General features: G+C 35.1%; 7 protein-coding genes, 1 long non-coding RNA gene and 1 other non-coding gene across 10 annotated transcripts; 6 read left to right on the forward strand and 3 right to left on the reverse strand.

The window, feature by feature from the left end:
• Positions 1 to 32,731: 32,731 nt before the first annotated feature.
• On the forward strand, positions 32,732 to 33,689 carry LOC148770558 (uncharacterized). The gene is made up of 2 exons (XM_088817904.1): positions 32,732 to 33,109; positions 33,210 to 33,689. Exons 1-2 carry the CDS (start codon positions 32,732 to 32,734, stop codon positions 33,687 to 33,689), a joined length of 858 nt encoding a protein of 285 aa, XP_088674030.1.
• A 26,229-nt stretch (positions 33,690 to 59,918) lies between these two features.
• LIL3:1 (Chlorophyll A-B binding family protein) lies at positions 59,919 to 61,751 on the forward strand. The gene is made up of 3 exons (XM_012977819.2): positions 59,919 to 60,464; positions 60,990 to 61,127; positions 61,219 to 61,751. The coding sequence occupies exons 1-3, from the start codon at positions 60,086 to 60,088 to the stop codon at positions 61,473 to 61,475; spliced, it is 774 nt and encodes a 257-aa protein (XP_012833273.2). The 5' UTR covers positions 59,919 to 60,085; the 3' UTR covers positions 61,476 to 61,751.
• A 100-nt stretch (positions 61,752 to 61,851) lies between these two features.
• LOC105954135 (uncharacterized) lies at positions 61,852 to 63,007 on the forward strand. The gene is made up of 4 exons (XM_088818772.1): positions 61,852 to 62,101; positions 62,186 to 62,416; positions 62,511 to 62,708; positions 62,792 to 63,007. The coding sequence occupies exons 1-4, from the start codon at positions 62,099 to 62,101 to the stop codon at positions 62,870 to 62,872; spliced, it is 513 nt and encodes a 170-aa protein (XP_088674898.1). The 5' UTR covers positions 61,852 to 62,098; the 3' UTR covers positions 62,873 to 63,007.
• Positions 62,251 to 65,266, reverse strand: LOC148770559 (uncharacterized). The gene is made up of 2 exons (XR_016031405.1): positions 65,021 to 65,266; positions 62,251 to 62,833 (listed from the first exon to the last, which is right to left on the reverse strand). It is a non-coding gene; the product is annotated as an uncharacterized LOC148770559 (long non-coding RNA).
• Positions 65,267 to 72,449: 7,183 nt separating this feature from the next.
• LOC148770560 (uncharacterized) lies at positions 72,450 to 73,736 on the reverse strand. The gene has a single exon (XM_088817905.1). It carries the CDS (start codon positions 73,734 to 73,736, stop codon positions 72,534 to 72,536), a length of 1,203 nt encoding a protein of 400 aa, XP_088674031.1. The 3' UTR covers positions 72,450 to 72,533.
• A 562-nt stretch (positions 73,737 to 74,298) lies between these two features.
• On the forward strand, positions 74,299 to 74,405 carry LOC148770561 (small nucleolar RNA R71). The gene has a single exon (XR_016031476.1). It is a non-coding gene; the product is annotated as a small nucleolar RNA R71 (small nucleolar RNA).
• A 9,195-nt stretch (positions 74,406 to 83,600) lies between these two features.
• On the reverse strand, positions 83,601 to 105,858 carry LOC105954143 (tRNA/rRNA methyltransferase (SpoU) family protein). 2 transcript variants are annotated; one of them, XM_012977817.2, is made up of 35 exons: positions 105,525 to 105,858; positions 104,882 to 104,975; positions 104,455 to 104,543; positions 103,807 to 104,363; positions 103,501 to 103,702; positions 103,090 to 103,401; positions 102,253 to 102,406; positions 101,978 to 102,115; positions 101,803 to 101,884; positions 101,088 to 101,368; positions 100,887 to 101,000; positions 100,550 to 100,779; positions 99,676 to 99,921; positions 99,440 to 99,595; positions 98,974 to 99,111; positions 98,607 to 98,849; positions 96,898 to 97,025; positions 95,436 to 95,559; positions 94,035 to 94,196; positions 93,800 to 93,947; positions 93,534 to 93,634; positions 92,617 to 92,778; positions 91,720 to 91,767; positions 91,270 to 91,377; positions 90,835 to 90,909; positions 89,518 to 89,568; positions 88,401 to 88,544; positions 88,172 to 88,296; positions 87,137 to 87,224; positions 85,991 to 86,050; positions 85,673 to 85,922; positions 84,843 to 84,994; positions 84,639 to 84,709; positions 84,087 to 84,243; positions 83,601 to 83,987 (listed from the first exon to the last, which is right to left on the reverse strand). In XM_012977817.2, the coding sequence occupies exons 1-35, from the start codon at positions 105,675 to 105,677 to the stop codon at positions 83,823 to 83,825; spliced, it is 5,508 nt and encodes a 1,835-aa protein (XP_012833271.2). In that variant the 5' UTR covers positions 105,678 to 105,858; the 3' UTR covers positions 83,601 to 83,822. The 2 variants fall into 2 exon arrangements, with proteins under 2 accessions (XP_012833271.2, XP_088674899.1); XM_088818773.1 differs by having other exon boundaries at positions 103,807 to 104,326; positions 105,525 to 105,748.
• A 3,184-nt stretch (positions 105,859 to 109,042) lies between these two features.
• LOC105954126 (uncharacterized) lies at positions 109,043 to 111,002 on the forward strand. The gene is made up of 2 exons (XM_012977800.2): positions 109,043 to 109,132; positions 110,442 to 111,002. The coding sequence occupies exons 1-2, from the start codon at positions 109,043 to 109,045 to the stop codon at positions 111,000 to 111,002; spliced, it is 651 nt and encodes a 216-aa protein (XP_012833254.2).
• Positions 111,003 to 112,969: 1,967 nt separating this feature from the next.
• On the forward strand, positions 112,970 to 113,464 carry LOC148770562 (uncharacterized). Its single transcript, XM_088817906.1, has one exon. It carries the CDS (start codon positions 112,970 to 112,972, stop codon positions 113,462 to 113,464), a length of 495 nt encoding a protein of 164 aa, XP_088674032.1.
• Positions 113,465 to 144,179: the final 30,715 nt, after the last annotated feature.

The following is a 144,179-nucleotide window of genomic DNA, read 5'->3' on the forward strand; positions in this document are numbered from 1 at the left end:
CTCACATACCCATGAATAGGAATTGATTTCTTCGGTGTTTGACTCTCCCACTAATTTATTCTCCCCGTTCTTCTCCCCCTTATTCTCTCTCTTGAATCTCAATTATTCATAAATTTTTTAGTCTCTCTAAATTCTTTCAAAATTTCATAACCATAATACTCCGTTGAAAAACCAAAAAAAGAATAGCAAAACATTCCCTCATAAAAACAGAGATTTTATTTCAACATAAAAATTTCCCCTCAAAAAAATCAGGCATTTTTTTTAAAATTACCCGTTTTTTATTCTAAAATGTTTATGTATTCCCACCACAATTGTTCTATAAATTAACACACTAAAATCTTTAATATCAAAAAAAAAAAAATGAAAGTTGGAATAGATCTAAATATACAGCCACCAAATTTTGACGTTGATGAAGAAGATGAACCGCAAAAGGAAGCAAGCATTAATTTAGTTACACACCTTAATCTCGATTTAGATTCTCCAGGAATATCTTCAATAGATCATTTTTTGATAGATTTAAACAGTGAACCATACGATGAAGCAATCATGCATATGGAAGTGGGGTCAACTACATTTCCAGTAGCCATTCATAATATGGGTACCATCTTTATTTTTCTTGTGAGTTTTTTATGTTATGATTGTAATTAATTCATTTTTTCCTTTAATAGATGAAAACATCACCGGTGGAGAAGGAAATACAAACGAAGCAGAACAAACATGAAGTCAGATAAAAAGATTGAGAACTTTATCGAATGATGAACGACAAACCATATACAACATGCTACAACAGGAAAGTGGCCGTGGAAAATTAAAAAAAGAAGTGACAAGATCGGTGGCATCACAATTTTTCGGTATCTATACGAACCGTTCAACGTCTTTGGAAACAATTAGAAAACGGTGGCACCCATGCTAATGTATCTCATAAAAAGACGAGAAATTGTGGTTGAAAGAGAATTCAGATTAACTATGATCAAATTCATGAAATTCCTTTACATCGTCGGACAACTCTTGATTCTTTAGCTTGTTCGTTGAACATGAAAAAGAGCACGTTGTTTAGGCGTCTTAAGTCAGGGGAAATACAACGACATTCCAATGCTATAAAACCATTTTTAACGGAGGAGAATAAGAGATCTCGATTGCAATTTTGTTTGTCAATGCTGGAGGGTGATAGCATGCCGCATGACCCCATTTTTACTGGTATGTTTAATGTTGTTCATATTGATGAAAAATGGTTTCAGATGACGAAAAGATCAGAGAATTACTACTTGTTACCAGATGAAGAAGATCCGCTACGCACTTGTAAAAGCAAAAACTTCATCGGAAAAGTCATGTTTTTAGCTGCTGTAGCTCGTCCGAGGTTTGATGCACAAGGAAATGAAACGTTTGTTGGGGATCGTGCATGTATACGCAGCGGAATTTAAAAATTTTAGATCGAACTAGTTTCGATTACATGCAAAACTAATCACATAGTCAACGTACCTTAACGCTTCCGCCATACATATGGTAATTATCGATTTAATTGAAAAATACATAAAACCGAAAATCACGAAACATGCTTATTCATCATTCAATGAAATCGAAACACGTAATCACATATTACTCACAATCATAAATTATAATTCATACAAAACATGCTCGAATTAATTTACGATAGTTTTGATTTATTTACCTCTTGTAGCGTGAGATTTCGACGAATCGAAACCTAAAACGAATCACGTACAAGCTGCAAATTACAATTCCTCGCGGCTGCAATTCACGGCTGGAATGAGCTGATCCAGCAAGCAACGAACGGCGGTGAACGGCAGCAGCAGCGGCGGCGCGTGGCAGCACCAGTGGCGGCGCGTGAGCGGCGTATCGGCGCGTGCGGCGGTGCGTGGATTCGTCGGGGCAGCAGCTCCTCTCCAATTAGGTTTCACCTCGTATTTTCGACCCACTCGAACTACAGCACTAGATGTAAACGAGTTAGATAACAACACGAATAAAACGAAGGAAAAAGAGGAGAAAACCGGCGGTGTTTCCGGCGGTGGTCGGCGGTGGCGCGTCGGGGCAGCAACGGCCGAAGGGGGCTGAGCGGCTAGGGTTTTTGGTGCTGAAAATCTGATCTCAAACTCTTGTTTGAGGTCTATTTATACCTAGGGTTTTCAACCCTAGTGGGCTTAAGTCATTGGGCTTGACCCACTGATGCATTAAGCCCATTCCCTCGTCGGCCTCGTTTCTAATAAACGATCGTCCACAAAATTATAACAAAATTATATTTGTGACGAGCTCAACGTCCTCGTCGATACGAGTGCCTCTTCGAAATTTCCAATTTCCAAAATTGGAAACTTCCACTTCAGTGGACTTGCTAAATCGGGAAACTTCCCAATTTAGAAAGTTCACTGAATTCCGCATTACGAACTCCTCCCAAGAGTCCCGATTAGAGTAAAACTCATTTTACCTAATCCCGATCAAATCGGTGCCCAACGAATCAAGATTGGCGTCTAGCAACTACGCATCATGATTCCCTAGATACAAATGAAGTGCCTGCAAGAACCTTATGATATAGTTAGCGTACAGTACGATCCCTTCGCAACACATGTCTCGATTGAACTAGAGGCATTGGTTCACCGAGACCTCTTATAAAGTTCAATAACCGTGCGAACGTTCTAGGTATTATAAATCCGTTCGTGTGCGACTTAGGGAAACACATTTCCCTAATCACCCCACTATCAACTCTGGCCAGAGATTCCTTGGATTATAAACCGTTAGAACACACAGGACATCCATGACTACTCAAGCGCTTGAATCCCCTACTACAATACACAGACTTCACACTAGATTTCGGATTGCACGAACGTTGGCCCTTGGAGTGGTCCGCGGTGGGACTCTGGGACAGGTCACGATACAATCGGTCCTCTAGTGAAGTCACGGTGATGTCTGGGTCTTAAGGACTAATGGTGTACAACTATATCTTAGAAACCTATTACTCGATGAATGAGAACCACTTATAGATTTCTAGGGCGAGGGAGTTCAGTGAACTCATCTAGTATGAGCACCCACTCAAGTATGCCGATGTCACAACACCGAGGGCTGATGAGACGTAGTACACATACACTAAGTGCTAGTCTCAAAAGGGAAAGGCCGGTATCCTCATTATTGGCGTAACCCATCGACTAGGAACAAGGTTTAACAGTTACATTACATTGCTGAGTTATCTCACGATTCTACTAGATCAACTCACAGTAATAGAGTAACTCCTTAGGACTATATCTATGCTACTTGCATGGGATAACAGATATAGAATGCCAAATAAGATATTTTATTATTACGAACGAAAAACGATTGTTTTATTACATGAAATAAGATAAAGACCACAGCCACAAGTTGGCTTGTCGGTCACCTACTCTAACAATCTCCCACTTGACCTAAAGCCAACTACTCATAAATCTAAGTCCCATCGACTCTCGATGTTTCTCGTGGACTGATCCTGACAATGGCTTGGTGAAGGGATCTGCAATATTGTCTTCCGAGGTGACTCTGTCTAGCTTGGCTTCACCTCTCTCTATGATCTCTCGGATCACATGGTATTTTCTCAACACGTGCTTCGACTTCTGATGAGCTCTTGGTTCGTTAGCTTGCGCTACGGCTCCGTTGTTATCGCAGTACAGCCGTACCGGATCGCTAGCGTTCGGAAATACACCCAACTCTTGGATGAATTTCCTAATCCATGACCCTTCCTTTGAAGCATCTGATGCTGCAATATATTCAGCCTCGGTGGTGGAATCAGCCGTTGTGCCTTGTTTGGAACTCTTCCAACACACGGCACCCCCGTTGACTTTGAATATATACCCCGAGTTTGACTTCAAGTCATCCACGTCCGATTGAAAACTAGAATCCGTGAAGCCTTCTAATTTCAACTCGGTATCCCCATAGACCAAAAAAAAATCTCGAGTTCTTCGCAAGTACTTGAGAATGTCCTTCACAGCCTTCCAATGGGCTGGGCCGGGGTCGGACTGATATCTGCTTGTGACGCTCACAACATACGCAATATCAGGTCGTGTACATAGCATGCCATACATTATGCTTCCTATAGCGGATGCATAAGGTGTCCTTTTCATCTCCTCGATTTCCATTTGCGTTTGAGGACGCATGGATTTCGAGAGACGAACCCCATGGGACATTGGCAAGAATCCCTTCTTGGATTCTTCCATGCTAAACCGTTTGAGAACGGTGTCTATGTACATGGATTGGGACAAGCCAAGCAATCTCCTCGATCTATCTCTATAGATCCGTATTCCCAATACGTAGGATGCTTCTCCCAAATCCTTCATCGAGAAACGTGTGGATAACCATACTTTAGTTGACTGCAACATCCCTACATCATTCCCAATGAGTAGTATGTCATCAACATAAAGAACAAGGAAAGTCACTGCACTGCCACTAACCTTCTTGTAGACACAAGGTTCCTCCGGGTTTTTCACATATTCAAACTCTTTGATAGTTGTGTCGAACCTTTTGTTCCAACTACGGGATGCTTGTTTCAATCCATAAATGGATCGCTGGAGTTTTCAAACCTTTTGCTCATCTCCAGAAGATATGAAGCCTTCCGGCTGCGCCATGTAAATTTCTTCCTCAATGTCCCCATTAAGGAAAGCGGTCTTCACATCCATTTGCCATATCTCGTAGTCATACCACGCAGAAATGGCCAGCAAAATCCTAATGGACTTAAGCATAGCAACTGGAGAGAAGGTTTCCTCATAGTCAACTCCTTGCTTTTGAGTATAACCCTTCGCTACCAATCTAGCCTTGTAGGTCGATACCTTTCCATCTACTCAAATTTTCTTCTTATAGATCCATTTGCAGCCTATGGGAACGATTCCCTCGGGTGGATCTACCAAGGTCCATACCTTGTTGGAGTACATTGAGTCCATTTCGGACTTCATGGCATTTAGCCAATGTCCCTTGTCTGTATCCGATACAGCTTCGTTGAAAGTTCTAGGATCACATCCTTGGTTAACTTCATCAACGAGGAATAACCTATCGGGCGCTCTCCGAACTCTTTCGGATCTACGCAGCGACGGTTCAGGAGGTATATTAGTGGTTTGTTGAATTGGTTATTTATCTGATTGTTGTGCTTGAACTTCAGATTGTGGTTCTCGAACTTCTTCGAGATCAACTACACTGCCCTTTCTATCCGATAGAAATTTCTTCTCAAGGAACACGGCATTTCTCGAGACGAACACCTTTGCCTCGGAAACATAGTAGAATTCGTATCCCATGGAATCATCGGGATACCCCACAAAATAGCATAGGTCGGATTTTGTATCCAACTTATCTCCCACTAGCCGCTTCACGTAAGCGGGACAACCCCATATCCTAATATGTTTAAACGTGGGTTTCTTGGAGTGCCAAAGTTCATAAGGTGTGGAGTCAACTGCTTTGGTATTAACCCTATTTAGCAAATACACGGCAGTTAGGAGTGCATGACCCCAAAGGTATGTCGGTAGCTCGGTGAACCCCATCATAGATCGAACCATGTCTAACAGTGTTCGATTCCGACGTTCGGAAACTCCATTTAGTTGAGGAGTTCCAGGAGGAGTCCATTGAGACAGAATCCCATTCTCTTTAAGATAGTCTATAAACTCAGTACTTAAGTATTCGCCACCACGATCGGATCGTAGTTTGTTAATACGTCTACCGAGTTGGTTTTCTACTTGGTGTCTAAAATCCTTGAACTTTTCAAAAGTTTCAGACTTATACTTCATTAAGTACACGAAACCATACCTAGAATAATCGTCGGTAAAGGTAACGAAGTAGTTAAAACCACCTCTAGCACTAACGCTTAGTGGACCACACACGTCTGAATGGATCAAATCCAAAAGACCCTCGGCTCGTTCCATCTTTCCTTTGAAGGGAGTCTTGGTCATTTTTCCTTTAAGGCAGGACACACAAGTTTGAAGTGATTTCACGTCCTCCAAGGAGAACATTCCTTCACTTACAAACTTGTTCATCCTTCTCAAGGAAATGTGACCCAGTCGAGCGTGCCAAAGTTGTGCGGGGTTAAGACTTATATTTTTTTCGTTTTGCTGATATAACGTTAATAGGTATTTCATTTGGATTTAGTTCATATAAGTTGTTTATAAGTTGTCCCTTACAAATCATATTTTGATCCTTTTGTATAATGCAAATCGAATTTCCAAAAACAAAATTAAAACCTTCATTATCCAAAACAGGAATAGAAATAAGGTTTCGAATAAGTGACGGAACAAATAAACAATTGTTCAAAACAATGGAAAAACTAGAATCCAAAACAGAAAGATAAATTGTCCCAATGGCTTCAGCAACAACCCTTGCTCCGTTGCCCATTCTTAGGTAGGTTTCACCCACATTAAGCTTCCCACTTCTTGTCATGAGCTGCAAATCATTACAAAGATGTGAGCCACAACCAGTATCCAATACCCAAGCAGAAGATTTAACGGACAAATTAACTTCAACTAAATACGTACCCTTTTTAGAACGTTTCTGATCGAGGCAAGCCTTGCAGTTGCGTCGCCAATGGCCGTTCTTTCCACAATGATGGCAAGCGTCATCAACTTGCTTGGTGACCTTGTCATTCTTCACTCCGCTCGACTCGCCCTTCTCAAGTTTCTTGCTCGGGCCGAAACTCCTTTCTTTCCTTTTCTTCTGTAAAGAACCTTTCTTTGCAGAAGGAGCAACTATGAGAACAGATTTCTCCTTCTTGATCGTGGACTCATAGCTGACCAACATGTTTAACAACTCATCCAATGGTGGATCGAGCTTGTTCATGTTGAAGTTCACTATGAACGATTCATAGGAACTCTGAAGGGACAGTAGGATCAAATCCACCGAGAGCTCGGCCGGGAGGGTGACATCAAGGCTCACCAACTTCTCAAGGAGAGTGATCACCTTGAGATCGTGCTCGTGGACCGAAGCCCCTTCACGCAGCCTCATGGTGATCAACTCAGTGGTAGCTGAGTACCTCGATGCCCTAGTATTCTCACTGTACATGCTTTCAAGATGATGCTTGATATCATAAGCATGCACGTGAGACTCATACTTCCTCGCGAGCTCTGGCACCATGAATGCTAGCATGTAGCACCTCGCTTGGAGGTCGTCCTTCTTCCATGCCTCGAAAGTGGCAGTCTCGTCAGCAGTAGCAGTCGCAGGGAGAGCAGCGGGGGGACGTTCATTGAGCACATAGAGACGCTCCTCGACTTGGACACGAGTTTCAGATTGCGAAGCCAATCCAAATAGTTTGGACCGGTGAGTTTGTTTTGGTCGAGGATAGAGGAAATGGGATGTTTGGACATTGTTGTTGAGAAAATTTTAAGAAGACAATAATTATAGTTTAGTTCGTAATAATCGTTACAATTAAAATTTTGGACTTTTATGTTTTAATTGTTCTCCCATTAATTTTATCGAATTCCACCACCCTCTAGCAGACAATCGAGAAAACTTATTTTTCTTTAATGGGCTTTAGGTCCAATAGCGCTAATGTAACCCGTATTTAATCTATCCCGATTACATAAGCCTAAAGGTAGAGTACTATCAATCACATCACTATGTGACCCTAAAGTTTGTTTTACCTCACACTTGATAATGACCTAAGTTAATCTAGCGAATATCAAAATCTTCGTGTGTCAAGTCTAGCCTACCAATATGAGATGTCACAGATCCAACTATATCAAACTAATGCAATCCCTAGTTAATCTAGCCGACTACATTAATCCAATATAATTTTATCTATGACCGTATCTCCATCTAATGTCAATTAAATTACAGCTTATCCCACAATAGCACTCCCCGCTAACACGGCTTACTGCACTATTATGAGAGGCTACACATAATTTAATTGTTGGTAGAAGGAAAGAAAAATTCAACAATTTGGTTTTTCCTTTATAGCTTGATAATTATTCTTGATTAAGAATGAGGGATTTTATTTATTAAATCTTATTAGCTCATCGGAAGTTTTAGGTTATGATCGTTTGTGATTCCTACAACTATGTTCTCTAGGTATGTGGAAACGCATATTGATCCTAAGAGAGACATACGATCATCATCGTACTTAATCACAATTATTCATCTCATGAATTAATTAATAAATACGATTAATTGCAAATATAATTAACGGACTCCCTTCATTCATAAATCAATCAAATAAGAATGAAGTCCATTAATTATTTGCCATCTAATTTGTGTTCCATTAATTAAACTAATTTAACTATTCTTTGAATTCAAATTAAATTAATGGATCAATTATCTAATTGGGTTTAATTGATAAATAATTTCAAAAATTAAAAATCAATTAATTTTAATATTAATCTCAGAAAATTAAATTAATTTTTTTTTGTTGTGTGCTGACCGGACCGGTCGGACCGGTTCGACCGGGCCGGTTCGGTTAGCTGAAAAACAGCAGCAAAAATCGATTTTTTTTTTAAATTAAAATCTTTTATATTTTCTGAAATATTCAAAATATTTAATTAATATTAAACCACCCAATTTGATAACACCAAAAAATCAACAATTCAACAAATCGAAGCATGCTTTCGAAAGCGATAAACACGTTGACAAATAAACGATTAACCCGTGGCTCTGATACCACTGTTGGGGATCGTGCATGTATACGCAGCGGAATTTAAAAATTTTAGATCGAACTAGTTTCGATTACATGCAAAACTAATCACATAGTCAACGTACCTTAACGCTTCCGCCATACATATGGTAATTATCGATTTAATTGAAAAATACATAAAACCGAAAATCACGAAACATGCTTATTCATCATTCAATGAAATCGAAACATGTAATCACATATTACTCACAATCATAAATTATAATTCATACAAAACATGCTCGAATTAATTTACGATAGTTTCGATTTACGACGAATCGAAACCTAAAACGAATCACGTACAAGCTGCAAATTACAATTCCTCGGGGCTGCAATTCACGGCTGGAATGAGCTGATCCAGCAAGCAACGAACGGCGGTGAACGGCAGCAGCAGCGGCGGCGCGTGGCAGCACCAGTGGCGGCGCGTGAGCGGCGTATCGGCGCGTGCGGCGGTGCGTCGATTCGTCGGGGCAGCAACTCCTCTCCAATTAGGTTTCACCTCGTATTTTCGACCCACTCGAAATACAGCACTAGATGTAAACGAGTTAGATAACAACACGAATAAAACGAAGGAAAAAGAGGAGAAAACCAGCGGTGGTCGGCGGTGGCGCGTCGGGGCAGCAACGGCCGAAGGGGGCTGAGCGGCTAGGGTTTTTGGTGCTGAAAATCTGATCTCAAACTCTTGTTTGAGGTCTATTTATACCTAGGGTTTTCAACCCTAGTGGGCTTAAGTCATTGGGCTTGACCCACTGATGCATTAAGCCCATTCCCTCGTCGGCCTCGTTTCTAATAAACGATCGTCCACAAAATTATAACAAAATTATATTTGTGACGAGCTCAACGTCCTCGTCGATACGAGTGCCTCTTCGAAATTTCCAATTTCCAAAATTGGAAACTTCCACTTCAGTGGACTTGCTAAATCGGGAAACTTCCCAATTTAGAAAGTTCACTAAATTCCGCATTTCTCTCTTTCTCCACGTTTATTCCAATTCGCAGTTCACAATTACAAATCTTGGATTCAATCATATCGACATCCAATCGTTTAAAGATTAACACATTAATCTATGCTTGTTGTTATCAAGGATCTATATTACACGAGAAGTGTGACCCTCAATGGTTCAGGTGTATGCTAGCCGTGGGCTCACAACTCTTTGTGATTCGAACAACACATTGTTCTTATACGAACTCCTCCCAAGAGTCCCGATTAGAGTAAAACTCATTTTACCTAATCCCGATCAAATCAGTGCCCAACGAATCAAGATTGGCGTCTAGCAACTACGCATCATGATTCCCTAGATACAAATTAAGTGCCTGCAAGAACCTTATGATATAGTTAGCGTACAGTACGATCCCTTCGCAACACATGTCTCGATTGAACTAGAGGCATTGGTTCACCGAGACCTCTTATAAAGTTCAATAACCGTGCGAACGTTCTAGGTATTATAAATCCGTTCGTGTGCGACTTAGGGAAACACATTTCCCTAATCACCCCACTATCAACTCTGGCCAGAGATTCCTTGGATTATAAACCGTTAGAACACACAGGACATCCATGACTACTCAAGCGCTTGAATCCCCTACTACAATACACAGACTTCACACTAGATTTCGGATTGCACGAACGTTGGCCCTTGGAGTGGTCCGCGGTGGGACTCAGGGACAGGTCACGATACAATCGGTCCTCTAGTGAAGTCACGGTGATGTCTGGGTCTTAAGGACTAATGGTGTACAACTATATCTTAGAAACCTATTACTCGATGAATGAGAACCACTTATAGATTTCTAGGGCGAGGGAGTTCAGTGAACTCATCTAGTATGAGCACCCACTCAAGTATGCCGATGTCACAACACCGAGGACTGATGAGACGTAGTACACATACACTAAGTGCTAGTCTCAAAAGGGAAAGGCCGGTATCCTCATTATTGGCGTAACCCATCGACTAGGAACAAGGTTTAACAGTTACATTACATTGCTGAGTTATCTCACGATTCTACTAGATCAACTCACAGTAATAGAGTAACTCCTTAGGACTATATCTATGCTACTTGCATGGGATAACAAATATAGAATGCCAAATAAGATATTTTATTATTACGAACGAAAAACGATTGTTTTATTACATGAAATAAGATAAAGACCACAGCCACAAGTTGGCTTGTCGGTCACCTACTCTAACAATCTCCCACTTGACCTAAAGCCAACTACTCATAAATCTAAGTCCCATCGACTCTCGATGTTTCTCGTGGATTAGTACAAGAAATACTTAATTATCTAAGTTAATTTTTTTTAGCCCATGTCTACTGTGACTAATATATAGTCATATTTATGCAGTTATAAATTTAATGATTACTTTAAATTTCACGTGATATAACTTTTTTTTTCAATCTCAGTTAAAAAAAATTAAAAATAAAAATAATATGCCAATGAATAAAGGGTTATGAAATCGCTCATTTTAGAATCGTAAAAAAACAAATCTAATATTTAAACAAGTACTCCAAACAAATAAAGATTATATATATATATATATATATATATATATATATATATATATATATATATATATATATATATATATATATATATATATATATTCTTATAAAAGTTCGGATCCACATCTGTTTAACATAACCCTAACTATTTGTTAAATTTCTTCTTCCTCAAAAGCTTCATCTCCTTCTTCGGGAAATTTGTTTAAATCGAATCCACGATCTGTAAGTCTATTTAAATCAAAATCTGCTACCACTTTATGTTTTGGAATAACAATCGTTAAAGATTCAATATTTAAATCCTTTGAATCTTGAACAAAATCCGAGTCTTCATTTTCTTCAGCTTTCTCTTCAACACCTAATGAATCTTCATTTTTTATGTTGTCAATATCCATTTTTATTTGTCACTCTTCATGGGAGAGAAGTTAAAAAGAATTAGTATTGATCATGCATATATGTCTTTGTATTAAACCTTGTGAGTGGAGTGTGTTGGAAAATAAAATAAATAAAAATTGGAGCTAGTTATATTTACAATTAATAATAGAGAGAGACAGAGAGTGGGGGAAATTAAGAGACAAAAAGAGGTAATTGGAACGTAGCTTTCATTTTCATAACCGTGTGGGTAGTTTGCATTAGGGGTATTGGTGGAAATTATTTAGTTAATGCATCATTGGAATTTTAAAACGACAGATAATATGGAAAAAAAAAAGTTTCTCCAAAGTGACTGATAATTTGAAACGGAGGGAGTATGAGAACACACAGGATATCCAAGACTATTCTAGCGATCGAATCCCCGACTACAATGCACAGACCTCCCACTAGATTTCATATTGCACAAATAGTGGCCCTGGGGGCGGTCCTCGGTGGAACTTAGGGACATGTCACGATACAAGTGGTCCTCTAGTGAAGTCACGGTGATGTCTAGGTCTTAAGGACTAATGGTGTACAACTATACCATAGAGATCTCTACTCGATTATTGAGAACCACTTAGAGATTTCTAGGGTGAGGGAGTTCAGTGAACTCGTCAACTTACGAGCAGCCACTTATGCATGCCGATATCACAATATCGTTTACTGATGAGACGCAATACACATACACTAAGTGTTAGTCTCTTAATGGGAAAGGCCGATATCCTCATTGGTGGAGTAGCTCTTCGACTAGGAAGACGTTTAAGAGTTATAATACTTACGTAAATATCTCACTTTCCAAAAGATCAATTACAACATCTTGTAATAATTGTAACGACTATATCGATGTTTGAACTAGGGACAAAGATATAGAATGCCAATGTTTTTTATTATTCATACGAAAAATGATTATTTATTACAAGAATAAATGGGAAGACCACAACCACAAGTTGGCTTGTTGATCACCTACTCTAACACACTAGACATGGAAAAATTGTCCAACTGCATGGCATGGGAGCTTTTCGGGGAAAAAACATAAACCCACAATTATTCTCGAAGCAGTGGCTTCATCTGAAACTTGGATATGGCATGCATTCTTTGGCGTACCCTGTTCACCAAATGATATCACTGTCTTGGGTCGTTCACCCTTGTTCGACAACCTTGTTCAGGGAATTTTCCCAAGAGTTCACTATCAGGTAAATGAAAAAGATCACTACATGGCATACTATCTTTGCTGATGGTATATAACCACAATGTGGTAAGTTTATTCAATCCATTAAGCAACCAAGAACACATCAAGAACAGTTGTTCTAAAAAATGCAAGAAGCATACCGCAAGGATGTTGAACGAGCTTTTGGAATTCTTCAAGCCCGATTTGCCATAGTGAAGCAGTCTGGAAGAGGGTGGGATCCGAAGGACCTAAGAAATATTATGATGACATGTATCGTACTCCACAATATGATTGTGGAAGACGAATGAGATGAATACACTGATGCTGAGTCAGATGACGATGACAACAACACAGCCACATCTCGTAGAGCTCGTGCCAACAGTTATGATAGAAATGAGCAATTAGATTTAAACCCAAGAACAAGCGACATATCCATAGGTGATTATTATATGAGACGTCGTCACACAATGCAATCGGTTGAAGTAAATCGTAACCTTCAGTGTGATTTAATAGCTCATGTGTGGGCAAGACACAATGGAAATATGTAATAATTTTACTTATATGTTGTTATTTAAAATTTATAATAAAAAGTAAAATAATCGTATTTCTTGTGTTTTCTAATTTTTACAATTATAAAAGAAATATATTAAAAAATAAAACAAAATAAAACCAAATAAAGAAATAAAATAAAACCAAATAAAGAAACAAAATAAAATAATAATAAAATTACGAACAAAGATATAATTTAAAACGAAATAAAAAAATAAAAGAAAAGAAACGAAAAAAATATATTAAAAGTCTTTATTTACAAAGTGTTGATTGCATTGAAATTATGTCATATTAAATTATTTTAGTAAATAAATGAAATAAAATAAAATAATAATATAATATATAAAATAAATACAAAAGAAAAAGAAAATAAAAAATAATAAATTTGACTTGCAAAAGAGAGAAAAGAGAAAAGAAAAAAAAAAAGACAAACAAGCGTATAACAAAGAAAACAGAAAAAAAAGAAAAGAAAAGGAAAAGTAGCGAGTTAATCACACGCCCCCTTCCAACAAGTGAGTTGGAAGGGAGCAACTAAAGGCAAAGTCCCCCCCCCCTCCCCCCCCCCCCAAACCCACACCCAACCTCCCATTACCCACCTCTATGGAGGTGGTTTTGTCTCCCCACCCCTACCCACCTCCATCTCCATTGGAGATGGTCTAATGAATGATAATTAAACTCGTCATATCGGATTGAACCACAAATAGTATTTAAAAATGTTGATTTTTTGAATATGTTAAAATCTAATTAGAATTTAATTGAAAAAATATAGAAATTCAAAAATTGAATTAAAAAAATATGCACCAAAAAACATAAATTTCGAATGATTACAGATCTACAAGAATTGAAAATCTATTTATATTCACCTATTACATATATATATATATATATATATATATATATATATATATATATATATATATATATATATATATATATATATATATATATATATATATATATATATATATATATATATATCTTGGGAGGGTGGGGCCCTCTTTTTCTTCCTTTTCTAGTGTCTTTATTCTTTTCTTTCAACCCATTTAATAACGAAACGACGCCGTTCTTCTATTCTCCTTCAATCCCCCAGGCCACCATTCTTTTCTTTTTGTTTAATTTTGGAAGCAGCTTGATTCCGAATATCGTCCGTGTGGCCCCGTTTGCTCAGTTTCTTTTCCCTTTCCTTTTCTTTTGATTCACCGCCTTTAGCAGAGCATTATTACATTTTACTTTTCTTCGATTTTAGCCCAAAACATTTTGTTCGTATCACTTTGTAAATCAGCTGCTTCATGTAATTCCTTTTCAATTCATCATCTTGCAGGACGAATCCCAGGCTCCGTTTGATTTTATTGTTCGTCGCGCGCTTGCGGTTTTCTTGCCCTCTCACATTACATCGGCTCGCTGATCGCTCCCGGCTTATTTCGGCTTCCATATCATCGGTTCTCTTCCTCTGACAGCACCGTCAGTTCGGGCCTTCTTTTTCGGACCGGATTATTCGTAAGCAGTCTCTTTTCTTCCTCTCGAGAATCAAATCGACCTTTTAATTTTTTTCATGCCTCTTGTTATTTTCTTTAATTTAACCTCTCCCATGTGTCTTTGTTAAGTTTTCACGCTGTGTTGGCAAGGCTTTGTGTTAAATATGGACTATTCAACATGTCAGCAACCTCTTCTCTTCATCGCAAATAAAATCCCTCGCTTGTTAGTTTCTTTAATATTACAATTGTTTTGGTCTTTTTTTAAGTTTTCATACTCTGTCTTGGCGATACTTTGTGTACAAAAGATGGACTACTTAATTTGAACTTGGGGATGGAAGAGAAATGTATGTAAGCCAAAAGGGTTCTATTTATTTCAACTAATTTCATACTACTATTGTTTATTGCAAAATAAAAAAAATTAACAATTGCTTGTTAAATTTGTAAAATTTACTACTTTTTATGTGTTTTCAAGTTTCAGCTCTCTTCAGATATTTACTTTTACCTATTATTCACTTACTTAAGTCTGCTATATTACGAATATTTTTTTGCAACATCATTTACACTCTTTGAGATTATGTTGCTACATTCTTTTTTTGCATCACTTCCCAATCGTCTTTCTTTTTTCTCCATCCATTCGTGTGAAAATTACTTCATATTTTGAATTTTGTCGCGCTTTGCGGTCCGGTGCCTTTGTATTTGATGTGTATTGTATATTCACGTTGTTTGTCGTTGTTGGTTCATTTTCTCTTTATGTACGCTCTTGTGTTGTTATTGATTCACTTGCATTCTTTTTAAGTAGATATCTTTTTAAGTAGGTGTCTTTTTCCAGTACATGAGAAAAACTCGTAATGGATTCCGTGGAAAACAAAAGGTTGCTTAGAAATCCAAGCGCCTGTGTTCGCTATACCTCCAGAGTTGGTAAAAATAGGTTGTCTCCATCACTTGCAGACCTTTTAGAGTCTATCAACCCTTTGCCTCCTGATACTGCCTCTGTTGGTTTCACTCGTCCTGTTGCTTTTGCAGATACATTTATCATCGCTGTTCATTTCTGCGTTATTATTATGGCACACTAAAAAAGGTTCTTTAGTTTTTCTCCTTTTTTTCGTTGCCGATTCCTTATTTTTTGTATTGTTCTCTGTTTTTTGCTTATCCATTACTACTCTATTACAGCTCAAGTTATTAATTCTGCTTTCTCCTTGGTCGTTGGTTTCGTTGTTATTGGATTTTTTGAAACAAATATAGAATTGTGCGAACATGTCCATGGGGCTTCGGCACCGCGCCTTGTGCGGTCCTCCAGACGTAGTATCTATATCTATATATATATATATATATATATATATATATATATATATATATATATATATATATAAAATTATAATTATTAAAGGATTAAAGGTAGAACTTTAGTGGACATATTTATGTGACTCTAATATGTCTCGGATAAGTTTTTTAAAGTGAATTGTTAATGTCGTAGTGGACCACCAACCGATTTTAAACAGTTGGCCTCATATTCTAACAATGTAAAAAATGTTTAAAATATTATCGGTCACAACCCCAAATTACACCTCACACTTTCACAACACCAAATTACATTTCATACTTCATAACTCCCCCACCCCCACCCCCACCAAAAAGTAAACAATTAAGTTAAGGATTGTGAAAATGCGGAGGCAATTGAGGTGGAAAAATCCTTCATTGCAAGAATAATAAAAAAGAAAAAATACGTGAAAGAGGAAGATGAACACGAGGGAAATGAGGAGTACTCGTAGGTGCAACAAGGAGTAAAAAATGAAGAGAAAAAAGGTTTTGAGGGATCACGATACAGTTACACCTAACAACAATAAGATATTAATTCGAATCAATCAATATTTTCACTGTAGTGAAATTTGGTTTACTTACTTAACATTTTACGGTGGATACACATTAATTTAAATTGTATAAACTAATATAATATGATAACTGAATTCTTTGTTTTGATTTAGTTAAGTGGACTATATAAATTATGAGATATAATAATATAATATAAAGTTTTCGATGTGAGAATGGGATGAAATCCATCTTTTATAGATAATGAATGCACCACTGATTCCGAACATTTAAAAAGGGTCAACATGTTACTAATAAGCAAAGAAATATACGAAAAATAAAAACAAATAAAAAATTGGAACGCATTTTCTATTGCAATTAAATCATATTAAATTCTATATTTCCATAAAAAATGTCTATTACAAATTTGCAATCCATCACTAGTGTTTACGCTCTATTATTCAATAATATGTATGTAAATATATATTCTAGTATTTTTCTGAATATGTAACGAAATTGGTGGCCTTTTTTTACGGAACCAAATAAACTCTGTAAAAAGCACGAGAACCACACATATTTTCTACACTCAATCACTTGCAAAGAACAAAAGAATGCAAACAAGTATATATGGCCTATTTAATTTACTCAATTTTCACTTATTTTGTGTGTTTCTCTTGCCTACTAAATGGATCGACGACGACGGCGCCAGTGGTGGCGATGGTGAAGACCGTCCATCTGAGCGGCAAGCAACTCGAACGAATCTGATGAATTCGGTGACGCAATCTTGCTTCGCCTCTTTCGCATGGTCGGCCATCTTTGCGTGGGCCAGGAAATAAAGCCCATTTATAAGGATGACGTTTTGGTGATGTACCAGTACTTGTCGGCTTCACATTTAAACGCTCGTTAGTAATTAAAAATGCGGATATTTATGTAGAGGATATACGTGGATCCCCCGTAGCTGCGAAACCTAAATTTTGTATTCAAGGGGTCAATTAGACACAATGTTTTTTTAGAGGGGGTAGATAATATTAAATAATTGATGAGATGATTTGTTTTCGTATTAGATCGTAGATCATTGAGAAGTGGTGGGGGCCATGGCCCCCTATAGTTTTTATATTGGCTCCGCCACTCAAAGTGTATAATAGCGAAGAAAACTATGATTGAGTTGTGTGATTTTGTTCATACGCTGCAGGTCTATTTAAAGGATGGAGAAAGTAAATGCGACCAGCTTTTTAGGTGAGCGGATCAGGATAACATTAATGTATTTATATTGAAATATTTAATGTGTTCTTACCGTTCAATTTTTGAATTTCTTTTTCTTTACATAAATGAGCTACATACATGATGATATAATATAACACAAATAATTGAACGTTGACCTAATATTATATTTCCCAACCGAATATCCCTTACTTAAAAATATATGCATTCCATATGTTACCGTAAAAGGTATACAAATATGGATATGTAGAGGAAAAAAGGAATAAATGTGTCATTAGTTGTGTTGTGAAACAATTTTCTATGGAAAATTACATTACATTATTAGTTTGGTCGTCTTCATACAAAGTTTTATTTTTCATATAATAAAATATACGCATAACGGCATGATGGGCCTAGTTAAAAGGCCAAAAAATGCAATTCATGAAAAGTCCATGTTCAAGCTTACGTATTAGGGCATCTCCAAGGTTAGATTCTAAAAACCGGAATGCTATATCTACAATAGCTGATGAACAATGCTATAGCAACTTAGTTTTTATTATCCTGATCCAACCATATCATCTATATTTTATCATTTTATTATATTTTATTACTTATTTTTTATTTGATTATAATTGATATTTATAACTAATATATATGATATCTTATATATAATCAGTGTTTTAAAAGTCGGCCGAGGCGACCGATTAATCGATCTCCGAGGCGGAGGCGGTCCCCAACCTTTACGATTTTAGTGTAAAGGTTTGAGAAATCGATTTTTTTTCCTGTAAGGTGGCTTTAGGCGGTCTGAGGCGGTCAAATCTTTAAGCGGGTCAAACTCGGAGGCAAAAATTGGCCAAAAATGGGTCAAAATCGTTTTTTTTAATAATTCAAAATAAAAGTTTGGATTTTAATCAAAAAAAATATGATTTTATGCTTTATTTTGTTTATGTTAACTGTTATTGTTAAAAACTTAATTATGTATGGCATGAATGTTCAAGAATAAATGTAAATTCAATAAAATTGTGTTTTCATTTATATTTTATAAGGATATTTATGTATTATGATCTTATTATTATTAAACTTTTATTATGTTACGAGGATATATACATGATGGAGATATAACTATGTATAAATATCTTTTTATATATGTTTTGAGTATTTATAAATAATATCTAGAAATATATTATACTAAATTTTAAAAACCGATATATCACCGATTAATCACCGCCGCACCGACTAATCGTGAGTCGGTGCCTGGCCATCTCCGACCCCATTACCGCTTTTTTCAACCTTGTATATAATATAACAACTAATAGGTATTCTTTCAATAAATATTTACAACAACAACAACAACAACAACAACAATAATAATAATATTATTAATGATTACCTGTTGATGGATCAAATAACTTCTCCACTTTTGAGTAGCTATGATAATAGCTAGGAATTCCTTTTCATAGACAGCGAGGCCTAAAATCCTATGTCCCAATGCTTTGCTCTAATAATCTATAGGATGCTTATCTTGCATAAGAGTTGCACCTAATCCAGTGTAGCAAGCATCAGTTTCAACCATAAATATATAATTTGTAATCGTAAATCACGTAAATATATGAAATGATAACATATAATCGATTAAGCAATTAACATACTGCAAATGTCAACATTCTAATTAATCATATTAATCTAATGTATCAATTATTATCGGATCCGAAATTATCTCTTGAAGCGTGAGGCTGACTCTCAGAATCGAAGCAAACTGCCACGGAAACCAATCCGTGCAGTTTGGATGAGCAGCAGATTGGATGAGCAGCAGTCACAGCAGCCGCGGTGCGTGGAGATCACATACTGTCTTCAGGCAGCACGCGAGGGCCCGTATGGCGGCGGGGTCGCGGTGATTCAACTCCTTCTTCTTCCTCCTCACGAATTTTACATCTTATACCGAATTCAACTGATACGTGGCACTAGACACGCAAAAGTCAGTTGAAACGGAAGAATAGAGAAAGGAAAGAGGCTATCGAATATCGGGACGGCGGCGGCGAACTGGCGGAGGAGGACAACGGCCGTGAGTGTGGAGTGGCTAGGGTTTTCTCTTGTGTGTAAGCACTATAAGTAGTGTATTTATAGTGTCTTGTTCACAAGCTCTAAGAGGCTTAAGTTAGACCAGGCCCAACAGCTTAAGCCTGTTAGTCTTTCTCTGCTCGTTTTTCATAAACTAATGACCGGAAAGTCATAACATTTATATTTCCGGAATCATTGAAACGTCCTTGTCAATACGAGTGCCAATTCTCAATTTCCAATTTCTAAAACTGGAAACCTTAATTTAATAAACTTGCTAAATTTAGAAACTTCCCAATTTAGAAAGTCCACTAAGATAATCGCCTAGTTCTTTCTTTTTCATATTCTCATTCATAATTCTCAATTATGAATGTTGGACTCAATCGTACAGACTTCCAATCATTCAAAGATTAAACATTTTTATCTTCGACCGTTGAATTCGAGTACACAAGCAGTTTGACCCTCGATGGTTCAGGTGTAAGCTAGCCATGGGCCCACAACCCTTCGTGGTTTAAACTCGTCCGTAGATTTATAGTTAAGATGAAGCTCGTTTCAACTTAATCACCCAACGAATCAAGATTGGCGTCTAGCAACTATGCATCATGAATCCCTAGATACAAATGAAGTGCCTCCAAGAACCGTGTGATATAGTTAACGTACAGTACGATCCCTTCGATACATGTCCCAATTGAACTAGATGCATTGGTTCATCGAGACGTCCTTTATAGTTCAATAACCGTGGGATTGTTCTAAGGGTTGTAAATGGCACGTGCATGACTATGAGAATCACATTCCCTAATTATCAATTAGTCAGCTCTGGGCAGAGACTTAACGATTACAACCTATGAGAACACACCAGACATCTAGCGATCGAATCCCCAACTACAATACACATACCTCCCACTAGATTTTGGACTGCATGAACACTGGCCCTTGGGGCGGTCGTTGGTGGTACTCAGGGACAGGTCACGACACATCGATCCACTATTCGGTCCATTCCGGGGGAGGGTTACCACAAGCACTACCTGTAATTAGAAAATATATATATATGAGTTAATAAGCTCAGTAAGAATACCGAGGGTCGAAAATAGGTTATACATATATAAAATATTTCAATCACCTTCATCGCGTCATACAAACATCAGACAAGAACCAAATAAAACATAAAAGTCATAAAAATGCTCATGAATGCAATCCGTGTAAAAATCCATTTTTCATTTATCGGATATATGAAAGAATAATTTATATCTTTGGATAATAAACCGTTTCGAGCCCGTCTATGGATCCAATATTACTCATATCACTCGTATCACTCCTCTCAGCCCTAGTTGGATACCGGCCCACCGTATCCGATTTGTTTATTACCGAAACATTCCATTAATATTTCAATTTTTTCAAAACAATGCATGTCATGGAATGACTTCAAATTTTTTAAAAATCGTTTAAACATCACAAATATCAATCAAGTGAGCATCAACCCAATCACATAAAAAATATCAACTACTTAATTACACAATTAAACCAACACATATATCATCCCCATACACACACACCGCCCACATACGCACATACACACATCACACATATGTATATTTATTCCATGCAACCATCATCATAAACATGCATACTAAATAGCACAATCATTATTTTAAAGTAAATAGACTTTTATTCCATCATTTAATGAATTTCTTACCATTTCTACTCATTGATTTCACTTAATAAATTCCAGCAACCTCATAAACATGTCTCTGCTGTAAATCCATGTTCATAATCTCATGTCTTATAATTTAAATTACACAATTCCAAGACATAGAAATTAAAACACAAGAACTTCATAATTAGCACTAAACCCTTAAAATTCGAAATAATAGTAAATGATCTTTAAAAATTCTCAAATTTAATTATGAGACTTCGAATTATGTAAATTTCGAGACTCTGAAACTATTTTACAAATTTATAAATTTTCGAATAAAAATAACTAGAAAAGTCATTTATTTACCCAAAAATTGATTTTTCTTACAAGTATTCAATAAATCGTTGAAAACCCCTCAATCAAATCATTTCTTACTATTGATCTACTGGAGATAAAATTTCAAAACTTATTCAAAGTTGGAAGTTTCAAAAAATTACAGTTTAGCCCTTAAACCTTTTAGATTTGTACATGCAAGCCATTAGAAATGAAAAACTCTATTTTTCTTGTAAAATCTTGAAATTTCGAAATCTTCAAATCTTTAGTCAAGAAATAGTAGTACCTACATATTTTAAACATAGATTAAACACGTAAGAAGAGGAGATTAAAGATAAACACACTATTTCATTTTTTCCCCAAAAATCCCTAAATTTCGAAATCTTTAGAAATCTTTTAGGTAATCTTGAAAACTCTTTTAAAATAATATGATATCTTCTAATTGCAGCAAGAAACTCGAAATTTCTTACTTAAATTACCAAGAGGAAAAATGAAGAACAAGCAAAATAGAGAGGCTTCAAGGGTTGATGCCAAACTCGAGCCAAGCCACCTTTATGGCGAAAGATATTGTGTGTGCTTTCAAGATGGATGTGTTGTTTTCTCCAGTGAATGGACAAGTATTTCTTATGGTGCTCTTTGCATAGTACTCTAGAGCCATGGTTAATTAAATAGGGGATTTTCATGCTGGTTTTTTATTTTTCTTCCAAAATGAAAGGTGATGTGGAAGAAGATGAACAACAGTAGTGGTGGTGATGTTTCGGTGGAATGGGGGAGAGGGAGCCATGTAGGGAGATTATGTGTTATAAGGAAAAAATAGAAAAGTGTCTCTTCAAATGTCTTGAGTGTGGATTAAGAGAAGTGATCATAAGATGACAAGTGTTAAGTCATGCAAATATTTAATAATTTTATTTATTTATTTTAAACACACTACACCATACTATTCATCCGACTTATGCATATTATATATATATATATATATATATATATATATATATATATATATATATATATATATATATATATATAATTATGTATGTATGCATGTACACATAGTCCATAGTCTGCATAGGTAAATGCAAATTTTAATTTATTAATTTAATCAAGCCATTAAATATCTAAATCATATATTTCACATAATCACAAAATTACAGATTTATTAAACACAAAAAAATAATAAATATACCAATTAAATATAGCACATCAAAGTACCTAAAATATTCATGTAGTCATCAATTTAATGCATGTAGTTCATGTGATAATTTTCGAGGTAATAATTTAAATTCGAAATTTTGGTTTTTTTCTGAAAAATGTGGGGTATTACAATATATTTCCCGATTGAACTAGATGCATTGGTTCATCGAGACCTCCTTTCAACAACCATGCGATCGTTTTAAGTGTTACAATTAGTTTGTGCATGACTTAGGGAATCAAATTCCCTAATCATCACATAGTCAGCTCTGGCCAGAAACTTAATGATTACAATCTATAAGAACACACAGGACATCCAAGATTTTTTTATTGATTGAATCCACGACTACAAAGCACATACCTCCCACTAGATTTCGGGTTGCACGAACACTGCCCCTTGGGGCGGTACTCGGTGGAACTCAGGGACATGTTATGATACAGCTGGTCCTCTAGTCAATTCAATGTGATATCTGGGTCTTACGGACTAATGGTGTGCAACTATATCATAGAGATTTCTACTCGATTATTGAGAACCACTTAGCGATTTCTAGGATGAGGGAGTTGAGTGAACTCATGAACTTATGAGCACCCACTTATGTATGTCGATATTGCAGTACCGATTACTGATGAGACGCAGTACACATACACTAAGTGCTAGTCTCAAATGGAAAAGGCCGATATCTTCATTGGTGGTGTAACCCTTTTGACTCGGAACATGGTTTAACTGTTATATTACTTAACTAAATATCTTATGATTCAACTATATAAAATATAAGTAATTATAATAACTGAAAAGAATATAACTACGCTTATTCACGTGACAAAGATATAGAATGCGAAAATGTGTTTTTTTATCATGAATACGAAAAAGGATTATTTATTACAGTAATAAATGAATGACCACAGCCACAAGTTGGCTTGTAGGTCACCTGCTCCAACAATCTCCCACTTGATCTAAAGTTAACTACCCATAAATCGTAATCCCATCGACTCTCAATGTTTCTCGTGGATCGATCTTGGCAAAGGCTTCGTGAAGGGGTCTGCTACGTTCTCTTCTGAGTTGACTCGTTCTACCTTGAATTCACCTATATCAATGATCTTTCTGATCACATGATACTTCCTTAGAATATGCTTGAACTTCTGATGAGATCTCGGCTCCTTAGCTTGCGCCATGACTCCGGTGTTATCAAAGTACAACGGTACTGGATCATTAGCATTAGGATCAATACCCAACTCTTGGATGAATTTCCTTATCCAAGTCCTCTGTTTTGCAGCCTCCGATGCTGCAATATACTCAGCTTCGGTAGTGGAATCGGCCATCGTGCTTTGCTTGGAACTTTTAAACTCGATAGTTAAGTATTCTCCACCACGATCGGATCGTAGTTTCTTAATACTTCGTCCAAGTTGTTTTTCTACTTCGTGTGTAAAATCTTTGAACGTTTCAAAAGTTTCGGACTTGTACTTCATTAATTACACATACCTATACCTTGAATAATCATCGGTAAAGGTAGCGAAGTAGTTAAAACCACTCTTCGCACTAATGCTTAGTGGACCACATACGTATGGATAAAATCCAAAAGACCTTCGGCTCGCTCCTTTTTCCCTTTGTAGGGTGACTTGATAATTTTCCCTTTTAAGGCAGGATTCACAAGTTTGTAGTGATTTCACGTCGTCCAAAGTGAACAATCCTTCACTAACAAATTCGTTCATCTTTCTTAAAGAGACATGACCTAATCTAGCGTGCCAAAGTTGTTCGGGATTTTGATCCATCTCCTTAGGTTTTGCTGATATGACATTAAAGGGTATTTCACTTGGATTTAGTTCATCTAAGTTGTTTAATAGTTGTCCCTTGCAAATCACATTTTCATTCTTTTATATAATTCAAATCGAATTTCCAAAAACAAAAGTAAAACCTTCATTATCCAAAACAGGAATAGAAATAAGGTTTCTAATGATACGGAACAAATAAACAATCGTTCAAAACAATCGTAAAACTAGAATCCATAACATTCAAGTAAATAGTCCCAATGGCTTCAGCAACAACATTCAAGTAAATCGTAAAACTGAATAGTTTCTTATGTATTGGCTTGTTGCTGAGTGTTTCCTACTTGAATAGTTTTCATTTCTTGAATTAGTAGATTAGCAATATTTAGAACTTTATAGTTATAATAGTTTGTTTCCCTTGCTTTATTAAATTTTGATATTGTTTCTCCTGCCAAATACCCAATAGTGGTATCGAAGCAAGTTTAGGGTGTGTCCGGAGCGGCGTACGAAACCCTAGTCCAGGGTTTTCGTCATGTATAACTTTCTTCTCTTGGTGGATTGATTGAATCTTGGTGACAATTATACATGTGATTGTTGAATTTTGATGATTTTGTCGTTTATTGTTTCCGGTAATATTATGTGATATTTGAAAATTAGAATTTGTTGTAATTCAATTTTACTTTGAAACCGTGAATTTGTGCGATTCTGCTATCTTTGTAATTTTTTTGAAAATTTTGAATCTCTATGATTGGATGTTTCACTAAAAAACTGTGAATCTTTGTGGTTTTACTTTTTGTTGATCCTATTAAAAAATTGTGAATCTTTGTGAATCTGCTATCTTTGTGATACTTGAAAAATGGGATATGTTTATGTGTTTTCTTTGGCACCTTTCAATGCAAATGGTAATTTTTCAATTTGGCAACAGAAAATGAAAAACATTTTAATCCAACAAAAATGTTTGAAAGCAATTTTTCAAACTGAAGATGTTTCAACAACTGTTGCAAAATGTGAAGAACTTGATGAACTTGTTTAGTCTACTATATATCATCTTTAACCTAAGTGATTCATTGATTAAGAAAGTTAGTAAGCATGATTCTGCTAACGAAATTTGGGGTAAATTTTAGGAACTTTATACTGACACATCATTGCTCAATAAAATATTTTTGCTTGAAACTATTCTTTGATTTAAATTGGACTTAAGCAAAAATATTGATGCTAATATGGATAATTTTACAACTTTGGTTCAAGATATTAAATTAAATGGTGATAAGAACATTGATTTTTATACACCTATCGCTCTGGAATGTTATACATGATGTTTATAATGATGTTAAAATAAATGTTTTTGGCAAAAAATAAAACTTTTTGGCAAAAAAAAAAAAAAACATTATGCTACTAAATATGGTAGGGAAGGGATCATGATACATAAAATATCGGGATTAATGCTTTAAAAAGCCAAGAGCTTAAATTAAGAACTAATAGGGATAAATCATTTGGTGATATTAATTTTGTTAGAGGAAGTCAACCTAATTGATTTTAAAACAACAAGGATTCTTCTAGTAAAAATGATCCAAATAATGTTATGAATAAGAAAGAGGTGGAGATTGGAGTAAGTGAAAGACTAAACTTAATATTAGAAGGCGTTTTAGGTGTTGTGTCCCTGATCATTATATGAACGTCCCGATCCTAAGATATGCCAAAATAAAGATCAAGACAATATAATATCTGATGGATGTGTTCTAATGTCTTAGAATATTGGCATTACATTTTGTTTTGCTTGTTAATTTCATTACTTTTTTTTTTTGCATGCTATTGCATATTACTTTATGTTTTTTGCATGCCATTGCATTACTTTATATTTTTTTTCTTGCGATTGCATTACTTTAATTTGTTTTGTTTTTTTATTGCATTACATTGTGTTTTATTGTTAACATGTACTAACTTTGTGTTGTGAGTGCAGGTAGTGTCAAAAGGCAATGATGAATTCGTTTATCCACAAAGGTTTCGATGATTCATTTGGGTCAGATGGAGAATTGTTAGAAGTTGTGCTAATTTTATTATTTGTGAATGGTCCATTAACAATTCCATCTTGTAGCCCAGTTATCAGCACCCCACATAATACGTGAGCCCAAATTAAAACTCAATTCAAATCCCACTTTGGCTTTCTCTCTCTCTCTCTCTTCAGACTAGTCGTTCTTCATTTACGGCAGAACTATTCTTCTCCCAGTTTCTCTCAACAGGCACCTAATCTTATTCTTTAATGGATTTTTGTCATTTGTTGCCATATTGTTAGTGAGTTTAGTTGATGTTTTGGGTGTATAAGTGAACCCTATTTTCTTCTGTGTGAAGGTGAACGAAAAGATGAGAAAGAAGAGAGCAAAACCTTGGGTATTTTGAGTAAAAATCTAAGTGAAGAGAGAACCTCTTATGAGAAGGAAAGCTCGATTCTTTTCGGTGAATGTGAGCTTAGTTCTTTAAGGAAAGACCGGTGAGGTTACGCTGGAACTTGGGGTTTTGTTTTTCCACTTTTTTCCGCCGTGATACATTGGGTCTGTGTGATTTTAGGCACATTTGTTTTTCCGATATATTTGGTATTTATTATTTATGTAAAAAAAAAGGAATAATCTTTCCTTGTTAGGACAAATAAGGTTTTAATGAGGCCCCACTATTCGTTTTCTTAAATAAAAGTTTTTTTTGGACAATTTTTTTTATTGAAAAAGGGCTATTGAAAACTAATTTACTGGTTTTTGCATGCCCTGTATTTATACAAAGCAAGTTATGTACATAAATTGTTCTTATAAGAGCATCTCCAATGGAGGGTGTTTCCCCCTCCCTCTCCCAATCCTAAGTCGTTTCCAACCGTTCGGTCTTTTATTATTATTTTTTTCAATCCCCACTCTCACAACTATAATAATAATAATAATAAAGTAATAATAACAACCACAATAATAATTATAACAATAATAATATTATTATTAATATTAATATTAATATTAACAACTAATAATTAATAATAATTATTACTAATAATAATTAATAATAAAAATAATGATGATAGATAATAATAATAATAATAATAATAATAATAATAATAATAATAATAATAATAATAATAATAATAATAATAATAATAATAATAATAATAATAATTTAATTATAATAATACAATATTCAAATAAATGTAAAGAAATAATCTTCAACTAATTCAATAATTGCAAAAAAACAAACAAGAATAAAAATCACTTATACAACATTTGAAAAACAACAATGATAATACCGATTAATACAACAAGAATCCGAAAACAACTAAGATAATACCGATTACTACAAACAAAAAATAATAATTAATTGAACAAGGAATTGTTTTTGGTTTTTTTGTTTTTCTTTTGGGCCAACAAATTGTTATTCGATTTATATTTATGAAATAACGAATGGGCCTCAACAAAAACCTTGTGGGCCGACACAAGGAAAGAGTACCCATATAAATCGAACAAGGGAGATCAATCAAACGGATTAAATCCGTCGTCGTCTAAATGGGCCGAAGAACTTTCAAATAAATCTTTTGCGATTTGTTTTCTTTGCATCTCTTTTCTTTCGACTTCCAATATGCTTTTGTACCTGGAGTGCAATCACTTGTATCCATTGCCATAACTCTATGTTCTTCTTGCATTTGTTGGATTGCAATGTTTTGATCATGCCTAAGCTTTCGTCCGGCCTCTAGTATTTGTACTTGATTATTATAATTAGATTCCGCATTAGAACTAGGCGCCGCCTTTTCTTTGCCTTTACGGGCTTTTTTCGATCCGATAAGTCTCTTACTACGTTGGTCAGTATGTGAATCCACTAGTGGTAGCTCATCGCGTAAAACATACGGTGGCCTGGTGGAGAATAACTTGGTGGGGAATTCATTGGTTGAGATGAAGGAAATGCGGACTGCCAATGAAATGGCTCCATTTCAATTTCATCCACCATATCTTCTTGCGCATTTAACATCACCCAATTCATACCAACTTCCCAACAACGTTGCAAGTTGAAAGTTTTTTTTAGTATTTCTTCGATAGATAGTCAATGCCAGAGTATAGTACAAATACAAATTACAAATTAATGTACTTCATGCAAATATAAAATAATACAAAATACTATTATCATAACATTTACCTCATCGACCAGGTTTCCTCCACTACCGCGAACTCTTGATGCTTCTTTAGTTGCCGAATACCAGTGGTTCAAATACTTATAATTTTTTTTTCTCTACAGACTAAGTACGGCATCTTTTTTTCTAATATTATACGAAATTCTCTCCTCATCAAGAATTTGTTTCATGTTAGACATAACTTTCTTCCACATACCTCCTTTAGTTTGGTTAGTCCCGTGAATTGGATCCTCCGAGACCGCAATGTATGCTTTCGTAAGAGCTACATATTCATCTTCTGACCAACCTTTAGTGGGAGCCATATAAAAAATAGATATATTTCTCATATAAGTGTAGATGTGAAGATGTGAATTATTTTCTAACATATCCCTTCTCATTATATAGAGAAATCATTGTGTGTAAAGAAGTGTAGAAGACAATGTAAATCTTGAAAGGGCAAAGTAAAAATTGAAAGGATACGAGTAAAATATGAAAGGTCTGGGTAATTTCGAAAGGGCAAAAGTAAAATTTGAAAGGGCACAAGTAAAATATGAACGGTCAGGGTAAATCCGAAAAGACAAAAGTAAAATCCGCAAAAGACAAAAGTAAAATTTCAGTTCAAAAGTTTGTATAGTCACTATCAGGTTTGTATAGTCGTTATCAACACCATCTCTCAATTAAGTCATGTAGACATTGTCTGCAATCTGGAAAACAAAATATGTGGTGAGAGAAAATAATTATGAACAAAAAAAAGGGAAAAAAAAAGACATGATAATTAATATGATGTGTCACGTAGCGATTTGTTCTCCATATTATGTTTACATATAATTTTATTTATGGTCTTTTCTTCCCTATTTAAATGTGTTTCAATCAATAAAATATTTCATCATGAATATATCCATTTAATCATTTTACGAACAAAATATTTCAATAATAAATTATGGTTCGAGTTCTAATCAATTTGATTGGGTTGCGTATAATGAGCAAATACTTGAAGAAGACAACAAAGCAAATACACTTGCTCGTCTACACTATGAAGCAGCCGTTAATCAAGAGGTTGTACACGGTGGCTCTGTTCCTAGATGCAAATATAAACCTCGCGATCGAAAAGTTAAACACGAACAACTCATGAATGATTACTTCGTTGACAACCGTGTTTTTGATGCAGATGATTTCAGACGACGGTTCCGAATGAAGCGTCATTTACTATTACTTTTGGTTGAATATTGCGACGCTCGAATCCATATTTTCAATGAAAACTTGATAGGGCCCACAAATTAGGATTCTCATCACTCTAAAAGGTTACCGTTGCTATGCGAATGTTGTCTTACGCATACTCCGCTGATTCAATTGACAAAACTTTCCATATGGCAGAGACGACCGCAAACGAGACCTTGCGCGAATTTCGCAAAACAATTTTGCGGTTGTATGAAGATGAGAACCTTCCTGCTCCGACAAATGCAGATCTGACAAGGCTACTTGACAAAGCGGAACGACGCGGGTTCCCTGAAATGATCGGTTCACTGGACTGTATGCACTGTCTTGGGAATCGGGCACGTGTAATCCGTGCACTCGGGAGCAGCGGCGGCGAAATGGCAACGACGGACGCGCGGGCAGTGGCGATGCGTATGGATCATGTGCTATCTTCGGGCGGTGCGTGAGGGCGCATGCGGTGTCTGTTCGGTGGATGCTTCTCGTTGATTTGACTCATTTGTCTTCCTCTTCTCAGATTTCACCTCATATACTGAGTTATACTAAATAAGTGGCACTAGACACGCAAAACTAAGAATAAACGGAAGAATAAGACAAAAAGAAAAGTGCTACCAAAGATTATCGGCGCGTGGGCGCCGATTCCTGCGACGGGGCGACGGCGATGGTGGAGAGTGGCCGTGGACGTGTGAGAAAGAGGCTAGGGTTTTGTGGTGTGTGTTGTATTTGTGCATGACCCATAAATCTTGTATTTATAGTGTCTTGTATAAAAGCCCTAACGGGCTTAAGTTGGACCGGGCCCAACAACTTAAGTTCTTTACTCTTTATTCGCTCGTTTCTCACAACTCAATGATCGGAAACTTATAACTATTATATTTTCGGAATCATTGAAACGTCCTCGTCATTAGGAATGCCAATTCTCGATTTTTAATTTCTGAAAGGGGAAACCCTAATTCAGTGGACCTTCTAAATTTGGAAACTTCACAATTTAGAAAGTTCACTAAGATGTTCGCCTAGTTCTTTTCCTTTTCGTATTCTCATTCATAATTCCAAATTACGAATATTGGACTGAATCATATTGATTTCCAATTATGAAAATATTAAACATTTTTATCTTTGACCGTTTATTCAAAGAACTCGAGTACAGGAGCAGTATGGTTCAGGTGTAAGCTAGCCGTGGGTCCACAGCTCTTTGCGGTTTAAACCTAGAGTTACGATTAAGATGAAGCTTGTTTCAACTCAATCACCCAACGAATCAAGATTGGCGTCTAGCAACAACGCGTCATGATTCCCTACATACAAATGAAGTGTCTTCAAGAACCTTTTGATATAGTTAACGTACAGTACGATCCCTTCGATTCATATGTCCCGATTGAACTAGAGGCATTGGTTAATCGAGACCTCCTTTGTAGTTCAATAGTTGTGCGATCGTTCTAAGTGTTGTAATCGGTACGTGCATGACTTAGAGAATCGAATTCCCTAATCATCCCATAGTGAGCTCTGGCCAGAGACTTACAGATTCAAAACTAGTCCCTCCATGCCAATTTATCTGACGTTTAAGGTATTTGCACAATAACTAAGAAACCCAACAAATATGGCTAAATTTGAGGAGAAAAATCATCTATAGACTAATATACCCTCTTACCAAATTTTGGTTTTATTTATTTCTCTCACATACCCATTAATAAGAATTGATTTCTTCGGTGTTTGACTCTCCCACTAATTTATTCTCCCCATTATTCTCCCCCTTATTCTCTCTCTTGAATCTCAATTATTCATAAATTGTTTAGTCTCTCTATATTCTTTCAAAACTTCATAACCATAATACTCCGTTGAAAAACCAAAAAAAGAAAAGCAAAACATTCCCGCATAAAAACAGAGATTTTATTTCTACATAAAAATTTCCCCTAAAAAAATTCAGGCAATTTTTTTTAAAATTACCCGCTTTTTATTCTAAAATGTTTATGTATTCCCACCACAATTGTTCTATAAATTAACACACTAAAATCTTTAATAACAAAATAAAAATGAAAGTTGGAATAGATCTTAATATACAACCACCAAATTTTGACGTTGATGAAGAAGATGAACCGCAAAAGGAAGCAAGCATTAATTTAGTTACACACCTTAATCTCGATTTAAATTCTCTAGGAATATCTTCAATGGATCATTTTTTGATAGATTTAAACAGTGAACCATATGATGAAGCAATCATGCATATGGAAGTGGGGTCAACTACATTTCCAGTAGCCATTCATAATATGGGTACCATCTTTATTTTTCTTGTGAGTTTTTTATGTTATGATTGTAATTAATTCATTTTTTCCTTCAAAGATGAAAACATCACCGGTGGAGAAGGAAATACAAACGAAGTAGAACAAACATCAAGTCAGATAAAAAAATTGAGAACTTTATCCAATGATGAACAACAAGCCATATACAACATGCTACAACAGGAAAGTGTCCGTGGAAAAAAAAAAAAAAAAAAAAAAAAAGGTGACAAGATCGGTGGCATCACAATTTTTCGGTATCTATACGAATCGTTCAACGTATTTGGAAACAATCAGTTAACGGTGGAACCCATGCTAATGTATCTCATAAAAAGACGAGAAATTGTGGTCGAAAGAGAATTCAGATTAACTATGATCAAATTTGTGAAATTCCTTTACATCGTCGGACAACTCTTGATTCTTTAGCTTGTTCGTTGAACATGAAAAAGAGCACGTTGTTTAGGCTTCTTAAGTCGGGGGAAATACCGCGACATTCCAATGCTATAAAACCATTTTTAACGGAGGAGAATAAGAGATCTCGATTGCAATTTTGTTTGTCAATGCTGGAGGGTGATAGCATGCCGCATGACCCCATTTTTACTGGTACGTTTAATGTTGTTCACATTGATGAAAAATGGTTTCAGATGACGAAAAGATCAGAGAATTACTACTTGTTACCAGATGAAGAAGATCCGCTACACACTTGTAAAGGCAAAAACTCCATTGGAAAAGTGATGTTTTTAGATGTTGTAGCTCGTCCGAGGTTTGATGCACAAGGAAATGAAACGTTCTCCGGAAAAATTGGAATATTTCCTTTAGTTACACGAGAACCAGCGTAAATAGAGTTGCGGGCACGTTGGAGACAAAGCCAATACCCTCAGTAAATAGAGATGTTATAAGGCATATTTGATTGAAAAGGTTCTACTTGCAATCAAGGAAAAATGGCCGATAGAGGATTCGAGTTATCCAATATTCATTCAACAAGACAATGCTAGAACGTATATTGATCGTACCGATGAAGAATTTTGTCGAGCAGCTGCACAAGATGGATTTGATATTCGTTTGATGTCTCAACCTCCAAATTCTCCAGATTTAAATGTTTTGGATCTTGGATTTTTTCGTGCTATTCAATCTTTGCAGTACAAGGAGCATGTTAAAACTGTTGATGAGCTTGTTATTGCCGTCGAAAAATCATTTCAAGCTTTTCCGGTGACAAAATCCAATCGTATATTTTTAACATTGCAATCGTGCATGATAGAAATTATGCAAGCAAAAGGTTCTAAGAAGTACAAAATTCCGCATATTAAGAAAGCTATGTTGGAAAAGTCAGAACAACTTCCTACTCAGTTGAAATGTGATCCCGGATTAGTACAAGAAATTCTTAATTATCTTAGTTAATTTTTTTTTAGCCCATGTCTACTGTGACTAATATATAGTCATATTTATGCAGTTATAAATTTAATGATTACTTTAAATTTCACGTGATATAACTTTTTTTTTCAATCTCAGTTAAAAAAAATTAAAAATAAAAATAATATGCCAATGAATAAGGGTTATGAAATCACTCATTTTAGAATCGTAAAAAAACAAATCTAATACTTAAAAACAAGTACTCCAAACAAATAAAGATTATATATATATATATATATATATATATATATATATATTCCTCAAAAGCTTCATCTCTTTCTTCGGGAAATTTGTTTAAATCGAATCCACGATCTGCAAGTCTATTTAAATCAAAATTTGCTACCACTTTATGTTTTGGAATAACGATCGTTAAAGCTTCAACATTTAAATTCTTTGAATCTTGACCAAAATCTGAGTCTTCATTTTCTTCAGCTTTCTCTTCAAAACCTAATGAATCATCATTTTTTATGTTGTCAATATCCATTTTTATTTGTCACTCTTCATGTGAGAGAAGTTAAATAGAATTAGTATTGATCATGCATATATGTCTTTTTATTAAACCTTGTGAGTGGAGTGTGTTGGAAAATAAAATAAATAAAAATTGGAGCTAGTTATATTTGCAATTAATAATAAAGAGAGACAGAGAGTGGGGGAAATTAAGAGACAAAAAGAGGTAATTGGAACGTAGCTTTCATTTTCATAACCGTGTGGGTAGTTTGCATTAGGGGTATTGGTGGAAATTATTTAATTAATGCATCATTGGAATTATAAAACGACAGAAAATATGAAAAAAAAAATAGTTTCTCCAAAGTGATAGACAATTGAAACGGAGGGAGTATGAGAACACACAGGATATCCAAGACTATTCTAGTGATAGAATCCCCGACTACAATGCACAGACCTCCCACTAGATTTCGGATTGCACAAATACTGGCCCTTGGGGCGGTCCTCGGTGGAACTCAGGGACATGTCACGATACAACTGGTCCTCTAGTGAAGTCACGGTGATGTCTAGGTCTTAAGGACTAATGGTGTACAACTATACCCTAGAGATCTCTACTCGATTATTGAGAACCACTTAGAGATTTCTAGGGTGAGGGAGTTCAGTGAACTCGTCAACTTACGAGCAACCACTTATGCATGCCGATATCACAATACCGTTTACTGATGAGACGCAATACACACACACTAAGTGTTAGTCTCTTAATGGGAAAGACCGATATCCTCGTTGGTGGAGTAACCCTTCGACTAGGAAGACGTTTAAGAGTTATAATACTTACGTAAATATCTCACTTTCCAAAAGATCAATTACAGCTACTTCTAATAACTGTAAGGACTATATCGATGTTTGAACAAGGGACAAAGATATAGAATGCCAAGGTTTTTTATTATTAATACGAAAACAGATTATTTATTACAAGAATAAATGGGAAGACCAGAACCACAAGTTGGCTTGCTGATCACCTATGCTAACACACTGGACATGGAAAATTATCCAACTGCATGGCATGGGAGCTTTTCGAGGAAAAAACATAAACCCACAATTATTCTCGAAGCAGTGGCTTCATCTGAAACTTGGATATGGCATGCATTCTTTGGGGGTACCCGGTTCACAAAATGTTATCACTGTCTTGGGTCGTTCACCCTTGTTCGACAACCTTGTTCAGCGAATTTCCCCAAGACCTTACTATCAGGTAAATGAAAAAGATCACTACATGGCATACTATCTTTGCTGATGGCATATACCCACAATGTGGTAAGTTAATTCAATCCATTAAGCAGCCGAGAACACATCAAGAACAGTTGTTCTAAAAAATGCAAGAAGCATACTGCAAGGATATTGAACGAGCTTTTGGAATTCTTCAAGCCCGATTTGCCATAGTGAAGTAGTCTGAAAGAGGGTGGGATCCGAAGGACCTAAGAAATATTATGATGACATGTATCGTACTCCACAATATGATTGTGGAAGACGAATGAGATGAATACGCTGATGCTGAGTCAGATGACGATGACAACAACACAGCCACATCTCGTAGAGCTCGTGCCAACAGTTATGATAGAAATGAGCAATTAGATTTAAACCCAAGAACAAGCGGCATATCCATAGGTGATTATATGAGACGTCGTCACACAATGCAATCGGTTGAAGTAAATCGTAACCTTCAGTGGGATTTAATAGCTCATGTGTTGGCAAGACACAATGGAAATATGTAATAATTTTACTTTAGTTTTTATTTAAAAATTAAGTGTTTGGTTTTATTAAAATTATGTTGTTATTTAAAATTTATAATAAAAAGTAAAATAATCGTATTTGTTGTTTTTTCTAATTTTTACAATTATAAAAGAAATATATTAAAAAATAAAACAAAATAAAACCAAATAAAGAAATAAAATAAAACCAAATAAAGAAACAAAATAAAATAATAATAAAATTACGAACAAAGATATAATTTAAAACGAAATAAAAAAATAAAAGAAAAGAAACGAAAAAAATATATTAAAAGTATTTATTTACAAAGTGTTGATTGTATTGAAATTATGTCATATTAAATTATTTTAGTAAATAAATGAAATAAAATAAAATAATGATATAATATAAAAAATAAATACAAAAGAAAAAGAAAATAAAAAATGATAAATTTGACATGTAAAGGAGAGAAAAGAGAAAAGAAAAAAAAGAAAAAAGAAGAAGACAAACAAGCGTATAACAAAGAAAAAAGAATAAAGACACTAGAAAAGGAAGAAAAAAGGGGCCCCACCCTCCCGATATATATATATATATATATATATATATATATATATATATATATATATATATATATATATATATATATATATATATATATATATATATATATAGAGAGAGAGAGAGAGAGAGAGAGAGAGAGAGAGAGAGAGAGAGAGAGAGAGAGAGAGAGAGAGAGAGAGAGAGAGGGAGAGGGAGAGGGAGAGGGAGAGGGAGAGGGAGAGGGAGAGAGAGAGAGATTATAATTATAATTATTAAAGGACTAAAGGTAGAACTTTAGTGGACATATTTATGTGACTCTAATATGTCTCGGATAAGTTTTTTAAAGTGAATTGTTAATGTCGTAGTGGACCACCAACCGATTTTAAACAATTGGCCTCATATTCTAACAATGTAAAAAATGTTTAAAATATTATCGGTCACAACCCCAAATTCCACCTCACACTTTCACAACACCAAATTACATTTCACACTTCATAACTCCCCCACCCCCACCCCCACCTAAAAGTAAATAATTAAGTTAAGGATTGTGAAAATGGGGAGGCAATAGAGGTGGAAAAATCCTTCATTGCAAGAATAATAAAAAAGAAAAAATACGTGAAAGAGGAGGATGAACACGAGGGAAATGAGGAGTACTCGTCGGTGCAACGAGGAGTAAAAAATGAAGAAAAAAAGGTTTTGAGGGATCACGATACAGTTACACCTAACAACAATAAGATATTAATTCAAATCAATCAAGATTTTCACTGTAGTGAAATTTGGTCTACTTACTTAACATTTGACGGTGGATACACATTAATTTAAATTGTATAAACTAATATAATATGATAACTGAATTCTTTGTTTTGATTTAGTTAAGTGGACTATATACATTATGAGATATAATAATATAATATAAAGTTTTCGATGTGAGAATGGGATCAAATCCATCTTTTATGGATAATGAATGCACCACTGATTCCGAACATTTAAAAAGGGTCAACATGTTACTAATAAGCAAAGAAATATACGAAAAATAAAAACAAATAAAAAACTGGAACGTATTTTCTATTGCAATTAAATCATATTAAATTCTATATTTCCATAAAAAATGTCTACTACAAATTTGCAATCCATCACCGGTGTTTACGCTCTATTATTCAATAATATGTATATAAATATATATTCAAGTATTTTTCTGAATCTGTAACGAAATTGGTGGCATGTTTTTCGGAATCCAATAAACTCTGTAAAAAGCACGAGAACCACACATATTTTCTACACTCAATCACTTGCAAAGAACAAAAGATGCAAACAAGTATATATGGCCTATTTAATTTACTCAATTTTCACTTATTTTGTGTGTTTCTCTTGCCTACTAAATGGATCGACGACGACGACGCCAGTGGTGGCGATGGTGAAGACCGTCCATCTGAGCGGCAAGCAACTCGAACGAATCTAATGAATTCGGTGACGCAATCTTGCATCGCCTCTTTCGCATGGTCGGCCATCTTTGCGTGGGCCAGGAAATAAAGCCCATTTATAAGGATGGCGTTTAGTGATGTACCTGTACTTGTCGGCTTCACGTTTAAACGGTCGTTAGTAATTCAAAATGCGGATATTTATGTAGAGGATATACGTGGATCCCCGTAGCTGCGAAACCTAAATGTTGTATTCAAGGGGTCAATTAGACACAATGTTTTTTTCGAGGGGGTCGATAATATTAAATAATTGATGAGAGGATTTGTTTTCGTATCAGATCGTAGATCATTGAGAACTGGTGGGGGCCATGGCCCCCTATAGTTTTTATATTGGCTCCGCCACTCAAAGTGTATAATAGCGAAGAAAACTATGATTGAGTTGTGTGATTTTGTTTATACGCCGCAGGTCTATTTAAAGGATGGAGAAAGTAAATGCGACCGACTTTTTAGGTGAGCGGATCAGGATAACATTAATGTATTTATATTGAAATATTTAATGTGTTCTTATCCGTTCAATTTTTGAATTTATTTTTCTTTACATAAATGGGCTACATATATGATGATATAGTATAACACAAATAATTGAACGTTGACCTAATATTATATTTCCCAACCGAATATCCCTTACTTAAAAATATATGCATTTCGTATGTTACCGTAAAAGGTATACAAATATGGATATGTAGAGGAAAAAAGGAATAAATGTGCCATTAGTTGTGTTGTGAAACAATTTTCTATGGAAAATTACATTACATTATTAATTTGGTCGTCTTCATACAAAGTTTTATTTTTCATATAATAAAATATACGCATAACGGCATGATGGGCCTAGTTAAAAGGCGAAAAATTGTAATTCATGAAAACTCCATGTTCAAGCTTACGTATTAGGGCATCTCCAAGGTTAGATTCTAAAAACCGGAATGCTATATCTACATTAGCTGATGAACGGTGCTATAGCAACTTAGTTTTTATTATCCTGATCCAACCATATCATCTATATTTTATCATTTTATTATATTGTATTACTTATTTTTTATTTGATTATAATTGATATTTATAAGTACTATATATGATATCTTATATATAATCAGTGTTTTAAAAGTCGGCCGAGGCGGGCGATTAATCGATCTCCGAGGCGGAGGCGGTCCCTAACCTTTACGATTTTAGTGTAAAGGTTTGAGAAATCGTTTTTTTTTCCTGTAAGGCGGCTTTAGGCGGTCTGAGGCGGTCAAATTTTTAAGGCGGGTCAAACTCGGTGGCAAAAATCGGCCAAAAATCGGTCAAAAATCGTTTTTTTTATAAAATTCAAAATAAAAGTTTGGATTTTAATCAAAAAAAATATGAGTTTAGGCTTTATTTTGTTTATGTTAACTGTTATTGTTAAAAACTTAATTATGTATGCCAGGAATGTTCAAGAATAAATGTAAATTCGATAAAATTGTGTTTTCATTTATATTTTATAAGGATATTTATGTATTATGATCTTATTATTATTAAACTTTTATAATGTTATGAGGATATATACATGATGGAGATATAACTATGTATAAATATCTTTTTATATATGTTTTGAGTATTTATAAATAATATCTAGAAATATATTATATTAAATTTTAAAAACCGATATATCCTTGATTAATCACCGCCGCAACGACTAATCGTGAGTCGGTGCCTGGCCATCTCCGACCCCATTACCGCTTTTTACAACCTTGTATATAATATAACAACTAATAGGTATTCATTCAATAAATACTTACAACAACAACAACAACAACAACAACAACAACAACAACAACAACAACAACAACAACAACAACAACAACAACAACAACAACAACAACAACAACAACAACAAAATCAACAACAACAACAACAACAACAACAACAACAACAACAACAACAACAACAAAAAAACAACAACAACAACAACAACAACAACAACAACAACAACAACAACAACAACAACAACAACAACAACAACAACAACAACAACAACAACAACAACAACAACAACAACAACAACAACAACAACAACAACAACAATAATATTATTAATGATTAGCTGTTGATGGATCAAATAACTTCTCCACTTTTGAGTAGCTATGATAATATCTAGGAATTCCTTTTCATAGACAGCGAGGCCTAAAATCCTATGTCCCAATGCTTTGCTCAAATAATCTGTAGGATGCTTATCTTGCATAAGAGTTACACCTAATCCAGTGTAGCAAGCATCAGTTTCAACCATAAAGACCTTAGTGAAGCCTGGAAGTTGGAGAACATGAGCAGTGGACATGGCAGTTTTGAGTTTGGAGAAAGCTTCATCTACTAGAGGAGACCACTTAAAGTTACCTTTCTTGGCCAAGTCAGTTAAGGGTTTTGCAATGAGACCATATCCATGAACAACTGTCTATAATATCCAGATAGGCCAAGAAAACCCCTCAAGACTTTAACAAATTTAGATTGGGGCCATTGGACCATAGCTTGAATATTATCTGGATCAGAAGCTACAATCCCTTCCCCAATGAAATGGCCCAAGTGGTCAATTTGGAGTTGTCCAAATGCAAATTTAGAAGCTTTGGCAAGGAGTTGATTAGAAATGAGTAGGTCAAAAACTAAGAAGAGATGAATTTGGTGTATTTCCATGGAAGGGCTACATATGAGAATGTCATCAAAGATAACTAGGACCAACGTTTGAAGGAAAATCTTGAAGATAGAGTTCATGAAGGATTGGAAGGTGCCTTGTGCGTTGGTGAGGCCAAATGGCATGACCTTAATCCATAAAGGCCAGATGCTGTTCCAAATGTTGTTTTGGGAATGTCAGGTGGATGTAGTCAAACTTGGTGATAACCTGCTCTTAGATCATTCTTAGAAAAGATTCTGGCATCACTTAATTCATATAACAGGTCACTGGCAAGAGGAATTGAGAAGCTATCTTTAATAGTTAGGGAGTTGAGCTTCCTATAATCAACACAGAAGCGCCATGTACCATCTATTTTCTTGACCAAGATAACAGTTAAGGAGAAAGGGCTATTACTATGTTGAATAATTCCAGATTCCATCATTTTCTGGACTAATTTTTCAATCTCTAAATGTTGGAGATACGGATATCTGTAAGGGTGTTGCTTGACAGGATCAGTACCAGGTTTCAAGGAAATTTGATGATCATGTGGTCTGTTTCGACGTAGAGTTTTGGGCTCAACAAAAATAGAACTGTAACCTTGAGCTTTATGAGTAGCACACTTTTTGTCATCTTGAGCTCCTGGCATCATAAAAATCATTCCAAAGAAAGAAAGATCTAGCAGCTTGATTGCCATTCATCATTTGAACCTTAGCACTGTAGTCTATTCCCTTGAATTTTACTCTCTTGCCTCCCCTTTAGAATTCAAACATTTTCAAGCTGAAATCCACCAATGTGCGTCGTAGCTTACTCAGTAGATCAATCCCTATGACCATATCACAGCCTCCAAAAGGCAACAATCTCATTCATGCACTAAACATGCAATTCCCTACATCCCAAACAAATTTAGAGCATTTGAAGTTGCATGATAGATTTCTGCCTTCTCCTACTGTAACAAACATAGGGTTAGTTGTCTCTATCTCCCATCCCAATCGTTTAGCACTACTAGGATTGAGGAAGGTGTGAGTACTTTCAGTATCCACCAGTATAGTCAGTGTTTGTTACTCACTATTGCCACTACTTCCTTAGTATCTGGTGCTACTTGTATTGGGAATCGGACACGTGTACGCAGCGGAAAAAAAATTATATGGAAAACATATTTTACATATAGTCACGTGCACAATTTAACAATCAATTGCGTACCTTATTATTTCCAGCGCAAATTAAAATACATATATGCATAACAACTACTTTGCTCTTAATTAAAAGAATTAGCATGCTCGCATTAAATCAAGAATCATGCATATAAATAATTTCATAAATCATTCAAGAAAAAACCATATAAAAAATATTAACAGATAATTAATCACATGAATTAATATAATTAGGTGCAAACGGATCCGATTTTACCTATCGAAGCGTGAGGAAAACTTTCGGATGCAAAGCAAACTGCCACGGAAACCAATCCGTGCAGTCGAGAAAAACAGCGGCGGAGCGATGGTATCAGACGCGCGAGGCAGCGGCGGCGTGTGCAGTTCATGCGCTGTCTTCAAGCGGCGCGTGCGGGCGCGTGCTACGGCCAGGTCGCGGCGATATGACTCATTTGTCTTCCTTCTCTCGGATTTCACCTTGTATACGGAATTCTACAATCACGTGGCACTAGACATGCAAAAGTTAGAACAAACGGAAAAAAAGATAAAGAAAATGACCTACTAATTTAACGGTGACGACAAATGGGGCCGACTACCGGCGACGGCAACGGCGGACCGGCGATGGAGCAGCGGGCGCGACCTTGTTCGAGTGCGGGACCGGCTAAGGTTTCTTTTGTTTATGCAAGACCTATAAATCTTGTATTTATAGTGTCTTGTGTACAAACCCTAACAGGCTTAAGTTGGACCCGACCCAATAACTTAAGACCGTTAGTCTTTCTCTGCTCGTTTTTCATAAACCAATGATCAAAAAATTATAACGATTACATTTTCGGAATCACTGAAATTTCTATTGGGAATCGTGCACGTGCACACAGCGGAAAACGAATTTTTTGATATAAAAAATGAATTTAACATATAATCACGTCCACAATTTTAGCAGTTAATTGTGTACGTTATCGTTATGTCATAAATACAAACATATATATATATATATATATATATATATATATATATATATATATATATATATATAATTTGTAATCATAAATCATGTAAATAACAACATTCTAATTAATCATATTAATCTAATGTATCAATTATTATCGGATCCGAAATTACCTCTTGAAGCGTGAGGCTGACTCTCGGAATCGAAGCAAACTGCCACGGAAACCAATCCGTGCAGTTTGGATGAGCAGCACTGACGAACGCGCGGGGCAGCGGCGGTGCGTGGAGATCACATACTGTCTTCAGGCAGCGCGCGAGGGTCCGTGTGGCGGCGGGGTCGCGGTGATTCGACTCCTTCGTCTTCCTCCTCTCGAATTTTACATATTATACTGAATTCAACTGATACGTGGCACTAGACACGCAAAAGTCAGTTGAAACGGAAGAATAGAGCAAGGAAAGAGGCTACCGAATATCGGGACAGCGCGTGAGGGCCGAATTCCGGCGACTGCGGCGGCGAACTGGCGGAGGAGGACAACGGCCGTGAGTGTGGAGCGGCTAGGGTTTTCTCTTGTGTGTAAGCACTATAAATATTTTTCCCTTTGTAGGATAACTTGGTCATTTTCCCTTTTAAGTCAGGATTCACAAGTTTGTAGTGATTTCACGTCGTCCAAAGTGAACAATCCTTCACTAACAAATTCGTTCATCATTTATGATTATTTATTATAATAATAAATGAAAGACTGTGACACCCCTCTTTGGATTACCCTTATTATATGTAATCTCAGCGGAATACTTTTTTTAAAATGATTATTATGGATATAAATTTACGTAAAAAAAGTTGTTTTTAAATCAGAGGGGGAGAGGTCAGCCTATACTAAAACCTAATCAATTAATTAACACAAATACATACTACATGCAATACTAGAAAATAACTAGGTATGATGGACCTAGTGAAAATTCGGACAGATTCAGTGCAGAAACATTAAAAATTAATTCCTCTTAAACTAATCAAGAAAATAACCCCAATATAAAACCATACCATCTACCATGTGTCTAAATCACTCAGTTAAAACAGTTTTGAAAGATGCTTGACCATTTGGGAGAAATAAATAAAATGGCACATTCACTCTATTTAAAATCCAGAACAAGGGAGGGAGTTTTGAAAATTCATAATAAATTCCTCACTAACCCAAAAACTACAACATTTTACCCCAACGCAGAAAACTAAGTGTAAAATATTTTTCAAGTAGAAACAAGACATTTGAGTGAGTAAAACTCCAGTTATAACAAAAAACACAAGACTGGCCCTGTTTTAGTGCAGTAGTGAGAAATAATTCATAACTATATAAATACTTACCCAATTCATGCAAAAGACCTATAAAAATGATGAGAACAGAGACATACAGAGACTCCTAAAATTTCATGGTTTTTGAATCAGAGAATCTACATGAAAACAATTTCCAAACATCGAGACAAGACACGAAGAAGTTACTACCCTAAAAGCGTGCATGCATATAGATAGTAAAATTCGCTTTCGTTTACAAAATACTACGGATTACCGATTAAATATCCAAAATGGGGTAATCCTAATTACTATTACACATATTGTCTTTTAATAATTTCCACCGATCGGAGCAAGCGATCGGTAGAAAATACCTAAAACCGTATCAAAAGTCTTTACAAGCATATTATACAAATAAAACCACATAATTAAATTAAGAGCCAACACAATCCACAACCCCTCGATACGATCTTCTCCCGATTCTCAACTTCACTCCTCGGGCTCCAAATCGGGTATACCCAGTGTTCTAAATATCGGTTGTGGCAGCCGATATATCGGCCGCCATATCGGTGGCGGGCATAAACCTTTACGATATTTGTGTGGCGGTTTTGAAAATCAGTTTTTTGATGGTGAGGCGGTCCGAGGCGGTTTGTGGCGGTCTGTGGCGGGTCAAACCAATATATCGGGTCAAACTTCGAGCGATATATCGGAAAAATATTTTTTTTTTAATTTTTTTTATTTATTTTTTATTACAAGGAAAATATGGTGTTTATCTTTATTTTTATTTGTTTTTTTCAATTCCAACCCATTATATCTTTCAATCAAACCCAAACTCATCGACTCCGTAAGAAGAACCTGGCCTAAAAACAAAAACATTTAGAACGATGAGGAGAGAATCAAGTTCTAAATGTTAAATTTTTGTTATGTGATTAAATTATATAAACGATGAGGAGAGAATCAAGTTTAATTTTTTTTATACGTTTTAAGTATTAACAAATAATATTTAGAAATATATTACACTAAATCTAAAACCAATTTATTTCCGATATATCTCCGATTAATCACCGCCACACCAATTTATCGTGTGGCGGTCCCTAACCGCCTCGGATCTGATAACCGATATTTAGAACCTTGGGTATACCTACAAACACACAACACCTATATGAGCCTTTGAGGACTCAATGAGAATCTTGAAGTATTATCGAATACACATAACACATAGAGCATACATACATATATATATATATATATATATATATATATATATATATATATATATATATATATATATATATATATATATATATATATATATATATATATATCTTATACATAGACATTCAACATAAAATAAAGCAATCATATACTTCCCTTTTTCGTCGGAGTTCTTCATCACATAATTGTCACACGCACTCATAAATTCCCACTTTTATAACCCTATGATCCCAAGACCGTAGAGTGAGAATATCCCACCTTTATAACCCTATGCCATGATACATATTGAAGATTATAGAATGAGAATCTCCCACCTTTATAACCCTACGATCCCAAGACTATAGAGTGAGATTTTCCCACCTATATCTTCAACACCATAATGAGATATGAAAAATCATCGGGAATTCCTTTGGAAGAACCAATCTAAGTTCCCGATAAATAACCTCATAGTTTACGAATCCGTCTATCTACGTGGAATCAAACCACCCTTAGGCCCTACGGTAACGACTCGTCGTACTCCGGTTATTTACCGTAACCTCGAAAGACTTTCCAACATATTTTACCTTTTTTAAAAATCATGAAACTAATGCACGCACACATGCACCCATCTACTTACCCTTTTCTCATCCTCACACCCAATGATCAACACATAAACAAGCAAGAGCACATAGCAAAGCACAATTAAAATTTCACATAGTCATTTAGGCATCAAAATATAATCCATAATCAAATACAACAAATAGCCGAAATCTTAACATGCAAAGACAATCTATATCAAAAGTTCATTAAATCTAACATTTTGCAAGAATAAAGTTCAAGACTTTCATCTTTATATTTATTCAACTAAATTCACTAGATCTACACATGCAAGGGTCTTTTAAATCAAATTAGCACAATTTCTTAGTTCTTTCATCATTTTTCATAGAAAACACTAGATCTTAACATGCAAGACTTTAGATCAACCATCAATCACTAGATCTTACACATGCAAGATCTTGGATCAACAATCAATCACTAGATCTTAACATGCAAGGCCTTAAAACAACAAGTAAACACTAGATTAACACATGCAAGATACCAAATAAACCAAAGAAACAATTTATGCATTTTTACCCAAAAAATCGAAAGTTTCATAGTTAGGCCGAAAAATCAATTTCTTTTCATAAATCAACAATCAAACACTAGAATAACACATGCAAGCTACTAATTAAGACAAATAAGCAATTTAAGCAATTTTTCCCAAATTTTTGAAAAACTCATAGTTAAGCCAAAAATCAATTTGTTTTCACAAATCAACAATCAAACACTAGATACATGCAAGCTACTAATTAAGCCAAATAAGCAATTTAAGCAATTTTCCTCAAATTTTTGAAAAACTTATTGTTAAGCCAAAAATCAATTTATTTTCACAAATCAACAATCAAACACTAGATTAACACATGCAAGCTACTAATTAAGCCAAATACGCAATTTACGCAATTTTCCCCAAATTTTCGAAAAACTCATAAAACTTCAAGAACAAAGTTATCTTTTCAAAACACTAACATGCAATCATCATCTAAGCCATATAATCACATAATATGCAGGAATCAACAAATAAATCACATAAAACCAGAAAATACTAGTGGTGTTGCATGTTTGAGCAAGAATTCAAGAATTCTCACCTCTACTCTTTGGGGGAAGGATTTGTTAGCTCTTTTCTCTCTAATACAAGAAGAGGTCAAGAGTTAGATTATATATTAGAAAATAAGAAGAACAACAAGAAGAACTTGGATGAAGAAGAGCTTAGCTCTTTTCGAAAAAGAAAGAAGAAAGAAGAGGAAGAAGGGCTTACTTAGCCTTGGCCAAAAATTCTCCTTCTATTGAAATAGAAAGAGACCTTAAACTTATAGATGGTAAGATTGGAGTTTGAGAGTGTATTTTGGTCTTGGACATTGGAGGTATTTATAGAATTTTTGGAGAGTTCAAAGCCAATGGAGAACAAAGGGAAATACATCTTTTTGTGGGGGTGATTTTGTAATTTTTTGAAAGAGGTGTGGTGGTGGTTCTTTGGTGGTTCAAGCTTGAGAAGGTGGTGGCTATGGTGGTGGTTTTATGGCTGCCGAAATGAAGAAGAAAGGAAGAAGGAGAGGAGTGACTCTTGGTTTACTAAAGTGGAGTGTGGGAGTGGTGAAAGGCATGCCTAGCTAGAGAGTAGGGGGACTAGGCTTAGGTATTTTTTTCAATGCTGAAAGTACAACCACACTAATGCATGTCTTTTCCTAATTAACATGCAATTTTTAAATCATGTGTGTGTGTGTAGAGATGTCCGAAAATTTGAAAAAATGAGGGGATGATTTTCTAATGTTTTTTCCATTAATTAAAAATCCTAAAATGCATGAGAAAATTATTTTCTAAAATTTTGTGCATGCACAATTATGATAAAATGCTCACTTAAATTCATACGCAAGAATAAAATCATATTTCAAGAAAAATAATTTATTTCGACATAATATCTCAAAATATTTCCTAAGCACATAACTCACGAAATCACATCATTCACATAATCACATAATTCACAAAATCACATAATTTACACAATAATTCACATAATCATATATTTCATATAATCATCTAATTCACGTAAATACTAATCATGCAAGAATTATTATAAATTCTAATTTCACAAATATGCACATAGAGGTGGTAAAATAATATTATTTTACCGAAAATGCGGGGTGTTACTATATTCCCCCCTAAAAAAAATTGTCCCCAACCTTTTTCAATTAGTTTCGGATAACGACTCACAATCTCATCCTCAAGTTCCCACGTTGCTTCATCCGGAGAATGGTCTTTCCAAAGGATTTTTACTAGGTGAATTTCTTTGTTTCCAAGTTTCCTAACTTTTCGGTCTAGTATTTGAGAGGGTTCTTCGGTAAAGGATAGGTTCGGGGATAAACCAATTGGTTCGGTTTCAAGAACGTGGTTAGGGTTGGGAATATATTTTCGAAGCATAGAGACGTGAAAGACATTGTAGATTTTGGATAGTTGAGGTGGTAGGGCGAGGCGATAGGCTTGGCCACCAATTCGGTCGAGTATTTCGAAGGGTAAAATGAATCAAGGGCTTAGCTTTCCTCGTTTTCCGAATCGCATGATTCCTTGAGTGGAGGGACTTTCAAGAATACGTGGTCACCGGCTTGGAATTCCAAATGTCATCTTCTTTTATTCGTGTATTTTGTTGATGATCTTAGGCGGTTCGCATTTTCTCTCGAATATTCTTGATTATGTCGACGGTGTGTTGGACTAGCTCGGGTCCTAATAATCTTCGCTCTTCTACTTCGTCCCAATGGATTGGAGAACGGCATTTTCTTCCGTACAATGCTTCGTAAGGTGCCATTCAGGTTGAAGATTGGAAGCTATTGTTGTACGAGAATTCGATGAGAGGTAGAAGGCTTTCCCAATTACCACCAAAATCCATTATACATGCTTGAAGCATGTCTTCGAGGGTCTTGATTGTCCGTCGGTTTGGGGATGGTACGCCGTGCTAGAGGCTAGACGGGTTCCCATCGTTTCGTGCAATCTTTTCCAAAATTTGGAATTGAATCGGGGATCTCGGTCGGAGATGATTGATATCGGAACGCCGTGGAGTCGGACGATTTCTCCGATATAGAGTTCGGCCAACTTTTCGAGACTAAAAGTGGTCTTGACCGGTAAGAAGTGTGCGGACTTAATTAGGCGATCGACTATTACCCATATTGAATCGGACCCTTTAAGAGTCTTCGGGAAACCATGAACAAAGTCGATCGTCACTCTTTCCCATTTCCATTCGGGAATAAGGTTGGATTGTAGAAGTCCACCGGGCCTTTAGTGTTCTGTTTTGATTTGTTGACAAGTTAGGCATTCGGATACGTATTTGGCTATATCCTTCTTCATGCCTGGCCACCAATACAACTTCTTCAAGTCTTGATACATTTTGTTTTCACCCGGATGGCAAGAGTAGGGCGTTTTGTGAGCTTCGTCGAGAATTAATCACTTTATCTCTTTGCTCGCCGGAATGCAAATTCTCCCTTGAAATTTCAAGATTTTGTCGCCGGTCATTGAGAAATTTGGATTTTGACCGGTTGCTAAGATTTCTCGGATTTTGATAAGCTGATCATCATGGCATTGAGCGGATTTCATAGTTGATTCGAGCGGCGGTTTAATGATCAAGGCGGACATGGATTTTCGGCTAAGAGCGTCAGCGACAACGTAGGCTTTACCGGGATGGTAAAGGATTTCACAATCATAGTCCTTGACTAATTCAAGCTATCTTCTTTGCCTCATGTTGAGATCTTTTTGAGTAAAAAAGTACTTGACACTTTTGTGGTCGGTGAAGATCGAACATTTTTCGCCGTAAAGGTAATGTCTCCAAATTTTGAGGGCGAACACGACTGTCGCGAGTTCCAAGTCGTGCGTCGGGTAATTCTTCTCGTAATCTTTCAATTGTCTAGAGGCATAGCCAATTACGTTCCAATTTTGCATTAGGAAGGCTCCGAGCCCGTGCTTGGAGGCGTCACTATAGACCACATAGTTTCCGGTTTTATCGGGTACAGCAAGGACTGGTGTCGAGGTTAATCACTTCTTGAGTTCTTGGAAACTAGACTCGCATTCGGGAGTCCATTGATACTTGACTTCCTTTCGGATCAAACGAGAGAGTGGAGCGGCTATCTTGGAAAAGTTCGGAACGAACCGTCGGTAGTAGCCCGCAAAGCCGAGGAAACTTCGGCTTTCTCCGACATTCCGAGGGATTGACCAGTTACATTCCGAGGGAACGACGTTGGAGATTGAATCGTTTATGATTTTTCGAGGCGGTTTCTTGTAAATCAGATATTCGAGTTTACAGCAGATGATACATTATGATTCATGACTTTGTAATTTTAATCATTTCTTTTAAAATTTATTTTGTTGACATCTACTGTTTTCCGAAATAATAAACTCTTTATTATTTGACGCCAACGATCGGATTGAATTTTTATTAACTATAGTTTGTGTATATTTGATTATTTTGATTAGTAGAATTCAAATAAATATATATATATTATAATTTCTTCGACCTTGCGAGTAAATTAAACCAAATATCTTAATTTTATTATGCTATTTCAATAAGTCACTTTTAAAAGGGCTAACAAATTTTATAATATTTAGGTCATATATATATCTCATAATTTAATGAGTGGTGAGTAAATAATAGCATTTGAATAACTAAATGTTGTATATGGGTGCAAATGAATTCAGACAAGACAAATGAAAGTTGTACAAGTTTGTTCCAAACTTTATCGAACTTCTAAAATGATATTTAAGTTTGATCTCATTAGTAATTAGTTTAGCTTGTACATGTTTAAATCATTACCAGAAAACAGTTTAGTTTTATATAACAAGTTACATTTTCATTTTTTTTCTAATATTAGTTGAGGGGTAAGTGCATTTCTTAAAATAAGAGTAGTTTTTTAAAATTGTTACCAACCATATATTGTGTACAAATAAATAAATAACTGATGAAGGGGCAATAACCATATATCGTGTGCATATGAATGAATGAATAAAGACAATATAATGAGTCATGTATTAAAAAAAAAAAAAAAAAAAAATTAATTGAGGGTGCATTTGGATGGAGGGATTTGGGGGAGGGATTTCAAATCCATAATAACAAATCCCTCGGACTTGTTTGGATTGAGGGATTTGGAGATGGATTTCAAATCCACACCCCTCCTTTTTAGTTATGTTTTGAGCAATTGAGGTGGATTTCAAATGACTCCAAAATTGGAGTCATTTCAAATCCATTCCCCAAATCAAATCACTCCCCAAATCCCTCCATCCAAATGGACCCTGAAGGTACAAGATTATGAAAATAAAAAATAAAATACATACTCGCAAAAACAACACTCTTGAACAATTCTTGGGATTTTCCTTGCTGGTCTATATTGTTGAGTGTGTGTGCCATTTGTGTGAATAGAACAAATGAAAAAAATCACCACGAGCATCAACATACTTCTGGTAAGTTGCACACAATTTTCCTTACCAATTTTATTTGAGACCTATTCTTTTCTCATGGCTATTAAGAAGTATCTATACTCTTCATTATGATAATATTTGCTTGACTAATTAATTAAATTCTATTAAACATAAGTGCGCCTTTATTTAAAAGGGATATGAGCTTGAACATATAATTACAACGACCCCTATATTTTATAGCTTTTTGGACAAGGCATATCACATACAATTTTATAAAACTCGAATTGGTGCTTCTATAATGCATATGAAATTGTCATGAAAAATGGGGGAAATAAATAGTAATTTTTTTATTCATGCAACTTGAGTTTCCTATTGCAACCTTTTCTTTGTGTATTTGATATTTATAGGTAATTCGAGCTAAGATTTAGTACGTGAGTTTGAACAAGGAGTTTTCATGAATTGCATTTTTGGCCCTTTTAACTAGGCAAATCATGTCGATGTGCGTATATTTTATTATATCTATAAACAATTGTATGACGACGAAAAATTACCAATGTAATATAACTTTCCATAGAAAATTGTTTTACAACACAACTAATGGCACATTAATTCCATTTTCCTCTCTACATTCATATTTATATCTTTTTTTCAGGTAACATAAGGAATGCATATATTTTTTAACCAAGGGATATTCGGTTGGGAAGTCTAATATTATATCAACGTTCAATTATTTGTGTTATATTCTAACGTCATGTATATAGCCCATTTATATAAAAAAAATCCAAAAATTAAACGGATAAGAACACATTAAATATTTCAATATAAATACATTAATGTTATCCCGATCTGCTCACCTAAAAAGTTGGTCACATTTACTTTCTCCGCCCTTTAAAAAAACCTGCATCACAGGAACCAAATCACACAACTCAATTATAGTTTTCTTCGCTACTATACACTCTTAGTGGCAGAGCTAATATAAAAACTATAGGGGGGCACGGCCCCCACCACTTCCCAATAATCTACTATCTGATACGAAAACAAATCTCTCATCAATTATTTAGTATTATTGACCCACTCTAAAAAAATATTGTGTCTAATTGACGCCTTGAATATAAAATTTAGGTTTCGCAGCTACGGGGATCCACATATATCCACAACCTAAATATCCACATTTTGAATTACTAACAAACGTTTAAACACAAAGCCTACCAGTACATGTCCATCGCTAAACGCCACCCTTATAAATGGGATTTATTTCTTGGCCCACGCAAAGATGGCCGACCAGGCGAAAGAGACGATGCAAGATTGCGTCGCCGAATTCATTAGACTCATTCGAGCTACTTGCCGCTCAGATGGACGGTCGTCACCATCGCCACCACCTGGGTCGTCGTCGATCCATTTATTAGGCAAGAGAAACACACAAAAATAAGAGCAAATTGAGTAAATTAAATCGGCCATATATACTTGTTTGCATTCATTTGTTCTTTGCAAGTGATTGAGTGTAGTAAAAATGTGAGGTTCTCGTGCTTTTTACAGAGTTTATTGGATTCTGAAAAAAGGCCAGCAATTTCATTACCAATACACATAAAGGCTAGCATATATATGTATATACATATTATTGAATAATAGATTGTAAACACTGTTGATGGATTGCAAATTTGTAATAGAAAATTTAATATGATTTAATTGCAATAGAAAATATGTTCCAATTTTTTATTTGTTTTCTTTTTCGTATATTTATCTGTTTATAATTATATTTTCACATCTTGAAAAAAATTCTCCAATCCATCCAATTATCATCCATAATAACAAAAATTAAAAAACACAACTTCCTTTTAATCAATATCCGGGCATCAAAAAGCCCAAGTAAATTAGCTTTAAATGGCCATATTTTTCTTTTTTATCGACCGATTTTTTTTTCCAAAAAGAGAATAGGGGCCTCCTTAAAACTTTGTCTGACCTAACAAGGATATAGAAGCCTTCGATGTATGGGGAATAGATTTTATGGGACCTTTTGTCCCATCATTCAATAACCTATACATCTTAGTCGCCGTCGATTATGTATCTAAATGGGTTGAGGCGCCGCCGTTCCTACTAATGATTCTACAGTGGTTTGTGCTTTCTTGAAAAGACAGATATTCACTCGATTTGGAACACCGCAAGAAATTATTAGTGATGGAGGCACTCACTTTTGCAACAAATAATTCAAGGCACTCTTGGCCAAGTATGGTGTAAAGCATAAGGTCGCATTGGCCTATCACCCACAGAAGAACGGGCAAGCGAGGTTACGAATCGTGAAATCAAAAATATCCTCGAAAAAGTTGTGAGTCCCACACGGAAAGATTGGTCGAGAAAATTAGATGATGCACTTTGGGCATATCGTACAACTTACAAAACTCCACTTGGCATGACACCGTTTCGATTCATTTATGGAAAAGCATGTCATCTACATGTTGAATTGGAGCATAATGCGTTTTGGGCGATTAAGAAGCTAAATTTTGATCTTGAGGCATGCAAGGAGACACGAATCATGCAGCTCAACGAGCTCGATGAATTGCGGTTGAATGCATATGAAAGCAATTGTGTTTACAAACAAAAAACCAAGAGGTGGCATGACAATAAAATATTGTATCGCGAATTTCACAAGGTTCAATTGGTACTACTTTTCAACTCCCGTCTCAAGTTATTTCCAAGAAAAATCAAGTCAAAATGGTCCAGGCCTTTTACTATACTCGAAGTATTTCTGCATGCCGCCGTCGAGTTATTGGATTCCGAAACCGAAAAATATTTCAAGTTCAATGGGAAGCGCCTCAACCGTTATTGGGGAGGAGAATTTAATCGCCAAGTGGCTTCGGTCACTTTAGCTTGAAGCAAATAAGCAAACAAAGTCTGCCTGAAGACTCTAAACTTAGCGCTTCTGGTGAGGCAGCCCGAGCTTTATTGTTTTTGTATTTTTCTTTAATCTTGTGTATTTTGTTATTCGTATAAGCATGCATAATAATTGATTTTGAATTTTCGGGGTTGAAAGCGTGGTCAGAGGGTCCAGACGGATGTCCAAAAATACAAGCAAAAGCCCAGACGGCGGCTGCCTGGGAAACAGAAGGCCAGACTCAACACCACCACGTTTGAGACTCAACACCACCACGTTTGGTTCATAATCTCAGACGGCCGTCTGAAATCTAGAGCCTAAAAGTTGAGTCTCTGCATTTGAGACGGCCGTCTGAAAAATAGCTTAAATTTCGAGACGGTCGTTCGAAATCCAGAGACTTTGCTTTTGAGACGGCCGTCCAAAAATAAGTGCATATTCCGGGATGGCCGTCCGAAACAAAATTAGGGTGTATTAAAAAAGGGAAAATCAGATTTAATTCCCACAATTCTCAAACCCTTCTCCTACTTCTCTCTCAAATTTCACTCACAATTCTCAATCACCACTTCTCTTAATCCTATATTTCGTTGGTATTGACAGGGAGGCTAAAGAACGGAACCAAATTTTCCAAAACCTAACTCTTCAAAGAACGTCCACAAGGTGTTTGATAAATTGCTCCAACCAAGTTTGGGAGTTCATTTCTCGTCCAATTCTCACCAAATCTCTTCGAAGCATTCCAACTATGTCGTCCCAAAAGAGAGGCCCCACAAGTGAAGCATCATCTTCAATAGAGAAAGGCAAGGGCAAGAAAGGATCCACCAAGGCGATGATTCCACAACCCGACAAGGAAGCTTTTAGTGTCGAAGGCACCGCCGCCCTATTCGAAAAACAAACCAAGAAGAATGTCATCACGGAACGAGCCTTGACAATCACCCTACCACACTTCGCCAACCTTAATCAAGAAATCATAAGACGAGGGTGGCAAAAGTTATGTGAACTGGAGCCTATTTACAGCATCTCGATCGTCCGAGAGTTTTATGCTAACACGTTGGTACTCAAGCCTCCAAATAATTTCATAAGTGTAGTACGAAACATATATGTTAAGTGGGAGACGGACGCTATCAATCAATACTACGAGCTCCCGTACTTAGGTCAAAGGTGGAGAGCAATGCGAGATGAAGTCACCAAAGATCAAATTGGTGAAGTGTTATGTGATGGGCATCCAAATGTGGACTGAATACCCGGATAAGGGGACGTATGAGCTCAATTGGAAGAGCATCAACTATGAAGGCAAGGCATGGTTGATGTTCATTAGCGCCAACATGATCATGACTACCTCTTTTAGTCGAATCAACCATGAACGGTGTGCTCTTGCATATTACATCATCACATGGAAGTCGATCGATGTCGGATCGATCCATTATACACGATCAACTATGGCTGACAATGCACGGCAACTCAAAGGGAATCTTCTTGCCTAGCCTCGTCACGAGGTTGTGCAAAAGAAAGAAAGTCCCCAAGAGACCGAACAACATCGAGCTCAACATCCAGAAGCCGATTGCCGATTTTGCGGCCTCGCAATTCAAGGAAGCAATCAATGAAAAGCCATAAGCCTTGGCCGAACTTGAAGCCGCTCCTCAACCTCAAGCAAGAAACGACCCCGAAGCCTCAAGCTCACGTGCCGATCGACGATTCCGAAAGAAGATACAATGAACCGGTTGGCTACTGTCGAGCATAAAGTCAACACGGTGGAGACACTTCAAAGATGGTCGGGCAAGATACTACAAGCTATCGTACAACACTTGGGATGCGGGACGCCCGATTGTGTCGAGCCGGGACCTTTACCGGCGTTGATTCTTGAACCCGTACTCGAGCTTTCCGATGATGAGGAGCGTGAGAGAACTAGGGAGGAGCACCCCGATCACATCGACTCCGACTAATCAGGTGTTTTCTATCCTTAAACGTTGCACTTATTTCGTTGAGGGCAACGAAAATTTTAAGTTTGGGGGTGGGAAACCTGTTTTTGTACTTATTTGTTTTATTTGCATGCCTTAGGTTTTTATTTTAAATGTTTTATTTTATTGCTTGTTTATTTTCTTTATTTGCATGCCTGAAGTTTTTATTTTAGGTTTTTTTTGCTTTACTTGCATGCCTTAAGTTTTTATTTTACATGTTTTATTTTATTGCTTGCTTATTTGCTTTATTTGCATGCCTTAGGTTTCTATTTTAGATGTTTTATTTTATTGCTTTTATCGTAAAAAAAAATTTAATTGCTCAAAGTCAAACGCATCGATGAGTTATGATGATGAGAGATGATCAATGTTTGATGATGAGATTGTCTTTTTTATGTTTTGAGAAGGATTAGATGTTTGTTTAGCTTTCGATTCAACGGAACTTAGAATCAATTATTGCTAGGAATCACTTTTAGTGCATTGCTTTGGTTGAATGTTTTGCATTTTAAATTTGGAATTAATTTGTGTTAGATCATGCTATGTTCGGTATTAGAAGTCACCTTAGGAAATTTATGATACGAAGTATTGAGTAGTGAGTGATTTGGGATATGATTTGGGCATTCTTTGAACCGTTAGCTTTGAGCCTTTCAAGCCCTTTTTATCGAAATTATCCTTAGAACCTTGATTTGAGCCTCGGAGAAAATGTGTTATTTCTTTTACCCAATGGGTATCAGGTAGAATAGATGGAGATTCTTGAAAAATTACCCCTTGGAGTTCAGTTGGAAAATTTTATAAGGTCTTTCTTCTTCCTCTTCCAAAAAAAAAAGAGAAAGAGAGAAGATGAAGAAGAAGAAGAGACTAGAAGGGAGAAGAAATGACTAGTTGTTGAATTATTTTTTAAAGTTGGATCCACTGTCTTAAGAGCAAAAGTGGAGACTTTTGAACTCTTAAGAATCGAGTTTATTAAAGTCCTTATAGGTGAATTCATTGTTTCAAACGCCTATCTTTCAAATTTTTGGCGTAATCACCTCAATTGAAGAAGCATAGCCACTTATACCCATATTTCCTACCTCGAACCAAAGAGCCTAATAATTGAAAGACAAAAAGCCCCAATGCTCCCAATAGCTTAATATTTGGTATTAGTAGAGTAAAATAATTTGGTGAGTATTTGGAGTCAAAAATGTGCGTGTAAGCATAATTTTTTTCTATCTTTAATTAGCAAATATTGGATGCTTGAAGCAATTGTATGATTTGTGGTTTTTGGCAATGGCAAGTGACTAAGTGCTTTTGAATTTTGAGCTTGCGAATGCCTAAGAATTTTCATTATAATTACAAGTTCTGAAAATGTGAAGTTGGTCATTAATCTATGTGATGAGATGCAGTAGTTGATTTATTTGCTTACGGTTAGTTTTTGCTCGAGGACAAGAAAAAGTTCAAGTTTGAGGGTGTGTTAAGTGTATATTTTTACACTTAATCATATCTTTTAATTGGAGCTTTTGGTGTATTTTATTGATAATTGGTGGTTAAAGTGTTGATTTATTGTGTTTTAGGTACAAATTGAAGTATTGGATAAATAGAGAGTCAAAACTACAATTTAGGAGAAAATATGGGCGAAAAGTGAAGAAGTCAAAAATCTGAAGGATAAAGGCCCAGACAGCTGTCCGAGAAATACCCTAGTAATTCGGACGGCCGTCTGAATATTTTCATGAGAGAACAAAGTCTCTGGAATTGAGAGGGTCGTCTGGAATTTGAACTGCAAATCCAGACGGCCGTCCGAGAAGACATAGAGGTGCAGTAAAGGAATCTTAATTGCACAAGGAAACTACCTTCTTTTCCAAGTTTTCTACCATATATAAGACCAATTCAAGCACACAATATAGAATCAACTTTTTACACAATTTTAGAGCAAGAGGAGCAAGGGAACGAAGACTTGACGAATCTTCATCATAATTCTTCATTTACTTTTCTTTTCTACTTTTATGAATTTTCGTATTTTTATTATATTTTTCGTAGAGAACGTGAGTAGCTAAGCTTTTAATCTAGGATTTCATTGGAACCATATGTGGTGTTTCGAACCTATTTTTCTAATATTATCCAAGTTTAAATTCCATGATTATATCTTTTATTTGATCTTATTTAGTGCATGAATCTAGGTAATTTATGTTGCTACTGAGATAATTTGTGAGTGTGTTTGTGAGGTTTGTGAGAGTGGGTGGGTTTGGGAGTTTTAGAGAAAGATAACATTTTTTTCGAATGAAGGGTATTTGTATAATTAGAGCCCTGAAGATTATTTATTTCAGCTTCTCATATAACCATTAGAGGAGAATATTTGTATTTTGAGGAATAAAAAGTATAGTTTGTTGATACGATATATTAATATATATCGTTTAATTATTAGATAGTTAGTATTTTTATTATTAATTAATTAGAATAGTTTGTTAGGTTTATTATATACATAGCCGAGTGTTTAGGTTAGGAGAATTATTAAGTATTTTATTAGTTTAGGTAATTATCTTTTCTAGTTAGATTAGGATTCTAGGGTTTTCTTATATTTAAATAGTCGTCTTGTGCTAGGGTTTTATTATGCAGAGAGAAATAATAAATAATAGATCTTACGTTTCGTAGGAAATATTTATGATACTCAAGAGATCGTATCAATTGGTATCAGAGCGAAGTTGCGATTAACACCAACGCTTCGTTAGCAAGGCAGAGATTATATCAAAGCTACGCTGGAGCAAAGTTGAGATTACATCAACACTTTGCGAAATTTTGTCGTCCGAAAGAAAACGTTTAGAGCGATTGGAAAAATCCGTGGAGGAGATACGGATTGGTCTCCAAAAAATGCTCGAACAAAGTCAAGGACGGCGCCAATATAAGAGCCGAAGAGACCGCCACCGCCGACCAACAACACCACTACCGCCGCCGCCGAGCCTATCGCCGGAGAACGAGGACGAGGACGACGATGAATTTTTCGAAGATCCACCGCCGCCGCCAATGCCAAGCCTACCGCAAAAGGAAGAGGAAGAGGACGACGGTGATTTTTTCAAAGAACCCCATTTTTTTGTGAGTTCGCCGAAAGATGAATTATCGGATTCACTTGAGGTGATTTGGGACGAAGACGAGGAATTAACTAAGGAAGAGAACGAAGAACTACAGTGGATATTGGGAGATTTCCATGGTGTGCAAAAGAAAGGAGACGAACAAGATTTTGTGACTTTGAATGAGGCCGGATTTGTAAAGACGATTGAGAAAAATAAAATCATGATATTGATTGTGAAGGAGATGAAATATGAAAAGGCAATTGAGAAGGTCGATTTGTCGGGAAAGAGATTGAGAAATTTAAGTCGGGCAGATAGGTTCATCTTTGGAAAAGAGCTCGATTTTTCATCGTGTTTTTTGGAGTTAATTCGGAAGCAAGTCGATGAACAAATCGATGAAGTCAAACATAGGTGGAAACGCAAAGGAGAGGGACCAATTGACTCGAACCTTGAGGACAAGGTTCATTTCAAGAGGGGTGGTTTGATACGATATATTAATATATATCGTTTAATTATTAGATAGTTAGTATTTTTATTATTAATTAATTAGAATAGTTTGTTAGGTTTATTATATACATAGCCGAGTGTTTAGGTTAGGAGAATTATTAAGTATTTTATTAGTTTAGGTAATTATCTTTTCTAGTTAGATTAGGATTCTAGGGTTTTCTTATATTTAAATAGTCGTCTTGTGCTAGGGTTTCATGATGCAGAGAGAAATAATAAATAATAGATCTTACGTTTCGTAGGAAATATTTATGATACTCAATAGATCGTATCATTTGTATATTAAGAATTGGAGTAGCCGGTGGTATGTGTAATTTCCGCACCCAACTAACTCTGCGCGCATTTAAGGTAAACTTAGATGTAAATGGTGAAACAATGAAGTCAATGGACGGGCCACTCAGTTGGGCTTCTTGGTCACAAGCGTAATTCTGTACATAAATAGCTCCATACATACATATTTATAATTTATTATATATAGAGGTAGACAATTCCAAAAGAAACAAAAGCAAAACAAAACTAAGCTACAAAAAGAGAGAGGCTGAAAATCTGCGGCTGAAAATCGACTTAAACCAATCACTATACTCTCTATGCTTTGAAACACTCTCTCTTCAGCTCTCCTCTTTTTTTCTCCGCCCAACAATGTCCATGGCCATTTTCTCCCCTAAACTTCCATTTTCTTCTTCTTCGCACTCTTATGCCAAAACCCATTTGAGTTTTAAAGCTTATCTTCCTATCAGAGCATCGAAAAGCCTCCAATTTCACTTGTTTGCGAGCTCTGATAATGGCTCTGGTGTGGCCGCCGAAGATACTCCTCTGACTTCTTCTGAGGAACCGGTGGTTGTCACAAATGGGTCTCCGACTCCGACTCCATCGCCACCCACGGCGGCTGCGGCGGCGGATCCGGTGGTGGTGGAGACTGTGAACAGCTTTAAGGACGCCAGATGGGTCGGAGGGACTTGGGACTTGAAGCAGTTTGGTAAAGATGGCCAGACTAACTGGGATGCCGTCATTGACGCTGGTCTCTCTCTCTCTCTCTCTCTCTCTCTCTCTCTCTCTCTCTCGTGTTTATTAATTTTAATTTTGTTGGTGCAACAATTAGATTTGATTGAGTTTTTGGTGTCACTACTAATTTGTAAATGGTAGGATTTTGTATCAGGGCACTTGAATTTATCCATATAAATCCTTACTTTAATCCTATTGGCAATTTAGCATTCCTCCCTTGAGCAAACTATAAGCTGCACGCACAAATATATATATAGATACATATGGAGTCTTGTTATTATTTGAACCAGATCTGTGAAACTTTGATATAAATATAATGGATTTTATTTCTATAAGTATCGTGCCGTGTCCTATTACGTGGTGCATAAATCATTTAAGTGAAACATTTCGAGAGTCAACAAACAATGTGCTTGATTGATGCTTTGTGCTTTTAGCTCGATCTGATGGATTATTCTAAATAAAATGAATCAGTATACATTACGTTGTTGTTGAGTTAGTTCAGCTTGTTGGTTTAGAAAAAAAATGGTTTGTAATATTGCAGAGGTGAAGAGGAGGAAGTGGATGCAAGACAATCCACAATCATCAAGCAATGAAGAGCCTGTAATTTTCGACACATCCATTGTACCTTGGTGGTCTTGGGTTAAAAGGTTTCATCTACCTGAAGCCGAACTTCTTAATGGTTTGTTTCTCACATTTCCCCTTTTTTATTGATGATTTATAATATAATATAAAATGGTTCTGAAAAAATAGAATGAAATAAAAAAATGCAGGGCGTGCTGCGATGGTGGGATTCTTCATGGCGTATTTTGTAGACAGTTTGACAGGTGTGGGTCTAGTGGATCAAATGGGAAACTTCTTCTGTAAAACATTATTGTTTGTAGCTGTTGGTGGTGTCCTTTTGATAAGAAAGAACGAAGACATTGAAAAGGTTAAGAAATTACTTGAAGAGACGACTTTCTACGATAAGCAATGGCAAGCAACTTGGAAGGAAGAGGCACCACCCACCACTCCCGCTGCAAAGAATTAATTATTGCTCTGTAATTCAGACCACAATATTGTTCTCAAAATGCTATGCACTCCCTAATTTTTATTTTTTGATAGCTGGTTTTGTAGCTGCTTTATTATTGTAGCAAGTATGTATGTTGTGTGTACAATTCAGACAATTTGTGGTCGGTCGGTCGGTCGGTCGGTCTAATTCTGAAACAATGAGTTATTTGTCTGAGATACATTGTGTTGTATCATACTTGTTGGAGCGTATCTTGGTCTTAATATCACATTTTATAATATGTTTGGAATTTGGTAAGATTGGATTGGATTTTTATTGAAAAATTTAAAGCTGTGGTGGGGTTTCAAATATATATAATAACAAATTTATTGAGGTTTTATTTTGATATTCATTACATAACCAACTCTTACATTTGTTTATTTGGATCTGCATACGTGTTTGTAATCTTTTTCATTTGGAAAAGGTAATTAAATAACAGAAATATTGGATAGTAAATAGTTTTGAAGTATTACCTAATCAGAGAGATGACAAAATAATATTCGATGATTACAATGAACTATCCTTTTAACTTTGTGGATTAATTTAAGAAAATAAAGGCCTGGCCTGCTATGAGATCAATCAGTCTTCTTCTTCCCTCCTGAGACATGGTTATTAGTCTGTTTTTGTTTGATTATTTTAATCATTTTCTTGTTATTTAGAATTTGGAAGAAGCTGAATATGTGTTTTTGTAGACGACGAGTAAATGGTGCGGAGAAAAGGGTGTGTTAGTGGCGGTTTACGTAGAGAGGCCGAAGAGGAGGCTGCCGTTATTATCATTACATGAAAAAGATGGCATCAGAAGAAAAGGTTACAACAACAATAGGAGAGCTGAGCTTCTTGACTATGCAAGGCATCTTCGATCATCCGCTTCTACTAAAACCTCACCTTCAACCTCTCCTATCCTACTACCACTTCTCGATGAGGTGCACTTCTATTTCTTTACTTCATATCAAATTAATTCTTGATCGTATTAACAAAAGATTGCCAAATTTTATACATTGTCCACAAATTTGACAGATTCCGGTCGCTGACGAGAAGCCAAAACGTTCAAGCACTCCAAATTGTTTGGACAAATGTAAATTCCTTATACCAAGCTTTGTTAGATCCACGAGAGTCCTCAAAACCACCAAAGAGAAGGAGAAAAAGCCGGTAATTAAAAAAGTCGAATCTGCAGCCACTACTAAGATTATGAAAGCTCTTGTGAGAAAACTCCAGGTGAAGTTTGAAATAATATATTATCATGCTAGGCGTAGCTAACTTGAAACTGAACTTGGAGTATCTGTTTGTCATTTCTTCAGGTGATGAAGAAGCCAACTCTCATGTCACAACTGTTGAAGAAACTGCAGAAACGTCGTCAGGCAAATTCACGCATACTCTGATAGAAAACATCCCTCGATATTTACTTTTGGCAATGCAAGTTTAGTATAACAAGTTACATTTCCCCAACAATTTACGGTTTCTAGAAACGAAGATTATATATTCAAACAAATGGAATCAATATCTGTTTGTGAACATATATTAAGAATTGAAATGTAAGCCTTTTTATTGCGTACAACTACAAAACATAGGGAGTGTTGGGCTGAAATACTCAAGCGTCAAGTGCAAGTATCGCTAACAAGTATAAAAGTGGATTCGCGAAAGTCGGATGTCGATGCTATATGAAATACTCAAATTATCTAATCCTAAACAAATTATATTCCTATCTATCATCCAAAGGTTGTCAGCTTTTATGATCTAAATAATTAAACTATCTAAGAAAGCAAAAAAACATGATAAGATATCAATAAATATGGACCTAAGATTTTATTTTCCGCCTATGCAAGCATTCCAAAACCCCTTAATTATGAATATATGTGTTGGTGGAAATATATACACGCAAGTGCACGTATCATACAAATAATATAATGGACTAAAAGTTCGAGTATCGATCCCACGAGGAATTTTTAACTGTCTAATCCTAAGCGTTAGATTCTCACAATTATGTTCAAACTCACCCTACACAGTCGAATGTTTATTTCATTAACTAAATTAAACTTAATAAAAAAAAAACCAAGCAAGCACAAGAAATCAAATAGCACGAATATTTATCAAATTAGAAAGCCCTAGGATTTTATCTTCCCCCTATGTGATTATTAATTCCCCAATTTCTTGAATTATGCAAGTTATAAAATCGGATTACTAACCTGAGATACTAAATTAATCATAACCCGCTTCCCCGTGTATTACGATTCTAATATTCTAGATTCAATTACTGTATTCCTACGCAATTAATTCTAGAATACAACATTAAACACAAATCTCAATAATAGTTACTTAAGAGATTAACTATATTCTTATGTTAATACTACAAAGGCTCTTCTACCCAAGTTCTAATTGTTAATCCGTTCTTCCGATTCATGTGATTAACAATAACGGAAAAATACATAAAGTGGGCAGTTTCATGCACTTAATAAAACGAGGGTCACTAAATCAATCTGAATAAGAAAAGAAATTAATTAGCAAATGAAAACCAATTTCCAAATAAAACCTTGGTGTCATAATGTTGGAAACTTACATAAACAAATTCTTTTCAACCTACTAATATTGCATCAATTTGTTTAAACGAAAAATGAATGAGGGAACAACAATGAAAACCACTATGCATAAACAACTATATAAACATGAAAACCACTTTGTATAAATAGCTATATAAACATGAAAACCACTTTATATACTTATCAAAATTCACTACAAATTCATCGGAAACCGCTTTGTATATACTTCGAAATCCACTATGCATAAACAAATTTATAAACATGAAAACTACTCTGTATAAATAGCTATATAAACATGAAAACCACTTTATATACTTATCAAAATTCACTACAAATTCATCGAAAACAATTTTGTATATACTTATCGAAATCCACTATGCATAAACAACTATATAAACATGAAACCACTCTGTATAAATAGCTATATAAACATGAAAACCACTTTATATACTTATCAAAATTCACTACAAATTCATCGAAAACCACTTTGTATATACTTATCGAAGTCCACTATAAATTTATTGAAATCGACTATGAAATTAACGAAGTCCACTATACAATGCAACAGAAGAATAATAACACAGACATATAAGATTTATGTTTTGGTTTAATTTTTAGAAGAACAATAATAAAAACAGAAGTCCACTAAAAAATAAACAAGAAAGTCCATTATTTATCCACAAATTGCCAATTAATGTGTTGTTTTTATATTATAGTGTTGTTTTTCCTATGATATTATTCATTATTTATCAATTTATGTTTTCTAAAGTAAATTAATATTGTAAAAACAATAAAAAATAATGAATAAATAGTTGTCTACATTATTTAAACAATAAAACAATAAAACATTAACCAAATTCGAAATATCCTTTCTCAAAAATAAAATAAACAAATCCAGATCCAAAAGCCCTTTAGCTTAATTAAACCAAATACATAAAACAGAATAGAAGAAAAAAATGATAATAACTAACCAAAAAATTTAATAATTTTTACCTTCTTATCAAGTTGTGTAAATGTTGATTAAATAATCTAATAGTTGTTACATTCGTTGAGAGAAGGCTGAAATTGCTAGGATTGAAGCCCCTCGCGGCAGATTTGATTTGACGAAAGTGATATGAGAGGGATCTATGAGTTGTGGATGTCGTCTTCTACGGCCAAATCGATCTGAAAAATTGCAGCGGCAGAGGCTAACGTGATGTAGAAGAGATGGAGAAAATAAAAGAGAGAAAATAAAAGAGAGAAAAGTTGGGCGGTGAAAAGAAAAGTCAGAGAAAGATAAAAGGTTGTGGAATATAGGGTGAAGAATACAGGGTGAAGGGTATAATTGTATTAAAATAATGAAAATTTATTATTTATGGTTATTAAAATTATTTTGGATTTTTCTTAAAGAGAGAAAAAAAAAATATGGGCCCATCTTAATTGTACAATGGATATGAGGGGGTTTGTCAAATAATCCCATGTTTATATATTCTCTCTCTCTCTCTCTCTCTCTCTCTCTCTCTCTCTCTCTCTCTCTCTCTCTATATATATATATATATATATATATATATATATATATATATATATATATATATATATATATATATATATATATATATATATATATATATATATATATATATTACAAGATATTTTTATTCTTTTTTATGCATTTTCTGTTTTTAATTATTGTAAAACGAAGAAGTACATAATAATTGTAAAATTGTAAATAACAACATTTTTTTAAATACATTACAATTTACCCCTAAATAATTAATATGCTTACGATTACATTATATATATGAATAGCAATCACACATGCTCAAGGGAAAAAAATGCATTTTCATAGGAACATTCAATAGAATAAAAAAAATTCCGCCAAAAGTAATCCTGTAGGGGTCTACGCAAGACAACAACATACCTTGGGGGGTTTTCGTAATTTCACAAATAGGAGGGCGATTTTCATAATTAGACCTTATTTCAGAGATTTTTCGTAATTTTCCCTAAAATACTCTTATATTTCATATAACATATTATATATAACATTTTGTTTTTTTGTTAAAATCAATCCTATTACATCTTGTATATCAAATATTTTTCCAAATTATACACATATATACACAATATCCATCATTAACATCGATATATAATTAAATTAAATGCACATTGTAAATGTCTTTACATTTTCATGGATTGTAATGCCTATACATATTCTGTCATATTCTTTTTTTAATTAAATTTTTAACTTAGACTTCACGTTTGTAAGATTATTCTTTTTATAAGAATACAACTTTTTTGAATCATAAGTGAAATGCTTCAATGAAATTAAATTATGCTTCACTGATGTGGTGAGAACTTATCCTCCGGCCAAAGTAATTGTAAATGATTAAATATTCTATATAAAATGTACAATTTTTTCATCTTTTAGTTATTCTTCGAAGTGTTTTGTCAATGAAAGTTTCTTTGAAGTTATTGGAAAGTCCAATAAAAATTTCAACCGAAATAAGAACAAAAAACCTATCATTTCTAAGAAATCCAATATTATGAAGCACAGTAGAACAAAATCACTTCGTAAACCTAAAAAATCATTCAACTTAAATAAGAAGAAAAAAAGAATCAAAATTTCTAGGAAATTCGATATTACGAAACATTGTAAAACAAAATAACTTCTTAAACCTGAAAATTCCGACATGTAGCTCTTGATGCACATCTTGTAGAGAAGTTGGCGGTTTATTTCAATGCTAAATTTTTCTTTGTGATGGATGCCAAATTTTTTTAATCTGCAACAAAAAATTGAAAAACAAATGAATTGGAAATTTAATTACTAACTATTGAAAAAAGCACTTATAGAACAAATATGAATATTAGTTCACCGAAATGTGAAAGTGGAGAATTGCACTTCTTTCCACTCCACATATGATGTGTTTTATAGTAGCAATTACCAGTATTTAAAGAGTATATTTTATCATTTATTCTCCCAACTCTTAAATTCTTTTGCTCATTTCCTTGTATAAGTGGAATCGGTTACTCACTACATTGATCATGCACCCATTCATTTGTGGATGCACTACGCGCAGATGTATCAATTTATTATTTTTATGTTACTCAATTTTTTTACTAACTTAATTACCTAGGAAGGGCATTTTTGGACATCCAAAAAATGGAAGAAACCCCAATCATATTCATCATTTTATAGATAGTATAGATAAGTTGAAGAAATATAATAATCCGGAATCAAAACTTGCATAAAATCGTAGAATATGGTTCATAAATCCCACATAGGGTTCGAATAAAATCCTAGAGGAAAAGAGTTTAGCTACTCGTAATTCTTATGATAAACAAAATAGAATAAATAAATAAATAAGAAAAACTATGCTTGAGTCTTCGTTCTTCGCGTTTTGTGGTGGTAAATTTTGTGCTTATGATGTAGAGACGTGTTGCTTTTATAGGCTTTTCTTGATAACGAAGTAGTGGAAACCTAATATGAATCAATTTCTGCCACTTTCCCCCATCAGAATTTGTTCTTCGATTTTTGTCGTGTTGGAGTCCGAATTTTGGAATCTTGCGTGAAATAAGAATTGTAGCCCTTGAAATTAGCTTTCCAAATGCCGCCAAAATCAGCTGATGTGGAGTTCGTATGAGAGAGATATGCTCGAAATGATGGACACAACCAAAGATGTGGCTAGATTCCTTCAAATTTGATTTATTTCCTTATTTGCAACTTTTTTCTTTCTTTTTTATCATTTTTCCTTCATGGACACCTAATTCTCGTTTTTCACCTATAAAACACAAAATCAATCAATTAAAGCACAAACATAGTTAAATCTAAACAAAAGATCCACGTAAAGTAAAAATATTGAGTGTAAAATCTACACTCAACAATATGGTTCTTGATTATTAACCTCAGACACTATATTAATCATAACTCGCTTTCACGTGTATTACAATTTTATTATTCAAAATCAAATTACTATATGTCTATGCGATCCGATTATGAATAAAGCATAATTTTCAACACTGGTTACCTAAGGTGAATATATGTATGTCTACGATACCATATGCAATTAACAGACTAATTCGGTGAAAACTAATCGAAGGTTCTTCTACTTAACGTCTAATTATCAAAATTACTTTGTCGATTCAATTCCAATAATCACAGATAAAGCACATCAATTGATCACATTCATGCACTAACGATAATAACAATAGAAGAAATAATCGTAAAATCATAATTGCATACTCTCAAGAAAACGGGTTCACAATCCCCACAATGGATGCAATAAAATCCTAGATAAAAATTTAGCTACTCATTTTCTCTACGAAAAACATCATAAAAACATTAAAGAACAAGAACCTAAAGATGAGACGAAGAATAAAAACTATGCTAGAAATTTGTCAGATCTCCGCCTTGTTTGTAGCCATCTTCTTCTTCTTTGCAAAATTTCGTTCAATAAGTTCCCCCAATTTGCCTTGGAAACCTTCTTTTAAACCCTAACTTTTGGGCCAAGTTTCCACAAGTTTTCAGCTGCGCAAATGGCACATCTCGGATCGCGGTCCGAACAACTAATTTTGGTTGTTAATGTCTCGAACAACGGTCCTAATATTTTTACAGTAAATGGGACTGCGGTCTGATTCAACAGAAGGTTGCTCTCTTTTCCTTCTCTTCTCAGCCTGAGGTCTGAGATTTCTTCATGATTATGAGACTGAGGACCATACAGCAGCAGCGATTTTTTGCATGATTCACTCGAATTTTTCCACCATTTCATTTGTTCGCCTTCTCAATTCCGAATTCTTCTTCTTTTCCTACATAGTCAATTTGAACAACATTTCAATGCATTTATGGTGTCAAAACATACAAAAGTTCAACCAAAAGTACACAAGATTAAGTTTATTTTATACACTTAACAGGGAGCTGCTAAAGGAGACAATATGAACAATATGACCTTATAGGAGGAATTGATGGAACTGGCCAGAATGGTGGGTTTGATATGGGCCGTATAATCCTTGTTGAAATGATGGCCACTAGGCTCCAGTTGCATGTTGATTGATTATATAATTTAATGCACGTATCGAACAAGTAATATAGTATAAGTTCAAGTGTCGATCCCACGAGAAATATAAAACTATCTAATCATAAGCGCTAGATTCTACCAACTATGTTCAAGTCCACCCTACACAGTCGAAAGTTGGTTTGATCGTTATCCTAAATTAAACTAAATTATCCAAAGTTAAATAGCAAGCAAAAACAAGTAAAGCAAATGAATACGAAGATTATCAAATTTAACGAGCCTATGATTTTATCTTCTCCGATGTGATTATCGATCCCCCATTTGCCTTAATTATGCGATCAATTAACTCGGATTACTAACTTGATATGTTAAATTAATCATAACCCGCTTGCATGTGTATTACGATCCTTTTATTCAATTATGCAATTCAATCAAAAACAAAGCGTTAAGCACAAATCTCAATAATGGTTACCTAAGAGGTTAGTTGTATTTCTATGCTAACACAACAAAGTTTCTTCTACAAGAGTTCTAATTATTAAACCGAGCTTCCGATTCAAATTCAATAATAACAGTGTTGGGTGCTAAATACCAACACGCAAGTGCACGTATCGCAAACAAGTAATAAAGTGGACTCGTGAGAGTCGGATGTCGATCCCACAGGGAATACGCAAATTACCTAATCCTAAGTACCAAATTCTAACAATTATGATTTTTATCCAGCTTACGCAAAGTTGTCGAATTAAATCAATTAAACAATTAAACTAATTAAGAAAGCAAAGAATCACGAGAAAATATAAATTAAAACGGACCTAGGATTTTATCTTCCCCCTATGCAAGAATTGCTCACCCAAAACCCCTCAATTATGAAATATATGATTCATGATTAGTAACCCGAGACACTAATTTACTCATAACCCGCTGTCGCGTGTATTATGAGTCTATTATTCATAAACGATTCACTATATGTCTATGCAAACCAATTATGAATAAAACATTAACTAACAAGTCTCGTAAATGGCTACCTAAGGTGATATCTGTATGTCTACGACACCACATGCAATTGACACACTCATCCGGTGAAAACTACTCGAAGGTTCTTCTACTTACCGTCTAATTATCAAAATAGCTCTGTCGAGTCAATCCCAATAATCACAGATAAAGCACATAAATTGATCAAGTTCATGCACTAACAATCATATCAAGTAGAAGAAATAATCATAAAATCATAATTGCATAATCTCAAGAAAACGGGTTCACCATCCCCACATAGGGTTCCAACAAAATCCTAGATTAAAAACTTAGCTACTCATAACGAAAAACATAATAAAAGTAATAAAAGTCATAGATTAAGAAAAGATAGGCGAAGAAGAATTATGATGAAGAGTTGTCAATTCTCCGTCTTCGATTCTTCGTTCTCTCGCTCCTCTCGCTTCAAGGTTGTGTCCAAAGTCCTTTGATTCGTGCTTGGTTTGCCCTTAAATAGATGTCTCAACTTGGTAGATGATTCTAGGTTTCCTCGTGTGTTTAAAAGTCCAAAATTGTGTCTAGCGGGTGTTGGCGCGGCCGCGCGAAAATCAGTGCAATTCTCGCACGGCCGCGCGAGAATCGCCGAACTTCTGCCCAAATTCTGCATATGGCACGGCCGTGCCAAAAATAGGCTAATTTTGGCACGGCCGTGCGGGCCTGTTTTCAGCCAATTTTCAGCATATTTTGATTATTTCACTTTTGGCCCATATTTTCTCCAAAATTGCAGTTTTGACCCCAAACTTTTCCAATTCTTCAATTTGTACCTAGAATACAATAAATCAACTTTTTAAGCACCAATTATCGTTAATTCACACAAAAAGCTCAAATAAAAAGATACGATAAAGTATAAAAATATATACTTAACACACCCCCAAACTTGATCTTTTGTTTGTCCTCAAGCAAAAACTAGCAACTTTCACAGCAACACTCTCAACAAATGCCTCTCATCACATAGATTAATGGTCAACTTTCATTTTTTCAGAACTTGCAATTATCATGACAATTCTCAAAAATTTACAAGCTCGTAATTCAAAGATACGTATTCACTCACCATTGCTAAAAACCACAAACCATGCTATCGCTTCAAGTATCCCATATTTGTACATTAAAAATGGAGAAAATTTATACTTACATAATAATATTCAACTCCAAAGACTCACCAAATTTCTTTACTCGGCTAGTATCAAATAATTGAGCTATTGGGATCATTGGGACTTTTTGGCTTTCAAATGTTGGGCTTTTTGGTTCAAGGTAGGAGATATGGGTATAGGTGGCTATGCTTCTTGAATTGAGGTGATTACGCCAAATTTTGAAAGATATGCGTTTGAAACAATGAATTCACCTCTAAGGACTTTAATTAACTCGATTCTTCAGAGTTCAAAAGTCTCCACTTTTGCTCTTAAGACAATGGATCGAGCTTTCAAAACAACTCAACAACTAGTCCTTACTTCCCCTTCTAGTCTCTTCTTCCTTTTTTTTTCTTCTCTTTTTTTTTTTTTTTTTTTTTTTTTGGTAGAGGAAGAAGAAGGACCTTATAAAATTTTCCAACCGAACTCCAAAGGGTAATATTTCAAGAATCTCCATTTATTCTACCTTATACACATTGGCTAAAAGAAAGATCACCGTTTCTCCAAGGCTCAATCAAGGTTCGAATGATAAAAATTTAAAGGTAGGCTTGAAAGGCTCAAACGGTTCAAAGATGGCCCAAATCACTTCCCAAATTGCTCAACAATTTAATATTTCACCTTATGTAAATTCCTAAGGCAAGTTCTAAAACCGAATAGCATATGATATAGCATAAATTAATTCCACGTTTTAAAACACAAAACTTTCAACCAAAGCAAGGCATAATTCGTGATTCCTAACAATGACTCCTTCCTACGACACTTTGAATCAAAAGCTCACCAAAATTCAATCACAATCAAGATAAAGCAAGCAATTTCATCATTAAACATCAACCATCTTTCATCATCATGATTCATCGAAGCATTCGACTCAAGCAATTTTTTTTTTTTTTTTAAAGCAATAAATAAACTAAAACAACTAAAATAAAATAAAAAAATCCTAAGGCATGCAAACTAAAAAATTAAAGCACATAAACAAGTAATTATCCACCCCCAAACTTAAAATTTACATTGCCCTCAATGTAATTAACACGAAGTTTAAGGATAGAATACACCTGAATAAGTCGTTTTGGCCATGTCCGGGCAGCTGAAATTTTCGCCTTTATTTGCTTCTGTTGAGCTTCGCACGGCCGTGTGAGATTTTGAACTGTTTTCCGCACGGCCGTGTGAAGTGACAAATTGCACTTTGACCCCTGAAAATAAAAAAAAATTGCTTATTTAATTAGCTTGCATGCTTACAAAATAAATAAATAAAATAAAACAAGAAACATAAATAATAAAAATAATAAAAAAAAGAAACGAAAATCTCGGGTTGCCTCCCGAGAAGCGCTAAGTTTATAGTCTTCAGCCAGACTTTGTTCCTTCTCTTCAATTCCTTAGCTTTTGAACCCATCTCCTAACTTCCTTTTGGAGAAAGTCTTGAATAAATGGGTTGATCCGATTCTTCTTTCGACTGGTTCGCTTAGGAATGCCTTTGAATTTATTCTTCTTGATGTCATGAGGCTTGCCAACATCGTCTTTTATCACGGTGTTTTGAGTAGGTGTTGTAACCAACTCAACCTTTTTCTTTTGTTCTCCTACATGCACATTAGTATCCACAAAAAAATTTAAATCATGTAATTTAACAGGAAAAAGTTTAGAATCACTTACCTCATCAAGAAGATAACATCCATTAGCCGTAATAGGCTTTTCATCCACCCGGTACACCTTGAAGATCACTGTTTCGTCCCCCACACTCATTCTTAGCTCTCTCTTTCCTACATCAATAATTGACCTACCGGTCGCTAAGAAGGGGCGTCCTAAGATAAGGGGAATATTTTCATCTTCCTCTATGTCTAGTACTAGAAAATCGGCCGGGAGTATAAACTTATCTACCTTGACCAATACATCCTCCAGTATACCTAAAGGGTGAGTAAAAGATCTATCGGCTAGCTGCAAGGTCACGGAAGTGGGCTTAATTTCTCCTAAGTTCAATTTCTCATAAATTGATAAAGGCATTAAATTTACGCTCGCCCCTTGATCACACAACGCCCGCCCAAAATACCTAGTACCTATTGTGCATGGAATGGTACAACTCCCCGGATCTCTAAGCTTCGGTGGAATTTTATTTGCAAGGATAGCACTACTTTGCTCATTGAGGTCTATGATTGCTGCACACTCCGGAAGCCTCATCTTCTTCGATACAAGTTCCTTTATAAACTTAACCCAATTCGGCATATGCTTAAGGGCCTCAACAAAAGGAATATTAACATGCAACTTTTTAAGATAATCCAAAAATAACTGAAATTGCATATCAAGCTTGGAGTTTTGAAAACGTTGAGGGAAGGGTACCTTGGGAGTATATTCACTTACTGCGATCTTTGTGTTGCTTGGCCCGACCTCGGTCTTTTCTTTGGGCTCCTCTACAATAGGCGGTGGTGCAACGGACTTTTTAGGACCTTCCTCTAATTGCCTCCCATTTCGCAAACTTACTGCATTGCACTGCTCGATGTTTCTCTTTCGAGGATCTTCCGTATTCGACGGCAGTGCTCCCATTGGCCTCGCGTTTAGCTGGGTTGCAAGTTGACCCATCTGTGTTTCCAAATTTCGGATGGCGGCTTGAGTGGTTGTCATAAATTGCGCCAAGATATTTGCGAGATCTCCACCTTGAGGTTGAGCTTGAGGCAGATTTTGGAATCCGGGAGCTGGCCTTTGTCCTTGCTGATTTCCTCCCCATCCAAAGTTGGGGTGATCTTTCCATCCCGGATTATAAGTGTTGGAGTATAGGTTCCTTTGTTGTCGGTTTGTGTCATTCACGTAATTTAGAGACTCCGTTTCTTCTAAGCACCGGTCGGGACCTTGGACTGCATGGACTTGTTGAGTCTGCAAAGCTGCTACTTGCTTGGATAGCTTTTCTAACTGGGCGGTGATTGCGGTGACCCCGTCTAACTCTAAAATTCCTCCCGTCTTATTGGCTCCGCTATTTGACCGGTCCGATGCCCGCATGTATTTATTCCTAGCGATTCGCTCCAAAAGTTCGTATGTTTCGTCATAGGTCAAGCTCATGAACATACCGCCAGCTGCTGAATCGAGCACCGTTCTCGAATTATCTTGCAATCCGTCATAAAATATTTGAAGTCGCCGCCACTCTTGAAGACCATGATTGGGGCATCTCCGAATTAATTGTTTGAATCGCTCCCACGTCTCGAACAACGCTTCACCGGCTTCTTGTAAGAAGTTTTGTATTTCTCTCCGGATTCTCTCAGTTTTGGTTGGGGAGTTGTACGTATTCATGAAGAGCTGTGCTAGCTGGGGCCAAGATGAGATGGAGTGCGGTGCACGAGTTTGTAACCATTCTCGGGCTGCTCCTTGCAAAGAGTGCTTGAAAAGGCGGAGTTGCAGTGCTTCAGGAGATACTCCGTTCATCTTGTGCGAATCATACGTTTCGAGAAAATTGACCAAGTGGAGATGCGGATCTTCATGAGCTAATCCGCTGAACAACCCATTGTTTTGGAGCATAGTAAGGAGTCCCGCTCGAATTTCGAAATTGTTGGCTTCAATGGGGGGCTGCTGGATGCTCGATTGGAACCCATTGAGTGTTGGAACGGTGTACTCATGCAATGCTCGTTGACGATGTGGTGGATTAATGAGCTGCTGTTGCTCTTGCTCATTGACGATATTTCCTGCCGCATTCAGTAGGTGCCCTTGGTCATCTCCCCTACGATTATTCTCTTCTTCCATTCGCATAAAAAGTACCTAAAACAAAAATAATAAAAATAAAATAAGCAAAAACAATAATAAAATAAAATAAATAAAAACGGCTGAAGTAAGAAAAATTGCTCAAATTTAATATTAGGATAAATAGATAATTTAGCCGTACTCCCCGGCAACGGCGCCAAAAACTTGTTGGGGCTAAATACCTAACACGCAAGTGCACGTATCGCAAACAAGTAATAAAGTGGACTCGTGAGAGTCGGATGTCGATCCCACAGGGAATACGCAAATTACCTAATCCTAAGCACCAAATTCTAACAATTATGATTTTTATCCAGCCTACGCAAAGTTGTCGAATTAAATCAATTAAACAATTAAACCAATTAAGAAAGCAAAGAATCACGAGAAAATATCAATTAAAACGGACCTAGGATTTTATCTTCCCCCTATGCAAGAATTGCTCACCCAAAACCCCTCAATTATGAAATATATGATTCATGATTATTAACCCGAGATACTAATTTACTCATAACCCGCTGTCGCGTGTATTATGAGTCTATTATTCATAAACGATTCACTATATGTCTATGCAAACCAATTATGAATAAATCATTAACTAACAAGTCTCGTAAATGGCTACCTAAGGTGATATCTGTATGTCTACGACACCACATGCAATTGACACACTCATCCGGTGAAAACTACTCGAAGGTTCTTCTACTTACCGTCTAATTATCAAAATAGCTATGTCGAGTCAATCCCAATAATCACAGATAAAGCACATAAATTGATCAAGTTCATGCACTAACAATCATATCAAGTAGAAGAAATAATCATAAAATCATAATTGCATAATCTCAAGAAAACGGGTTCACCATCCCCACATAGGGTTCCAACAAAATCCTAGATTAAAAACTTAGCTACTCATAACGAAAAACATAATAAAAGTAATAAAAGTCATAGATTAAGAAAAGATAGGCGAAGAAGAATTATGATGAAGAGTTGTCAATTCTCCGTCTTCGATTCTTCGTTCTCTCGCTCCTCTCGCTTCAAGGTTGTGTCCAAAGTCCTTTGATTCGTGCTTGGTTTGCCCTTAAATAGATGTCCCAACTTGGTAGATGATTCTAGGTTTCCTTGTGTGTTTAAAAGTCCAAAATTGTGTCTAGCGGGTGTTGGCGCGGCCGCGCGAAAATCAGTGCAATTCTCGCACGGCCGCGCGAGAATCGCCGAACTTCTGCCCAAATTCTGCATTTGGCACGGCCGTGCCAAAAATAGGCTAATTTTGGCACAGCCGTGCGGGCCTGTTTTCAGCCAATTTTCAGCATATTTTGATTATTTCACTTTTGGCCCATATTTTCTCCAAAATTGCAGTTTTGACCCCAAACTTTTCCAATTCTTCAATTTGTACCTAGAATACAATAAATCAACTTTTTAAGCACCAATTATCATTTACACAAAAAGCTCAAATAAAAAGATACGATAAAGTATAAAAATATATACTTAACAAACAGCAAAGCACATAAAGTGACCAATTCCATGAACTTAATAGAAGAAGCAGAAGAAATAATCCAAAGTTAATACTTGCACAATATCATAGAATTGGATTCACAAATCTCTCATAGGGTTCGAATAAAATCCTAGAAACTAAAAGTTTAGCTACTCGTAATTGTAATAAACATAGAAATATAATTCATAAGAAAAGAAAGTAAAACTATGCTTGTATGCTTGAAGTCTTCAAATTCTTCGTCTTCTTGCTTCTTGCTCTCGATTGTGTAAAATAAGGTACCAATTTCGTGCTTGAGATTGTTGTTTTTATAGTGTCGAGACTTGGTTGAAAAGAAAGAGTTTCCTTGTGAATTTAGAGTTTCCAAACTCTGCAGTTGGTGGACTCGGACAGCCGTCCGAATTGTAGTGTAAAATCTCGGACAACCGTCTCAATCTGCGTAACATTCTTCTCTTCTTTGTCATCTCGGACGCCTGTTCAAATCTTCAAGGTATAGTTGAGACGACCATCTCGACTTGCGTAACATTCTGTTGTCATCTCGGAAAGTCGTCTGGACTTGTAGTTCATTCTTTCGGATGACCGTCTCAATCTACTACTTGGACTTTGACTTGATTTCTCCGTTCTCGCCCGTTTTTGCTCCATTTTTTACCGTTTTAACCTTCAACCGTCCAATTATTCAATTTCTCACCTAGAATAAATAAACCAAGTCTTATACACAACAAATAATCAATAAAATCTTACAGGGATAATTACACTTTTGGTCCCTCATGTTTGGCCCGATTTCACTTTTGGTCCCCGTTGTTCCAAAGTGAACAAAGTTCACCTCCAAGTTTCAATTTTAAACACTTTTGGTCCCCGCCGTTACATATCCGTTAGCAAGTAACGGAAAACACTATTTTGGGGTGAAAATTGAAATTTTAAAATCTTTTGGTGCTGAAAATAATTATAAATTTAAAATAGACTACTTATAATTTTTAATAATAATAAAAAACAAAATCAACGAAACAAATTATTTTTTTAATATACTTAATATTATTATAATTATACTACTTATAATTATTTTTTTTAATACCAAAAAAATTAACTAAACAATTTTTTTTAATCATACTTAATATTATTTTAACTATACTACTTATGATACAAAAAAACTAATAACAAAAAAATAAATTAACTAAACAAATTATTTTTATTATACTTAATATTATTATAATTGTACTACTTATAATTATTTTTTTAATAATAAAAAAGAAAGTAACTAAACAAGTCATGTATAATTATACATAATAATATTATAATTATACTACTTATAATTATTTTTTTTAATAATAAAAAAAATTAACTAAATAAATCATTGTGCGTTGTACATAATTTTACTTCATTATTCTTAATATTATTAAAAATTTAATTATAAGTAGTCTACTTTAAATTTCTAATTAATTTTCAGCCCCAAAAAAATTTAAAATTTCAATTTTCACCCCAAAATAGTGTTTTCCGTTATTTTCTAACGGACATGTAACGGCGGGGACCAAAAGTGTACAAAATTGAAACTTGGAGGTGAACTTTGTTCACTTTGAAACAAGGGGGACCAAAAGTGAAATCAGGCCAAACATGAGGGACCAAAAGTGTAATTCTCCCTAATCTTACATAAGCGCTCACAAATGAAGATAATTAAATGTAAAATATACACTCAACACACCCCAAACTTGAATTATTGTTTGTCCTCAAGCAATATCTAGCTACTTGCAAAGCACGAAATCAATAATTGCATATCATCGCATAGATTAATGACCAACTTCACGTTTTCAAAACTTGCAATTCTCATGACACTTCTCGATAATTCACAAGTTTTAAATTCAAAGACACTTAATTGTTTACAATTGCCAAGAAACCAAAAATCATGCTATCGCTTCAAGTATCCAATATTTGTAATCTAAAAATAGAGAAAATTTATACTTGCATAATAATGTTTGACTCCAAAAACTCAACGAATGTCTCTAATCCGCTAATATCGAATAATTGAGCTATTGGAATCACAATTATTTGGCTATTTGATGCAAGGTAGGAACTATGGCTATAATTGGCCTGTCCTCTCCTTTTGATCTAAAATTTGTCTCTAAGAGTTGCACTGGAGAGATTCTTTAAACTCTTTTCTGGTGTTTTCGTCGAGATTTGAAAATTCAGCTTTTTAGACTCTCCTCCTCCTCCTCCTCCTCCTCCTCCTCCTTTTTTGCTGAAGGACTTAATTAATCTACCCACTTTTTCCCGTCTTTGACCGGTCAACGTTGTAATCTTAACTTGTTTCACTTAATGTTACTGTGTTCACAAGACTATTAATTGCTTTTTTAAACTTTTTTTTCCAGTTTATTTTTTAATGACCAATAAGTAATATTATTGTTCGAGACACTAAATTGTAGTCCACCACCGTAATATCATTGTGTTAACAACAATATTATTGTTCGAGACAGTAATATTGCAGTCCAACACCGGCAGTCAATGCCTGTTAAATAGCCGGAAAAATTGACGGGTCCCAAGCGAGTCTATTTGGTTTGCATAGGACTGATAGGTCCGTTGGCTCAAAATATTTCCTTGTGGAGTATGTAGAAGCCCCCGAATGGGTGTATATCTAGCAAGAATAGCATTGGGGTGAAACCCATCATCCACTAATGCGGCCTCGACACTGCGTTCCACTATCGATTGTAAATCGATAATGGTGACCATTCTAGCAAGATCGTCGTTGCCCCCGGAATTCAGGAGCCCGTAACGATTATAGAGAAATGGAATAGCCTTAAATCTTGAGAATGAGAATGTAGGGATTGTTGTCTTTGGTAGTGATACTGCTATTAAAGAAGGATATCTTGTTAAGCGCACTAGATCTATTGTGGATGTTCCTGCGGGAAAGGCTATGCTAGGGCGTGTGGTCAATAATGCTCTGCCAGACAAATTTCCTCGAATTTACCAGTTTTTGACGTATTTTTTTCGTTTTTATGTTTATGCTAACCTTTATGCCATTGGCCGTCATGCCCAAGACGGTCGCATTTTGTGATGCACTCCACGCATTCTCTCCATCACCAAAGCGGACATTGGCTGGAAAACATGGATGGTTGAATGGACCTATCCACATCACGTTACCCCGTTCGACCAATCACGCAATCTGGGCTTCGATCACGCTACCATCTAGTTTGGCAGTCCAAACGAACAAGCCTCAACTGGGCGCTACACCTGTCACCAGGGCATCGGTTATCCAACCTCCCCAGCATAGAATAGTCATAATAGAATTTCGTAGCATTAGAAAGGCGCAAAGCCTTGAAGCAATCAATCGTACAGGTGCGGGAATAAGCCAATACCAACTGTTGTGCCTCTCTCTTCTGCTAGCTCCCATTCTTTATCTAGGACCCCTACCGTAACCTGTTCTGAGATCTTTCTCCAAGACAAGGTAACCCGCCTCTCTTGCTTTGCGTTGGAGGGGTGGTTTAGTTCAACAAAAAAGAAAAATACCAGCCTTCTATTCAACATAGAAAGTATGTTGGTTAGCTTATCTATGTTCGTTTACACCTTGGCCTACCAATGTAAGGAAAAGAAGTGGATTGGCTAACTCGTTAGAACGGGCGCTAAGAAAAAGCATTGCTTTTCCCTTGTCTTTCCTTGGTGAATCTATTGATTCTTACTACGCTGGGGCTGGAAAACAACTTCCCTACTAAATGAAATGGATTTCGTTCAGTGAGCTACCGTTCTATTAGAACTTAGAACTTCGACTGCACTTTCTTGGGTTGTGCTCTCCGGTGTGGGAAAAAGCCCAATCCCTGAATTTGTCATTTCTTCTATGCGTGTGCCGGAACAGAAAGCTCAGAGTACTTTGATAACCCTATCGACCGTTGCTCTTTTGTTCAGAAGAGGTGAGACAACCGAGTGGTGACTTATGCCAGCAACAAGTATAGGCTACAAGTCAAGACTGCTTCTATGCTTACTGCTGCTCTGGCGAGTGTTTCACTTGCTTTGCTTGTAAGGCTATATACTAACCTAACCTTCTAGTAAGACTAGCATAAGCACTATAAGCAAAAGTCATATAGGACTAGAATATATCAGCTTTGTCTTCAATAAAGAGGTCCTAGCACTATGTTCTTAGCTCCTAGCAATATTAGCGAAAGCACTTATAGGAGACGTATATACTCACAAGAGTAAGGGAAGGGGGGTGATCTTCTTGCTCAAGCAGTCCTGTAGCATTGGTATGCGCTAGCTTTATTCAAAGCTCTTTCTTTATTCGACTCCTGCCCTGCGGTATAAGTCTTCAGTCTTTGTGGTAGCTTTTCCTGTCGCAACGGTCTATAGCCTATCAGCCTTCGTTCTAGCTGCTAGCTCCATTGGTGACTAGCATCTCTTAGTCTTAGGACTTTTTACAGGTCAGTGGAATCTTTATGCTCAAAATCCTGATTCAAGTAGTCATTTATTTGGGACCTCCCAAGGAGCAGGAACTACCATCCTAACCCTTCTTGGGGGATTCCATCGACAAACACAAAGTTTATGGCTGACAGATATGGCTCATCACCATTTAGCTATTGCATTTATTTTTCTTGTTGCCGGTCATATGTATAGAACAAATTTCGGGATTGGACACTGTATCAAGGATCTTTTAGATGCACATATTCCTCCGGGAGGGCGATTGGGACGTGGGCATACGGGTCTTTATGATACAATCAATAATTCGCTTCATTTTCAATTAGGCCTTGCTCTAGCTTCTTTAGGGGTTATTACCTCCTTGGTAGCGCAACACATGTACTCTTTACCTGCGGACACGATGCCTATGACACATGGGTCTTTGACAAGCAGAATGAAGACAGCCGCCTTACGGGAGCGAGAGAGGAAGGAACAGGTTATGCTAACACGATACTCAAGGTGCTGGATGGGCAAGAATGCCGGCTTGATACCAAGTATGGGAAAGTCTTCACTAAGACGAAAAACGTTCCAATCATTATGATAGCAAACAAGCTACCGAGTTCAACAAGGTATCACGGGCCGCTCAGAGGAAGGTTCATTCGGGTCCCATTCTCCCCCAGAATCACCGAGATAGAAGAGGAAAGGCTCGTTGCTACTCTCTGGGGATGTGTACATAGGAGAGCTATTCAGGATTACGCAGGATTTTACCCAACCCCAGTTGATATCATAATTGACTATACGAAGAAAACAGCTTCAAACCTATGACGACACGGGCAAACTCGATCAAAGATACCTGAAAGCAAGCTCTTTTAAAGATAGCCTTTCTAGGCGCATAGGGGGAAAAGATAGACAAACCCCGCAAAGAGCTTCTTCTCTTCCTCGACGTGCCAAAGCCCCTTCTAATGTCAAATTGGATGCATCCTCTACTACCCCGTTGAATAAAGGCTGATTTGTTTGGTCCGTTCTAGTGACAGCATTCCCACTTTTATTATCACTTCCGGTACTGGCAGGGGCAGTTACCATGTTATTATTAACTGATCGAAACTTTAATACAACCTTTTTTGATCCTGCTGGAGGGGAGACCCCATATTATACCAGCATCTCTTTCGGTTCTTCGGTCATCCAGAGGTGTATATTCTCATTCTGCCTGGATCCGGTATCATAAGTCATATCGTTTCTACTTTTTCGGGAAAACCGGTTTTCGGGTATCTAGGCATGGTTTATGCCATGATCAGTATAGGCGTCCTTGGATTTCTTGCTTGGGCTCATCATATGTTTACTGTGGGCTTAGACGTTGATACCCGTGCCTACTTCACCGCAGCAACCATGATCATAGTTGTCCCCACTGGAATCAAAATCTTTAGTTCGATCGCTACCATGTGGGGTAATGTTTTTTCAGATAAAATTAAAAAGGTCAACGACGGTGGCGGAAAAAAACATTTTAGGGGAAAAAATCAAATTAAAATAAACGTCAACGTCGGATACCAGCGGTGTCGGGAAAAAAACATTTTACGGGAAAAAAACCAAATAATAAATAAACGTCAACGCCAGATACCAACGGTGGTGGAAAAAATTAGGGAAAAAACAACTCCAAAAAAAAAAACGCTTGAGACCAGCGGTTGCGGGAAAAGAAATCAAAAGAATAAAAGATCAACGGCAGCTGCAGCCAAAATCAGAGTCAAAATTAGTGAATTGGTGAAATTGAGACTAAATTAGAGTAAATCCTGAGATTGGCGTAAATTAGGGTTTCACAGGGCTAGGGGTAATTTTACGATATATCAGAAAGTTTTCCTAGAAAATAAATTTTGCATGGGTAGATATGTTTGCATAGAAGAAAAAGTAATATGTCTTTTTCTTTTTAATTTACTATCATGTGCTTCTTTGCAATTTGCCCTAATTTTTTTACTTTGTCCACGAAAGACTCGAAGAGAGCAATCCACACCAATTCATGCAGTTGAATACATGCCTTAATATATACAAGAGCATTTGAGTCGAGCTCAGAAAATTAGTCAAATACAGTAGAATCTCGATAAATTAATAATCTCGCTTAAATAATAAATTATTTCGGTCCCGACTCGGGGACAACGTGCTAAATTAATAATTCCCTAAATTTATAAGATAATACACATTCGAAAAATTTAAGAAGCCCCATATAATATATAAATTAATAATGCATGAAAATAATTCTTAAATTACATGGTATAGTACATATTTTATAGATTTATGAAAGTTTAATACAATATAATTTAATTGTTGCTTGTTTTTTGTTGAAATTTACGTTACCATCAATCTCGTCCCTCACTTTTCTTAACATGGTTAGAACTTTCAGTTTAGTTTTCTCATAACTCAATATAAAATTGTTTTATACCATTGCTGTTGTAAGAGCTTATGTTCGTGCAACGGGCTCTATAATGCAATGAACTAATGGTACAATGAATAATATACACATAAAAAAAAATAAAAAAAAAATGTATTTATTGAAAATAATAATAAAATATTTTCAAAAATTAATAATTTATTAATTAATGTATAAATTAATAATTATTAATTTATCGATAAGTTAATATTTGGCTAAATTACTGAAATTTTGATGGTCCCAACTGTATTAATTTATAAAATAACTGTAATGTGGTCGATCAATGTTGTCCGACTTGGTCAATTGATATCAAGAATGACAATTCTTGAATCCTGGAGCTGAGTTGTTTTCGGTCAAATAAAAATGTCGAGTATTTTGAGCAATATAAACATTAAGGGTAATACATGAAAATATTTTATATTAAAAAAAAAAACTCAATCAGAAAATATACTTTTTGAAAATGAAATTAGGTTCTCTGTTATTCTCCCTTCCATTGAAATAAAAGTTCAAAGGTAATATTAAAAAAAAAATAAAAAAAAATAAGAAAATAAGAAACAACTGTTATGATGAGATAATCATTTACTAAAATGATCAATACAAAATTTGAACAGAAAGAAAAGACTGTAATTCAAAAGAATTCTGGCATTTGCAAAGTATAGTGGCGATGTTGGAGTTAGAGCATCCTCTGTTGTCGAGTGTACTCCCAAAGTGCAATAGCACCACTGACATGAACATTAAGAGACCTAACGACTCCTAACTGCGGAATTTCAATGCAAGCGTCCAACATATGAATTATCTCTACTGGTATTCCTTCCTTCTCACGACCAACAACTAATACCTGTCCAATATGAAGACGAATAAATTCATGCAACAAAAATCAAATATTCAATTCCATATTATTAACTGAGAGACAAAAGCCTGTGGGACAATTACTTACTGTTTTTGTAGGAAAATTGTACCGGTCCAGTGGTATGCTATTTGCAGTTTGCTCCAGACCTAAGATAGCAAAACCCTCGTGTTTCTTTTTCTCCAAGAATACTTTCATACTCTCCACCGGGACTTCCAAAACAGGAACCCATTTTTCCGCTGTTACACTGATAAAACAAAATGCTAGTTTAGTAACAAATATCTTCCAATGTCAAAAAAGCACAATGTAGATTCTTGTTGGTAACATAAACAACTATACAAGGATACTTTTCTACTTCTTCAATAATATTTCGAATTGAACTGACTTAATCAATCAATTGCACTGTTGATTTTAGTTTATGAATGTCATACAATTTTGTTTGCACTGTGCAACAGAACAATACTACGCTAACCCACAAGATTATATAAGCAGGCAACGCTATGTGCCAAAACTATATTTTTGCAAAAACAGAATATGGGAAGGCCAAAGAAGCATCCAGTCATGAACAGATATAGCAAAATTCAGTTTGCACCATCAACAACACACAAACACAAGAAAGAAAGAAAATACGGCTCGAGTTACCTGATAAGTTGAAACTGCTTGTCAGTTAATATATTTTTGTTCGCAATAGCTAGTCCTGCTGATCTAAATACCTGCAGAAAGATTGTCATACAAAATAGACTTAAATCAGAGACATGCTAAACAGAGCTGAAAACATTTGTTAAAGTAAAACGTGGTGCCGACATGGAAGCAGTTAAAAAAACATGGAGGCTATGTGTAACACACCTCACATGTCCGGGCCAACCCAGCAAGATTAGGTATCCGATCGATGAGTGAAGCTACAAGGATAATTTGTTGCCTGGATCCTTTTAACTTGTCTGCAATCATTCCTCCCGAATGTAGCAACTTATCAATAAGCTGATCTTCATTTGACATATCTGTAATTAGGGGCAAGAAAGTTTTACTATGGATTTCTTTAAATTGGACTGCAAAATTTCATTTTGGAACAAACATATTATTAAATTATCTTCTATTGCATGTTTCTCTATACCAAATTCTGGAAATCTACTTAGAAGCCAGCTCCATATTTCTACATTATGTTTCGCTAACTATCTCTTCTTCTCATTCCTGATTCCTCATCCCTCTTGCTTAAATAGACTAATCAATAAATAAGAAAAAAATTATCCTCAATTTTACCTTGATTACCCTCGATCTTTGCAAAATAATTTGCCGGAGGCACAAATTATAATGTGAACCAATCAAAATGCATCCTAGTTTTAGAACCTCTCATTCTAGATTTCATCATGTTCTTCTTTTGCATTATTAATGATAATTAAACATAAACATCACAACTCACAAGTAATAATGAAGAGGAAATTGATCTAGTTACACTTCTCAATGGGATATAACTCTGAAATATCTAATCAAGAACAGAAGAAATCTCCATATTATAAAAACTAAACCAGAATAATGTTATTTTATTTTTTGACCTTTTAATAGTCATGTAATGAAAAAATATTTTTATGAGACTTGTTATTATTCATACACTGAGAAGTAGCTCTTTAGAATTCTGAACATGCAAGACCAGGATATACTGAAAATGAGAGTTAACATACCTAAAAGCGATTCATACGGTGTTCTTTTGTCCAAGAGAACGGTGGAGGCTGAATCTTGCCGCTCATTCTTAGAGAAAGTAATTTTTCTTTGAAAGTCATATAATAGTTCTTTGTCCAGCTGACCTACGGATTGCTCTCCGTTGGAGTTCAATATTTTACTACTCTTAGGACTTCCATCAATGCGAATGCTCTCATTCTTGATCGCAGCTGCATCTTTAGCCATTGATGATCTAAGATCTTCCCTAGTATCCTGTAAGAGTTTCGTATAAGAACAAACCCTACATGAAAAAGGGTAAAACAAAATAGCTAGCAGCTTACATTGAGAAAATTAATGACTCGATCCATAAGTGTAGTTGGAACACATTCAAATTCAACCTCCTACATTTCAAACAAAGTTTCAGTTTAGAAATTAGAAACAATAAACAGAATTAGTTCGTAGATCAGTAAACTTTTTGCATGAATATAAAAAATCATCTTCTAACTCCAAAAGGGAACAACTCAAATAGGAAGTCATAAAAACGGACATGAAGTTATAATGGTTGCAATGAACAAACTGACAGAACAAATAGGAAAAGAAGTACCCAGTAATTAATCAGCTCTTGCCTTCAGAAAGAAAATTGTGGGTAAGAGGAATTTTCTGTGTGGATATGGATGGCCTCATGAATAGATGATACAACAAAATCTTATTTACTAGCAAAATCTTCCATGTCTAGAGCATCCTAATTTCGCAGATAAATATCGCAGACATCTATCTTTTTAATTAAATTGACATGTTCTACAATGATAATTCTTACGCCAAAACTACGTTCATGCCGTGCCCCACATAGAGAAGTACTTCAAATCAGAACTTATAATAGTTATAAACTTATAATCAAAATGAAAAAAACAATCAAATAACGAAAATATGAAAATTGGTCCGCCCACTCCCCCCTTTCAGGTAGTTAAAGCTTCCTTGATTAACATGATATTATCTACTAGGCAAATTACAGAAACTACCATTGAAGTTTGCCAAATGACAAAACCATATAGTCAACTATCGAAAGTACAAACACCTTTCCAGTTATTACAAATACCTCTGAAGTTTGTTTTTTTTTTTTTTTATGATAGTTTGCAATTGGCCTAGAAACATGTCAAAGTAGTATTTGCTATTAACTAACTTAACAGGATTTTTTTGTAAAAAGAACCAACATCAGGGGCAGATTTCGTTTAGTTCAACAATACAAGAAATATGTCATAATATTCTCTATTGAGAAAAGGTTTTACAAACATAGTTTGCTTCACAAATAACATTTTCATTATGGAAAGTTTATATAATGGAACCAAAGCATAGGCTAAAATCATCAGACATTAAGGTCAAAAGGCTTATATAAAGGGTCTCTGACTAAATATCATAATTATTAAAAAATAATAGCTTTCACATATAAACTCCGGACCAAGTAGTAAAGTTTGTTAATCACAACTGACCTCGACCCTGTTAGTAAAAATTCCAGCAGGTGATACAGACTTCACTGGATCAAAGGCATCAAGATAGCTTTCCATGGAAGATCTTAACCTGCATCACCAATTGATGAAAGACTACACAATAACAAACAATCATCGAACCATTATAAACCTGCAAGTTTGTAATCTAGAAAGAACACCTAATCATAATAAGTCCGAACTCCACATGTTCTACTAATAAACCGTATACTAGCTCTTTTTAAATTGAGAAATCATATTCACTAATTATTAAGTGCGAATCATTGCCAATAAATTGCTAATAGTTGAGCGTTTCTGATTGGTTCAACCAAGCATAATTTCTTTTCTCCAGTAAAGCTATTTGTATTCCCCCAAAATATCAATAATTCATTGCAATATAAGATAACCTCAACAATTAGAAGACATCAACATTTGAAAATGTCTCTCAACCCAGTCCAATAGTTTCATTGGTCCACTGACGGCTGACAACCTGAGTATACAATAGGACAATCACAATATAACATCATCGGCTTTTCACTTGGTATGTTTTGCCAATCCAGCGACCCATTGAGCATCAGGTCCACCACAGACCCACCCAAAAATCCATGAAAGTTCTTGGTTTCTAGTAATAGTAGGAAGCCCGTGAGAGATGTTCCCACACATAATAGATGTAGGACGGGATTTATAGTATATATCAACATCTTTGCTACTTTATGAGATTTCCATTTTAATGATCCCTTGCATATATTGTTCCTTGTTATTTGTAGGCTTTTAGCAAACTTCTATAATACTTTCATCTTTTTGTGATTTTTTAAGGATTAGCCTACTTGTTACAATGATATACATAGAATAACTTAGACCCCTTTCAAATAACTCATGATCGGATAACCAAATTCAGAAAATTCAGAACTCACAACTTGTCACAAAACACATGGAAGTAGAAAAAAAAAATTGACTGCTGCATAGTAGCAAATAGCCACTCCGCAGTAAACAAATTCATCCAAAGAAACTTTTTGAATATCGCATTGTAGCTAAACTTACCGTGCACAATCCGAGTTATGTGCCAAATAGTATCTCAAATCCATAAAGCACCTCCTCTCCAAAGACATGCTAGCAGCACTGGAATTTGAATCAAGCAACTTCTGAAGAACTTGATACACCAATATCTGCATTTCAAAATATGGGAAGCCATAAATACCATAATTATATTAAACAACTACATGCATCAACGGAGTATCTAAACATTATCCAACCATTGGTAAATGCTCACCTGTGTAAATCCACGTAAAGTGTGATGATGAGAGGTCATCAATGGAACTATAGGAGGAAGTAGTTCATCTAAGTGTCCAAATTGAGTCTCATTCTTTGCATGGAGAATGACATTAGCTGCTATGAATACATATGATGACAGAGCCTGAATCCATGAAATATATGTAAATAACAGTTCTATTATAGAAAAATAAATGGCCACACTCAATAATGTTTGTATATTCAAATACGTTGTCGACACCATACGAACACCCAAAACATTATCATAGTTTAGTGAGAGTTGGGGAAATTTAAATTAATGTAAATCATTGCTTTCCAGATCGATGGTTGTTTTCACAATTAGGGTGCAGTTTCTGAAGTTAGATCATGCCCCAGCAATCTGTCATACAGGCATTCAGTGAAACATACAGTACCAGAACAAAAGCTCTCGATTAGTTGTTTCTCCAAACTTAAATAAAACGATTTGGTTATAAAATTCTTTAAACCAAAATGAACAGTGCAAATAGTCATCCTCATTTTATCTATAAAAAGTGAGCATACAAGGTAAAACATCATGATACAAAATTTGAACTTTTGTGCCATTAATCTCTCATTTCTCTAGTCTCCTCTCAATTTCTACAGGAGAACAAGCTGAAACGATATATTTTGGTGGTGCTACTATAGGATTATTTTTTTATACCAAATATGTCCACTGCGTGTCTTGTTACTTTCCAGAGATGCTATTTATATAAATCTTGCCTTACCAAATTACTTTCTTGCTAAAGTATGATTCTACAAGGAAATCTGCAATTTAAGCCATTGAGATAATGCATAGCAATCAATACACCAATGGAGGCAATAATAATTAAGTATAATCAAACATCACTGGAGATGGGAGTTTGAGAGAGGTCTTGACTGTCCTACAGAAAAGTTTGTCGATTGGAGACCTGGGAGCAGGTGATCCACCCAGTGAAAAGAATGTGACTAGGTTTAGACTAAACATCTAACTTCTAAAATTCAAAATATTAAATATCCAATATTTAATATATTTGGTCCATTTGTGGTATATTTACATAAAGAGGATAACAAAGAAAACATAAAATGAGAGAACTAAACTTATAACATATAATTCTTCTCACCTGAGGACGCATTTCATAATTCCTTAGCACAGGAACCAATTGTTGGTCAACCTGTAAAGTGGAAACAAAGCAAAGGCCTCAGCATATTACCTACACATATTTAGACCATTACAATCACAAGTATCTCAGAGTTTTTATTAAATATGTAATGAAACAAAGTCGGGTTGTTTGGTAATTGCATATAGAAGTTCTTTTACGTAGATTCTATAAGGAAATTAACTAAATTAGAACAAGGATTGTAATAAAGAATGTGTTATTCTAAAATGAGCATTCTAATATTGTCAAAGTCAGGTTGCAAAACAAAAAAAAATCAGTAAGCTTATAGAAGTAGTAGATAGCTACGGAAGAAATTCACATTCAGAGGACCTTTTGAAGCCACTCAACTGGCGTTGCAATACACCTCAATCTGAAAGTGTAATAATGCCCATAGGGCTTCATTCTAATCAGGCCACTTTGTTCTCATTCATCGTTCTTTTTATGACACTAAACTTTTCTGTCGTCATAACTCACTAGCCAGCTCCAAAACATAACTGGCCAGCATGTCTATACTATACTTATGCGCAAGTCTGTTATATCTCTATTATATTTCAATGCAAAATCCCATGAGAGTAGATTACAAGTAGGAATTTAAAATGTCTCTACAGTGAGGAACGAAAGCTACTGTTAACAAAAATAGGCATGTCCAGGAGCAATATTATTGAATGTAGAGAACACACTTCTATTGCCAACTAATTGAAACACAAAAGTAAATAATTACTGGAAATAGAAAAGTGAAAAGAAAGGGAAGGCTTGAAAACAAACTGCAGATCTATCTTTATCAAATTTAGCAAAGGCAATTAAATACAATAAGAAACTAACATTACTAACTTCATGGTCCTATAATCGAGCCATGAGACCATCATGTATAACTAAATGAACATAATTTTCTAAAAACTTGAGACACCTATTTGTAAATTTCCAGGTAAATAAAACCGTTCCAGAAATGTGGCAGCCATTTCAAACACCATTTCCAACACAAACAATAAAAATATATTATTGCACCGTTACCAGATTCGCCAAACAGTATCATGTTCTCTATTACCAAACTTTCCTAGCTTAGCTGTCACAATGAATCATAGTATAAACTACAGTCAAAATCCACATCCACATCCACATCTTACTATCCCACTCTTCACCAAATAACTTTGATTGTATAAGAAGTGACGAGGATATATATAATTTACAGAAAATTTAACGAATGCATAAGAATATAGATAGGAAACATTCCATGTATATATAAACAGTGAAAGTGAAGAAAAGCTAAAAGTTGTTTCTTACCAGTGAAGGGAATTTCAAATATATGTAGATAGCAAAAGTTTCCAAGTATTGTCGAACTGAAGGCAAATTGTTCCTCTGCAACCACATGAACATAAGTATCATTATATCAATATTACAGAAATTAGAAACTGTAGAAAATAAGAAAATACAAAATGGTGCATGTTGAATACTCCATAATATCAAGCATAAGAGACTCTAAAAAGGCTGTCGCACATTTTCAACATCAAATCACATTATATATTATTATAATATATGGTATAACTTTGACCTATGGACAGTTGCAATAATATCATCCGTCAATGCAGACATACAACATTCCTTCTCATGCAAAGAGCATCTAGAACATCCATGCAAAACTGAAGTTAAATAGGTCAGATAATCAAGCATATGGAAAGCCTCAGGTGAATCAGAAGTTCTTTGGTAGAAATGACTCACAAAAATTGATGTGTGCAAGCAAGATGTTACTTGTTCAACAATACTTAAGTCAACAAATCGTGACAATGAACATATCATCTGCCATGCACGAACTTTCCGCCTATGAATCTGCAAAAAAGAAAAACAAATTGGAAAACATAATCATAAAATAATGTCAGGAACTTTAATCACTGTCGAGCAATCACTTTTAGAGGGTCAAGAATGATTGGACATTGAAAAAAGAAAAACTATTGTCAGTTCAGTCAATGCAATTCAAGGTAATCAATATATTTGTATCCTAGCCATATCTATTCCCCTGTATATGGATACAAGACGGAATGACCAATACTTTGTGATGGATATTTTTAAGGAAAAGGAAAGATTTGAAGGGACAAGAAAGTCTAAGGAGCAATGGCCATTCAGATAACAAAACAGAGAAAGTACAGATCTTTATTGCAATATCAAACTCACCGCACTATACTTTTTATACAACTCCTTAGACAGATCTTTGTCATTTACCTGCAAAAAAGTCAGTCAGCAGTTGATTAACTTTTTGCTTTCCCAGGTTCAGAGAGGGTAAAGAGTAAAGACAATCATGTTCTAGCATAAAACAAAATTGAAAGTTACGCAGTATAAAAGTACAGTAAGATGGAAAATTGCATAGGGATTTCTCGAGATTCAATCACGACGACCGGAATGGTGGTACCTTGTATAGAATGGAGAGTTTTCAAATTGAGTAATTTTCTTTGCTGATTTCAACGATCCACCAGGGGTTGATCAAATCCATTCGTTAAGCCCATTTTACAGTTAATGCGACAGAGCGCGCAGATCATACAATCTCCTTAACATATCATTCATTCTAACATATTGATTTAAGTCGTTATGGAAATGATGTAGATGAGTATCCATGATAGAGATGAATATCCAAGCTAATAAACCTTTTAACAAATGAAATTTAGATCTAATATTTTGATTCACATGGCAAGATATTGCGATTTAAGTAAAGAATATATGGTGTAAATATAAACTGACTGTATAGCCTGATTGCTTTCCCAGAAATCAGATTGTATTTTTTGTTTCCCTTTCCATGTAAGTGCTATCAAAGCCTTCCTATATGCCTATTACTAACAGCAGTGAATAATACAAATTTTAATCTTCTTAAAGTTTTATCTTCTATGTCAAGCCTAATCCTCTACTGTATATACACGTAGATAAGTATAACATACATATAAACGGCCAGACATACTCTCGGTCACTGTCAGGCTTCAAGTTCAAATCCACATAGTTTCAGAATAAGTGGATGTTCATAGTATATACACATCATACATGAGCATTGCTTGATAAATAGAAGAAAAGGAAAAGGAATACCACACAATCGAGAAGCTCCAGCAAAAACATCTTTCCAGATGCAATAATAGAAATGCTCTCCTCTTTTCTATTGGTAGATTCGTCTAAGCCAGCCATGTCCGCAAGTTTGGAAAACAAAACAGCAACAGATACACGGGCATACAACTCTGTATTGATGAACACCTGATAAACATTTGTCCAAAATAACAAACAAATATAAAATATTACTAAGTTAAACATCTCTCCCAACTAAATACCAGAGAGAGTTTCCCTTCGAATTGATATAAGAAAAGAAACACAACAAACAAACTAATATATATTTTGAAGAAAGAATCAAACCATAAGCCAAATCAACCTGAATAAACCTAATTATATTCTTCTCTACAACTTAATGTCTCACTTTGTAGCACAATTTTCTGTCAAGTACCATCTTCAGAGTTAAACCTTGAAACTTGCAAATTCTCCTAGTTAACTGATTTCATGGTGACTTCGATCAATTTGCTCCACTAGGTTTAAATTAAGTATAGATTTTGAGATCTTGAGATAAAGGCAATCTAGGATCTTGAATGTACTCAAACCATCACAGTTAGTTTCCCATCCAGGTGTTTATACTTGTTAGCAGTATGCAATCGACATAAGTAATGGTGGATTGTCTGTCTTTAGCTTCAATGGAAGGGGGGAACTGATGCTCCAATCCTTGAATTATGATTTGCATTATGTAGATTGATTACAAATACCATTATTGAGAGCTATACATCACCACAAATCAGACTGACATTGATTTACTTTGAAATGCTTTTGGTGTATATAGAATGATTGAACATGATCATCTTGAGTAACAGAGTATTATCCTTTCCTTTTAGGAGATTCATTATTGAATATAGACGAGCATTAAAGCAAACATGAATACCACTGATAGATTTTGGTCAATAACTTACATCAACTAACTCAGGATCTAAGCTTCTTGATAAAACTGAAATTTCAGTCCTTGCATCACAATTTTCAGCTAGTTCAGCTTCGAAATCCTCGTCAAAAGCAACTACACAAACATAACAATAAAAAACATTTGAAAAGGGTATCGATCCTGGCCAGGAGGGAAAGAGCTGTCCCAAAAAGCTGTTAACTCAACAATGTAAATCATGATATGGTCTATTAAAATATTTTTTTTGCAATATTTAGAACACTTGGCAATCTCAGAGCATACCAGAACCATAAAATGTTAACAGCTTCAGCTCTTTAATATAGTATTTTAACGTATTTGGATAAGCCAGCCACAGCCCACATAAATGTAGTGCGGCAAGACGAATAGTACGCGGGCTTTTTGTGCCTTCCTCTAGGATTTTCTCAACAAACTGCAAAATATTGATGATAGTATATATGATAACGACAAACAAAGAATATGGACAGTTTTTAAGGGAGAGGGTGAGGATAACACATACCCACTTTAAAGGCCCGGGAACATTGTTAGATTCATGCATGTGTCCTTGCCCAAAAACTGAATAATGCAACAGAGAGGATAAAAGTGCAGCAATAGGAGCTACCCTCCTTTTGTTGCAATTGATATGCAATATCCATGAAGAACGAACCAAAAGCCACATCATCTAAAGAAGAGAAAAGCATGTGTTGCTAGTTATACAAAGAAAACAGTTTTAGTAAAATATGAGGAGAATATATGGCCCACAGGAATAACTGAAGCTCTTGATCTCTTTTTTGTAATTCATTATACTTATTTTGGTATCGAACATGATTTCTCCAATTACAAAAGTGAACAACTTGGTTTTCACCAACCTTGAATACAGATGCATGGTTATAGCCTATAGGAAATTTTCAGAAAGGTTAAATTTAGGCTTCGGAATATCCAACTGAAGGTTGTACCTCAATTATGTATTGATCTATGATTAATTTTTCGAGGATGTTCCTCAACTGCACGTTATATAGTATGGATTATGTGTTTCAAGCTTTGCATGTAACATGCACAGTTCAAAATGGATTTTGAGGATTTTGTGTTTTGGCTTATAGTCTGTGATTTCTTCTGAATCTGTGACTTAATTGTGTAATTATGTGTTAATGTTGCTACATTTTGAGCACTCTGTATCCTTGTGTGCTGACTTGACTATAATTGATCTATTCCTGTGATTAATTGATGATTTGGAATTTGAATTAGGAAATTGGGAATTAGGGTTCTTTGAACTTGGGGAAATTGATTACATAGAATCTAATATCCTTAGTAGCATATTTGAAACTGGTTTGCTGCAACAGAGAAGTTTTTAAAAGTTCAGTTTTCTACTTAAAACACTCAATGTATCCAAAATGGCCTAATTAAACTCAATGAATTTCATGCTATGTATGTCTATGTATGCACCACACTTCCCTTATTATTAATATTAGTAAAAAAAAACCCGATTGTTCAAAAAAATATTTAGCTAAATACTCCCTAAAAACTTGTTTACGAGATTGTGCCCAAAAAAATGCTTCATACAGGAATTTGTGTTAATATTAATAAAACGAGAACCAGGAACATTTTTTACAATTCCCTCAAAGTAATATGGTAAATTTCGATTTCATATAACAAATACGGGACCAGCTTTTCTTCCTTTCTTTATTTTATTTTTATTTTTTTTTTTTTTTTTTTTTGAGAATAAAAATAATGGGAAAAGGTGAAAAAGCAATATTGCTTGTGGAGTCTAATTTAAAGCATAACAAAGATTTCAACATAAAATTGTACACTCTGTGGAAAGCACTTATAAGAAGTCGAAAAATCAATGGGATAGTTGTTAATCTCCTCAAGTCAGAAGTATAGAATACACAGCATATGAAATTAATCTAGCATGGAAACGTACCTCAACAGTTACTCCACTAGAGGAGGAAATCGATAGATCCATTTCTTTTGAATGAAACAATTCCATGATTAATCTGACTGATCTAAGCATGGGCAAGATTGAAACTTCCCCGGCATTTTCAAGGCTGCAGAATATGAAGTCTATCGAGAATCAATATGAAGCTCACTGAAAAATGGAAAATCTTGGTGAACATTTTATCTATTATGAATAGAGGTGGTGTAGAATTTATGACCGTTCATTTGTTACATATAACAATTTCTGTTAGTTATATTCACCTTATAAGTAGGGAAAAAATATAGGCATGAAAAATGAGAAGGACAAAAAGATGTTGACATGTATTACCTATTTGGAAAGTTGTAGAAGAATCAAAAACATTATATGAAACATTTATCAGAAAAAACTGAGAAAAGGGAAATTTAAATTTTAATCTACAGTCCTAATATCTGCAACAAACTAAAATACAGTCCTCAGATAGGGATCCGTATAACCTAAGGAGCGAGCATGGAACCCCGAATTTCTTGAATAAAGTGGACTGTCAAAAGACTGTTCTTCATTTTACGACATTCCAATATGTTCAGCATATAAACACTCATGCGCACATCTTTAGGACACAAACATGGTGAGAACATTGGTCGACATTATATACCGTGCCAACATACAATCTACAAATATATATAGAATAAGGTTTTGCACCAACCACATTTATTGCTTAGGTATCCGAATTTTCCAACAATATTGGAAGCCCGCTGCAGAGCGTATATACAATATAAACCAAAAGGCATATACCCAAGATATTGAGAAAAAAATTGAATACTACACACGAACAAGTAAGTATATGTAAAAGGAACAAAAAATTATTTAGGACACAAACAAAATAAAAAGTACGGTCCAGTAAATTTGTGTGTGTGTGTGTGTCACACATCACACAGGCATACTACATAGATATGAATAAGCATTCACAAAAATAAAATCAACATTAAACATAGATACCGAACCACGAAAATAACTTGAGCCAACCAAGTTTGCTTATAAGTCGAGGATATCATGATTTTTCAAGAATATGAAAACTCACAAAATAAATATATATTAGCACTTAAATATCAAACGCAAACAAATTAAGTGTAAAGACACCCACCTCAGGCATTCATTTGCCATTTTTAAATGTTGTTTTTCAAGCCCCAAAACACCGCAAAATGTCAAAAAAAGAATGCCCCTTGTCCAAAAATGCAATAGATGAGCTTATCCCATGATTGAAACATGTCCAAATTTACGCCATTCAATTATGTGGAAGTTGCAACTCTCATATTCAACAAGCATTACAAGTGGATAAGAGACATATCCATAAGCGAAACATGACACCAACAGAAGACGACGCATCATATGCAACTCTAAGTGCATAAAAGCAATTGCTCCTAACTATTCTATTAGAGTGGTAGACACGAATAATCATTTATTATCTTACCTTCCAACAAGATCACCAAATATTCGTGTTACAGTTGTGTCTGAGAAGAAAGATTTACACGTATTCCGCTGAACTCCATTGCGAAGTGCATAATTTGGTAATGACAAGAGGGATTCTAGACAGCTCCACTGAAAGACAAGAAATAATATTACTTAGTATTATGATTTTACTAGCACATCATCAATTGTCAATAACTGCATAAGTTCACCGAACAGGATTAAATGAAAGTAAAATAAGGGGATAGAATAAATATAACAATATTTGAGAAAAATTAAAACACGAATATTTATCAAAAAAGAATGCGATTAGTCTTGGTTTTGCCCGGCTAAATGCATAGACAAGCTCAAAGTAAAAGATGTTCATACTCAAAAAGACCAAGTTCCAGTTCCCACTAAAAGTCTCGATGAGATGTAAAAAAAAATAACAAATCGAAGGGATGCGCTTAGAACAAATAAACAAACAAAAACCAAATAGATCTTCTCATATCAGGGTAGGCGTCTCCAGATAATCTGGGCCAGCTACAGAACTCAAAGATGGGTACAGGCGCTTTAGCTCCCTCTGAATGAAACTCTACTCTGGGAACAAAAAAGAACCTTAGACATCTTGTCTTCGTTAAAGTGGTTCAGAAACTAATAGAATGAAACACTAGAGTTGGACAACTATCCTTAAAGAGTCTTGTTCACTACCTTACACCAAGACTGTTGTTTTTTTTTTCAGTATTTATTGAAAGGACAGCTAAAGGAATTAACAACAATGAGATCTATTTACCAGATAGCAATGTGCTTTTTTAAGCCGATTGCACTAAATATGAGTAAGAATCTAGCAAGGACCCTATTTAGTCTACCGTTCAAGGGCAAAAAAACTTCTTCTGGGATCTTGTATTTCCAAAGAAAAAATAACTAATAAAAGTAAAGTTGACATAGAATATTTAATTAACTTACAAAGAAGACTCAACTTCCCACGTATCCATGAAATGGTCAACTATTAGCACTACATTGCAACAAGTGTCACTTTCTCACCTTCTCTGTAATCAAGAATGAAAACACCCACAACTACAGCACTCTTGTTTGCATCTAACAAGATCAGCTTTCTACTTGGACTAACTAACGCAGAGTGTAGGTTTGTAAGTCATTTCACAAATATCAGCAAAAAGAACAGAAAATGTTAATTTAAAATGTTCCTCACGTATTTTCTTGGTGCACAAAAGGATTTTAATGAAAATGTATAAATGCAGGATTCTTATAAAATATAACTTCTGCATAATGTCAATTAAAATTTGTTGACATAAACTAAAATGTAACTCAAGTCAGATACAGTGGTAAACATGAAAAAATAAAAACCATTTAAAAATCTAAAAAATAAATAACTAACTTTAATTATCGCTTCAATGTCAAACATCTAATTTGTGATGGTAGAGGCGTTTTGTCATAATACAGGAAGTTTTAAGTAATATCCTCTTGAAGGTGCTCCTGCTTGGAACTTTGGGCTCCTAAATCTTAAAACTATACGCTGTCCCAGATGTTTCAGAAATAGTCAAATGCAAGAAATCGTACATCATCATTATCATATCTAATAATATCATTATGTTTACCTGTCACTAGAATCATTTCATAAACAAACACAGACAAGTAACAAGGTTTCTATAGGACAAAGATTAATACAAAATGCAGGAGAGCAAATAATAAAGAAGGAAGAAGAAGAAAAACAACCTTCGAATTCATTAGAACTGCCCTTCTCGTCCGTGCCAATTGCCCCCCATCAATAACATTATCAATATTATATATAAATGCACTAACAAATACATCCAACATTGATTTGCCATCTGTTTCTGATGGAAATGATTTGTTAGTGCTTGTGACAAGATCCAATGATAGAGGAGAGAACACAAACCCCAAATCTTTCAAAGTGTATGCACATGCTTCATATGAAGCTAAGCATATTTCTGCTTCAACCTGTTTTAGACAGTGAACCCAGACAACAAACATCTCAGTGCAAACTTAGTTTTATATGGGAAATTATTTTCAACGTGATCATTCATTATTTCTTGACATCGAAATTATACAGATTCTAGCATACCTCCGATTTAGGTGCTGGAGTTGTAATAGTCTTCCAGCAGAATTTCCAGAGGAAGGTTTGAGCAGAATTTGTCAGAACACCTGTTCTAAACTGTTCACACCACCTCATTACATATGCAAGAGTCTTTATGCATGTTATCTGATTGTTCAATAACGAAAGCAAGAGGAAGTCAGTTAGAACAGCGTATGGTGTCTGGTGAAATTTCTAGATATGAAGTAAGAGAAATGCTTCTGATTATGTATTCTCTCAAAACATATATCCCCAAAATAAAATGAAAATAACTCCCAAATACAGTCTTGCGTCAGATTCTGAATATGTATTCACCAATCACATTAATTCTAACAAATTTGTTAACATTATTGAATTATGAAGATCAGTACATGTAAGTACGACTATAACCCCTCCATTGAATCAAAAAGAGAAGTACAAATTATTGAGAATGCAGATTCGGTTTGAATGTTCTTACAGCTTCCACAACAGAAGTACATAGAGAAGACGACAGGCGTCGTTGACTTGGGCCCCCTAGTTTCCCTCTAATAGAACTTGGCAGCATCATGTCCTCTGTTATGACACCCGACCAAAAAAAGGAACATGATAATTTGGCAAACGAGACCAGTTCTTCCTGTCAATTCCATAGAAAGAAACCGGATGAAACAGTTATCTAAAACAGTAAAGCTGAAAAAATACAGAGGTGGTCCGAACCAAAAACGAGAATAACACTGCAGCAAACTTGTCAAAAATGATTGATTCTTCAGTGAAACTCGGATTGTCTACTAGACTACGAACAAGTTCTCTATCCATTTTTTTTGTCACTCGACAAATAGCAGTTCTCTCTTGGATTACTTGAAGTTCCTCAACCAAACTGGAAATGAGAATGAAAAATTTCACGGCCACCCACTCTGAATAGTTCTTCTGTTTGCAGACCTCATCACCTTGGTCTTGAATGAACTGCATTAAAGCGTTTACAGTTGTAAAATATCTAGAGAAGCTACAAAACGAACACGTAAATGTATCCAAAACTCCTTAACCAACGAATGGCATAACACTGATGGGTGACTGGGTGTCCGTAAATATATAGCTCCATGTAGACTAGTATTAACAGGAATTATGATACTCATAAAACAAATCTACTTCATCAAAATGTCAAGATGTCCAAAATAATCAATAACAAGCTTCCATTTTGTCATTTAATGCACCATTTACATTTTACAGTCAAATTTTCCAAGTGGTTGCGAATATCCCATTAAAGTTCATTCGATTCTTTGAATTCAGAATTTTAATTTCCATAATATATGCATAGAGTCCAGGATGATATTAAAAGAAAAATCACTCAACTTTTCTGCAGTGTATTTCCAGGTATACCAATTCACATTGAGAATTGGGTGAAAATAATTTAATATTATTTGGTACCCCATTATGTAAAGTTCGGATTAAGAGTATTAATACAAGGTAAAATACCTTTTACTCTCATTTTGTTCTCTCTCGACCGCGGATGGGATTAATTTCACAAAAGTACATAAAACGGTGCATGTGAGAGATAAAGAACAATGTATGGCAGTATTGATATATATTATACCTTCAGGATTGGGTCAAAGTGTTCTCTGCCCTCGGCTACAAGAAAAAGAACTCGAGCCCAACGTTTTGCTTCGGATCCCCATGCCTCCAATTCTTCGTCATCATATGTAAAAAGAGAGGAGTCGAGTGGATGCTGATTACTGATAAAGTTACTAGGAAATCCATCAATAGCCTTCAGAAGCTGCATATTAGGACAACGAAGCCATTTTTGAACTGCATATCTCAATGAACCTAGAGTCAAACAAAAGATTAAAAGCATATGTAAGATTGAGCAGTGCTAATCATCATTCAATCTTTCAAATGCAGATCAATGCACAGCGCAAACACTTTAGCCATACCACCATGATCAGTGTATTCACGAGGCACACCAGAAATGAAGTGAAAAAGAATCTCCAGTGGAACATCGCTTCCAGTCATCATGGAAGCAGCAGCTGCTAAAATCTTTTCACAAACTAAAGGCAATAAGAAGGTCAAATTGATATTTTTTGGTATAATCACAACTTATAACTTGAAGAATATGAGAAAAGTGGATTTAATACCTCGAAGACGGTATTTAGGGTTAAAATGTTGTTTACCACACTCGAGAACAAACCGTAGAACATCCAGTAAGTCAGCTCTATCAATTTGACAAGAGTTTGGAGCAGATTCAACTAAGATGCCATCAGTAGCATGAATAAATTGATTAATGTCATGATAATTATGTCTCGAATTTCCACAAGCAGCCGAAGCAATGCACTCCACAAGGCAAATCAACCCAGCCCGTCCAAAAGAATGAGATTTGGGAACAGATGACAAATCGATCAAGAATGAAACATGCTGCCTGTATTCAAATGAGATGGATAGTATTTTCACTTTTCGTAATAGCTTCACTCTTTGATCTTCAGCATTTAATAAGAGAACACATTCAATGTGGGGTGGGCGGGAGTACAAAACAAGAATTTCTAAGAGGCAATAGGGTTCAATATCCTACCGCGGCAGACGAAACATTTTTTATATTTGAAGTCGTCATATTGAAAATATCAGTGAATCAAAAAAGATATCTTTATTTAGCAAAATGATAAATGCATAGGCAATCTGCAACAATTTCAATTGTTGTATAGTCGTTACTGATTCATAATAGCGTAAATTTCTGTTCTTGAGATATTTATCTCAGCTGCACTATCAACGTATAACTTCATTAGAATTCAACCGCCATATTTTCATTTACAATTAGTCTGAAAAAGTAGAGCAGCACCCATTCATATTACAGCATACCTCTCTTTCATATAACTGGCATATTGACACATAAATCTAGCTGCAGCTTTTATAATCGATGAAGAGTAGACTTCTTTCACACCTACGACAGAAAACACGTGATGAAATGTGCAAGACTGCAAAGAGGCCTGATTCTACAATAAGATTGGGAATTCATAAAATAAAATGAACCAACCGAATTCTTTGTGGTGCACGGGATCATTTAACCCTCGTATGAGTGGACCAATAATAAAATCTTTTGGCACTAATTTAACGCAGCCTCCATAGTTCTCCCACTCAACAGCCAAAAACGACTGCATGACAAGGCATCGTACTGCAGCAAACAATTGAAGTTTTAATATTTCTGGAAAACAAATAACCATATATACCAATACAGACAAGTGATGTGATGCAATTTCAAATATTAAAACATCAACTTAATTATGAATTGTGACAAGATATCTTTATTACCTTGAGGATTATCATGGCAAAAGCCACGTTCCCATAAGATTGCTAACCATTGAAAAATTTGATCGGCAGTCCCCATCTGATTATGATAGAGCTCTTCGTTAACAGAGTTTACAGAACTCTCCGATGAAAACAAAGACCGAAGCCAAAGCATAATCTGTCAAAGGCAAAAGAAAGAGAGAAGAATGTTAAAAAAGACAACAATCACCCCCTTGCTACATCATAGAGATTGTCCCAATGCCAAGATATACAACACTTGTTAACTAGCACCTTGACGGAGAAACATAAGTCATGGTCATTTTAGCAACGCAATGCACATCGAAAAAGTGATCCGCATGAAATAGTCATCACAGAAGATGATATTGTGAAGAAAAACAAAATCTGACTGTCTTGAATATGAACTAGAGAATTTACATGAATCATGGCTTGATACAGAAATTAATTAACTCAATCTGGATACTGGGCATATTTTCGATATATAAAATAAGAATCTCTTCTATACAGATATTTTTCTAGTCCACTAAGCAATCACATATTCAATTTTAAGTTGCAAGAAAATTATGCATGGAAGGGAGCAACAAAGATTATCAACATATCATATGTATGAATCTTATGCTTGCAAGAGCTTCTTTATCTATTAGGCTTTCCTTACCGAATAGAATTATAAAAGAGAAGAAAGAGGTTGAGTTATTTTCCACATCCTATGCATGGGAACCTTGATATTGTAATGTAATATATTTGTAACCAAAGTCCACTTCCAAAAAGAATACATGCACAATGCTCATCCTATAAGCAGTGGAAAAAGCTTGTTCCATTAAATAATAATTAATGATGGCGTACCTGGTGATTCCAAGCTGCTTCAACCAAATGCGTACCATATTCTTCAAGCATTTCATACAGAAAAAAAAATGCCTCCCACCTATGCCAGCCAGTAAAATTTAATTCGTTTTGATTGCATATTTTCCCAACGCCCAATGACTGCGCCTCTTTGTCCGCCCACCTCCCTTTTTTGCCTATCATGCGAGATTCGGAACCACTCTCATCTGCTACTTCCTCCAAAACACCAGAGAAGCATTTCCCTTCATTGCTCAAGGTTAAAGTAGTTTTTACTATATACAATGAATGCTTCCTCACTGAGTTCTCCTTGTCAAGCTTAAAAGGTTAAATAGTGTATAATGTTATTAAAGGATGTGTCAAACAGTAAGATAATTGATTAAAAAACTCAATAAAAATTCAAAAAAAGTTATTTACCAAGCCTCTCTTTATTTCGTCCCAAAATCCTTGGTCAGATTTTAACTCATTTATCTCCTCTCTTCCACTCACATCTTTAAGTTCATCAGTTGATGAAGAGGATAAATATAGAGAAAGTATATCATAAGCATCTCTTCTCTCCAATGACCCCAGAGAAAATAGTAACTTACAACATTTCCATATTTTCATAAAAAATTCCTTCCTGTAAAACCAGCAAAAATATCAGTATAAACAGGACTAAGAGACTGACAATACTGACGATTTGCAAAGCTGGTATTATGGTCTTGCTAATACAAACTTATATACCTGGTCAATACACGAGGCGTCCCAGGAGCTGCAACTTGGAAGCTATGATTATGTGCAAATGATTTAAATATAAATGGAAGAAGAAATCTGATCGCCGAAGATCGATGCTCAAAACTTTGAGAAAGCATTTGAAGACTCAGATTACAAAGGTCCCATAGCATATTCCCAGCAAACAAAATTGCTTGGGACCCATTTGTTGAGGTTGACCCAGAAACAATTCCTTCGTGTTTATTCCGAAGAGCAGCATCCAGAGTCAAAGTTAATGTATTACAAGACATAGATAATGGAAAATCATATGAGTTAGAAACTGAAAAATCTGTAGGTATATACTTTTCAGTCAATTTGCGGCGAGAATTATCGAAAGATTTTGAGCTCAAATCCTTGTCAATGGAACGCTCAAAAATAGTATGGCCGCTCCAGTTATATATTGCCAACTCTGCACTTTTAAATACTCCCATTGATTGGCCAATTGATCTTAACATGAGAGGCACCACCGTTTCTTCAAGAACCTCCCAGCTGTCTGTTCCGATTATAACATCAAGGAACAAACTTGTAACCTAAATCGAGAATAGGATAATATGAATGATGAATCTGCTATGGACAAAATTTTGCATGTTCGATGCGAAGAGTATATACTGAATGCTTTACCTCATTAAATAGCTCGTAGTCATATGTATGTGTTAACTTCAATAAAGGAATCCACACTTTCCAAACAAACGTATGCATGTGATGAGTACCTACAGGAAAGAAAAAGAAAATCTGGTAAACAATTAACAAAAGCAACAGCCCTAGTTATCTAATCTCAGCTGACAAACTAATGTTCTTTATCTCAGTCCTCAGGAACCTTTTGACACACTTCGTCATAACCAGTTTTTGCAATTCCATGTCCAACTTAGAACTACAATTTGAATGCCATTCGTTAACAATTATTAGCATTGAACCTCACGAGAATATTTCAACCATCACCGAAGTTTGGTTAAAGATTACAGCATTTCCAATTACAGATAACCAAAAAAATAAATTAAACATTCTGGAAGAGAAGTGGACACTGTTTTAGATGGCAGTATAAACTCACCAGACTTCTTTAGGAAGTGAGAAAGGGCGGCAACATAGGTCAAAACACAGTTACGCCACTCACTCTCCACCATTTCACTTTCTTGTTCAATAACCTGCAAAATAACATAATCCTGGTCACTCGAAATGTTTTCCTTATTAGTCTAAGTCGTTACTTTTACCATTTAAAAATAAAATTAAATAACTAACAGAAAAGTATATACGAAAAAGAGTTTTAAAATATTACCCAGATGATGTACCAAGATTGCGCTCAAGTTCAGGATATTCAGATTTGAATAGGGGTTTTAGGACAAAGATTTTGAATGCTCTAAATATTATAGGTTTTTAAATCCACTATAATAATGGGGAAAAAAGGCTCAAAGTTGGTGCTAAAAAATAATTCAAAATCCCTTTTAACTTGGAACTACCACACAAGCCTAATAGGTTTGAAATTATGAAATTGAAATAATTAACTCCCAAGTCCTTCAATTCATGGAAGAGTGGGGGGGTTTAACTTTTGGTTGTTCATAGATAGTTAAAGCAAATGGGGCTCAAATTAACTTTCTGCTTAACTTCTATCACGTTTGTTTCGTATAACAATTTACAACTAATAAATGAAAACAAAAATGGGGTATTTGAATGTATGAACAATCGTATATACAGACCTTAATGAGATTGGGAAATTCATTGGCAAGGTCAGAGAAAAGTGAAGATGGAGATACGGCGGTGGCAGCGAGTATACAATCCATCATAGAAGGAATCGCAGCCGGAGGTACCCGCCGGAAACTGCTCCAGATTGATGCAACGATAGTCTCCATGGAAGACTAGTAGTCTTCTACGGTTGCCCGAAATTCACAACGCGCTTAAACCCTACAAGAAAAATAAGCTTAAGGTTTAGGGGATGTACGGTGCATTCCTAGTGGGGATTTTTACTTCCACAATTTTCATTTAATTTTTGGGGTTATATGACAAACACCCCTCAATGAATTTTGACTTCTTGATAAATCCGTGTTTTTTAATTGATTTTTGATATAAGTCCAATTGACTGGAATTATCCAAAATGCCCCTATTTAATATTATTGAAAATTGCCATATTATATTATTTTTGATAAATCCATTATATTTTTTGTAGATATGCAAATCCCCTATTTTCTCCCCACACCATCCCCAATTATCTCCTATCGGCATTTATAATTAAGTTTTATCAAATTTTTTTAAAATAGTTTTTTATATCAATTTAAAACAAAATTTGGTTTTTTTTTAATTTCACTTTTTTAAATAGTTCATATTTTAAAAAAAATTGAAATCCACTACATACTCATCGGAAACCACTAAATTTGTCGGAAACCACTATAAAATTAAAGTAAAAATTACTATAAAATAAGCATAATCCACATTAATATTAAGGTAATCTCACTCTGTAATTAATAAAAGTAGTTCTGTAATTAATGAAAATCACTAAATAATTAACAAATTTCATTACTAAAATTCACTAAAAACTTATCAATTAACAAAAACCACTATGTAAATAATTAAAATCACTCTGTTATTAACGAAAACCACTTTACAATTAACGAAAACCACTGTATAATTAACGAATTTCATTACGAAAATTCACTCTGTAATTAATGAAAATCATTCTATAATTAATGAAATCACAATGTGCATGTAATTAATTCCACTATGTATAACCAAACATGTTCATACATCTACGATTCTCTCGAGATAACTCCTATTGAGATGTTTTCGAAACCACTATGAAAACCACTCTGTATATTTTCGAAAACCACTATGAAATTAAAGTAATGCACATGAACTTAATGTAATCCATTACAAACTTATCGAAATCTACGTAATTCACAACAAATTAAAGTAATCGACTAAAAACACAACAAAAAGTTAACAGAAAAAAAAAACGAAATTCCTATTCCTGAACCCTAAATCGTCATCCTTCTCCCATGGCCACCGACACCTCCCCAAAATTCCAGAAAACAAAAGCTCATGCATATAATAATAAAAAAAAAAAAAAAAAAAATTGGTTTGACAGTTATCTCCAATAATTGTGATGTTTTTCCTCAAAGATCCAATCGAAATTCGTACAAACTGTCAACCACTCAAGAAGGTAAAGCCTCTTCTGCCCCTTTTTCATATGTTTTAGTTAAAGTTTAAAGATTAAAGCTTTTTCCGATGTTTTTTGCTGTTCATCATGCGGCAAAAAGATCCTTTTGTTTTTGTTAGTAAACTAATTCCTTAATTTAATTAATTTGCTGGTATGGTTATTCATTATTATCTGTTCTTCTTCGATTTGGGATGCATGTGTTGTTACGATATAATAGGAAAAAATATTACAATCTTTTTTTATTTTTTTTTTAATTTCCAATCATAAAACATACGTTGCTTTTAAGTTAGGGGTATAATAGTGATAATTTATTATTTTTTATTATTTAATGCTGAAATGGATTTATCCCAAAAAGTTCTAAAAAAATTGGACCTATTGTAATTAGACTTATGTAATGGGGGCTTTTGACAAATAATCCCTTAATTTTTTTAAGGCTGCGGCTATATGCAAGACTAATTCCACTTGTGCAAGACCAAATTAAAATTTTCAATGTATAAATACTATAATATCCTTACTTATTAAAAAAAATAGAAAATTCCAAATGTGCAAGACCAAAAATTCAAAAACACAAAAAACCCTATACAAGACCACAAAACCACAAGACAAACTCTCATCTTCTCCATCTTCCAAAACCCACAAGACCTTTCTCCTTCCTCCTCCATAAACCCACAAAACCTAGATATTCAAAATCATCAAAACTCAACAAATCTTACAAAGATGGCAAGTATGGAGTCAGAAGACATCAAAATAGAAGATTATACGATGGAAGAACCCAAGAAGCTATGCATTTATCGGTTTTTTTAGCTAGAATATCGATTTTCCAAAAAAAAATCCCGCACAAACGAATTCGACATGTACAGGTCGAATTTTACAGGTAAAAATCGACATTTAGATGTCGATTTTGAGGTATAAAATTCGACATTTGAATTTGTACTATAAATTCGACATGTCAATGTCGATTTTTACCTATTCAATTCGACGCTTAAGTGTCGATTTGTAGCATAGTTTTTCGACACCTTGGTGTCGATTTTTACCAGTTTCAAATTTAATTTGTTTTTCCTCTTTTTTTGGGCAAATTTAGGTCACCCATGATTGTGCGTGGCGGGGCTGGCGGCGGCGGCGATCGGCGGCGGAGCTTGAGCGGCGGAAAAGGTAGGCGTAGGTAGGGTTTAGGGGGGGCTGTTTGTTTTTTTAATTCACGCTTCTATGTTTTCTTTTTTTTGTTTTTTTTCCTCATTATTTGTATTTGGTCTTGCATGAGAGAAAAAAACCAATTTAATTTATGGGCATATTTGTCATTCCATCATAATAAGATAGGAATCTTTCTTTAATTTGGTCTTGCACAAGTGGAATGAGTATTGCATATAGCCGCAGCCTTTTTTTAAATGTAACCTTTTTTGTGTAAACCGGTAAGAGCATCTCCAACCGGTTTCACCATTTTTTCACCAAATCCTATTTATGGTGGTGAAAAAATGGGTTCATCTCCCACCGGTAGCACACCATTTTACTCTTCCACCATTTTTAGTGGAAAAATAGTGGTTTTGATCTCCAATGGGTATCACCAAAATTTAGACCAAATATTAAAATAATAATATTTCACCATTTCACTACTTATAGGAAATGGAATTTGGTTTGGTCTCCAATGGCATTTCACCATATATACCCCAAAACTATAAATCTAATGTTAATCGTAATTTTATAATATTTTATTTCCTAAATATTAATTATAGAACCAATGCTAAGTAATAAATTTTCTCAACTAAATAATTTAAAAATTATGTTATTAATCTTAAAAAATTATCTAAACATGAAATAACATGAACTCAAATTATTTTAAATATAATAAAATCATACATAAACAATAATCTCATAAATTATTGCATAAATAAAATATTACAACATAAATCAATTTGAAATCATAAAAAAAAAAATTCATTCACCATTATTATCATCATCATCACCATCATAATCTTCAACATCACCGATTTGAGCACGTTTATCCCACAAGTGTGCTACCAGTCTCCTTCTTAATTCATTGTGTTTTCCTTGATTTATCAGATTTCGATGTCGACCAAGAAAACTAACATATGCCGTATTATTAAAATCTCTCAAAAGCTCAACAGGCGGGATAGAGGACGAACTTTCATAGTCAAGGTTTGTGGGAAATTGAGTATCATAAAAAATATAAGCGTTTCTATATCCACTGCGTTCTTCCTCAACTATCGTATTAGTTAAGTAAAGAAATGAACTAATAAACATTGATACCAACAAAATAAACAAATTAATTAAAAATAAGCATATTTATATTTTTAGAGTTAATGTTTTGTTAATAATAACAAATGTATTTATATTTTAAAAACTAATTCAATAATTAATACCAATGTATTTACGATAAATATGCTAATAAGTTGGTAATCGGGTGCAATTAGTTAAAATCGTCATTTTATATGGTACTTAATAAAATGGTGTTAATTACGGCAAATCCTACTTTCACCTCTATATTTGGTAGGAAAAATAGGATTTGGTGGAAAAAATAAGAAAATGGTGGACCAGTGGGAGATGAAAATTTCTACACCAAAAAATTTGGTGGAAAAATAGGATTTGGGTATTTGGTGACATGGGGGTGGACCACGGTTGGAGACTAAAACCAAATCTCTATAATTTTAGGTGTAATGGTGATATAGGAATTTTGAGTGGGAGGCTAAAAACACCTAAATTAGATGAAAAAATGGTGTTATGGTGTCCGGTTGGAGATGATCTAATGCAATCGTGTGCGATGCATTATTGGCAACGAATATTTGCAAGACGAAAATTACTAAGTGCAAGACCTTACTTCATGCAAGACCAAAATATAAATAAATTTACTAAGATCAAGACTGGAAATTACAAATATAACCCCAATAATAATTTATATATTATTAATTTAAATTAAGCTAATTGCTATTGCAGGACAAAAAAAAAAAAAAAGGAATAAAAAGAAAAGGAAAAACGAGAGGGAACTCACTCCACCAACAAAACACCAGCATCTTCTTCTTCACCCTCATTTTACACACTTTTTTTCACAAAAAAATCTTCCATATTCTCCAACACACTTATCACACAAATCCCTCAAATCTTACTAAAACTTGAAAAGAAGGACATTATGGATACACAAGACATAAATATGGAGGATTCTAAGGCCGAATAACACAAAGAGGTGAGAAATATTGTACTTTGTGATCGTTTTTCTCGTTTTTCGCACCTCATTTCACGTACAAAAATTTCGACGTGTACAGGTCGAAATATGCGCCTAATATCGACACAGTAGTGTCGAAAATTTCAACATAATTCGATACTCTTTAACTGTCGAATTATATTGAAATTTTCGACATCATGGTGTCGATATTAGATGCATATTTCGACACTGGTGTGTCGATTTTTCAATGTTACAATTGTGTAACCAATTTTCCGGTTTTTCTTGCAGAGTTTTGTACCTAGCGCGTGTAGTGGAGCTAATGCATGTAGGGAATTAGCTTTGGATTATTCACATGAATTTACCACCTATGAGGAGTTTGCAACAAGGGACAATTTAGTCACATGGGTGCGCGAAGTTGGTATGCGACTAGGAATGATAATGACAGTAAAGTCTTCAAACCCGGGAAAAAATAGACGTAGAAGGCCCTACGTGGTACTTGTATGCGAGCGTGCGGGAGTGTATCGTGGCAAAAAGGTACCCGGTCAAGACGACAAAGGAAAGGGAAAAAGGCAAACAGGGTCAAAGAAATGTGAGTGTCCGTTTGAGTTGAAGGGCCAAAAAATGGGCATGGATGATGAAGAAGTTGGGTGGGTGTTGACAGTTGAATGTGGTAGTCACAACCACTCAGATTTTGAAAACTTTCAAGGCCACTCATATGCTGGAAGATTAACAAGTGAAGAGATGGCACTTGTAGAAGACGCGTCAAACGCATTGGTGAAACCAAAGGCAATCTTATCATCACTAAAGTTGAAGAATCTGACAAATGCGTCTTTAATTAAGACGGTTTAAAATGCTCGTCAGAAGATCCAGTTCAAAGAGAATGCTGGTAGAACACAAATGCAATTGTTGATGTTGAAGTTGTCCGAAAATAACTACTTCTAGTATCACAGATATTTGGAGGAGACCGGCAAGGTAATGGACTTGTTGTGGACCGACCCCACGTGCATTAAATTGGCATGTAGTTATCCGTATGTATTGGTTATGGATTGCACATACAAAACCAACATATACGGACTCCCATTCCTAGAGATTGTGGGTATTACTTCTACGAATAAAACGTTCTTTGTTTCTTTTGCATACCTTCGGGCGGAAAAAATAGACAATTACGTATGGGCCTTGAAGAGCTTGGTGAAGGTCATGGAAAGTTGTCCTAGACCTAATTGTATAGTCACGGATCGAGAGTTGGCTTTGATGAAGGCTATAGAGATCGTATATCCCTCCAGTCAACAACTTTTGTGTCGATGGCACGTGAGCAAGAACATTCTTAGTAATTGTAAGATGTTCAAAACGAACAATGATAAGTGGAAAGATTTTGAGTCGGAACGGGCAAGTCTTGTTGGTCAAGAGACAGAAGAGACATTTCATACATAATGGGATGTTATGAAAACAAATTTTGTTGACTACCCGGATGCTTTAACTTATGTCTCTCATTCGTGGTTGGATCCGTACAAAGAGATGATTGTCTCGGCTTGGACAAACAAACATAGGCATCTTTGAACGTACACTTCTAACCGGGTAGAGGGTGCACACTCACGAATGAAGAAAGAGTTGGGAAATAGTATGGGCACATTTGTAAAGATTTGGGCTCATATTGACAACTTACTGATGCATCAACATACGGAAATCAAAGCCTCGTTTGAGAAGAGCAAGAATACTTACCAACACAGTTACAAAGTATCGATATACAACGAACTTCGAGGATGTGTGTCGAAGTACGCTCTTGAGCAACTCAAACTTGAGGTGAAAAAATCACTCGAGTTGCTTCCGAACGAGTTTATGTCTTGTACCTGCGATATCCGAACCACTCATGGATTACCTTGTGCCCACAAATTTCATGGTAACGTCATAAATCGCACTCCCATCTCATTGGACTGGATAGACCCGTATTGGAAGCACTTGAGCATGGAGCCAATGATTTGTACAAAGGCTGAACATCTCCCGACTGATGCGGAAGAAATGGAAGCATGGCGGGCTGTTTTCGATCCGTCCGATGCAAAGAAAAGGGTTCAATTGCTTATGAAATTGCGGGAGATTACTCACCCCGAGAGTAACTCTCTCATTGAGCCAATGCAAAAGGTTGTTACCAAAGGTCGTCCCGGAAAAAAATTGCGTATTGATAAATCAACCCGACGCAACCCATCCAAATTTGAGTACGAGCTTAATTCAAGCAAAGATAGTTGTTCCCCAAAGGTAATTTTTTTGAAGTTTTTAGCTCATAGTTCATTTTTCGGTTTCTCATTTAGTAATACGTGATATTGGTTAAACATTGTAGATTATGACTCCTGAGAGTTGCACTCCTATTTCTGGTATCCAAAAGCAACGTGAACAACTTATACCGCAGCCGATGACTGTATCAATGGTAACCGACATCTTCAATCGAAGCACCGGTAAATCGACGGTGTTGGAAAAACTACCCGTAATATATCAGTAAGGCGTAAAAATATATCAGTGTAATATCGACACCTACATGTCGAAAAAACAACAATTTTCGACGCAATAGCGTCGAAATATGTCACATTTTTCGACATCAACATGTCAATATTTCTCATACTTTTCAACATCAATATGTCGATAATTCGCTGTAATTTTTTTTCCCATTCTGTATTACTAATTTAACCTTCTTATGTGCAGGTTCGAAAAAAAACTACCAAGGATATATATATTAAACAAATACATCCGAAGTTCCGAAGATATGTTGGAGATATAAAAAATGTTGCGCGGATGGTCATTGTGGATTTCGGGCGGTTGCATCAATGATGGGCTTTGGGGAAGATAATTGGAGTCTAGTACGAAGAGATTTGGTCAATGAGCTCATTATGAATGATGATATTTACATGAATATCCACAAAGTTCGAGATACGCTTGATGAATTGGAAGCGAAAATGAGGTGTTCGGTTACACCTGCCCCTTATGAAAATTGGATGTCGTTTCCGGATATGGGTCATTTTACTGCGTCTAAATATGACATTGTGCTCGTACTGATAACGCAGCTGCAGTTCTCTAGTGACCCCGTGCCAGATGGGCAAAGACAAGAGCATGGGATAGCGCTTGTTGATGGAAATCATTTTGTGCATCTTGTTTTGAAGAAGAATTGTCCTCTTCCCCCTGTAGCAGATTATTGGAGGCGATACCACCACCCTATAGCTAGTGCTTGGAAAACTATTGATATGGAGTCTAGGATTATTGCTTTTAAAGAGTTAGTTAATCGTAATTATGTAGCACTACAAGAGACCATATGTATTGATATGTAGAATTGGTGCATTAAATATATTTTTGATAAATATATATATTTTTGATGAAATAATTAGTTAACTCGTGCATTATAAAAACATCCAAAATCATCAAAAAACATCCAAAATCATCCAACTATCTACTTCTTTCTAAGTTTCTTCCTCTGAAATGTTAGTAACGGTGGTGGAGCAGTCGACGATGGTGGAGCGGTCGGCGATGGTGCATCCGATGGTGGAGCAGTCGGCAATGGTGGATCCGATGGTGGAGCAGTCGACGACGACGGTGAAGTAGGAGTGTCACCAGCAAACAAATCAGCAATCCCCTCTAACGTCATCACCATCTCGGTATATCCATCATCGGTATCTTGCTCGCGTATGCGAGCCAATGTAGTCCTCACCATCGTAATAATCTGAGAATCACGGGCCTCTAGTAGTGGCGAGCGAGCTATATGGCGGCGCCAGGGTGCTTGCGGTCGAGAAACTGGAAGCGTACAGAGTTTTGTGATGGTCTGCTCCCTATACCCTATAACAATCCATATAATCGGGTGTAGTGTCCGGCTCTCCTAATACCACTGGAACTGATCTAGACCGCTCATTAAGCAAGTGATCTTCCCATCGCTCAGAATATATGTTCTGGTACGCCGCAAATACAGGATGAGGTGTGCCCCGCTTCTGCTTCCTAAACATAGCGTCCTACATGTACGGTTGGCCGGGAATCTTCTGAACACGCCCAAATTGTCTCAAGACCCTGTCCGGATGGTAAGGCTCCAAAGTACACATGTACTGTAACATGCCACTAAACCACGTGGACTCTGGCATAGGAAACCTGTCACGGAGGACCTCATATGGGGCCCATATAATATGCGACAGTAAATAAATTAAAATGAAGAAACAAAAAAAAGTAGTCGAAATGAGTTAAAATTTAAATGAGTACCTCATCGGAGCTCAGATCATCTATCAGAGTACGCAGATCACGGGCTCTGTCATCGCTTGAGTCGGACTTCATTGGATATACCCATCGTGTAACTAACGGTCCCTCAATCTCGCTGGATCTAACCGTCGGTGTGAGACGGGGGAAATGCTCGTAAATCCAACCCTGAAGAAGCGTCAAATATCTACTGATTTGCTTCGTATTAGCCCTTGAAGCATCCGACAGCGCCTCATAGAGCAGACACAAACAAGCTGTACCCCATGCGTAAGTCCCAATATTGTCCAAATCTTCTAGCAAACACAACAACTGCAGTGTACCCATATTCCCCGTCTTGCACTGGAATATCGTACATGACAATACGTACAACAAAAATGCCCTTGTCGCACACGTCTTTTTATTCTCATCATCACTATCTGTCACAGAACTGAAAGTACTACGCAACCACTCCAACTTAAGCGCCTTCTGATTTTGACCCCAACATTTATCTGTCGAGTCAAGCACTACTCCGATAATTTGTTTTACGATTGCTTGTGACGATGGCCCCGTCTTACTAATTTGTTGAATAAATACTGGCTGTCCCACCACTGGCAAACCTGTCAAGCTGCTGACATCGTCTAGCGTGATAGTCATCTCCCCAAATGGTAAATGGAACGTACAAGTTGCTGGTTGCCACCGCTCTATGAAAGTCAACACCAATGCACTATCTATCACCTTGTACGAATGACGTACAAGGGGCATCAAACCGGACTTCTCGACAACCTCGGTCATAAAAGGAGCCATCTGCCACTTCTCCAACATTGTTGTGTGATTATGAACCCTCACACTTTCCCGCTCCTACAATTTTAATAAAAATAAACATTCAATCAATAAAGTAAATAACTTCAATAACATATGTATATGTGTGTCTATAAGTGTATAAGTACATTTCCGGACAAAATCTGTCGGGCGATATGATTCTCAAACTGCGGCATTAAGTCTGGTATTTGTGGTCCTCTGGGCCAGCCGATTGGCTACTAGATCCACCAACTTCGGTGGTCGATGTGAGCGGTGGATCCTCAGGTATGGACAATGAAGGCTCAGCATCGGTAGGTAATAAACGTGTACGATTGGCCGGAGGATCGACCCGAGTAGCTTCAGAATCGCCACGTCTAACTTTACGCTTGACCAATGCCTTTCTCTTACGCTCAGAAGCAGTTTGGGGACTACGAGGTTCCACTGAAAAAATATTAACATAATATTAATCATTTATAAAATAAAAAATAAAAAAAAAAGTTTGCAAAAAAAAATCAGTTTACCAGTCAATTTTCGACATCCTAATGTCGATATTTGTAAAAAAAAATCGACATAAGCTCTGTGTCGAAAATTGTACAACAATTCGACACAGAAATGTCGAATATTGCTCTAAAAATCGACACTGGGTTTATGTTGAATTTTTGTACAAATATCGACATTGATATGTCGAAAGAAGTTCCAATAATCGACAATTGTGTGCTGTCGAAATTAGATGAAAAAATCGACACCAATATGTCGAAATATTTCCAAAAAATCGACAAGTACAGGTCGTTTTTAGTAAAACCGCAACTCCTTCAACAATAGTACTAGAATCGAACCCTAGAATCATCAACTATGTTCTAAAACGACTTGAATTCATTATTCTAACATTAAAATCATGTTTATCACATTTTATTTCTCAAAAAAAGTTAATTCAAAAAGTAATTTCCTTACTTGCTTTTCGTGAGATTGTTGTGGCGGGGTTGGGGCAACAACAGTTGCAGGTGGGGACTTCAACGGCGACGGGGAGGTGGTGGACTTCAACGGCGACGGCGACGGGGCGACGGCGAAGGCAAGGTTGAGTGCTGCAATTGATTTTTTTTGTTTTCTTCTTCCCTTCTTCCCTTCCTCGTTTTTCAATTCTCGATTCAATTTGTTTTTTCTTTCGTTTTTTATTAATTTTTTTTTAAATTGGTCTTGTAAAAGTAAATTAATAAAATAATTTTTATTGTGTTTGTATTTTATTAAGGTTATTATAGTCTTTTTATACTGAATTTGATAAAAAAATTAATTTGGTCTTGCCCTAAGTAAATTTGTGATTGCAAATAGTCGCTGCCTTACAATAATGCATACCTTCTCTTTTTTTTTTTTTTTTTTTTAAGGCGGCGGTTATATGCAAGACTTTTTTTTATTAATTCAAGACATCCAACATAAAAATACTAATTTACCTATAATGAAATTTAAAATCAAATAAAAAACCACAAAACATTAAAAAATAAAAAATAAATCATTTCCTTTGTGCAAGACCAAATAAAATTCATAAATCCAGAAACCCCTCTTCCTTATTTCACGACTTAAAAATCTTGTCATTCTTCTCCTTCTTCTTTACAAGCCCACCAAGAAACCCTACACACTAAAATTATCAAATACATAACAAACATTCACGATGGAACCAGAAAAAATGATATGGTGGTTTACGAGGGTGGAGAACACAATGAAGTATGTTTTAACCGTTTATTTTTGCTTTTGGGTCGTTTTTTTTTTTTTTGTTGGGAAAAAAATTCGACGATACCAAAAATCGGTCTGCAAACACCGATTTTTGTTACTAAAGTCGGTAGCCACATTCCCATTATTTTAATAAAAATCGGTACTTAAAACCCAATTTTTGTAGTACAAATCGGCATGACAACATCGATTTGTTTTTGTATTATCGGTATTGTCATGCCAACTTGTACTACAAAAAACGGTTTTTAAGTACCGGTTTTATTAATTATGTTTTTTTTATGACCGTTTTCCCATACTTTCGTGCAACAACCTAGGGGATTGATGGAGGATATTCAAATGAATTATCTAACGAACAAATATTTGAGACACGGGAAGCTCTACTCGATTGGGTTAAAGGAGTTGGTAGACGGCACGGAATTGTGATAAACATTTTCGTTTCAAATACGGGATTGAAAGGGCTTAGAAGACCGTATGTTGGCATGTGAGCGTGCGGGTGAGTATCGTGGGAAGAAGAAAGCCAGTGAGGATAACCAAGGAGAGGGAAAGAGGAGGACGAGTTCTTAAAAATGTAATTGTACATTAAGATTAAATGGACAAAACGAGGAAAGGATACCTATAATGTTGGGTGGGAGTTAACATGAATTGTCCTATACCTCCTATGGCGGATTATTGGCGACGGTGCCATGATGAAAAATCGGATGGTTGGAAGACTTCCGGTATGAAATCAAGGATTACAATGTTTAGGAAGTTAGTTGGTCAAGAAGTAGCCTTGCAAGAAACCTTCATAAATTTAACATATGTAAGTGAAGACGAGACGGTAAAAGATTTTTCATGAAACAATGTAATTAATGTACAATATTTTACATAGCCACCGCCTCTCTTCTTCTCCATGGCCGGCGACCACCACCCCAATTTCTTCCCTCCCCCGGTGGTGGTGCATCATCTCTATCTTATCAGTTCTTCTTATTATCCGACATGTTCTTCTTCTTAGTCGGTTAATATAATTTCTCTCTCTTTAATCTCTATCTTCTTTTAATTATTCTTCTTCCCTCTCTCTCATCTCTTCTCTCTATCTCGATAAAACAAAAAAAAAACAAAAAAAAAGTTGCTTATTTTACTCTCACCCGTTATTATTATTATTATTATTATTTTAAATTTGGTTGATATTTCAAGAGAGGAAGTCTCTAGCGTTGTGTTTCGCGACTTCTTTTCCAGTCTTCACTTTTGCGGGAGCGTGTTAGCAAGTGATTGTCCAGTCTTCACGTTAGTCACGTTTCGATTGCGGGGGCGTGTTAGAGAATATAATATTATAGAACTCTCCTAATATTAGGATTCTAGTATGATTCGGTTACCTAGATTAGTTAGGATTTAGTTACCTAGTCAAACTCTATTACCTTGCAATATTTCTCTATATATATTCCATGTAATCAACCCATAACATAATGGGGGTTTTCTATTACGTATTATTATTTCTGTTCTCTTCTTCTCATACTCTATTCTTCATATACTTACAATTGCTCGTAACATATATATTTATGCTTAATACCTCTAAATTGTATTATAAGATCCAAACACCTAAGGATAGTGTGTATTACGAATTGGAAAAAAAAATCCAAAAAGCGAAAAATCGTGAAATATCGGTACTGAAGAAGGACCTTCATTAATCCGAGTGCGTCGACCGGGAGGATTAACAGGGGCACGCCTTTTTTTTTGGCTTTTCCACCTTGCTCTTTCGAGCATTTTCTTTTCGATTACGGTTTGAGACGGTCGGGGGTACACGAGGAGGTTGAGGTTCCACTGCAAAATATTTAAAAAATATTAATTAACCAAATATATAATATATTATTTAAAAAAAATCGAAAAATATCGGTATCCGAAAACTGATTTTGTAGTCAATAATCGACATTAGAACGCCGATTTTGTCTTGTAAAGTCGACGCTGTGTCGCCGGTTTGGTTAACAAAAATCGGCATTGTGACGCCGACTTTCGTGTACAAAATCGGTCTGGGTAAACCGATTTGGGAAACCAACGAAATCAAAAAAAAAAAAAACAATTCCAATTTCATTTTTTTTGCAAAATCGGCCAAAGCATTGCAACCACCAAGAAATAAGCATAGAATAATGTTCATTCATACATATTTATCAAGAATTGATGCTCGATTAATGTTTTCGAAATTACAAACAAAAGTTTATTAAAAAGGACATCGATGCTCGATTAATGTTTTCGAATTTACAAACAAAAGTTTAGTAAAAATGACTTACTTGTTGGTGGTGGTGCGGTGGTGGTAATGGTGCGGTGCGTGGGTGGCTGGTCATCGCCGGTGCGATGGAAGTCTCGTCGGTCGGCGTTGCGGCGGTCTTACCGCGGCAGTCGTGATATTTTTTTTTTGATTTTTTGGTCTTGAACAAACTATAAAATATGATTTATTTGTATTTGAGTATTATTTGTGGATAAGGGTATGTTTGTCCTCTTTGGTCTTGATATAAAAAAATTAGATTAATTTACGGGTTTGAACTTATAAATTCCTTTATGTGGGTTTGAACTAATAAAAAAATGGACTTGCATATAACCGCCGCCTTTTTTTAAATGTAACCTTTTTTTAAATGTAACCGGTATATATTTTTTTCTACAATGAAGAGTTTTTGGAAAATATAATCGAATCAAAAAGTTGGAGCCTTGCATTAAATAATAATAATAATAATAATGATAATAATAATAATATTAATAATAATAATAATAATAATAATAATAATAATAATAATAATAATAATAATAATAATAATAATAATAATAATAATAATAATAATAATAATAATAATAATAACAATAATAATAATAATAATAATAATAATAATAATAATAATATTATAGTGGAATGTTATGCCTTTTGGATTAAAAAATGCCCCTTCGGAATTTCAACAAATTATGAATGACATTTTTACCCCCTATAGTGAATTTATTATCATCTATATAGACGATATTCTTGTTGCTGCTTTCTATGTTAATAAACATTCTGAACAAAAAAGAGGTGTTCCTAGACTTGTTATTAATTATAAACCCCTTAATAAGGTTTTAAAATGGATTAGACATCCTATCCCTAATAAAAAGGATCTTCTCGACAGGCTTGTCCATGCCCTAATTTTCTCTAAGTTTGATTTAAAATCTGGATTTTGGCAAATACAGATTGATAAATCTGACAAAATTCAACTATTTTGATTATATAGAAAGTTTTTATAAAACTTTTTACTTTGAAAACAAAAAACAAAGACATTCTTGGTTTATTAAGATATGTGAAAATATTTTCCACAAACCAATCCCTACTTGGTTTTTTTCTTGGTGGAGAATTTTTGGACCATCAACAAACATTTTGCCTGAAAAATCCAGCAGTCTTATGAAAGAATGGGTAGCCATTTCTCCCAACATTCAAAATAAAGAGAAATATATTGAAGGAAAAACTTCCTGTATATTTTTTATTGAATTTGGTATTCTATGGATCAGGAAGTGGAAACCAACTTTTGGTTATACCAACTACGGTGCTCCATGCTTATGGATAATTGGTATGTGTAAATTCTGGGAAAAACTCATGCGCCTAGATACAGAAACAGGAGAGATATTTGGCTGCGAAACCATTGAAAAAATAAAAGAAAAAATCAACATTTACAGAAATGATCAAGAAAAACGAGAGGAGGATGAGAATACTAGTCCTTTCAAACTCTTTGCTCAGAAATATTCTGAGATCTATCCAAAGGAAAAAATCATTGATATTTTCCTCGAGCAAATGAAGAAGGATATATCTAAACAGATTAGAAGTTCAGAATCAGATGCTTCCATGAACTCCGATTCAAGTTTTACCAAATCAAATAATCCTATGTGATACGAACCCCGTAGAACTTGTTACGAGACCCAAATACCCTATGCGGAAGCAAGATCGAAAACATCCAAAAACAAAGATTCAAAGGGGTGGAACCGCGACCCGTTGCCTATAAAGAGGCAAGAACCATGGTATGTGAAGACGCCACAATCGATTGTGAAAGATCGATTGATAAGTCGGGATGAACAAACGGAATCCACCGATATGTTCGAAGAGTTCTTAAAGAACCAAAGAGAATACTCTCAATTAAATCATCAAAATTCGTCCTGTCAAATAAGCCAAATTGGCAACCTATTTATAAGGTCTAAAAAGACTCTTTTTTCACAAGGAAAAAGACTCCTACCTAAAGTATAATAAGGAAATAAATAAATAAGCAAATCCTAACCATAAAAGACTCTAAAATAATAAAAACATAATAAATACTAAATTAAAAACGTGCATAAATAAATTAGATATCTTGATCTTCAAGTCGACTTCTCGATCACCCTTCTTAACTCGCGACATTGGGCTGTGCACGTGCATGCAACTAAAGCTCAATTTCGACACTGTTCCACTTCGAATATCTCTTCGCTCAAAAGATGAAAAATGTAGATATTTCAGTTAGCTTTCCGAATCATTTCGAATCAGCGTAAATGGATTTCATATGCGAGAGTTATAACGTAGATGGTAAACTCTGCCAGAATAGGCGAGAATCTCGGATGCATGGAATTCGACTTGTCCAACGAATTTTCCTCTTTCTTTTCTTCCAATTCCAAACCATGGACTCTTCAAAGGCCTGGTTAAAACCTTTATTCTTCAATCCCAACACGAACTGCTCCATTAATCTCACTCGCTTTCTCTTCTTCCAATTCTTTGTCTTGGAGCTTGTGCGGATCGTATCACTATGCAAGAAGCGCAAGACCCGGAGGATGATATTGATGATGATATTGAAGACCTCCCAGACATTGATAATGCATTTGAAAGGTTTAAAGACTCTCTCTTAAAGTAATGAAGAAGACGACAAAAAATAAAAGTATGAGCATTATTGTCCTTCATAATGGGCAAATTGCTAATCACCTTTTTGACTTATGAGTCATTTCTTTGTTGTGGTAATTATTCACCTTTTTGACTTCTAAGTCATTTGTTTGGTGAAATATCACCTTTAGTTTTATTTTCTATTTTGAAATCCGGGGTTCATGTCCGTGATTTCTCTACTTATAGGACTGTCTTTCATTTTGGAAAGCCATTCAGTTTTTCTGCCTTTTCTCCTCTCTCCAAAACCACTCTTTTGTAAAAACCTTGTGTTATATAAATAAAAGCTTGCTGCTGGTTTTCTTTATCCTTGTAAGTATTTTAATTTTATGTATTTAAATTTTGTTATTACTTTATTTTCAGTTTTTGCCGCCTATATGGTCGGCTAGATTGTATATGTGCTAGATCATGGCTTGACTAAATATATAGAGCTTCTACTTCCTGTTTAAGGGAAGATATGAGACCTGAAAAAGAAAGTCATATTGATGAAATTATAATAAACAGAAGTAATATTGTTCACAATATTAAAGAAACTGATATTGATGAAGCTCTAGAAGTTTGTGGAATTTCCACATTATAGTCAAAAGGTGAAATGTATGAATGACTCGAACTAGATCTATGAAGAGAAGGCATATATTTTTGTTGATTTTCATATTGTATGTGTACATATCCTTCATTAGTCTGAACAATATTTTGAAACCTATGTGTTTTTATCAACTCTTTTGCACATAGGATATATTTAAAGTAAAAAGAGGTTTATAATAAATTCTATAACAAATGCATATGACTTCTGTTCCTTGTATATAATTATACCCATGTGTTTTAACATTTAAAGTTAAAGCATCTAAGATGTTTACATCTGAAAGAGATAAAGAATGATTAGGATAAACATCAAAGTAGACTGGACCATGTGCCAGACTAGATTGTATAATTCCCATAAGGGATTGTTTCCAATTAAGATTCCTGCCATCTCTAAGAGTAGCAAGGAAACTTTCAGGTAATCCTTCAAGAGTTAATGGTCTGAAGGCAATTTGAACACATCCTATATGAAGAAATTTATGGAATTTGAAAGGAATTAAGTCACTCTTATTAAGTAGTCTTATAACCATTTCTTCATCATGAAGAGGAACTGATGATTCAATTGTTTTAACAATTTGTCTAAGACCTATTTTTTCAAAGGTTCCTAATTTGTAAACCAATTTTGGTTCGATTTTAGGGATAGTCCACTTGTTAAGTAGATCCAGGTTATCTGGGATATCATAATCTTCAATTATACTCTAATTTTTCTGAAAGCTCTAACAAAAAAATGGACAATGACTCCATCTTCTCAGAGGAAGAATGTGAAAATTGTAAACAAGGAAAATCTTGTATTAATCATATTAATAACACCAATGATAATGATGAATTTTATAGACTCATGTCACAATTTAAAGATTTAAATATAAATGTCCTCACTGATAACAATATTTTAATATCAGGGAATTTCGATGCAAATTCAATGCTTCTTTGGATAGGAATAATATTTCTCTTTTCAATGTTATGCCCGAGAAATTTAATGTTTGTTTGAAAAAGAACCATCTTAGGTTTTGAAATGACAAGACCATTTTGTATAACAATCTTTTTGAAAAGATCCAGATGTTTAAAATGATTTTCAATGTCTTTAGAATAGAAAAGAATATCGTCTATATAGACGATAATAAATTCACTATAGGGGGTAAAAATGTCATTCATAATTTGTTGAAATTCTGAAGGGGCATTTTTTAATCCAAAAGGCATAACATTCCACTCATAATGTCCAATAGGAACATTAAAAGCGGTCTTATATTTGTCAGATTTATCAATCTGTATTTGCCAAAATCCAGATTTTAAATCCAACTTAGAGAAAATTAGGGCATGGACAAGCCTGTCCAGAAGACCCTTTTAATAGGGATATGATGTCTAATCCATTTTAAAACCTTATTAAGGGGTTTATAATTAATAACAAGTCTAGGAACACCTCTTTCTTGTTTAGAATGTTTATTAACATAGAAAGTTGTACAAGACCATATGGACTGAGAGGGAGAAATAAGTTTTTTGTCAATAAGTGATTTTATCTCTTTTTTGCATAACTCCAAATATTCAGAATTCATTTGACAAGGTCTAGCCTTGATAGGAATATTTTCTTCTTTAAAATTTTCTTCGTAGGGAAGGGAAACAATATGTTTCTTTCTTTCCCAAAAAGCATTTGGAAAGTCTTGCATATTTCAACAGAGAAATTATTTCGGATAATTTTAATCTTATCCTGTAATTTGGGATTTTTAAGTTTTTCATCAACAGATAAAAAACTAATTTCTTCCTTTAAAGAATTAATATGAAATTCTTTTCTGTCAATATGCTCTTGTAGTTCATTTAGAACTCTTTGTATAGGTTTTGTTATAAACTCAAAAATTATAGGTTTTCCTTCAAAAGTACCTGTGAGACCTTTTGAATTAACAGAGGTCAAATGATATATCTGATGTAAAAATGGGAGACCAAGAATGAGTTGCCTAGAAATGTCTTTTGCTAAAAGAAAGCTGGAAGGAATACAATTTTTATCCTTACAAATATAGACTTTAGGAAGTTTATAATTTATGTTTAGAGGTTTTCCACCAGCATGTGACAGGGAATGAGAAGTTTTATGAAAATATTTTGTAGGGATAAGACCTTCTTGTATAACATTCAAATCAGCACCACTATCAATCATGGCAATAAATTCTCTTTTATATGTATTATCAATAAGAAGGATAGTTCTAGTATACCATTTATGGGATATAACCATAGTAATTGTGGAAAGATGATTTTTTTCTAAGGATATTTCCTCAAAATTTTCCTGAATAATATTCTTTCCTTTTTCAATGTAAGAGATACGATTATTAATTAGAGAATTTTCTCTTTTGAGTACTAATAAGACCAAGTTACAAAGATTCTTAGGAAGTCTGAATTATATTTCCCCTTATATTGAAAATCTAAATAAAGACTCTTCTATTCTTTATGATAGGTTAAAGAAAAATCCTTTTCCTTGGTCTGATAAACATACTGAGGCAATTAGGAAAATCAAAGAAAAGGTTAAAAATCTCCCCTGCTTAATGATTGCTAACCCCCAATGGGAAAAAATATTGAAACTGATGCTTCTGATATTGGATTTGGTGGAATCCTCAAACAAATTGATCCCCAAAATAAACAAGAATATCTTGTTAGATTTTATTCTGGTAAATGGAATAATGCACAAAAGAATTATTCTACTGTTGCAAAAGAAATTCTTGCCATTGTTAGAAGTGTTCTTAAATTTCAGGATGATTTATATAATCAAAAATTTATTATTAAAATAGATTGTCAGTCTGCAAGATTCATGTTTATAAAAGATTTTAAACATGATGTATCAAAACAAATGTTTGCCAGAGGGCAAGCTCATTTAGCACCTTTCGATTTTTCCCTCCGCAATCAGCTTTTCAAATAGAAAAGAATAACAAACAAATTAATTTAACTGCTTTTTCAAAATTACTTGAAAATGATATGCTTCAAATTACTACAAGACATATAAATCAACTTTTTGAAAAACAGAACTTCACCAACCTTTATTTAACTATTCTTGGTGAAGAAATCATATCTTTACAAGATAGAGTAGAAAGAATAATTTCTGCTATAAATCAAATTAAACCGGATGTTCATATACAAACTAGAAAGGAAACTGTTATAGTTTCCATTATATTGCTTCTTCTTCCATCCAGCCTCCTCCTGAAGTCAGAGACTTTAAATTTAAAAACTCTGCTTCTCAACTTGAAAATTTTATAGAAGAAAAATTTAATGCCTTTAACATTTCTGCTTTAGATGATGATACAAATAATATTGATGAGATTAATAAAATGAAATGGGCTGACAAGCCTACTAATAATAAATATTATTATAACAGACCAACTCCTTTGGATGTTCTTCATGAAGAACAAGAATATATTATTTCAAATAGTTATAATGGGAAAAGTATTTATGAATGGAATGTTGACGGAAATACTGAAAATCATATTTTTACTCTTGCACATCGTATGCTCATGTATAGTACTGTTTGCAAAACTGCTAATAATACTGACAAAAATATTGCCAAAATGATTATAGCTGGTTTTACAGGCCAACTTAAAGGATGGTGGGATAATTATTTAAGTCTCAACCAAAAAAATGATATTGTGAGTCCTTTTCTTCTATGAGAAGAATGATCTCCTTATTAAGATTTTCAATGTAAAGATGTGAATCATCATCATCTTTTGCAATATTGGCATACGATGTATGTGAACTTGACTCAGGGATATTACCTTATTTCTGCTGTTTTTGTTTCAAGAATTCTTGAAACTCATCATGAAGTGGATCTTTTGGATTACTAGAAGTATTACTTCCAGAAAAGCTTTGAGCTATAAGCTTCTTTTTCCCATGTTGAAGAATAGTGTTGGAGGTATCATTTCTTCCATCGTAATTAAGATTAGGGGGTTTTCCCCTACCTCCTCTTCCTCTATAAGAGGAAAGATAACCACGTCCAGGTGTACTCATTCCTGAAGATTTAGACATGTCAGGTATTCACGAGTTAAGAAGTCAGGAAGATGGTTTTCTTCCCCTCGTTTATAAATAATTGGGGTGGGTAAGGGTAAAGGTTTTACATTTTATACCCGCAACGGGTAAGGGGCGGGTACGGGTGTAGTAAAATTTCCCCCGTACCCGACCCGTTTACCACCAATATTTTTTATTTACGTATAATACCCTTATATGTATATTTAATATAATGTATATTGTATTGTATAAAATGATTGTTGATTTGCATTTATAATTTAATCGTATTTTGTAATTAGCAAGTATATATATTTGCAATGGAAAAAACAAGGCTATTTTTTTTAAGGAACATAACTAGAATTGATTTTTTATATTTAATGTAAGAAGGAAAAGCCAAAATGGAAGAGAAAAAAACGGGTCGTCAAACGGGGCGGGTATCCGCGGGTGCAAAATGGGGCGGGGGCGGGTTCTACAATTCCAACCCACAACAGGTATGGGGCGGGTGAGGGTTGCTTGATTTTCCAAACGGGGTCGGTGCGGGGATTGCAATACCCGCCCCGTACCCGCCCCATGGCCATCCCTATAAGTAATGTTGACATAATTATAAATTAAACGTTTAAATTTAGTAATTTTGCCGCATAATGAAATTAGTGATTATTTGTTTACTGTTAGTTGAATAAAATTATTATTATTTGAAACAAATTAAAAAGAAGATACATAAAACATGGGTCAAATGTAGGTACTACTACTTGTCAAAAATATAGTTTCTATTTAAACTTTATATAGAATCATATCAATTAATATCCATTCTTAATTTCTTTTTTTCTCTAATTATTATTCTCAGTATATGATAAAAAATAAAAATAAGTTTACGATTTATATACTTAAACATAAATTAAATAACAAAAGAAAATTGCTAAAGGAAAAGAAAAAAAGATTGACACATATAATAGAAAGTAAATAGCAAATTATGAAACAAAAATCTGGAAATACAACTATCAATATATAATGGTGATGATGCTAAAATATAGCTCACCTAGGGTGGTGTAGAAAACGAACTAGGAGAGCAAAGCAGATCAGTAGCTTAACAACTTGATGATCCTGAGGTACCTGCGATCATAGAACACATAAGCTAAGCCGGGAGTTGATCCGGCGGAAACCCCTCCGACGCTCAAGTCAGACGTGCTGATCATAGAAATAGTCCAGAGAATCCAGTTAATAGGACGTACCTTAAGGAATGAATTCAAACCTTTATTTATAGTTTAGTTGAGATTGTCGGGCCCAAACCTTACTTGAAGGTGATTGGGCCTCGGTGATAGTGGTCTTCGATATTGGGCTCGTGGCCCAGTAGGTAAATAATTTGTAGGCCCATTGGGTTGGCCCAATTATGCATATCATTAAGCCCCCCACTCTCGATTCGATGTGGGGGCCATGTTGAAATGGGTGTCAGATCGTGTCGATAGTAAAATTTGTAGAAGTCGATCGTTGGCGTATGGCCTAATGGTGTGCGAAAACGCATCGGAGCGTGTGTCGGAGGGGCGTGAAGGCGCATTGGCGCGTAGCGCAACCAAGTTGTCGCGATGTAAGTTACTTGAGTCGTCGGTGCTGTCCCGCGACGATGTAATAGCTCGGATCAAGTTATCTCCTCGTGGGAGTTGTCTCGTCGCGGGGTAATAGAGTTGATCGAGTTATCTCCTCGTGGGAGTTGACTCGCGATAATGTAGTAGCACATAGCGAGTGTTCTCCTCGTGGGAGTTGTTATTTATCGACATTGTCAATGTTGTGACGCGTTGCTTGTATGTGTTTGTTTACATATAGCCTTGTGCGTGATGTACTTGAGGAGGGGATCAGGCTCTCAAGATTTTTATATGGGGATCGTGCCCTTTGTTAGACCTCGTGGGTCGTAAGTATGTTTGGACCGTGGCCACGTTTTAATGAAGGACCCATCGAAAACAAGTAGATAAATTTGAGTAATCAAGCTAGCCAGGCTATATAGATTCCCATAATATTTCTAAGTGTTTCTAGGGTTGTAATCGTGCTAACTTGAGCTTGCGATTATATAGTGAGTTTCGGGCGAGTTGTCTCCTCATGGGAGTTGTCTCGCAGCGAAGTTGTAGAATCATTGGATGACGTGTGACTGACGAGTGTGCAGATTGATGTAGCTCTGAGCGATTTCTCTCCTCGTGGGAGTTGTCCCGCAGCGAGTCTTATTATCGAGCGAGGTGGCTGCACGTGGGAGTTGCCTTGCAACGGATTTGTAGTGTCAAGCGAGTTGGATCCTCGTGGGAGTTGTCTCGCTGCGGGTTCATAGTACCGAGCGAGTTGGCTCCTCGTGGGAGTTGTCTCGCTGCGGGGGGTTAGGACGAAGCGAGTGGTCTCCTCGTGAGATTTTCCTCGCAAGGGGTTGTAGGTCCGAGCGAGTTTGCTCCTCGTGGGAGTTGTCTCACTGCGGGATGTAGGACAGAGCGAGTTTGCTCCTCATGGGAGTTGTCTCGCTGCTGGTTGTAGGATCGAGCGGGTTTGCTCCTCATGGGAGTTATCTCGCTGTGGTTATGAGACCTGAGGGAGTTGGCTCCTCGTGGGAGTTACCTCGCAACGGGTTATAGGACGGAGCGAGTGGTCTCCTCGTGGGAGTTATCTCGCTATGGTTTCGTAGACCTGAGGGAGTTGGCTCCTCGTGGGAGTTACCTCGCAACGGGTTATAGGACGGAGCGAGTGGTCTCCTCGTGGGAGTTATCTCGCTATGGTTTCGTAGACCCAAGGGAGTTGGATCCTCGTGGGAGTTGTCTCGCAAGCCCCCCACTCTCGAGACGATGTGGGAGCCACGTCGAAAAGGGTACCGGATCGTGTCGAGAGTAGATCGGTGTTGTACTGTTTCTTTAATTGCTGGCGTGGTGTGGAGAAATAATAATTTGTATTTATCCGTTTGAGCGCGTGCGCGATATGATGAGGCGCGCTGGAGAGTTCGCGCAATTTGGTGGAGCGCGTTGAAATTCTTGCGCGATTTGGTGAAGCAAGTTGAAATCTACGCGCAATTCGGTGGAGAGTAGCAAAAGTTGTGCCCAATTAGGTGGGAACGCGCGCTCAAAAGTGGCCTAGGGAGGCGCGCGCGCGTGCATGGGAAGGCGCGCGCCTGTTCCCCCCCCTTTTTGTTTTTTTTGCTGGCGCGCGTGCACTGCACGCGCACGCGTTTGGCGCGTGTACGACACCTGCGCGTGCTGTGCACGCGCGCCTCCTTTTTTTTTTTTTTTTTTCTTGCGTCTCAGGGCGCGCGCGCAGCTGGCTTGGATGGCGCGCGCGCGGCGGCTTGGCCGGCTCAGGGGGGCGCGCGGCTTGGCTAAATTTTTTCTTTTTCATCTTCTTCTTTTCTTTCTTCTTTCTTTCTTCTTCTTTTACTCTCTTTTTTCTTCTTCTTGTTCTTGTATTTTTTTCATCTTCTTCTGATTCTTCTTCTTTTACTTTCTTTTTTCTTCTTCTTGTTCTTGTATTTTTTCATCTTCTTCTTTTTTCTTCTTTTTTCTTCTTCTGTTTTTTCATCTTCTTATTTTTTCTTTTTCTTTCTTCTTCTCTTTTTTTTTTTTTTTTTTCATCTTCTTCTGGGGTCTCGCGTGCGCGATTTTACCCCCTTTTTTTTTTATTTGGTTGATATTCACCCCGTTGGGGATGTTCTATTTTTTGAGTAGGGAGATTATCCTCGTTCCTTGAGATGGAATGTGCACCCCCTTGGGGATGTTCTATTTTTTGAGTAGTGAGATTATCCTCGTTCCTTGAGATGGGATGTGCGCCCCCTTGGGGATGTTCTATTTTTTGAGTAGGGAGATTATCCTCGTTCCTTGAGATGGGATGTGCACCCCCTTGGGGATGTTCTATTTTTTTTTTTTTTTTACGTCCGCCGCTAAACGTTGATCGTAATTGTGCTGCCACTAACAGTAAATTAATGTCATTATACTGTCAATGATAGTTAATTAACGTAATTGTACTGCCGTTGACAATACATTTATGTAATTCTGCTGTCGTTGACAGTAAATTAATGTAATATTATTATTTTTCATTTTTTGTTATTTTTTTTTATTTTGTTTGATTTGTTGGCAAGTCAACGTAATTATATTATTGTCGTTGACAGTAAAATAACTGTAAACATTATAATATTTCTGTCAACAACATCAATATTATTATTTTTTGGGTTTTTTGTTTTGTTTGAGTTATTCACGGAGTAACGTAATAATATTACTATCTATTATTGTAATATTACTGTAAACACAATAATATTACTGTGGTTGACAGTAATATTACTGTTGTTATAGTAATATTGTTGTCAACCACATCAATATTATTATTTTGTTTGGATTTATTTTTTATTTTTTTGAGTTATTCACGGAGTAAAGTAATAATATTACTGTCTATTATTGTAAGATTACTGACGGTAATATTACTGTTGTTATTGTAATATTACTGTCACTCGCAATAATATTAATTCTTTTGGCTTTTTATTATGTTTACATTTGTTGAACGGTCAACATAGTAATATTACTCTATTACACAATAATAATGAGTTTTGTTGTGTTAATATTATTGTGCTAGAGATTAATATAGCAATATGACTGTGTAAAACTGTAGTTTAGTTAATTTTACCGTGCTTAACTGTAATATAGTTAATATTACTGTCAATCACAGCAATATTGCTGTTTAAACGAAAAAAAAACGTTACACAAAAAAAAAAATCGAAAAAGTCAACGCCGGAGACCGGCGAAAAAATCCGGAAGAAAAAAGAAAAAAAAAACTGAAAAGTCAACGCCGGAATCTAGCGGGAAATTTTTTTTTTTGGAAAAAAAAAAGTTTTGGGTCAAAATTGAATAATTTGTGAAATTTGGGGTCAAATTGAAGTTAAATTAAGTTAAGGATGAAATTCGAGCATATTTAAGTATGAGGGGCTGTTTTAGTCCTTTACAAAATCTGGACCATGTGTGGACTTACTGGTAAATGAGTTTTTTGTCTGGATCTCCTTATGAATAAGTACCCATTGATGGGCTTATTTGTAATGACCTCTAGTTTGTATTATTTACTTTTAGCATAATTCTTAATAAAATATTCTTGCTGTGTACAACCATGGTTCTTTCGACCCTACACCCAGTGATAAATACCGGGTGAGTCTTTTGCTGCCACGTGTAATATTTAATTACTCATTATTAGTGTTCTAAAAATCGGCTGAGGCGGCTGATTAACCGGTCTCCGATGCGGAGGCGGTCCAGAACCTTTACGATTTTACTGTAAAGGTTTGAAAAGTCGGTTTTTTGCCTGTGAGGCGGTCCGAGGTAGTTGAGTCGGTCCAAGGCGGTCAAACCTTTAAAGCGGGTCAAACTTCGGTGGCAAAAATCCGTCAAAAATCGGTTTTTTTTTTTAATTCAAAATAAAATTTGGGATTTTAATTAAAAAGATATATGAGTTTATGTTTTATTTTGTTTATGTTAACAATTATTGTTAAAGAGCTAGTGATGTATGCTAGGAATGTATGTAAATTCAAAAAACTTGCCTTTTTATTTATATTTTATAAGGATATTTATGTATTATGATCTTATTATTATTAAACTTTTATTATATTATTAGGATTTATACATGATGGAGATATAACTATGTTTAAATATTTCTTTATCTATGTTTTGAGTATTTATAAATAGGGGAAATTGGCTAGACACCCCTTATTCTAGACTTATATAGGTGGAGATCTATTCTATTAGATGAATATAGGTGTAGGTCCTCCATCAATTAAAATTAATTAAATTATTTATGTATAGACATAGATACCCCCAATTAATATTTTTATGTAATTAATTAATTTAAAAAATTAAGGAAACAAATCCCACAAATCTCTCACTCTATCTCCTCTCCACATCACACCACACGGTTACAACTCTCTCCCCTCACCCACACGCCTCTCTCTCTCTCTCTCTCTCTCTCTCTCTCTCTCTCTCTCTCTCTCTCTCTCTCTCTCTCTCTCTCTCTCTCTCTCTCTCTCTCTCTCTCTCTCTCTCTCTCTCCCCTTTCTCTCTCGCACACTTATATTATTTCTCTCTCTCAAGCCTCTAGCTAATGTGAAAATTAATTCTTCATTTCTTTGTAAAAATCTTTAATTCTATTTTCATAATTATTTTATAGCAATCTTAATTATTAATTTTCTTGAGACCATATGTGTTGGATTTTAATTATTTCTTCGTATGTTCTCGATAGTATTGCATTTTCTAATTAGTTTTATTTCAGCAAACAATATAATAAAAAATCGGACAACAAAATAAATTGCAACATAAAATGGAAAACTGCAAACTGCAACTTATAACTGACAATTGTATTATCAAACACCAAAAATAATTTGAAACAACAAATGAATGTGAATCATTAAACAATAATTTTTTTTTTTTGCGCTCTAGAGGACTTTTTACACGTTAGCACTATGAACAAAAAATGGATCATCTTTTATCTTTATTGGACAAATACGAGTTGAAACGTTCTCGCGAGCATAAATATTTGTCACACACAAAGAGTGTCCAGTGCCGAAGTTCGACAATGGGACATTCACCTAATGCAGCGGAAAAAAATGTAACGAAAATCGCTCATATTCTTTCACACCATGAACTTTTTCACCATTGACATTGATTTCGTGGACGTCCGTATGCATTTAATATTCTTTTTCCTCTCTTCGATGTTGTTGAACAATGGCTCGGTCCCATTTTTTTTTTTTTTTTGCAGTGGTTGTTGAACGTAAAATAAAAAGAGAAAGTGATTGAACATTATAAAACAACAAATGTAATAATTTCAAATATTAACAACCAGTAATTGCAAATTGCAAATTGCAAATACAAACGGTAAAGGCAAACTGTAAACGAAAAATGATAAAGAGGGAAGTGTAAACTGTAAACAATGAAGTATAAACTGTAAACTGTGAAGTATTAAATGCAAATACAAACAGTTAATTATGAAATGTGATAGCATGTAAAAATGCAACAAAAAAAAAATAGCAAACAAATTTCCTACGAACAACTACATCGATAATTGTAGCAACAATTAAATCGACAACCCCTAGCTAAAAATAGCAAATAACAAACCAAAATCATATCAACAATTTTTAGACTCCGGTCTTTCACATACTACCTAAACCACAATTTTCATTATTTCGCCTTCGGTATTTAGAATACCTAAAAAACAACATACCACAATTTTCATTCTTCAAACTACCTAAACTTAATGGATATCTAAAATACCCAAAATCTGTAGGCTTCGTACAAATGACACTCAAACTAGCAAAATTAAATCGATAAAACTACACACAAACAACAAATTAAAAATGCAAACTGCAAAACTAGACTTATGAGATAGACAAACTCTAAAAGTTATATCCGATTTTGGCGATTCGAAGTCATCATTTAGATTCGTTGGCAATGAAAAATAATGATTTTCGAATGAAAGTCGAAAAATTCGAAAAATCTTATGTATATTTTAGTTAATGCAATTGGTGCTTACCGAGACTCATACGTGTTTAAACCGTCTTTAGATTTTTTTGATGTGTGCGGTGTATTCTCTGCGCGATTGTGCAAACACTGGGAGGATGGAAACCTCAAACACCAAACAATGGAAAGACGAACCAATACTCAAAAATAACAAATAGAGTCTCCAAGATTGCAAACGAATAACGAGAAAACACTTACCAGCAAACAACAAACGAGATTTAGGAGATTGTAAACGATCCGAAGGCCCGACAAAATGCAAACGACCTGGTAAACTGCAAACGATCAAACACCCAAACCTATGAAAGGATTCAAAATTCGTGGTGTGATTTTCGCTTTGAAGAAACAGGGAAGAAATCGATTTCCAGATTTTTGCAATTATAATTTTCGGATTTGCAGTATAATAGGGGAGAAAAATAGGGGATTTGATTTTGAAGATATATTTTACCGTATATTAATAGGGATATTGATAGGGGTACTTTTGACAAATTATAAATACAAAAATTTGCTGGAAATTAGAGTTTATTAGATGGATTTTAACACATATAATCTCTTATAGAAGGACCTATAGCAAATTGCCCCTTATAAATAATACCTACAAATATATTATATTAAATTTTAAAACCGATTTATTTCCGATTTATCACCGATTAATCACCGTCGCACCGATTAATCGTGAGTCGGTCCCTGACCGCCTCCGACCCGATTACCGCTTTTTACAACCTTGCTCATTATATATTCTCCTACTTATGTTAACTTTTAAGGATTTTAGAAAAATACAATAACACATGACAGCAGAAGACTCACACTTGAATATATTCCAGTTTAAATACAAAAAAATTATTTTAAAAAATATAAAATAAAAGAATATTTAAAAATTTTAGTAATTGATGATGTAGGAAATTAAATTTTTATCTCAAGAAACATAAAAGACTAATATTTAATTTAATTTTCCACATGTTATTAAATAAGTGGAATCCATTTTTCCTATATTAATGGGGAGTCTGTCCCAAATTTGCACCCCTTTATTTATAATACATATTAAAGGGATGGATTTATTGGCGAAAGAGATATAACCCTGAACCCAGAATAATAAAGATGGTTGGTTATGGACTTATGCACAAAATCCCCTTAGATTTTAAGTGATCTTTTTAAATGGGGAACTTTCCTAATTTAGCAGGTACCACAAAAATAGAGGTTTTCGGAAATGGAAATTTAAGATGTGCAATATGGTACTTGAATTGACGAGAAAATTATGATCGTCACGAAAATATTTGTTATAATTTTCGAAGTTACCATTTGAGAGATATTAGGAATCTAAGAAAGAGTTCTATAAAATTCTTAATTAGATGGTGCTCTCATTCCTAGATCAGGATTGATCTATTTGACAACACACAACAATTCTCCACCCTTCATCACACGTTCTCTCTCCTCTCTCCCGTTTCTTCTTTTTCCAAACTAGTTTTGAAAAAAGTCAAACCTTTTTTTCACCTATTTGCCCAATAGTTTTCTAGTGCAAGTTATTCGGATTAATCTCTTCAAGGTAAAATCGGATTCCGACGAAGAAGATTGGCGCGGAATTGCTCAACTTAGGACTTCAGTGAGACCACAGAGACAATGTTCTAAGGAGCTTACGTTCAACGGGTATGTAATCGAATCTCGTTAATTAATTATATTTAATTATAATTATTTGATTACATGTCCATATGATTCACATGCTATGTTTTATTTGAATTTATTTAAACACATGATCAAAAGCATGCTTATAGATTATGCATAATTGATGAATTTATTGTTCATAGAATTCGCATAATAGAAAAGTTTCAAACTTCCACTGCATATGCATGTAGATCCCCAACAGATGGAACAACTGGCCCATGCCTTCCTTCACATACACAAGGCAATAGGAGGAGAACACTCCACCATAGCACTCTGCACAAATCACTCGACGGTGTTATCTCATGTTCCCGCCGCCTCAAACTCACCATTGACTGGAGCCTCGCGCCATCTATTCTCTTGAAGAAATAAAGACGGTTACGTACGAGCCAAATCTCGCCCCATTTGCGCTCCTCCTTGCTACAGTCCGTGGTCACCGGATACATAAATGACAGCTTAATACAAATCTCGTTAAACTTACTGGAAGGGAATGAGAGTTGGTGAAAGGTTTATCTCCAACGGCAGTTGGCAACCAAAAATGTCACCAACAATGGAATGATAGCAGTGAAAATGGAGAAGAGGAATTTTGTGGGCTGAATGAATAAGGCAGGTAGAAAAATCAAATTCTCCAATCAAGTCTTAAATTCCAATTGGGTTCCTTGGTGGAAAAGAAAGAAATATCAATTTTGCCTCAAATTCAGAAACACAATATTACATTTCAGCCCTCCAATAACAAAAGTGCACTTTTTATTTAATTACCCAAAAGTGATGACAATTCCATATACACCCCGAAACAATGGAGGAAACAAGTTTACTAGCCAAAAAGAAAGAGAAAAAAAATCGAAGTTTCGCCTTTTACAAGTATTTGGTATGTTTTGCCCCGAATACTTCAAGTCTCGCCTCACAAGTATTTGGCATGTTCTTCACCGAGCCTTGAAGTGGGGGCATTTGTTGACACCGAAATTTCGGTAAAAATCTTCAATTAATGGCCTAATAAATTGGTTATTAATTGGGTCTCAAATTTAATTCCATAACATATTTGGGCTCTACAAATGGATTAATCCTTAAATAAGTAATATATTCTTAATTTACGGATTATCTAATTGGGCACAAATCTAACCCAATAAATCAAATGGCAAGTATCCAAGTCCATCGGCCCATGTTATAAGTCAAAATTCTAGCTCGTGCCTATAAAAAGAGACCATCGGTGCATGCAAAAATACAGACTCACATCGATAGATATCGAGCTCTCAAGCTCAAGTCTTGAGCCTTCGCCTCGAATTCATAACATATTTGAATTCGAGATGTTCATATTTATTCACTTCAAGAAAAAGCTTCTAAGCCCTTGAATCGATTTTAGAATAAGAGAGAAGAATTTGGGGGGGTGGGGGAGGGGGGGTTTCAGTGATATTTTTAACACAAGGATTTTTTCAACAGTTCAAGAATTCACATTGTACTATTTGCAAAAAACTTAATATATATGATAAGGTCCTATGCCTTTTTTCATCCTAGCCGAAAACTCAAATTATGTTTATCCTTAATGGGCAGTTTTTGTGAAATAAGGCCCATGAATTCACTAAACCATAGATCTACTTTGGAAATTAGCCACCTCTCTTCTCTATTCATAGAAACTGCCGCTCTGGTCTCTCTCTTCTTCCACCATCGGTGTTTATCTTTTCTTGCCTCTCTCTCTCTCTCTCTCTCTCTCTCTCTCTCTCTCTCTCTCTCTCTTCTCTGTCCTCTTTCTCTTCTCGTTGTCGTGCTCCCTTCCATCCGAACCCTAGTACTCTCTCTTCGATTAATCAGTTAACCAAACCGCAATTTTTCCTGATCTCATCCTGTTTTCTAGTAAGCACTTCAATGGAACCCATGTGCACCATCGCAACAACAAAATTCTTATTGCAAACCGACCCGTACTTAACATTGTTCAACACCATATTCCTCATTAGAGAACTATTGAAAAGTGTCTGGTCCGAGGTTAGAAATTGCTTGTATTCTTCAAATTCACATAGTACTTGTTGTCCAGCACCGTTTGCCACAGCTAAGCATAACTAGGCACTTAGTTTTCAGCAGAGCAACATAACCGGCGTCCAAAGAGGGTAACCTAAGGAGATGCCGCATTAAAAATTACATCGGGACTTGGCTTCTTTAAGAAAAAAAAAAGAGATTTGGCTTCTTCATCCCAACAATAAACCATCGTCTACAGCCAAACACCCTTCATAATTTTCAAAAAAATGAGTTTCTCATCCAATTTCATACCACAACAACGCTCGATCACCATTTAACACCCAACACGGAAACAATTAATTTACACGTACAGGACACACCGGCAGCAACGATTGCTCGACATTAGCAATTGTCTTAGTTGTTGTTAGATTCCGATAGATAGATGATAATTAGGGCTTTATTTATGTTTGGTTACAAGGAAAAAAAACGAAAATCATTTTGTTGAACATCACTTTCTTTAGTTTTATTTGGCAATTGGAAGAAAACAGTGAAAAATATAATACATTCTTATATTTTCTTTTTCATGAAATAATAAAAATAAAAATTACCAATACAAATATTGTAACTAATATGACATAGAACAAAAACAATTTCCCCCAAAAAATAAAGAAATAAAAATTAAAATAAATCCACTTAAACAGAATAACAAAATATTAAAAAAAAAAGAATAATAAAATAAATCTGACTGCCAGCCACCAGGGCACCCCCACCTAGACCTGACCATCGGTTCGGTTAGAACCGGAACCGAACCGGGGTCAACGGTTTTAGAACCGAACCGGAACCGGTTTGACCGGAACCGAAAAAAACGGTTCGGTTCCGGTTCCTCATTTTTGGAACCGGTTTTAAAAAAAAAAATTCTCTCTCTCTCTCTCTCTCTCTCTCTCTCTCTCTCTCTCTCTCTCTCTCTCTCTCTCTCTCTCTCTCTCTCTCTCTCTCTCTCTCTCTCTCTATCTCTCTCTCTCTCTATACATATATAAATATATATACAGATATCTATATATCTATCTCTGTATGTATATATATATATCAATATATATATATCTATATATATATATCTGTTATGCATATATATATAGGGGAAATATGCAATACCCCTCATATGGGAAATATATTGAACTAAACCCATTTGACTTTATAGACTTTTGCCTACACCCAAATCTCAGTTTTAATTTGTAAGACCCCCCTAGACCTATGGATAAGACAAAAGTACCCTCAACCACAATATTCCTAAATTCTAATTATTTTTCTTCCGCTCCCAATCGTCAATCTCGTTTCTCAATTGTTTTTTTTTCTTATCTTTTCTCTGTTCTTCATCCTTCCAAACCCTAGGTCTAATCTTTCCACCACAAAAAAATTGAGGAAGCAACAGAAGATCCCGGCGGCAGGAATCGACAAACACAAACGGTAAAGGATTCAAAGGACTAGCAGCAGGACACCGATGGAGATCTAGAAATTATCCCACGCCGCCCATGTCACCACAGCCGCCGCCCTCCGTCACAATCGCCGCTGCCGTCCTTTGCCAAAACCGCAAGTGTTAAATATCTACAAATTAACCGGTATAATTTATGGATCTGAATTTTCAATTATATTATTTTTTTTTTAATTTTTTTTTTAGTTAAATGGTTATAATAGCCAAAGTCCGTTTTAACAGTTACTTTTTTCCTTTTCCCTACAATGTTCTACAATAGTTATATTATTTTGTTTGTTATGAATGCATATATTTCAATTATCATGCATTTTCTTAATTTTTGTGAGTTTTTGTTTATTCGTATCCTAGCTAGAGCATGTTTGTATGCATTTGTATGCATTGGCAATTGTGGATTGGCATGATAAGAGTTGTGATTTATATTTTTTTTGTGTTTCATGTTGTTCGAATTCGTTTTATTTATCTAATAATGTATGAGTGTTCATACCATTTGGTTGTTATGAATTTTAACAATAAAATACCATAATAGTCACGTATAGTCGCTTAACTACACTTGTTATGTTTGCAAACACTTGTGTTCATAGTCACATATAGTCATATATTGTGTTTTACCTGCCGGGGGTTGAAGTATCTTTCTCCCTATTCATCTATCTTCACTTGATCTTAGTTTGTTTTCTGAGGTTTTGTGGTGTAAAATTCAGTTTGCAACCAAAAGAATCGATAATGCTGAATAAGATGGGCAAAAAGCAGGCTAATTGAAGAAAATCAGCTCTATAGTCATATATAGTCATATTGTAGTCATATTGTAGTCATATTGTAGCCAAAGCCGCAACTGTTAAATATCTACAAATTAACCGGTATAATTTATGGATCTGAATTTTCAATTATATATATTTTTTTTTTTTTTTTTTTTAGTTAAATGGTTATAATAGCCAAAGTCCGTTTTAATAGTTACTTTTTCCTTTCCCCTACAATGTTCTACAATAGTTATATTATTTTGTTTGTTATGAATGCATATATTTCAATTATCATGCATTTTCTTAATTTTTGTGAGTTTTTGTTTATTCGTATCCTAGAGCATGTTTGTATGCATTTGTATGCATTGGCAATTGTGGATTGGCATGATAAGAGTTGTGATTTATATTTTTTTTTTTGTGTTTCATGTTGTTCGAATTCGTTTTATTTATCTAATAATGTATGAGTGTTCATACCATTTGGTTGTTACGAATTTTAACAATAAAATACCATAATAGTCACGTATAGTCGCTTAACTACACCTGTTATGTTTGCAAACACTTGTGCTCATAGTCACATATAGTCATAATTGTGTTTTACCTGCCGGGGGTTGAAGTATCTTTCTCCCTATTCATCTATCTTCACTTGATCTTAGTTTGTTTTCTGAGGTTTTCTGGTGTAAAATTCAGTTTGCAACCAAAAGAATCGGTGATGCTGAATAAGATGGGCAAAAAGCAGGCTAATTGAAGAAAATCATCTCTATAGTCATATATAGTCATATTGTAGTCATATTGTAGTCATATTGTAGTCGTGCATAGTCATATATATGACATGTATGTTTTTTTCCAATGTACAATGATGTAGATGGTTGTTTATAGTTGAAGAATTCATACACGCGATTTTTTGATGTATTTATGTGGCTACAGGTGGATTTGTAATATCAAGGTTTAAATTTAATTTTTTGTGTGGATGTTGATTGGATTGTTTTCGTAAATAATGGGCAATCTTCGTGTTTTTATATAATTTGGTAAACATAACTGTAGTACACTATATAATTGGAAATTTGAAGTTGAAAATGTAAAAAAGGGCAATATAAAGAAAGAATATGACTGTAGTTGATATAGTCACATATAAACGACTATAGTCATATTCGGCGTAGTAAAATTATTGGGAAAAAAATCGTTTTTTTTTGTTTAAAAAATAAAAAAAAAATCTAAAAGAAAATTTAAATAAAAGATTATAAAATTATAAAAAATATTAAAAAATAAAATAAAATAAAAAATAAAAAATAAAATAAAAAATGCTACATGCAGTTTGAAATTGCTAAATGCAGTCCAAAATTGATTTTTGCAGTCCGCATAATTACTAATGCTGTAGATAAAGGAGGGGTATTTTAGGTAAAAGAAAGCTGGAGTGGCTACTACAAAGGATGAATTTAGGGTTGGGTTTATCTCTATTTCTTAGCGGTTGGAGGGGTTTATTGCTAAAGACCCCATATATATATATAAGTATTAAGAAAAAAATTTACGTATTTAAAAAAAAAATTAAGTTTTTTAAATATACTTTCCACTTAAAAAAAAATTATTTTTTAAAAGTGTTTTTTTTTATGTTTTTTAAAGTATTTATATATATATATATATATATATATATATATATATATATATATATATATATATATATATATATATATATATATATATATATATAATAAAAAAAATTAGTATTAAGAACCGGCGGTTCTACCGGTTCTAACTAGGAACCGAACCGGAACTGGTTAGGAATTCCGAACCGCAAGGAACCGGATTTTTTCAGTTCGGTTCCGGTTCCTCCAAAATCGGAACCGGAACCGGCGGTTCGGAACCGGAACCGGAACCGAACCGAACCATGGTCAGATCTACCCCTACCCCCATAAACCACTCCTCACGCTCCCACCCCCACCACCACTCACGCCTCCACCTCCACCACCCAACCCTAGTAACCTAAATATAGAAAAGAAAATTTGATATGTTTTTCTCATATGGAAAAAGAAAAAAAAAAGGGTATACGGCGTTCTCATAATACCCCACCGGCGGTTTCGATCAAGGCCGGAAAATTCCTGAATCTGATGAAAGATTGAGAGGTACAGCAACAGAGCAAAGGTTTTCGGCGGCGGCGAAGAAGTTGCTAGTGGCCGTGGTCTAATTGAGTCTCTTAAGAATACAGAGAGAGGATGTTGGTTGCGGCGGTTGACGGCGTTGAGGGTCCGGTGGCGGTGGAGGTTTAGTCGACGACGGAGGTTGTGGCGGTCGGCGGGAATGACAGCGACGAATTAAAGAAATTGTGTTTGAAGCAATGTTGTCAGAACCAAACCGGACACAAAACCGGATATGTATTTGGGTCACGGTTGGACCGGGTTCAACCCGAGTTTTTTAATCTTTAAATATTTTATTGATTTTAATATTTTAAAATATACTATTTTTCTATATTTTTTTATATGAGCTATTTGACAAAACCCCACCATTCATTTTTTTACTTTTTGATAAATTTTTTTTTAATTGTTATTTGTTATAAATCCACCATTCAATTTTGAGTTTTTGATAAATCCTTTTTAATTGATATTTGTTATAAATCTAATTGACTCAAACTATCCAAAATACCCTTATTTACTATTAGTCAAAGTTACCATATTATATTACTATAGAAAATTATTAATTTCTTTAAATATGTAAATCCCTTATTTCTCTCCACTATCTCACCCCACCTCTTATTCTCTCCCTATCACGCAAATTTAGTTTATGTTTTTCCATTTTTATTTTATTTTTTTTAATAGGTTTTTTTAATTTCAATTTAAAACAAAATTTGTTATTTTTTTTTTACTTTATTTCAGTTTTTTAAATGGTTCATATTTTATAAAATAAATAAGTCCACTACATACCCATCGAAAATTATTAAATTTATCGAAAACTACTATGAAAATAAAGTAAGAATTACTATAAAATAAGCATAATCAACATTAATATTAACGTAATCCACTATTAAATCAGTGTAACCCCTTGTTAAATTAGTGTAATTCACTACATGTTCATCGAAAATTACTATTAAATTAGTTTAATCCACTTATTTTTTTTCTACCAGGGTTAGGAAAATTAAAATCCACTATATACTCATCGTAAACTACTATAAATTTACCGAAAACCATTGTAAAATTACGGTAACAATCACCGTAAAATAACATAATCCACTTTAACATTAACATAATCCACAACAAACTTATCGAAATCCACTAAAGACATACGTAATCCACTAGTAACACAACTAAATAAATAACAAACGAAAAAAAACGTCAATTCACTACACATAAATTCACTATTCGAAAATCCACTATTTGAAACGTCAACCACTACTATGTCCAGAAAAAAGTGACCAGTACACCACCACCAACAAGGCCATCTCTGTTTACGTCGGGGCTCAATCTCCCCCTACAGTAGAAATTGTCAACACTTAATTAATGGAATATTCTTTTAATTTCTTAATTATATATATATATATATATTAAAAAAGATATTTTGACCTATAATCCTAAAACTTAAACCTAGGGGCATTTTAGTCATTTTCCTATTTTGATAGTTTGTTTTAAAATTATTCTCAATAAATAAAATAAAAAATGTAACCGTCCACTTTGTAAAAAAATTGAGTTGAATACATGACCAAAGTAAAAAAAAAAAAAAAAACTTCCTAATTTCATGGTCTTCGGATACCAATATAAATTGACTAACCATTAACTAGATGATAAACAAATAAATAAATTGCAAAAAAAAAAAAAGAAGAAAAACTAAAAGTTAAAAGGTAATGATTTCTTTAAACTCTTTTCTAGTAAAAACTAAAATTACGATGTTTCTTAACCTCTATATTTGTGGACCCGTGTTTCTAATATTCTCCCTATATTTTGAATATACCGTGTTATATATTTTTTTTCTTCTACTCTTTAACCACCCACTAACTCATCATCACACCATGATCTCAACCTATTATCAATTTCATTGTTCTATTTAAATCCCGAGAACTCCACAAAAAATCACAATTTTTTTTTGCCAAGCCTCTTCTTCTTGATCATTTAAAATTTTGTTCTTCTTCTTCCTCACAAATTATTTTCAACGTAACCAATTGCTTTCTACAGGTAAACAATACAATATTTATTATTTAGATTTATTTATATCCGATTTTTAAATTTCACGTCACAAAATAGTTGTTAACGATTTTGACTTTTTTTTTGTACAACTCGGGCATAATTTCCGTGCACAATGACTCCCGTTATGACGGCCATATGCCTTCACATAATGTTCATCTCTTTTATTGTTTGGTTGACCATGGTATTTTTGGTTTTCATTAAATTTGTGCCATTTATTTATTTTATTTTATAAACTCATTATCTTTTATCACTTCAGGGGTTACCCTTTGTTAACGTTGGAGGCACAACAATTATTGCAACATTGGTCTCACTACTTGGCAAGGTGTTCCAACGTCTTCGCAGGAGACCTTGCGTTGAAACAGATTTCACTATAGTACAATCCACTAAT

This window comes from Erythranthe guttata, chromosome 5 (genome assembly GCF_056151865.1).
Source record: "Erythranthe guttata isolate IM_541 chromosome 5, IM_541, whole genome shotgun sequence".
Taxonomy (NCBI): Eukaryota; Viridiplantae; Streptophyta; class Magnoliopsida; order Lamiales; family Phrymaceae; genus Erythranthe; species Erythranthe guttata.

Bases quoted from the DNA above. Each gene is read 5' to 3' on its own strand.
- LOC148770558 (XM_088817904.1), top strand. From the start codon at position 32,732: ATGAAAAAGAGCACGTTGTTTAGGCTTCTTAAGTCGGGGGAAATACCG. The intron at 33,110-33,209 runs GTTACACGAGAA...TTGATTGAAAAG, and splicing joins AAATTGGAATATTTCCTTTA to GTTCTACTTGCAATCAAGGA.
- LIL3:1 (XM_012977819.2), top strand. From the start codon at position 60,086: ATGTCCATGGCCATTTTCTCCCCTAAACTTCCATTTTCTTCTTCTTCG. The intron at 60,465-60,989 runs GTCTCTCTCTCT...GTAATATTGCAG, and splicing joins GGATGCCGTCATTGACGCTG to AGGTGAAGAGGAGGAAGTGG. The intron at 61,128-61,218 runs GTTTGTTTCTCA...AAAAAAATGCAG, and splicing joins TGAAGCCGAACTTCTTAATG to GGCGTGCTGCGATGGTGGGA.
- LOC105954135 (XM_088818772.1), top strand. The intron at 62,417-62,510 runs GTGCACTTCTAT...CAAATTTGACAG, and splicing joins TACTACCACTTCTCGATGAG to ATTCCGGTCGCTGACGAGAA. The intron at 62,709-62,791 runs GTGAAGTTTGAA...TCATTTCTTCAG, and splicing joins CTCTTGTGAGAAAACTCCAG to GTGATGAAGAAGCCAACTCT.
- LOC148770560 (XM_088817905.1), bottom strand. From the start codon at position 73,736: ATGGGTCAACTTGCAACCCAGCTAAACGCGAGGCCAATGGGAGCACTG.
- LOC105954143 (XM_012977817.2), bottom strand. From the start codon at position 105,677: ATGGAGACTATCGTTGCATCAATCTGGAGCAGTTTCCGGCGGGTACCT. The intron at 91,378-91,719 runs GTGAGTTTGATA...TCTTTTTTGCAG, and splicing joins TGTATAAAAAGTATAGTGCG to ATTCATAGGCGGAAAGTTCG. The intron at 86,051-87,136 runs GTCAGTTGTGAT...TTTGAAATGTAG, and splicing joins TTTTTACTAACAGGGTCGAG to GAGGTTGAATTTGAATGTGT.
- LOC105954126 (XM_012977800.2), top strand. From the start codon at position 109,043: ATGTCGACCAAGAAAACTAACATATGCCGTATTATTAAAATCTCTCAA. The intron at 109,133-110,441 runs GTTTGTGGGAAA...TTTTTCTTGCAG, and splicing joins GACGAACTTTCATAGTCAAG to AGTTTTGTACCTAGCGCGTG.
- LOC148770562 (XM_088817906.1), top strand. From the start codon at position 112,970: ATGGGCTTTGGGGAAGATAATTGGAGTCTAGTACGAAGAGATTTGGTC.